The 144,179-nt window shown below is 42.0% G+C and overlaps 4 protein-coding genes across 4 annotated transcripts in view; 2 read left to right on the top strand and 2 right to left on the bottom strand.

The window, feature by feature from the left end:
* The window catches only part of LOC110509125 (myosin heavy chain, fast skeletal muscle), a 19,814-nt gene extending 6,309 nt beyond the window's left edge, over positions 1 to 13,505 (bottom strand). Inside the window, exons 1-30 of the mRNA XM_021590094.2 lie at positions 13,278 to 13,505; positions 12,788 to 12,931; positions 12,393 to 12,549; positions 12,149 to 12,176; positions 11,171 to 11,279; positions 10,952 to 11,044; positions 10,743 to 10,803; positions 9,999 to 10,097; positions 9,549 to 9,652; positions 9,156 to 9,294; positions 8,808 to 8,926; positions 8,500 to 8,649; positions 8,232 to 8,402; positions 7,702 to 8,005; positions 7,491 to 7,555; positions 7,310 to 7,397; positions 7,082 to 7,199; positions 6,790 to 6,913; positions 6,225 to 6,361; positions 4,128 to 4,383; positions 3,692 to 3,934; positions 3,191 to 3,367; positions 2,949 to 3,094; positions 2,684 to 2,774; positions 1,982 to 2,371; positions 1,734 to 1,860; positions 1,426 to 1,544; positions 1,107 to 1,303; positions 801 to 984; positions 502 to 667 (exon numbers count right to left, since the gene is read on the bottom strand). Of these exons, the coding sequence (XP_021445769.1) occupies positions 502 to 667; positions 801 to 984; positions 1,107 to 1,303; positions 1,426 to 1,544; positions 1,734 to 1,860; positions 1,982 to 2,371; positions 2,684 to 2,774; positions 2,949 to 3,094; positions 3,191 to 3,367; positions 3,692 to 3,934; positions 4,128 to 4,383; positions 6,225 to 6,361; positions 6,790 to 6,913; positions 7,082 to 7,199; positions 7,310 to 7,397; positions 7,491 to 7,555; positions 7,702 to 8,005; positions 8,232 to 8,402; positions 8,500 to 8,649; positions 8,808 to 8,926; positions 9,156 to 9,294; positions 9,549 to 9,652; positions 9,999 to 10,097; positions 10,743 to 10,803; positions 10,952 to 11,044; positions 11,171 to 11,279; positions 12,149 to 12,176; positions 12,393 to 12,549; positions 12,788 to 12,931; positions 13,278 to 13,493 (4,522 nt within the window). The 5' untranslated portion in view covers positions 13,494 to 13,505. The remainder of the gene's footprint in view (positions 1 to 501; positions 668 to 800; positions 985 to 1,106; positions 1,304 to 1,425; positions 1,545 to 1,733; positions 1,861 to 1,981; positions 2,372 to 2,683; positions 2,775 to 2,948; positions 3,095 to 3,190; positions 3,368 to 3,691; positions 3,935 to 4,127; positions 4,384 to 6,224; positions 6,362 to 6,789; positions 6,914 to 7,081; positions 7,200 to 7,309; positions 7,398 to 7,490; positions 7,556 to 7,701; positions 8,006 to 8,231; positions 8,403 to 8,499; positions 8,650 to 8,807; positions 8,927 to 9,155; positions 9,295 to 9,548; positions 9,653 to 9,998; positions 10,098 to 10,742; positions 10,804 to 10,951; positions 11,045 to 11,170; positions 11,280 to 12,148; positions 12,177 to 12,392; positions 12,550 to 12,787; positions 12,932 to 13,277) is intronic.
* A 23,832-nt stretch (positions 13,506 to 37,337) lies between these two features.
* On the bottom strand, positions 37,338 to 62,825 carry LOC110509126 (myosin heavy chain, fast skeletal muscle). Its single transcript, XM_036967110.1, has 41 exons — positions 62,739 to 62,825; positions 62,257 to 62,299; positions 61,896 to 62,123; positions 61,415 to 61,558; positions 60,818 to 60,974; positions 60,578 to 60,605; positions 59,873 to 59,981; positions 59,669 to 59,761; positions 58,722 to 58,782; positions 58,432 to 58,530; positions 57,982 to 58,085; positions 57,446 to 57,584; positions 52,068 to 52,186; positions 51,758 to 51,907; positions 51,493 to 51,663; positions 50,498 to 50,801; positions 48,400 to 48,464; positions 48,219 to 48,306; positions 47,982 to 48,099; positions 47,619 to 47,742; positions 46,825 to 46,961; positions 46,162 to 46,417; positions 45,736 to 45,978; positions 45,227 to 45,403; positions 44,983 to 45,128; positions 44,737 to 44,827; positions 44,098 to 44,487; positions 43,850 to 43,976; positions 43,164 to 43,282; positions 42,810 to 43,006; positions 42,505 to 42,688; positions 42,217 to 42,382; positions 41,439 to 41,563; positions 40,800 to 41,108; positions 40,410 to 40,613; positions 40,175 to 40,300; positions 39,861 to 40,031; positions 39,472 to 39,576; positions 39,281 to 39,376; positions 37,782 to 37,913; positions 37,338 to 37,457 (listed from the first exon to the last, which is right to left on the bottom strand). The coding sequence occupies exons 3-41, from the start codon at positions 62,109 to 62,111 to the stop codon at positions 37,437 to 37,439; spliced, it is 5,811 nt and encodes a 1,936-aa protein (XP_036823005.1). The 5' UTR covers positions 62,112 to 62,123; positions 62,257 to 62,299; positions 62,739 to 62,825; the 3' UTR covers positions 37,338 to 37,436.
* Positions 62,826 to 83,442: 20,617 nt separating this feature from the next.
* LOC110509123 (myosin heavy chain, fast skeletal muscle-like) lies at positions 83,443 to 109,615 on the top strand. Its single transcript, XM_036966375.1, has 40 exons — positions 83,443 to 83,485; positions 83,618 to 83,845; positions 84,181 to 84,324; positions 84,562 to 84,718; positions 84,932 to 84,959; positions 85,670 to 85,778; positions 85,889 to 85,981; positions 86,891 to 86,951; positions 87,097 to 87,195; positions 87,542 to 87,645; positions 87,900 to 88,038; positions 92,084 to 92,202; positions 92,361 to 92,510; positions 92,605 to 92,775; positions 93,445 to 93,748; positions 96,693 to 96,757; positions 96,851 to 96,938; positions 97,049 to 97,166; positions 97,337 to 97,460; positions 98,243 to 98,379; positions 98,790 to 99,045; positions 99,229 to 99,471; positions 99,805 to 99,981; positions 100,080 to 100,225; positions 100,392 to 100,482; positions 100,738 to 101,127; positions 101,249 to 101,375; positions 101,886 to 102,004; positions 102,164 to 102,360; positions 102,482 to 102,665; positions 102,799 to 102,964; positions 103,618 to 103,742; positions 104,080 to 104,388; positions 104,613 to 104,816; positions 104,926 to 105,051; positions 105,195 to 105,365; positions 107,249 to 107,353; positions 107,449 to 107,544; positions 109,034 to 109,165; positions 109,496 to 109,615. The coding sequence occupies exons 2-40, from the start codon at positions 83,630 to 83,632 to the stop codon at positions 109,514 to 109,516; spliced, it is 5,811 nt and encodes a 1,936-aa protein (XP_036822270.1). The 5' UTR covers positions 83,443 to 83,485; positions 83,618 to 83,629; the 3' UTR covers positions 109,517 to 109,615.
* Positions 109,616 to 127,112: 17,497 nt separating this feature from the next.
* Positions 127,113 to 141,511, top strand: inhbab (inhibin subunit beta Ab). Its single transcript, XM_021590092.2, has 2 exons — positions 127,113 to 128,355; positions 139,681 to 141,511. The coding sequence occupies exons 1-2, from the start codon at positions 127,866 to 127,868 to the stop codon at positions 140,508 to 140,510; spliced, it is 1,320 nt and encodes a 439-aa protein (XP_021445767.2). The 5' UTR covers positions 127,113 to 127,865; the 3' UTR covers positions 140,511 to 141,511.
* Positions 141,512 to 144,179: the final 2,668 nt, after the last annotated feature.

The raw sequence follows: 144,179 nt of genomic DNA, 5'->3' as shown, positions 1-144,179 counted from the left end.
TCGACTATTTGAGCCAGTTAAGGGGGCTTAACTATTCTTAGAAAGTGGGATGACTTTTGCTTCCCTCCAAGCCTGAGAGCACACTTTCTAGTAGGCTTAAATTGAAGATGTCGAACATTGTCCACTATTATCCTCAGTAATTTTCCATCCAGATTGTCAGACCCCGGTGGCTTGTCATTGTTGATAGAGAACAAAAAAAACATCACCTCTTCCACACTAACTTTACGGAATTGAAAATTACAGTGCTTGTGTTTCATTATTTGGTCAGATATACATGGATGTGTAGAGTCAGCATTTGTTGCTGACATGTTACATCTAAGTTTGCTGATCTTGCTAATGAAAAAATCATTAAAGTAGTTGGCATAAATCTTTGGATTGTTCAAGTCGAAATCATAAAGTAATTATAATACTGTTTTAAAATGGTGTTGATGATTACAGTTCCCTCCATTTTCAAAACACTATTCAAACATGAGCCCAATAGAGATTCTGTCAAATGCTCACGTTGCAGGTTCTTGTTCTCTCTCTTCAGAGTCTCCAGATGATCCAGAGCCTCCTCGTAGGAGTTCTTCATCTTGAAGAGTTCAGTGCTCATTGAGCGAACCTCCTTCTGAGCTCCTTCCAGCTCAGCCTGGCCCTCCTCATACTTCTGCTTCCACTCTGCCAGAACCTAGGGAAATCAATGGGATTTTCTTTAGATCTTGATGAAGAGTTTTGAATCAGAAATATGCTACAATTATTCTGCATTTGATCATATAGCAGACAGAAAATATCACTCTAGGTTGAGAATTATTAATGTTCACCTTGTCAAAGTTCCTCTGCTTCTTGTCGAGGTTGGCAGCCATTGCGTTGGCTCTCTCAACGTCAATCATGAGGTCCTCCACCTCTCCCAGCAGCCTCTGCTTGGTCTTCTCCAGGGAGGCGCACTTGGAGTTGGTTGCCTCAATAGTCTCCTCAGCATCCTGCAGACGCTGGGCCAGCTTCTTCCTGTTGTATGACAGAATGTGTACAAATGTTAAAATACTTAGCAAAATAATAATTTCTTAGAGCCCCCTACGGCCCTCACCATCCACACCGTATATGAGTTTTTGCTGTTCCGTGCGACTCACTTGGCCTCCTCCAGCTCTTCTGTGCGCTGGATGGCATCAGTTTCATACTTAGTCCTCCACTGAGCCACCTCACTGTTCGCCTTGGACATGCCGCGTTGCAGCTCTGCCTTGGCCTCCTGCTCTTCCTCAAATTGCTCTCTCAGGAGGTCACAGTCATGGCGGGCAGACTGGACACCGTGGGCCAGTGCATTTTTAGCCTGTGAGAGAGAAAGTGAAAGACAAGGAGAGATAAGAGAGATAGTTAAACAAATTACAGTAAAAGTCTCAGAGGGTGGCGTAGTCACTGTCTAAACTATGTAGTTCATTTTGAGTTCCTTACCTTGACCTCCTCCTCAATCTGCCTCTTCAGCTCCTCCACCTGCTGGGTGAAGGCCTGTTTGCTTCTGGTCAGCTGAGTCACCAGGGCTTCCTTCTCCTCCAGCTGGCGGCCAAACTCACCTGCAGGAACAGAGGGACATCTTGTTAATTGGGTCTCTGTTCTCTCAGATTGAAAATTGATTTTAAGGTATCGCAGGGCAATGTTAGGTGTGAAACTGTGGAATATACTATCTGGATACATCCCCAATACAAGTTATTGTGTTTTACTGAAGAATTAATTGGTTTGTTGTTCATTGTTGATGATGGTACCATTTTCTGTTAGGAGTCTGGCCCTCTGTCCACCGATGTCGTTGATCTGGCGAACATTCTCCTCATTCTTGGTCTTGATCTCGCTCAGCTGGTCCTCAAGAGTACGGCACATCTTCTCCAGATTGCCCTGTTAGTGAAACATGTTCCATCATTACTTTATATATGAGACTCCTGTCAACTTCAGTTCACTTGAATGGTAATGTAGTTGACCCTCCTCAACACTGCTTGATCAAAACATCACTACTCACCTTAGCCTTGGCGATGGCCTCCATGTTGCTGGAGAGGTCATCAATCTCCATCTTGTACTCACTCTTCTCCTTCTCCAGCTTCTGTTTGACACGCTGCAGGTTGTCAATCTGCTCCCCGAGCTCAGCCACACTGTCGGCCTGTTTCTTGCGCAGAGCGGCGGCTACGGACTCATGCTGCAGGGTGGACTCTTCAAGATCACGACGCAGCTTCTGGAACTCTGCCTCACGCTTCTTGTTCATCTCAATCTGAACAGAAGTGGCGCCTCCGGCCTCCTCCAGCCTCTCGCTGATCTCCTCAAGTTCCCTGGAGAGATCGGCCCTCTGCTTCTCAACCTTAGCCCTGGCAGCACGCTCAGCCTCAATTTCCTCCTCCAGCTCCTCAATACGAGCCTAGAACAGGGGGCAGGAGCAGGGAGGGATGAACACTACAATACAGTTGAAACAACTGAACCAAATAAATAATAAACAAAATAATAAGAGTCTGTGTATATTTTTCATAAATGTTAAAATGTGTTCATACAAAGCCAGTTTCACAAATATATTAAGTAGATGGTGTCCCATGCGGGAACCAAACTACAACAGTAAGAAGCACCATCTTGCAACCTTCAAGCCACCAGGAAAAATGTGTGATACCAGAATATTTTTTAGGAGATGTTTCAGGTGTGTTCTTTCCTGTACTGGAGCTTAGGTCCTGTACTGTACCTGGAGTTCCTTGATCTTCTTCTGTAGCTGAGCTCCCAGAGACTGTTCATCCTCTATTTTACTGAGGAGCTGGGATGTCTCAAACTCCTTCCTAAGAAACACAAACACGGACATTTTCAAACACATTTTGGGTAGAAAAGTGTAAAGAGAGAGTATTATACGAATCACATGCAAATGTTAATTCATATTTACAAGAATTAGACAAGAACAACCGTTCATTTGCTCAATATTGCAGGTAAAATTGCAGTAATTTGTTTTTGTTTACTTCTTGATTTTCTCATCAGACTGCTGCTTGTCATTCTCCAGGTCCATTATGGACTCCTGGGCCAACTTCAGATCTCCCTCCAGCTTTCTCTTGGCTCTCTCAAGGTCCATACGGAGCTTCTTCTCTTGCTCCAGAGAACCCTCAAGCTACAAGATAAAAACAAATGTATTTTTCAAATCTAAACAACAGAAGATAATAACATCTTACACACTATCATGGCCAAAATGTCTAAATCCACTCACGTCGTCCACTTGCTGTTCCAGCTTGGTCTTGGCCTTGGTCAGAGTGTTGACTTTGTCCTCCTCTGCCTGCAGGTCATCCAGTGTCTGCTGGTGGGCCTCTTGGAGGGCTTTCTTCTCCTTGGTCAGCTTGGCAACACTCTCATCCAAAGACGCCATCTCCTCTGTCAGGTTTTTAACCTAAAAACCGCCACCACATAATTAGCCTTTTGTTACTTTACATGGGAGATTTAGTTTCATACGTATTGCATTAATTTAATTCAGATTAGAAATGTGTCAACAGGTACTGTTCTATAGATTCAACACTAGATGGAGGTGTACTCCATGCCAGTGTACTGAATGGAAGTTATAAACGAGGGGCAGCTGAACATACAATAAATGTGGGGAGTACCACTATTCTACTATTTTGTGTCTTCATGTTTCCGCCACCCACAATACATCTGGAATTCCATTTCTATGTTTTGAGTTGATTGAGGTTTGGGTTATTGTTTGGTTAAACAAGACCTTGTTTTCAGTGGCGTGCTTCTCCTTCTCCACTTTGGCCAGGGTGAGCTCCAGGTCATCAATGTCCTTCTTCAGCTCAGAGCACTCATCCTCCAGCTTCCTCTTCTTGGCAGTCAACTCAGCATTCATCTCCTCCTCATCTTCCAGCCTCTCAGCCGTCTCTTTGAGTTTGGCCTCCAGCTGGATCTTGCTCTTGATGAGTCCCTCACACCTTTCCTCAGAATCGTTCAGATTCTCTGATTCCTGATTTCAGAACAGGACAAATATTTGCAGACTCACGTTGTTTATCAAAATATAGACTTGATTTAGTCATAGAGGTCAGAGCAAATCAACATTCATGAAATATGTATTTAACATGGGCAATAAAAAAAATGGTGCTCATTTGTGTATTCATGTGTATGAAAATATGACCTTAGGAGGATAATTTCTCACTCACAGATGCAACTTGGAGTGCCAGGTCGTTCTTCTCTTGCAGAATGGACACCATCTTCTCCTCCAACTCCTTCTTCTTGGCCAGAGCCTTCGCCAGGTCTGTTTTCATCTTGTCAAAGTTCTCCTTCATGTTGGCCAGCTCCTTCTCCGTTTCAGCGCTCTTCAGCAGGGGCTTGATCTTGAAGTACACCTTCATCCATGGCCAGGTTTTCACATTCATGAATGAACGGATGTTGTACTGGATGGTGAAGATGGCATCTCTGGTCGACAGAGAGGATAGAGTGACATGGTGAGTGACAAGGCCCAGTGCCGTCAAAAACATGATTGTCCTCTGTTTTATATATATTTCCACACTATGAGTTTGGAATAATACTCTGAAATTGTGAAGATTATGGTAATGCCCTTTTAAGTGTAAGCTTTGTTTGAAATGATTGCCTGAAATTGGTAATGTAATCTAGTTAATAGACAAATAAGAAAGAGCTTTACAAACCCCTTTGCCAATAACAGATAGTTTTCAATTTTTTCGCCTCCCCACTTTTCACCTCCCCCCAGACAGTCATAGATAAATTCTTGCTTGAGAAATTGCTCTTTGCTAAGAAGCTATTTTTGTTTGTTTTCAATTAATTTGGGGTAGGTGGCTGCATTTGACATCCAGATGAAAAGCGTGCCCAAAGTAAACTGCCTGTTACTCAGGCCCAGAAGCTAGGATATAGAAAACACTCCAAAGTTTCTAAAACTGTTGAAATAATGTACAGAACTAATTTGCCAGGCAAAACCCCGAGGACAAACCATACAGGGAAAATGGGTTTCTATGGGACTCCATTATTATTTATTTTTATTTTTTTACCTTTATTTAACTAGGTAAGTCAGTTAGGAAAAAATTATTATTTTCAATGACAGACTAGGAACAGTGGGTTAACTGCTTGTTCAGGGGCAGAATGACAGATTTATACCTTGTCAGCTCGGGGATTTGAAGTTGCAACCTTCCGGTTACTAGTCCAACACTCTAACCACTAGGCTACCCTGCCACCCCATGAACCTGGTTGCAGTTCCTACGGCTTCCACTAGATGTCAACAGTCTTTAGAAATTGTTTGATGTTTTTCTTTTGAGAAATGAAGAAGTAGTGCTATTCATTGTAAGTGTCACTCCAGGTGGACTCTACTGTTTTGCTATGCGCGCTTCACATTGTTTTTATCCGGTATTAGAAACAGTTTATTCCATCTTAAAATGTATTGATGATTGAGGTTGGATTAAGAATGTTGTTTGAAATGTTTAGACCAAGTTTACAGGTAACTTATTAGATACTTTGTAGGCGTGTTGGGCGAGTTGAAACCGGTGTATTTCTGAATCAAACGCAGCAAATAAATTGACATTTTTGGGACATAAAGAAGGACTGAATGGTGAGCATAATATACAAGGAATTTCTCAAAGCTGCTAATGAGAACCTTGACGACACCCACCTAGGTAGAGACCCCCACCTAGGTAGTGGCAGTGCTGGCAACATTAGCAGCAGTAACCCATGGGGATGGCTTCACACTCAGACAATCAGAGAGGGGGCATATTGCCCTGGCAGGACAAAATAATTGAATGGTCTGACTGCATCGAGGTGCTTGGTTAATAAATGGTCACAGCTGGGTTCAGGACTATGTGAAACATCACACCACAGTTGAAAAATATATGGCTAAATCCAATGAGGGGAGGGATGTTAGGGGGAAAGAATAAAGAAGCTAAATATATATATATATATATATATATATATATATATATATGTTTTAAATATATATTATATTAAATATGGGGGATTGGAAATTATGTAGACAATTACAATGATGGAAGCCACAATCTATGCACAATATTAATGCTGATCTACCCCCCCCCCCTCCCACTCCCCAAAAAATACAAAATAATGAATGGGTAAATATCACCAATATAAAAGACAACTGAACAGCTTTGCCAAATCCCAAACTGCAGCACTAATAGAACATTATAAGACCTACTTTCTCATTCTGATCAACTCACAGCATATACAGTATGTGATCATAATGCATTACATTCAGGTGGTTCACAGAAAGCTTTGCCAAGATGTCTACTCTTCCTCACCTCCTCTCCATCATCTTGGTGAACTCTTTTCTCATGAGGAATCCACGGCTGAGAGCCTGGACCATGCCGATCAGAACGGCCAGCTTCTCATCTCTCATCTCCTCCAAGACACCCAGCAGACCGGCTTTGAAGAACACCTGAGACACAGGTCAACATGGCCATTGGAACCAGATTCAGATGGTGACAGATAGAAAGGGTTGGATCAGAACAGGGGAACAACATCACTAGATTCATTTGAACAACATAAATATTGCAATTCTTACAAACACACCATGAAATAGCTTGTTTAAAAGTTGTAAGTTATTGCAGAGGTGTAGATGAATAATGTACACAGATACAGATAACTGAAGCCATACCACTCTAACACAATACACATGATAATGAGTTGAGTTTCTATACTTCTCCATCTTTTGAAGAAAGAAAAAAGGATGGATAACCAACTGGTAAGATGCTTTTGTTATGTACCTGACATCGACACACCGGTGCGTCAAACGACTCTAGGGGTTTAAATTATCATTGAAGTTCTTTTTTTGTTGTCAGATTTTGCTGGGGGTATTTGACTGACCTTGGTGTGTCCAAACTTGTAATCGTCGTGATTTATATCAATGGACCCAAGCAGCTTCTCAGAAGCCTTCTTGTTGTCCATGAACTGGCCCTCAGGGATGACACTGGCATTCAGTACTTTGTACCTGAATGACGAGACATTTTTAACACGTCAAGTTGTAATAGGTTGGTTATATCACATAAAAAGTAAGCCTATTCTGATGCTGCGAATGCCCTTGGAGCAGATCGTTCTGTGGTTGTGTGTGTGTTGTATGTTGTGTGTGTTGTGTGCATGTGTGTTTGCATGAGTGTACCTCTGCTTGAAGTCAGCATAGATGATTCTGCTGGGGAAGCCCTTTCTGCAGATCCTGATACCCTCCAGAACACCATTACACCTGAGCTGGTGGATAACCAGGAAGTTCTCCATCAGACCTGGAAAAACAAACCATGTCTCTTTAATACTTATTAACAGATTAAAGGATTGTTAAGGTTACTGACACTGTATTGATAAAATGTAATATTCAAGTCAATATTTATTGTACCTGGAGTCTTTGACTCGTTGGGGATCAGGCAGCGCACAAAGTGAGGATGAGTGCTCCTCAAGTTGGTCATCAGCTTTTGTAAGTTCTCCTGGAAGAGGGTTACAAACCATTTTCTCAGAAATTATTTATGGTAATCAATGCTCCTTTTGGAGGACTGAATATACACATTTCAAAAGCTCACCCTGAACTGGGACGACACAGTCTGCATGGAGCCACCCTTCTTCTTGCCTCCTTTCTTGGTTGTATCTGTTCACATGTAAGTAAGTAAAAGATCATTAGAAATAAGAGAATCAAATGCTGCCAATGAGATTGTGAAAAATAACAACTATTGACTTTAAAAACAATGTGGGTCTGAATTGTAACAGGTGCATTTGATGTGATGCTAGTCTTACCCTCAGGTGGGGCAGCAGGATACAGGGTAGCCATCAGTTTGACTGAGGACTTCCCGTACATAAGAAGAACTGATTCGTTCAGGGGGTCCTTGTTCTTCTCCAGCCAGCCAGTGATGTTGTAGTCCACAACGCCGGCATAGTGCACCAGGGAGAAGTGGGCTTCTGCCTTGCCTTTGGCAGGCTTGGGCTTCTCATATGCCTTGGTTTTGCCAAGATGCTGATCGTTCAGCTTGTTCTTGAAGGTAGTGTCTGAAGCCTTGGGGAACATGCACTCCTCTTCAAGGATGGAGAAGATGCCCAATGGCTTTACAAAAAGAGATGTATATCAAATTAGTGATTTTACATTTAGGATCACATTTATTTCTTTAGTAAACATCATTTTATAGGATTATATTCATTTAGGGGTCATAATAGGAAACATATTGAGTTCTCAACAGTCAGATATGTTGTACCATTGTGTTAATATCTCTCAATGTGCTCATTATGAGCTTTGATGTTGCATCCTATTATAATCCTTACAGACAATTTACCTTCTCAATAAGCTCAATGCAGGCAGCCAAGTCCATGCCGAAGTCAATGAAGGCCCAGACGATTCCCTCCTTCTTGTACTCCTCTTGTTCCAGGACGAACATGGTGTGGTTGAAAAACTGTTGCAGTTTCTCATTGGTGAAGTTGATGCACAGCTGCTCCATGCTGTTGTACTGTTGATGGAATTTGAAAAGGGATAATTTCATCATCATACAAGGCTGTAATCCTTCTGAATCACAACTAATTGTCTTGTTCTGGTCTCATACTCACATCAAAGATCTCAAATCCGGCAATATCGAGCACACCGATATAGAACTGCCTTGGATTCTTGGTGTCCAACATCTCGTTGATACGGATGACCATCCACAAGAACATCCTCTCATAGATGGACTTGGCCAAAGCCATGACTGCATTATAAACCTTCAATGATAATGCCTCAAATTAATACATGATATATTGACCATGTCCAGTGATAAGGTTGGGAAAAACAACCTAAGTATTTATAAGAAGCAATGCAATTGTCCCCAAAATAATTAATGTTGTCAGAAAATGTTTGATGGTGTGTTTAACCGCCTTACCTGAGGCACAGTCTGTCCCTTGGTCACGTACTCGTTGCCGACCTTCACTCTGGGGTAGCACAGACATTTCAGCAACTCAGCTGAGTTCAGGCCCAGCAGGTAGCCGATTTTATCAGCCACTGGAGAGAAAACCAACAACAACAGATCGCTTGTTTCTGATGTCACACTGACAATATAGTTTGGTCAACTATTTTGATTTTAACCCACGCATATTATTTAAAATATTTTATGGGGTTTTGAGTTTGTATCTCCTGCCTGACTTTCATGTGGCACTGTCTGTCTTACGTGCTTGGGACTGGGAAAGGGACTAATGCTTTCCACATATTACGTCTTACGAGTGGGACTCACCCTCAGTGCCGTCTGGCTCGGCCTGCTCCTCACGCTGCTTCTGCTTGAATTTCAAGTTGCCATGGTGCATTACAGCTCCTGTCAGCTTGTAGATGGCCATTTTCTCATCGTTAGAGAAGCCCAGGATTGTAATTGCATCCTGGTATTAAACAGGAAGTACAACAGTGAAGAACTGAACGGTAGTTTGCTCAGTTACAGTACACTACCATTCTGTATTCAGTCCAGAACAAATGGGATGGTTAGAATGAACTGGCTTCTCAGTTCCACATGATTACTTTTGGCCAACACACTAGTATATGACAGCACAATATGAGTTTTATCAATGCATTCAGTGTGTATTGTGGTCCTACCCATTCCATGTCTAGAGTTTGGTTCACACTTTGTATCACTCACATCGGTGGCATCCAGCTCGACCTTGTCGTCAATGCTGGCCACACTGATCTGACCCTGGCTGATCATGGGGAAGTCGTAAGGGTTGGTGGTGATGAGTGTCATTTCTGTGGACAACAGAGAATGGCTTGTCAGTTAAATCACTGAGAATTCTGCTGTCCTACCTTTACAGTATCTCTCCCTCCTTTACTCAATAGATGGACTCAAGGATACATGCAGTATATAATGCATAGCATTAAAAGAGGGGGACTGATGCTCCTGGACTAGTGTATCACAGTGCATTACTTGATCTTTCCCATGAAAGACCTTGAAAGACCTGCCTCATGTTTAGATGCCTTGTTACCTTGGAAGTACTCATTATAATAATATTAACAGTGTGGACTAGGAAACATTTGAATAAGTTCCACAGATGGCGGTGGAAATAATTTCACCTTAACCTGTACTTTGCCTTACCAACTAGCTCAGGTTTGTGGTTGGTCATCATCTGGTAGAAGATATGGTAGCCTCTCTCAGCGGGCAGCTGGAAGGCCACTCTGGACTTCTCTAGTAGGTCTGAGAGAGAGAGAGAGCGAGAGAGAGAGAGAGAGAGAGAGATAACGATAACGATATAGATATAACGATATAGATATATAGATATAACTATATAGATATATAGATATAACGATATAGATATATAGATATAACGATATAGATATTACGTCTGATGATATGATCTCCCCAAAATGTTGTGTTTGAATTTAAAGAGATTCTCCGGTACTTGTGTATACTTCATAGCCAGTAGTTCATAGTTCCTAGTTCTGGAACTCTCACGAGTCAAAAGTGGTCCCTGACAATTACGTACTACCTCACATTGGTGCAGATATGAGGCACCAAGTCATTGCTCTATCTTTTGCTCTGTTGTGAGTGCAACTTGCTAGCTGTCTCTCAAATTGTGAAGGGCTGAAGCTCATTGGCTGAAACTTGAATTACTAAGGGGGCTGACCCACATGGGTGAACATTTTGAGAAAATGGCGCCACATAACTTCCAGAAAACATTTCCTGGCTAATTAAGGTAAGAGAGATTGTGCATGTATGAATTAAATATTGACACATCTAGTACAAAGCGGGAGGTTGAAAAAATGCTTGCTAGTCTTCAAAGTTCCACAGCATGTCTTTAAGGAAAGCATTTAGAAACAAAAGGAAGGAAAACCAACTCACAGGTCTCAATGTCAGCTTTAGCCAGTTTGCCTGCTTGGAAGTGAATCCTGATGAATTTACCCTGTAGTTGAGGCGGAAAGAAATAGGTCAACTAAATAAATCTAACATTTTACTTTGATAGACCCCTTGAAATGTTAAAACTATAGTGAACTACTGAAATTTTTCCACCCAATATAAGGTAACTTCCACAGTATGCCCTTCATACTTACAAAGCGAGACGAGTTGTCGTTCCTCACTGTCTTGGCATTACCATAAGACTCCAGCAGAGGGTTAGCTGCAATGATCTGATCTTCAAGAGACCCCTGATTGAGACAAACACAAGTTTCTCAGAAACTAGCAAACACTTTTCTTAAAACAGTATTCACCGCTTGAAAAACAAAGTTTACACAGCACACCAAAATTAAATTTGTTATAAAAGCACAACCAACCTGCATTTTGGTGGGGTCTACTTCCTTCTTGACACCAGAAACTGCAATGGTGGCAAAGTACTGGATGACACGCTTGGTGTTGACAGTCTTTCCTGCACCGGATTCTCCGCTGGTTAATATGACAGACGGGTTTGAGTGTAAGATTGGTTTTTGCTAATCTGCATTGACAAATACACTGTTCACCTGTTTTCTAACAAAAGTCAATTATTAACTAAATATTTCCACTCATTGGCTCATTATAACGCACAACCTAATCCAGTTATAATGTAATGTAATAACTGAACAGAAATATAAACGCGCCATGGAACAATTTCAATGAGTTACAGTTTATGTAAGAAATCAGTCAATTGAAATAGATGAATTAGACCCTAATCTATGGATTTCACATGACCGGGCAGGGGCGCAGCCATGGATGGGCCTTGGAGGGCATAGGCCCACCCACTGGGGAGCCAGGCCAAGCCAATCAAAATGAGTTTTTCCCCACAAAAGGACTTTTGTACAGACAGAAACACTCCTCAGGCTCATCAGCTGTGGCTGGTCTCAGAAGATCCCGCTAGTGAAGAAGCCGGATGTGGAGGTCCTGGGCTGGTGTGGATACGTGCTACACATGGTCTGTGCTTGTGAAACTGGTTGGACGTACTGCCAAATTCTCTAAAACAATGTTGGAGACTTATGGTAGAGAAATGAACATTCAATTATAAAAACATCTGCGGCAATGTGACAAAACGGCACATTCTTTATTGTCCCCAGTGGTTAGAGCATTGGACTAGGATCCGAAAGGTCGGAGGTGCACCTATGCAACGATCGTGTTGTTTAATCAGCTTCTTAATATGCCAATATGGTCCCATTCTTAATATTAGACCAACACTTTACATGTTGCATTTATATTTTTGTTCAGAATATTTTCATCACACCCAAGTCACACAACATATCAGAATAGAAACACTTAATCAAGTGAAATGATAGAAAACAACTTACGTAATCAGGACAGACTGGTTCTCCTTATCTGGAACCAAAAAACATGTTGCTTATTATAATCAATCAACATTTGGAGTACATCATTATATTCATAAGCATCATCATGAATTTCATTTTGGAATATCTTCCATTCAAGGCTAGGGAAATGAGAGATTCCCAGCAAACTGTTCTAACTTAGACTAGAAGACAGTAGATTCCATCCATGCATCCATCCATCCATCCATTTCTCCATGAGAGCTCGTACCAATCATCATGAACTGGAAGGCATTGTCAGAGACAGAGAAGATATGGGGTGGAGCCTCCATCCTCTTCTTCCCTCTGTAGGCGTTGACAACCTCTTCGTCGTACACAGGGAGCCACTTGTAGGGGTTCACCGTGGCACAGAAGAGCCCAGAGTAGGTCTGGATGAAAGGAATTTCAATTAGGAGATTAGCAAAGTTAGATGGACTTTTACCTGGATTTTATGTGAGGATGTGGGTGTACTATGGTATACTAATGTGGGTCTACTGTATTGGTATGTTTTGGTTTCTACTATTCATTTGAGTGTAGTACTTTATGTGGGTATTTCTCATGTTCATGCATGTAGGAATTTCTTATGTTCATTTACAGTATGTGTGTATGTTTATGCAGGTTTCTTACATAGATCATCCATGCTGCATAACGCTCTTTGAGGTTATACAACACAGAGGCTTCATTCAGGTAGGTCATCATGGCCATGTCCTCAATCTTGTCGTACTTAGGGGGGTTCATCTGGTAGATGTCTGCTTCTTTGAACTCTTTGTCCTGAAACAGTCAGAAATCTAGATTTCACACGGATCAAATTGGTCATGAATGTTTTTTTGCTGATTAAATACACGATAAATCTTTTAAAAAAATGCATACCCACATTTAATCCAAGTACTTTGTTAACACCCACTGACAAATACATGTGATTCTTGACTTGTCATTATCAATAATTCCATGCCAATTTTAAACAGCATCAATAAAAGTGTTTTATTTGAGGGTTATTTTCTGCTTTAAAAAAAGAACAAAGAAATGATTCTTAATCTTTTTTTGTTACTGATTTCATATTGGCTTTGTGATGTTTTTGATCATTTTAAAATGTCAATACTTTTCAGATAAGACTTACCATTGTAGTGCCGTCAGGATTTGTGACTTTGACAGTACACTTTCCCTCTGTCCTGCCAGTGATCAAGCCCTTAAGGTACAGCTCCTTGACATCTGTCACATAGCAGGCGTTCTTTGAATCAAAGGGTGCGGCTTGTGCCTCAATCCTCTCCCTCTCGGGTTTACGAAGGTACAAGGCAGCCTTGCCGTAGATTTTCATCTCCGCGTCCGTACTCATGGTGACGGTTCACTAGGAAAGAGATGAAACAAGAAACATGATTGACTCTGTGGTGCTTCCTCCAGAGTCAACAGAGTGAGCGGTACTGTATCTCACACAGAATATTGTCTCACCTTCTTTTTACCCCTCCTACAGATGTATTTGTACGTCTTGGAGGATCCTGTGAAACATTAGGCTGTTGTGAATAAGCATAGGTCTGAAGCCTTATCATTTAGCCCTCGAAGGACAATAAACATTTTGAACGGCATAATTCAACTCCATCATTACAGCCATGTCCAATTCAACTACAGATGCAACCATACACTTTCATTTTCCTAGTTGCAATTCACTTTACATTCTCTCAAGAATTCTAAAAAAGCAGCCCTGAAAACCCAGTTACATTCTAGACCACCCCCTCATTTTACAAAAAAGGGTGCAGTAATACCAAATTTTACTGTGAATGAAAGTTACACTTTACAATGAAAGTTACACCTTACAATTTAAGTGAAACACATTTAACTAAAACCTTTTAAATCAATGCCACTTGATTGCGTATTGTAAAATCTTACAAAAGACCAAAAAATGCTGAATTCAAACAATGCAGTTAGCTACTGCCTTAGATGCTGAGTGAAAATAGACTGTATGTACACACTAAGGAAGTGGAGAAAGTCTTACCACAGAGGAAGAAGGTATCAATCTGACTTATGAATGCTGGGGCCTCAGCCTCCTTATATCTGGTTGGAAGTGCCAACCAAGCAAAAGTTAATTATGGACCACTCTAGTAAAGGAAATGGATTGGATGAGAGGCCTCTGTGTGTCTGTGTCTCTCTAGTCCCACCCACTTCGAGGAGCACCACACTCCTTATTCTTTTACCATGGATTGTTCTAGACTATTTTGAGACCTTAAGGAGGATCAGGTTGCCTACTGCAGGAATGTCTACAAATGACGTGTCCATCTAACTTGCTCCTAGAGTAGAGCTCTGTGGCTGACCTTGAGCTGCTGTACATACTAAACATGTGCACACTGTAATTTACATAAATAAAATACAATTATTTAGTTTAGAACTTGACCTACTGGTTCCATGTAAATCTCAGACTGAGAAAAATGTGATCTCCCGCTATCTGCAAGTTTGGCCAATGGCATAACACCTCATTGACATGTAAATTCAACCAACCATTCTGAATACATAAATGTTAGAATACATACTTATCTTTAATATAATATAATATAAAATTTCACAGAATTTTACGTAAATGAGAGATGTCATAACTAGTAATTATGCCAATGTTTTAATAATCAAATTGATTCCAATAGTATTCCAAATTGATTCCAAATGTTCCTCAAATAGTGTAATGGAGTGAGTCCACGTTGCCCCCACAACCATTATAATTCTTTATAGAAAATATAATCTGACTTTATTTAGTTGAATATCAGTAATTAATTAATCCTTACCAATAACTATATATATTTTTTGAACCTCTCCTCACCTCATGCTTCTGACAGAGTTGGCCGTTACCTCACGCTTTTGCTCAGTTTGATTTATGACCCTGGTGAAACCATATCAAATAAATATTTAAAATCTAGAACAGACACATTTAGGCTTTTATATAGCTTATAGCACTGTTAACTCCGATGTGTAGTTATTCATCTACATTATGAAGATGCCGCAGGCGCTTTAAACAGTCCAGTCGGATTCTTACGACTTAAGGTTAGAGTTAAAATTCCGATGGCCCATAACACCGGTACACTATTTCATGACTCCTATCCACTCATATGGCTGAGAGAGATATAATATAGCTGCCTCAAATTTTCATGGCACTCTGAATGAAGTAAATCGCTTAGCAGCTGAGCAGGCTTCAATAAAACTGATATGAAATGAATAGGGGTGGCACTTAATACCAACGCCTTTGTAATAAATCATTTATCATTTATTATTAAATTGTTTATTCATCATTACTCACACATGTTAGTAAGCTAGTTATTCACACATTTATAAACACATTTGAATGTGTTTAATAATGATTTATGAGATCATTCATAAGATGTTAATTTAAGGCACCTATATAAACCATGTATTAATCGGCAGAACAAACTTGTCAGCTCAGGGATTCGATCTTGCGACCTTTCGGATCCTAGTCCAACGCTCTAACCACTAGGCTACCTGCCACCCCATGTATAGCCCCTTCAAAAAAAATAACCACTAATCCTGAAACAATTCATTTGTTTCTCCAAATTGGAAATTACATGTGAGATGCATCTTTAAGATTTGATGTACTAGTGTGATTTGTATTTGTTAAAAGACATAGGTTCTTGGTATGAAATCAAAATCAAAACTTTTAACAATAATTTTACAGCTTTTAATATCTAACATTTTCTGTGAAACACCTTCAATCAATTGCTGTGTAAAAGTTATTTATTTCCAATTGGTTCAGATGAATTAATGTGGCATTCTGATTATTTCAGATGCTGCGTTTCATTCCATCCCCCAACGAGCAAAATGAAGACGTCACAACGTTCTCCCAACTTATTAGCAACAACGTGACAATGTCCTGTATTAATAAAGTCACTGTTGGAAACATCATAGGGGGCGTTACAGGAGACACATGTTGAGTAGGCAAGGCAAACAATCTTTTAATTTCTTAGGCTATGCTATTCTCATCTCAGCAGTCAAGGCTTATTGTTTAAAGCCTTTGAAGTGATTGAGTATCGGCCAACTCTTCCAAACAGCTGCCACAACATATTTTCTAGACACGTTTGTGGGTAGAGAGAGTCTTCGTACCATGCAGATTATTAAAATGGAGTTCATGACATTAAAGGTATTTTAATGGGCAGGTGTGTAGATATCTTACATGATATTTAACCACTTGTCATTGTATCTGCGGGACATGTTTCTCTTAGATCCACAGTTGGGTATAAGCTTTCCTTAGAATCAGTTTACCAAGTCCTCAACTTAACCATAAAGGTGGAAATTATAAAACAGATCATTAGATTGATTTTTAGATCAATATCAAAGTTATTCTGTGCTTACCTGACACTCCATGATAGAGGGCACACTTGTACATTCGGCCACAAAGGTCAAAGCTGAGGATTCTCAGAATGAGGTGAGCACTGTATCTGAGTGGTAAAACAGTAGCTGGACAGGAAAGGGTTAAGGTGTGCTGTAGATGAATGCAGTGGACCAAGCCCGGGCCTGGAGAGCTGCTGGCAGAGTGCACAGGCTCTTTTCACTAACACACCTGATTGGTTCGAATCAATGCTATGAGGAGTTGATTCGCTTAATCAACTGTGATAGAGCTGACACACCTGATTGGTTTGAATCAAGACTATGAAGAGTTAATTAGCCGAATCAGCTGTGATAGGGCTGACACACCTGATTGGTTCGAATCAATACTATGAGGAGTTGATTAGCTGAATCAACTGTGATAGGGCTGACACACCTGATTGGTTCGAATCAATGCTATGAGGTGTTGATTAGCCGAATCAGCTGTGATAGAGCTGACACACCTGATTGGCCGAATCAGCTGTGATAGAGCTGCTGTGGAACAAAAGTCTATACCACCTTTGCAGCTGTCCAGAACTGTTGCAGAACCCTGATGGTATTGTTAACCGCCAGCTGTCCAGAACTGTTGCAGAACCCTGATGGTATATTGTTAACCGCCAGCTGTCCAGAACTGTTGCAGAACCCTGATGGTAACATCACAATGACATCAATGATATCACAGAGTGGCAAGTAGCTTATAGTGATTATAGTGTTAATAATAGAGAGGTTGCTAGTTCTTATCCCTGAACTGACAAGGGTTTCTCAGGGGGGAGTTGGGATATGGGAAGAAAATAAAGAAAATGGATTTCACAAATGTAAATCACCCATCATAATACATGTTTAAATCAGACCAACTCCTTGAAGTCTGCATTTGTCTAAAAAAACAGTATTTTGCTCAAAACTTATATATATATTTTTTTACCCTTAAGCATGTGTGCATCACTGTATTTTTACCTTGGGATATTGTTTTTCTACAGGAAAAGTATAAAATAAATACCTGGAGTGCCTCTTTAAAGGTGTTCTATCTCACAAAGTAGTGTTATTGTGACAGGCATGAGTTGTCTGCCAGTCCTCCGCCATTGGCATACAACAGCGGTTTTTTTTGTAACGTGATTTAATCCATTACAATGTCCCCCCGGTAAAGGTCTAAATTGGGATGTATAATGTCACAACGCAGTGGCAGGGGTCCACATAACAGTCGTGGTATCCTTTTGAAAGACTTGGAGTCGTCAGAGCTTCAGGGCTCAGCTCATTCAGAACTTATTTTCCATGCAGGTCACATATCTCAGTGGTGAATCTATTACAGTAGCCAATGTCAGTCAAGGTGGTGGACAGGGTTGATCAAAATGGTCAAAATATTGCGCTGTCCTACACCGGAGTCCTCTGTCTTCCACAGCATAGGTTGTCGGAGCTTTACTTTAACAGCAAGTCTATGAAAGGATGACATGTCTAATTAAAAAAATATATATATATTGCTATTAAAAGTATAAAGAAATGAATCTTAAAAGTCAGTTATTGTGTCTTTTTAAAAAGATGTTCATCCCCATAACCACCCAATCGAACACATCTGTTAAACCTTGTTTTTGGAACTCCAGTCCAATGTCATGAGGTCAAAGAGCAAAAAACACGATTATTTACAAGCCCTATCAATGATCTTGTCTTCAATATTGCCATGTTCACAAACTGGGTGTCAGGAGTAAATGTAACCACCACACCATAATTTGGCTTCATTACCCCCCTGTCAAATTGATTGAGTATCAAACCAGATCTACTGCCGTTTGAGCACCAGTGGGATACAGACTAGACATGGCCAAATACAGACCAGTGTCAAATACCCGCTTTTTTTTTTTTTTGGACAGCTATATATATATTTAGATCCTTTTAAGACAGGACAAGTTCATAACAAAAGAGAACATTGATGAAAGCGGTAATCCCATCCCCTCCCCTCAAGGGTTAGGGTTGTCCTGCAGCTGTTGAGTGTACATACATCTTGGGTAGCAGGGGGACTGGTCCAGACCAGCCTTAGGAAAGAGTGACATCACAGTCCTCTAGAGCAGTGGTTCCATAACTGTGTATATATGAGTACCAGTCAAAAAGTTTAGACACACCTAGTCATTCATATTTTCTACATTGTAGAATAATAGTGAAGACATCAAAACTATGAAATAACACATATGGAATCATGTAGGAACCAAAAAAAAGTGTTAAACAAATCTAAATATGTTTTATTTTTTATTTTGGAGATTCTTCAAAGTAGCCACCCTTTGCCTTGATGACAGCTTTGCACACTCTTAACTAGTACCCACGAAACACCAGTCTCAACGAAAACAGTGAAGATGTGACTCCGGGATGCTGGCCTTCTAGGCAGAGTTGCAAAGAAAAATACATATCTCAGTCTGGCCAATAAAAATAAAAGATGAAGATGGGCAAAAGAACAGACACTGGACAAAGGAACTCTGCCTAGAAGGCCAGCATCTTCACTGTTTTCGTTGAGACTCGTGTTTTGCGGGTATAATTTAATGAAGCTGCCATTTGAGGACTTGTGAGGCGTCTATTTCTCAAACTAGACACTAATGTACTTGTCCTCTTGCTCAGTTGTGCACCGGAGCCTCCCACTCCTTTTTCTATTCTGGTTAGGGTCCGTTTGCGCTGTTCTGTGAAGGAAGCACGAGATATTCAGTTTCTTGGCAATTTCTCGCATGGAATAGTCTTCATTTCTCAGAACAAGAATAGACTGACTAGTTTCAGAAGAAAGGTCATTGTTTCTGGCCATTTTGAGCCTGTAATCGAACCCACAAATGCTGATGCTCCAGATACTCCACTAGTCTAAAGAAGGCCAGTTTTATTGCTTCTTTAATCAGAACAACAGTTTTCAGCTGTGTTAACAAAATTGCATAATGATCAATTATCCTTTTAAAATGATAAACTTGGATTAGCTAACACAAAGTGCCATTGGAACACAGGAGTTGCTGATAATGGGCCTCTGTACGTCTATGTAGATATGCCATTTAAAATTAGCCGTTTCCAGCTACAAAATTAATTTACAACATTAACATTGTCAAGACTGTATTTCTGATCAATTTGATGTTATTTTAATGGACAAAAATTGTGCTTTTCTTTCTAAAACAAGGACATTTCTAAGTGACCTCAAACTTTTGAACGGTAGTGTATATTTTTCATTACTTTTAGATTTTTGTGTATTGCTGTGAATTGTTAGATACTACTGCACTGCTGGGGCTAGCAACACAAGCATTTCGCTACTCCTGCAATAACATCTGCTAAATATGTGTATTTGACCAAAACATTTTGATTTTGAATTTTAATTCAAACCACAAGTCCAGAGAATAATGGACCATTTCTTTGTGGATTTTGAGGTTATTGTATTGTTTTCTTCCAGGCACACCGACACGACAATGCCTCTTCCCCCTCAGAACATGGGGCTTCAGATCCTCAGAAAGTTCTACAGGAGCACCATTGAGAGCATCACCGCTGGCTGCATCACCGATTGATATGACAACTGCTTGGCATCCGACCGTAAGGCGCTACAGAGGGTAGTGCGAAAAGCCCAGTATATCACTGGGGCTGAGCTCATTGCCAATCCATTACCTCTATACCAGGCGGTGTCAGAGGTAGGCTCTAAAAATGGTCAAAGACTCCAGCTACCATATACTGTTCTCTCTGCTACCGCACAGGAAGCGGTACCGATGTACCAAGTCTGGAACCAACAGGTCCGTGAACAGCTTCTACACCCAAGCTATTAGACTGCTCAATAGTTATTTAAATAGTTACCTGGACATTCTGCATTGACCCTATCTGCACTAACTTTGTTTTGACTCATCACATACACTGCTGCTACTGTTTATCATCTGCCACTTTACCCCTACCTATATGTGCATATCTACCTCAATTACCTCATACCCCTGCACATCAACTCAGTACTGGTACCTGTTAGTCTACACCTGTTGTTTATGTCACTTTACCCCTACCTATATGTACATATCTACCTCAATTACCTCATACCCCTGTACATCAACTCAGTACTGGTACCTGTTAGTCTACACCTGTTGTTTATGTCACTTTACCCCTACCTATATGTACCTATCTACCTCCATTACCTCATACCCCTGCACATCAACTCAGTACTGGTATCCAGTGGTATATCATTATTCATTGTATTTATTCCTCGTGTTATTCTTTTTCTATTATTTCTCAATGTTATTCTCTGTATTATTGCGAAGGGCCGTAAGTAAGCATTTCACTGTTAGCCTACACCTGTTGTTTACGACGTAACCAATGCAATTTGATTTGATTTTGGAAGGTCCACTTACGGCCAGGTTTCAGCCTCCTGAAAACATACCCATAACATTACTGTAACGGCTGTCTTGGGAAGAAGGTGAGGACCAAAGCACAGCGTGGTAAGTGAACACTGAATAACAAACAAAGAAACAACCGAAACAGTTCTGTCTGGTGCAGACACACAAAGACTGAAAATAACCACCCACCAAACACAATGGAAACCAGGCTACCTAAATATGGTTCTCAATCAGAGACAACGATTAACAGCTGCCTCTGATTGAGAACTATACCAGGCCAAACACAGAAATAGAAAATCATAGAAAAACTAACATAGACAACCCACCCAACTCACACCCTGACCATACTAAAACAAAACACAAAACAAAGGAACTAAGGTCAGAATGTGACAGTACACCCCCAAAAGGTGCGGACTCCGGCCGTAAAACCTAAACCTATAGGGGAGGGTCTGGGTGGGTGTCAGTCCACGGTGGCGGCTCTGGCGCGGGACGTGGACCCCACTCCACCATAGTCCTTCTCCGCCTCTCTACCCGGCTCTGTGGCCTCTTTAACGCGGCGATTCTCACCGCCGACCTCGGAGACTCCGGCAGCTCCTGACTGACAGACGGGAGACTCCGGCAGCTCCTGGCTGACAGACGGGAGACTCCGGCAGCTCCTGGCTGACAGACGGGAGACTCCGGCAGCTCCTGGCTGACAGACGGGAGACTCCGGCAGCTCCTGGCTGACAGACGGGAGACTCCGGCTGCTCAGGGCAGGCGGGAGACTCCGGCAGCTCAGGGCAGACGGGAGACTCCGGCAGCTCAGGGCAGACGGGAGGCTCCGGCAGCGCTGGGCAGACGGGAGGCTCCGGCAGCGCTGGGCAGACGGGAGGCTCTGGCAGCGCTGGGCAGGAGGAAGGCTCTGGCAGCGCTGGGCAGGAGGAAGGCTCTGGCAGCGCTGGGCAGGCAGGAGCACCTGTAGGAAGGAGACGGAGAGACAACCTGATGCGGGGGGCTGCCACCGGAGGGCTGGTGCCTGGAGTTGGCACCGGATAGACCAGACCGTGAAGGTGCACAGGAGGTCTCGAGCACCGAGCCTGCCCAACCTTACCTGGTTGATTGCTCCCCGTAGCCAGGCCAGTGTGGCGAGGTGGAATAGCCCGCACTGGGCTGTGCTGGCGAACCGGGGACACCATGCGTAGTGATGGTGCCATGTCCCCCGGCCCGAGGAGACGCACTGGAGACCAGATTCGCTGAGCCGGCTTCATGGCACCTGGCTCGATGCCCAACCTAGCCCTGCCGATACGAGGCGCTGCCATGTACCGCACCGGGCTATGCCTGCGCACCGGGGACACTGTGCGCTTCACGGCATAACACGGTGCCTGCCCGGTCCATCTCTCTCCAAGGTTAGCACGGGGAGTTGGCACAGGTCTCCTACCTGACTTCTCCACACTCCCCGTGTGCCCCCCCCCAATACATTTTTGGGGATGCCTCTCGAGCCTCCTTGATCGCCGTGCCAACTCCATTGGCCGGTATCTCTCCTCACATTGTTCCAGAGAATCCCAGGCGGGCTCCGGCAACCGACCACCTCTCTATTTCGTCCCATGTTGTAATATAGTCGCTGCTGCTGCTGGTGCCCGTTACCACGCTGCTTGGTCCTTTGGTGGTGGGTGGTTTTGTTACGGCTGTCTTGGGAAGAAGGTGAGGACCAAAGTGCAGGGTGGTAAGTGTTCATCTTATTTAATGAAAAAACTAAACACTGAATAACAAACAGCAAAGAAACAACCGAAACAGTTCTGTCTGGTGCAGACACAAAAAAAAGACTGAAAATAACCACCCACCAAACACAATAGAAAACAGGCTACCTAAATATGGTTCTCAATCAGGGACAACGATTAACAGCTGCCTCTGATTCAGAACCATACCAGGCCAAACACAGAAATAGAAAATCATAGAAAAACTAACATAGACAACCCACCCAACTCACGCCCTGACCATACTAAAACTAAATACATAACAAAGGAACTAAGGTCAGAACGTGACAATTATCCAGATCTTTTCAGGGGAAAATGTATTACTTGTTAAACAAAATCTCTTTACCTGAGCAATTGTATCAGTATAAAATAACATCATTTTCCCTAAAATATTTTTGCTCAGGATTTGTATTCCTTATTTTATACTTTTTTTTGCACAGTTTTCATTTTGGACCTGACTGCATGTGGCATGGTAGACATAGTGGAGATCTGAGATCAGACGATTTTGATTTAATACCTGCTGACAAAGATCTACAGGCTGGGCTCATTGCGTCTTGAAGCCTCTGGTATGTAGATAAGTGTAACAAATACTGCATACATGAAATGCTTTTATATTGGTCGTAAACTGGTATAGACTAATGTTGTCATTATAGGAGTATGGTTCAAGTGAACGCTGACAGGATAATTCCACCGTGTCTAATTTAAATCCTATAATAAATCTATTATCATAATGAGGACAGTGGAAGGCAAGTTGGTAAATATATTTGATGGCAGCATTGAGGGTAACATTTACTGAAATTTCACAAACTAATATGCTGCACTGGTCATGCTGTTCCCTAAAGAGTGTACGACGCAGGCACATTCTCTCTCACACAGACAGGCACACACACTGGTAGACCAAGAATGTAAAATACCAGGGGAAGCACTGGCAGCATGCAGACGACTGCAGTGATTCTCCTACTACACACTGACTAGTTCTGTCTCTGACTCACAGACAGCCAGGAGGAGAGGTTATGTCTCTGACTCACAGATGACCAGGAGGAGGAGAGGTTCTGTCTCTGACTCACAGACAGCCAGGAGTAGAGGTTCTGTCTCTGACTCCCAGACAGCCAGGGGGAGAGGTTCTGTCACTGACTCACAGACAGCCAGGAGGAGAGGTTCTGTCTCTGACTCACAGACAGCCAGGAGGAGAGGTTCTGTCTCTGACTCACAGACAGCCAGGAGGAGAGGTTCTGTCTCTGACTCACAGACAGCCAGGAGGAGAGGTTCTGTCACTGACTCACAGACGGCCAGGAGGAGAGGTTCTCCGATTTTTTCCAGACTATTTCAGTCAAAAGAACATATCTTTCGATACATTTTGTTCATTTGATGCCCCCCTACTGGTGAATGTTGAGCTGAAGACTTGAAAGAGTCAGGATTCAAGAAACCTCTGGTTCTCATGTCATTCACCATGGGGAGCTTATTCATTGGAGCGATCATTTGTGACTCAGCCTTGTGTAATGTGTGCTTTTAAACAATGTACAATTTGTTGATTGCTAGGCACACAAATACAATTATTTCTTGATACATTTGAAACCAGATCTAGTTTCGGCCACAACTGAACTAGATCATGAACAACTTTAGGCGAATGTCACGCCCTGACCTTTATGTCTCTATTTTGGTTTTGGTCAGGGCGTGAGTTGGGGTGGGCATTCTATGTTTTGTGTTTCTATGATTTTCTATCTCTATGTTTTGGCCAGGTATGGTTCTCAATCAGGGACAGCTGTCTATTGTTGTCTCTGATTGGGAACCATACTTAGGCATCCCTTTTTCCCACTTGTGTTTGTGGGAAGTTGACTTTCTTTATGGCACTTAGCCTTAAGCGTCACAGTTTTTTTTAGTGTGTTGTTTTGTTCGGCGTCTTTTCTTAATTAAAGATCATGTACGCTCACCACGCTGCACCTTGGTCCAGTTCCTTCAACAGCAGTGACAGCGAAATGCAGGATGATAAGCAACAATATCAACAAACATGACTCAGTTACATCAGCTCTGTCAGGAGGAATGGGCCAAAATTCACCCAACTTATTGTGGGAAGCTTGAAGGCTACCCGAAACGTTTGACCCAAGTTAAACAATTTAAAAGCAATGCTACCAAATACTAATTGAGTGTATGTACACTTCTGACCCACTGGGAATGTGATGAAATGAAATAAAAGCTGAAATAAATCATTGTCTCTACTATTATTCTGACATTTCACATTCTTAAAATAAAGTGGTGATCCTGACTGACCTTAGACAGAGAACTGTTACTAGGATTAAATGTCAGGAATTCGTTTAATTGTAAACTTAGTTTAAATGTATTTGTCTAAGGTGTGTGTAAATGTCCGACTTCAACTGTATATGACAGACAAGTTGTTGGTTGGAGCACGCCTCGGGAGCCATATATATGACAGACAAGTTGTTGGTTGATGCACGTCTCGGGAGCCATATATATGACAGACAAGTTGTTGGTTGAAACACGTCTCGGGAGCCATATATATGACAGGCAAGTTGTTAGTTGGAACGGAGTCTACAGTCTAAGGTGACACCAAACCGTTTAGTCCCCTCAACTTACTCAACAGCCAATCAATCATTACCAGATTCAGCTGAGGTCTAGAATTTAAGGAATGATTTGTATCAAATACAATGCTTTTAGTTTTAGAACAAGTTTGTTTAGTGTTACAGTGATTTCACCAGCTGTGGTAGCTGACATGTATAATTCTGAATCATCAGCGTACATAGACACACAGGCTTATTTTAATAGTGGGGCTGACACTCAGTGTCAGAGGATATACCCAACTAGACAACTGTGTATTTGGCCACAACAGACCTCATCAACTGACTTGACAGCCATGGGTCTTCTCACATTCTACTGAGCACTGTATCGATATCAGGCCCTTGTATGTATCAAGCGTCTCGGAGTAGGAGTGTTGATCTAGGATCAGGTCCTCAATGTCAAAGTCATTTTATTTATTGTGATCTAAACAGCAAACCTGATCCAAGATCAGGTTGGGTTCAATTCAAGTCAATTCAGGAACGTAACTGAAATGATTCTCATTCAAAAGCAGTGTGAACAGTTTACTTCCCGATTGAACTGAATTGTATTTGTTCCAATCCAACACTAACATACTGAACCTAACATACTGAAAGATTATGATCTGTTGATTTAGCTGAACCCGCTTTGTTTGTGCTTGGGGTTTTGAATAGAATCCTACACACCATGTGGTTGGGCTGTCCAGAACAGGAGGTCCTTGATGTACTGTCATTAAAGCAGAAATCTGCAGTTTAAAAAAAAAAATTGTAAAGTAGGGATCCCGCCTTTGATTTGGTAAAGAGCTGAGGGATGGGGCTGGTGGAAATGTAACTCATCTCAAATGTATAGATAGAGCTATGGGCGCTAAGGACTGATCATCCATGAGATCAGATTAATAGTTTGAATGATGTTTTGAAGCTATACGGTGTTGGTTTACAATGACATTGTTTACAAACAGTGGCGTTAAAAAAATACAAGATTTTGGTTTCTGATTGGGTTCTGGTCGGGTTCTGATTGGGTTCTGATTGGGTTCTGGTCGGGTTCTGATTGGGTTCCGGTCGGGTTCTGATCTGGTTCTGATTGGGTTCTGATCTGGTTCTGATTTGGTTCTGATTGGGTTCTGGTCGGGTTCTGATTAGCTTCTCATTGGGTTCTGGTCTGGTTCTGATCTGGTTCTGATCTGGTTCTGATCTGGTTCTGATTGGGTTCTGGTCTGGTTCTGATTGGGTTCTCATTGGGTTCTGATTCGGTATGACTAAACTCATGAGGCATTAATAAGTTATATTCTTCAAGAATTAATGAAGATAACATTAATATAAAAGTAATATAACACATTAATATGAAAGCTGTGGTATATCAGAACATATACCACGGGTATGACAAAACATTTCTAATGACATTGGTAAACAGTTTATAATAGCAATAAGGCAGCTCAGGGGTTTTGTGGTATATTGCCAATATACCACGGCTATGGTCTGTATCCAGGCTCTCTGTGTTGCGTCGTGCTTAAGAACCAACATTAGCCGTGGTATATTGGCCATCTACCACACCCACTCGGGCCTTATTGCTTAAATATTCAACTGGCGTTCTACAGTATATATTTGCTGTATTCTGGCAGGACCTTGGGAGGGTTGAACAATAACTCTTGATCCTATACATTTTAAGGGATTTAGTGCTCACTTCAATCCGTAGCCCATAAGATCTGTGTTGTAGTGCGATTGACATGTAAAGGCAATGTTACCGCAATCTGTGAGACTGCGTTTGCTGTAAATGCTGCACATGTCGACACAATCATATCATCATTCCATTTTGTTTTGTCAACCGCGCTACAACTCATATGTTCTGTGAATCGAGCCCCTAGTCTGTGCTCGCAAAGTCGTTTTTATCGCCACAGACAGGAGTTTGCCTGAGACACCCCAACGCCTTGGCTCATGTCAGCATTTTTTTTACATGATTTCATCCATTCAAATGCCACAAGTCGCAAACATCTAAATCTGGATTTGAAATGTCACATGCTGTGGCATGGATCCACAAAATAACTGATCTGGTTGTTTTTTACCCCCCTGACAGTGACCTTTTCCTTGGCCAATGGCCATGTTCCCGAAACTGGATGTCAGAAATACATGCAGCCTTAAGTTGTTTGGGATTGTTTTATGACCCTGTGTCATGGAGATGGTATCAAACCACATCTGCTGAGCTGTTCTTAAAACTCCAATTTGATCCCATTTACAGTCAGAGTTACAATAGCAACAAATGATTTACAAGCCCAATATGGTCATGTTCAGAAACGAGTGTGTCAAGGGGCGGACTGGGACCAGCCATGGCATTTCAAACACATGGGACCGTAGTTTTCCTCAAGGCCCCCACACCGGCCCATTTAATTTCTTTAGGACCCTAATATAGGCCAGATAATAATACATTTTTTTGCAAGAAACCCAAGTTAAACAGGCCCATTGAAGAAAACAAAAACGAACAGCCCATCTGAGAGAAATACATCCAGCTTCCACAACAATATATCTAAAGTCATTTAGCATTTCTTTCTTGTTTTGTTTCCATTTTGAGCTGTGCACCAGCGGATAAAGACCTGAAATGGCCATTAAACGGACCAATCAAATACGTTTCTTTTTCAGACAGCTTTATTTTTAGACTTTCAAATGTCAAGACAACACCGATTGTAAGAAGATGCAGTCGAGGACAAGAAAAGTAAAGGCCATAAGAGATCAATAAAACTGGGAAGCCCACACCATCCCTTCAGCCGCAGCTGTTGGAACACAAGCGTCTGGGGGAGCAGGGGACTCATCCTAGCCAAGCGTTTGGAAGAGGCAGGGTAAGTGGTTAGCCCAAATCCACTAGGTAACCCTGCACCTTAGAGGCTGCCGCTCCATATACATAGACTTCAAATCACTGGCCACTTTAATAATGGATCACTAGTCACTCTAATAATGTTGACATTTTAATTGTATTTTTGCTTATGTATGTATGTGTATATATATATACTGTATTCTATTCTACTGTATTTTAGTCTATTGTTTGAGGAGAGTGCACAGTTATGAACTTGAAAATGTATTAATAAACTAATTAGGCACACTTGATACAAATATTTTTACAGAAATGCAATGGTTCATTTGATCAGTCTAAAACTTTGCACATACACTGCTGCCATCCCAAAATCTAAATTGTGCTGAAATAATACATTATGTCCTTTCTCTTGCATTTCAAAGATGATGATAAAAAAAAAATACATTGAAAAACTAATGTTTTTTTCTTTGTATTATCTTTTGCCAGATCTAATGTGTTATATTCTACTGCATTCATTTCACATTTCCAAAAAGGTCAAAGTGTTTCCTTTCAAATGGCATCAAGAAAATGCAATATCTTTGCTTCAGATCTTTTAAGGGGGCGGACCCTTAAGAAGTTTTAACCAACAATGCTTTAAGAAGTTAAGAAGAAAAAGTTAAGAAGAAAAACTTGTTAAAAGTAAAAAATAATTGAAAATAAAAGTCCAAAATAATTAAACAGCATTAGTAAAATAGCAATGTGGAGGCTATATACAGGGTATTACGGTAAAGAGTCAATGTGGAGGCTATATACAGGGTATTACGGTACAGAGTCAATGTGGAGGCTATATACAGGGTATTACGGTACAGAGTCAATGTGGAGGCTATATACAGGGTATTACGGTACAGAGTCAATGTGGAGGCTATATACAGGGTGTTACGGTACAGAGTCAATGTGGAGGCTATATACAGGGTATTATGGTACAGAGTCAATGTGGAGGCTACATACAGGGTATTACGGTACAGAGTCAATGTGGAGGCTATATACAGGGTATTACGGTACAGAGTCAATGTGGAGGCTATATACAGGGTATTACGGTGCAGAGTCAATGTGGAGGCTATATACAGGGTGTTACGGTACAGAGTCAATGTGGAGGCTATATACAGGGTATTACGGTACAGAGTCAATGTGGAGGCTATATACAGGGTGTTACGGTACAGAGTCAATGTGGAGGCTATATACAGGGTATTACGGTACAGAGTCAATGTGGAGGCTATATACAGGGTGTTACGGTACAGAGTCAATGTGGAGGCTATATACAGGGTATTACGGTTCAGAGTCAATGTGGAGGCTATGTACAGGGTATTACGGTACAGAGTCAATGTGGAGACTATATACAGGGTGTTACGGTACAGAGTCAATGTGGAGGCTATATACAGGGGGTACCGGTACAGAGTCAATATGGAGGCTATATACAGGGGTACCGGTACAGAGTCAATGTGGAGGCTATATACAGGGTATTACGGTAAAGAGTCAATGTGGAGGCTATATACAGGGTATTACGGTACAGAGTCAATGTGGAGGCTATATACAGGGTGTTACGGTACAGAGTCAATGTGGAGACTATATACAGGGTATAACGGTACAGAGTCAATGTGGAGGCTATATCCAGGGGGTACTGGTACAAAGTCAATGTGGAGGCTATATACAGGGTATTACGGTACAGAGTCAATGTGGAGGCTATATACAGGGGGTACCGGTACAGAGTCAATGTGGAGGCTATATACAGGGGGTACCGGTACAGAGTCAATGTGGAGACTATATACAGGGTGTTACGGTACAGAGTCAATGTGGAGGCTATATACAGGGGGTACCAGTACAGAGTCAATGTGGAGGCTATATACAGGGGGTACCGGTACAGAGTCAATGTGGAGGCTATATACAGGGTGTTACGGTACAGAGTCAATGTGGAGACTATATACAGGGTGTTACGGTACAGAGTCAATGTGGAGACTATATACAGGGTGTTACGGTACAGAGTCAATGTGGAGACTATATACAGGGTATTACGGTACAGAGTCAATGTGGAGGCTATATACAGGGTATTACGGTACAGAGTCAATGTGGAGGCTATATACAGGGTATTACGGTACAGAGTCAATGTGGAGGCTATATACAGGGTATTACGGTACAGAGTCAATGTGGAGGCTTTATACAGGGTATTACGGTAAAGAGTCAATGTGGAGGCTATATACAGGGTGTTACGGTACAGAGTCAATTTGGAGGCTATATACAGGTGGTACCAGTACAATGTCAATGCGGAGGCTATATACAGGGTGTTACGGTACAGAGTCAATGTGGAGGCTATATACAGGGTGTTACGGTACAGAGTCAATGTGGAGGCTATATACAGGGTATTACGGTACAGAGTCAATGTGGAGGCTTTATACAGGGTGTTACGGTAAAGAGTAAATGTGGACGCTATATACAGGGTATTACGGTACAGAGTCAAACTGGAGGCTATATACAGGGTATTACGGTACAGAGTCAATGTGGAGGCTATATACAGGGGTACCGGTACAGAGTCAATGTGGAGGCTATATACAGGGGTACCGGTACAGAGTCAATGTGGAGGCTATATACAGGGTATTACGGTACAGAGTCAATGTGGAGGCTTTATACAGGGTATTACGGTAAAGAGTCAATGTGGAGGCTATATACAGGGTGTTACGGTACAGAGTCAATGTGGAGGCTATATACAGGTGGTACCAGTACAGAGTCAATGTGGAGGCTATATACAGGGTGTTACGGTACAGAGTCAATGTGGAGGCTATATACAGGGTATTACGGTACAGAGTCAATGTGGAGGCTTTATACAGGGTGTTACGGTAAAGAGTAAATGTGGAGGCTATATACAGGGTATTACGGTACAGAGTCAAACTGGAGGCTATATACAGGGTATTACGGTACAGAGTCAATGTGGAGGCTATATACAGGGGTACCGGTACAGAGTCAATGTGGAGGCTATATACAGGGGTACCGGTACAGAGTCAATGTGGAGGCTATATACAGGGTATTACGGTACAGAGTCAATGTGGAGGCTATATACAGGGTATTACGGTACAGAGTCAATGTGGAGGCTATATACAGGGGTACCGGTACAGAGTCAATGTGGAGGCTATATACAGGGGTACCGGTACAGAGTCAATGTGGAGGCTATATACAGGGTATTACGGTACAGAGTCAATGTGGAGGCTATATACAGGGTATTACGGTACAGAGTCAATGTGGAGGCTATATACATGGGGTACCAGTACAGAGTCAAGGTGGAGGCTATATACAGGGTATTACGGTACAGAGTCAATGTGGAGGCTATATACAGGGGGTACCAGTACAGAGTCAATGTGGAGGCTATATACAGGGGTACTAGTACAGAGTCAATGCGCGGGGGCACAGGTTAGTCAAGGTAATTGAGGTAATTGAGGTAATATGTACATGTAGGTAGAGTTAAAGTGTCCATGCAAAGATAATAAACAGAGAGTAGCAGCAGCATAAAAGAGGGGTCTGGGTAGCCCTTTCAGGAGTCTTATGGCTTGGTGGTAGAAGCTGTTGGCGCTCCGGTACCACTTGTCGCGCGGAAGCAGAGAGAACAGTCTATGACTAGGGTGGACGGAGACTTTTGCCAATTTTTAGGGCCTTCCTCTGACACCGCCTGGTATAGAGGCCCTGGATGGCAGGAAGCTTGGCCTCGTGATGTACTGGGCCGTACGCACAACCCTCTTGTAGTGCCTTGTGGTCGGAAGCTGAGCAGCTGCCATACCAGGCAGTGATGCAACCAGATGCTCTCAATGGTGCAGCTGTAGAACCTTTTGAGAATCTGAGGACCCATGCCAAATATTTTCAGTCTCCTGAGGGAGAATGGGCGTTGTCATACCCTCTTCACAACTGTCATAGTGTGTTTGGACCGTGATGGTTTGTTGGTGATGTGGACAAAAGTTCTCCAACTGCTCCACTGCAGCCCCGTTGATGATAATGGGGGTGTGCTCGGCCTTCCTTTTCCTGTAGTCCACAATCATCACCTTTGTCTCGATCACATTGAGGGAGAGGTTGTTGTCCTGGCACCACATGGCCAGGTCTCTGACCTCCTCCCTATAGGCTGTCACATTGTTGTTGGTGATCAGGCCTACCACTGTTGCGTCAACGATAAACTTAATGATGGTGTTGGAGTCGTGCCTGGCCATGCAGTCATGACTGAAAAGGGAGTACAGAAGGGGACTGAGCACGCACCCCCTGAGGGGATCAGTGTAGCGGATGTGTTGTTACCTACCCTTACCACCTGGGGGCGGCCCGTTAGGAAGTCCAGGATCCAGTTGCAGAGGGAGGTGTTTAGTCCCAGGATCCTTAGCTTAGTGATGAGCTTTGAGTTCACTGTGGTGTTGAATGCTGAGCTGTAGACAATGAATAACATTCTCACATAGGTGTTCATTTTGTACAGGTGGGAAAGGGCAGTGTTGAATGCAATAGAGACTGCATCATATGTGGATCTGTTGGAGCAAACTGGAGAAAGACTGCATTTAATCAGTGAACACCCCTTGTTTTTATTACAACACACCTGTCATAATTGTTTTATTTACTAAAGTAGAGGTTTATTATTATTATTGCTAAAGGTATTGCTAAAGGTATTGCATAGGTTTAAACAATTTTTTTAACGAGAGATAGCACTTGTATAGCAAGAAAGTAGCATCAATGTGCAGAAAGTAGTTGCATTTTATTGAAAAGTCTTGAACTTTTTTGGCAACATATAGACATATTCTTATATATTGTACAATGTAGAATTCAACTACAAAATACTAGTCTTCTCCCATTTTTTTTTAAACCATTGCCCCCACCAACAAGGTGCATAAACAACATCAATACATAAGAACAAAATAAGATAACAGATACAAAACAAAAACGTGAATAACATAAATCAATCAACTCTAATTAGCACATGTAGGACAGTATGCTAGTGTGTGTACATGGACTTTGTAGATGTATTTCTCACATGTAGGACAGTATGTAAGTGTGTGTGCCTGGACTTTGTAGATGTATTTCTCACATGTAGGACAGTATGCTAGTGTGTGTACATGGACTTTGCAGATGTATTTATCACATGTGCAGCACATAGGATTTGTTTTACAGTCCTTCTTTTGGGGACAGAATTGGCATCTCCTCCTCTTGCCTGCCCCAGCTGCAGCCTCAGGTGGATCAGGACAAGATTCAGCCTCCTGAACAGCTTTCACAAGTGCTGCAGAGGCTGCTGTGCGGGAGAGGCGCCCCCGTCTTTGAAGTGCCTTTCCCAGCTGCTCCAGGAACACCTTCCTCTAGTTCCGCTTATCAGGCATCCAGATAGGGTTGATCTTGTCCCATATCATGAAGGCATTGTATGAGGACACATCATTGATGCTATGAAAGATGATCAGGGGCCAGCGGACAGTCATCCTCCTGCAGCTTTAAGTTCCAATCACCTTGTCCAGGTTGTTCATGGCTCCTTTGTTGTGGTTGTAGTCCAGGATGATGACTGGCTTCCTGTCCTCATGATCACTGATATGAGCTGTTTTGTGCAATGTGCTCAGGAGGACCACATTCTTGTTCCTCTTTGGGGGGTAAGAAACTAGAGTGGTGGTGGGGATGAAGGCAACCTTTCATGAGAAGGCCTCTCTCCCCCTTGTTGCGAAGAGTGCAGGGGAGAGCTCAGGCTTGTTCTCTCTAACTGTGCCAACTATGGTGATCTTCCTCTTCAGGAGCTGCTGGCTGAGTTTATAGGAAGTGAAGAAAATCACTTACAGTGAACATCACTTACGTTACAGATATGAAATTGAAAAATGTACCTCAAATGAATCAGTTGCTCATCCACTGTTACTTCAGGCCCAGGGTTGTAGCGGTATGGCAGACGCTCCACCCACTTCTCCCAGACCTCTATTATGGCCAGCAATTTGTCTCTCACACATCTTGCAGGTCTTGACTCAAAGTTACATGGCATTCTTGAGAAAGTGTGAAAGACTTTCAGTGGCATCGTGGCACGGAAAATCGCCCTTCCACTCTCTGCATCCCAGAGACTACATGTAGCTTCGCCTCAGGACCTATACACACCCGTTAATATTAGCAGCCCTATGTAGGCACGCAGGTCAATCTCATCCATCCTTTACCAGTTGTCTCCATATTTACAGAAACCCTCCAAATTTTGCCATGGGGAATAGAGAAAATGTTGCAGTTTCTTAAAGGGCTCCCGAGTGGCGCAGCGATCTAATGCACTGCATCTCAGTGCTAGAGGCATCACTACAGACCCTGGTTTGATTCCAGGCTGTATCACAACCAGCCGTGATGGGGCGGTGGACAGATTTAGCCGAGGTGGGCCGTCATTGTAAATAAGAATTTGTTCTTTATTAACTGACGTGACCAGTTAAATAAAGGTTAAATAAAATAAATTAAAATTCTACACTTTTTTGCCATAGGATGGAGGCAAATGTTTGCAGCTTTTAATGTGATTCGACATACTACAAGTTTAGATACTGTAGCTGGCCGTGAGACTAATTTACAAATCTAATACATTTTTAGCTGACATGGGCTTATTGAGCGACTGAGGCAAAACCACATTTCTAAAATGACACATTATGAATACATTACAATTCCAGCTATTTTATGTGTACCCATGAGGTCACCAGTCAAATTGCCAAGATCAGAGGTTCCAAGACTGTCCTACTCGCTTTATTTCTATGGCCGTAACACTGTCATAAGGCAACACAACACGCGTGTATTGGTCCTGCATATAAATGTGATCACTTTGTAGAGATGTAAAAAGTTATACAGTGCCGAGTAAAAGTCTAAACACCCCCTTGAACAGTTTTAAAATATTGTTACCTTTAAAATGGACTAAATTAAAGAAGTTCTACCCAACTACACAACCTACTCCACATTTTCAAAGTAAAAGAAAGATTAAAGAACATTTCCTAATTTATTGTTTTCATTCCACCGAGGTTATAACTTTTGACAGGCCATTACAGCTTTGAATCATTTGGATTTATACCCACCTCCTACGGGAACATGCAGGTAAAATGCCAAAATAACGGAAACACTTGAGTAAATAAGGGATACAAAAAAAAATGTTGGAAGCAGGTGTGCTTCATGAGTTAATTAAGCAATTAACTTCCCATCATGCTTCGGGTCAGTTTCCCATTATTTTAGCTACCACTGATAAAAGAAGAGATCTCAGTGACTTGAAAATAAGAGTCTCAAAAGAGCAAAGGGGGTTTAAAGGTGTGTCTGGGTCTGTGTCAGTGTCACCAGATCCCAAAAGGAGATTCTGTAGCAGTGCCAGAGAGAACGTTTTCCATCAACAAAACAGCAAATGCAACAATTTTTCCAAAGGAGATTTCATCATCTCTTTATTGATCTTCAGTCTGCAATACTTTCTCGGTAAGTACCGCAGCTCATATACAGCTTCATCTAATGTTTTTGTGCTTGGTGCGTGGACTCCTGACATAAATGTCATCTTAGACATTGACCTCCATATTGAGTCTGTCTGTTAAATACGCTTGTCTCTTTTTCCCCTCCCAGTGTTTCTGTTTAGAGGAGCAGCATTTGAACCGAGTTTGAGGAACTGCGTATGACCCTTGTTGACACCATCACCCTCTCATAAACCTTCTTCGAGGTCAAGGAGGAACAGAAATTACCACTCTCTGGAATTGTGTACATCTGCCGAAAAATCTATTGGAAATGCAAATTGGCTAATGCTAAATCAACATCACGTTTGTAATTTTTCCCATTTATAGTCAGTTAAATCTCACGTAATCTCACGTAATTTGGTCAGATGCTCGATTACCATTTCTGTTGACATAGTCTGTCCACGAGAGATGAATGTGCACGTAATGTGACAAATCTGGTCTGTTTCCTGAGAACCCCACAATCTCCAAAGAGAAGCCCTTTCAATTGTTACCATGGTTATGCAAATGCTTCTCTTATTATATATTGTTTTGAAACATTTCAATTTGGGCCTGTCCTTACAGACCAATGGTGTCAAACTCATTCCATGGAGGGCCGAGTGTCTGCGGCTTTTTCCTTTCAATTAATCCCTGGACAACCAAGTGAGGGGATTTCCTTTCTAATTAGTGACCTTAATTCATCAATCAAGTACAAGAGAGGAATGAAAACCGGCAGAAACTCAGCCCTCTGTGGAATGAGTTTGACACGTGATATTGGCCAATTTCCCCAAGTGTAAAGGGTAAAAACAATAATTTTAATGTTATTGCTGGTTAGTTCTTGCATCCATAGCTGTCACGTCCTGACCTTAGTTCCTTTTTTATGACTCTGTTTTAGTTTGGTCAGGGTGTGAGTTGGGGTGGGCATTCTATGTTTTTGTTCTAGGTTTGGTATTTCTGTGTTTGGCCTGGTATGGTTCCCAATCAGAGGCAGCTGTCGATCGTTGTCTCTGATTGAGAACCATACTTAGGCAGCCTGTTTTCCCACTGGGATTTGTGGGTAGTTATTTTCTGTTTTGTGTCTGCACCAGACAGAACTGTTTCGGTTTCATTTCGTTCTCTTGTTGTTTTTGTCATTCAGTGTTCTATTAAATAATCATGAACACTCACCACGCTGCGCTTTGGTCTTCACCTTCTTCCACCAACGAAAACCGTTACACATAGCTATGAATTTGAGTGGTAACATTTTTCCAGCCTCATCCCTCAGCTGTTTACCAAAAAAGGTGATCGCTTCGTTGGGGTGACCGCTTTGTTGTTAGAATCCCCAGATTGCTTTTTTAAAAGTATAATTTTATGATATGAATAATCTGATTACGGGAGACCAGATTCCCAAGGCAATTTAAATTGCGAATTCTCGTTTGAACGACTTAGTAGAAAAATATTTTTAATTTAAAATGGCATACTAAGTCGTTCAAACAAGATACTAAGTAGTTTGAACGACTTAAACGTGATTTTGTCTAATTTATGCCTCATTTGTTATTGCAGCTTCTCAGACTAATGTTGCTGCAGCCTTTCATTCACTGAATCCATCCATTGATATGATCATTCATTGACAGTTCTTTTTAAAGCCTAAAGAAGGGCTGCTTTTGAATGCATATAAGTGGGCGAATGTAGGAGGAGCAGAGCGTAATTCGAGTGGATAAAAAAAGAAAATGGTGTCTCCCACTCCAATATCGCTCTGGTACTGCTCAGCCACAAGCTCTGGGTATCACTGGCACTATTTAAATTTTCACTTGACCTTTCGGTTGCAAAAAAAAAAACCTACTTAGTATCTCATTTGAACTTTTGTGTTTTTTTTCTTAAATTATTCAAATGAGATACTAAGTCGTTTGAACGAGTATTCCAATACTGTTTTTTTCCCCCATAGTCACAAAAGTGTAAATGTAGGCCTACATGTGTTTGCTGAGTAATGAGTCCACAGTCACAAAGAGAGTGTATGTAAGCCGACACGTTTTTAATCCAAGTTAAACATTTCACCGTGAAAATCATATTTTATGCAACACAGGAAAATGATGTAAGACTTTGGTCTTGTTTATTCAGCAACTTCTTTGCCCTGTAAGGAAGACAGAAAGAAAATAATGGATGAGTATTAATAATGAACATGTAAAATATATGAATATATGAACAGTTAGAGATAATGTAATGGATGAAGCATTAAAGGCTCAGTGCTGAGCTTTGATTTTCAATGTTGAAGTACCAACTTAGTTTGAATTCATCTATTTTGACCCTACCTGAAATGTGGTTCTTAGAGATCTTAAATACATTTTAGTGAGTGTAAAAGTTTGGTATTGACCTCTGTGAGGACCGAATCATAAGTGGTGTTGATGTGGCCATATTTGAACATGAGTCAGGTTTAGGTTTAGTAGCAGCTCTGTACCTTTCCAGTGTCGCGGGTCTTGGCTCTGAGCTTGTTGACTTGAGACTCAGCGATGTCAGCACGCTCCTCAGCCTCCTCCAGCTCATGCTGAACCTTCCTGAACTTAGACATGTGGCCGTTGGCTTGTTCCTCCTGGGTGCGGAAAGAGAGGGAGAGCATAAAATCAGCGTTCAAAGTTTGAGGTTGACAGATTTAGGATAACAATGTATATAGGGAGATAGATGATCCAGCAGAGAGAAGGAGTGGTGAAATGGGAGATCAAACCACCGCCTCCAGGGGTGTTCAGTGTCTAAAACAAGTATTCACACCCCCTTGGATAACATCACATTTTATAGTGTTACAAATTCAGATTAAAATGGATGTAAATTACGTTATTGTCAATGATCTACAAAACACACTCTGTAATATCAAAGTAGAAGAACAATTTAAAAAACATTTGTAATAAAAAATAAAAAACCTTTAGCTGTGTCTTTATGGGTAAATCTCTGGATTGTGCAATACTTTCATAATTCTTCAACATCTGTCCATTTGGATGTTGATCATTGCCATACAGACATTTGTATGTCTCGCCATCATTTTTCAAGAAGATATAAGTCAAAATCCTTCTTATTAGCTACACACAGTTAATACTGAGACACAGATAGCCTAGCGGTTAAGAGCGTAGGGCCAGTAATCGAAAGGTTGCTGGTTTGAAACCCCCCAGACGTCTAGGTGAAAGTCTGTCGGTGTTCCCTTGAGCAAGGCACTAATTTCTCTGGATGAGTGTGTCTGTTTAAAGAATGTGTTTGAAGAGAGCATTTGTCTGTAAGCTATTTTATCTTCACTTATAGGCTGTTAAAAATGTTTTTTTTAGTTGAATGTATCAACTGACGGCCTGTACAGGTCCGTTTTTGTTTTGCTTTTGTAGCCCATTTTAGCGATCACTATGGCTGAAATCAGACTAAATTCAAAGGTGGAGATTACCCCCCACTCCTGGTCCACCTACACCGAAAGAAGTGGATGGCGAGTGGGATGGAAATCCTCCCATTCACAGGGTGAATTTGGGCCATGAACAACTTTAGCCACACCTGATATCACCGTTTCTCATTTCCTTTAGTTTCCTTACTAGGCCACTCCGGAACATTCTCTGTTATCTTGGTAAGAAACTCAAGTGTAGATATGTCCTTGTGTTTTAAGTTATTGTCGAGCTGAAATATTAATTTGTCTTCCAGTGTCTGGTGAAAAGCAGACTGAATCTGTTTTTTCTCTAGGATTTTGCTTGTTCTTATCTACATTCCGTTTTTTCTTCATCCTGAAATACTCCCCAATCTTGCCGATGAAAAGCATTCCCGTAAATTTTTTATTCCTTTGCATTTTTTTTAACCTATCTACCAATCAGTGCTCTTCTTTGCAAGGTATTAGTTAAACGCTAAACTAAACTGTATGGATATTAAGGTTTGTAATGTCTACAAGGGGAGAAAATTGTTTACCAATGTATGCTGACAAAGTATGTGACTCACCGCTTCCTCAGCCTGCCTCTTGTAGGCCTTGACTTTCATCTGCAGCTTATCTACCAGGTCCTGAAGTCTGACAACATTCTTCTTATCCTCCTCAGTCTGTGGGACAAGATCAAAGAATCAATGTCACTTAGTTTTATACACAAACCTCTCTGTGTTAGTGTCAAGTTTGGGAAGAAGGCACTTTCTGTTACCTGGTAGGTGAGCTCCTTGACTTTGCGCTCATACTTGCGGACTCCCTTGACCGCATCTACACTTCTTCTCTGCTCAGCCTCCACATCAGTCTCGAGCTCACGAACCTTTATGGACGAAAGGCGTTTGTTTAAGGTGGTAAAATCAGATGTAACAAATCTTAGTACAACAGAGGTATATTCTTCTACCCAGTCAAGGAGGCACAATTGTTGTCTGTTCCTATGTACTTTCACAATTTTAATTAAAGGGATCTATAATGATACAATTTCATTATCTGTGTGGGTATTTGAGAGAAAGTCATTACACAATGTTCCTGTGTATTTGTATGATTAAATACATTTCCAGCAATCAGTATTTCAATCCACCCATATCCACCCAGCTGTTAACTCACCCTGGACTCCAGTTTCTGGAGCTGCTTCTTGCCTCCCTTCATGGCCAGATTCTCAGCCTCATCCAGACGGTGCTGCAGGTCCTTGACTGTGACCTCCAGGTTCTTCTTCATCCTCTCCAGGTGAGAACTGGTGTCCTGCTCCTTCTTCAGCTCCTCAGCCATCATGGCCGCCTGGAATCGTAGTTTATTTAATTTATGCACCATTTGGCACCAATCATAACGTTCCTCTGAGATCTTTGTTTTGTTAAACCATCCCAGATAGCATTGGTCTTTGGATACAAATCAAGTGAATGCAATTGAACATAAGGACTCACGTCAGTGATGGCCTTCTTGGCCTTCTCCTCTGCATTCCTGGCCTCCTGGACAATGTCTTCCACCTCTCCCTGCACCTGCACCAGATCAGACTCCAGCTTCTTCTTGGAGTTCAGAAGGCTGATGTTCTGGAGGAGAAGTAAGAAACAACATGTGACTCTCAAGACAACTTTCAGGTCACAAGGCAGAAACGGTATCCTTGGTTGAGTTTCTTTAGAAATGGCTTTTGACCCATACCTGGGAGTGCAGCAGTCCAACACGCTCGCTGGCGTCTACCAGTTCAGTCTCAGCAACTTTGCGTCCTCTCTCTGTCTGCTCCAGAGCAACTCTCAGCTCCTCGATTTCAGCCACCATCAGACCGTTCCTACGCTCCACCATGGCTGCCTGCTCCTTCATGTCCTCTGCGGCGCGGACGGCGTCATCAAGGTGCAGTTGGGCATCCTGGGGTTCACAATGGCATGGGTTCATTAGGACTTGTGAAAGTAGAGGTGATAGGGTCAGTGAAAGAAATGTTAGTTACGAATTTCCCCAATATCTCTACTTTTCGACACTATATTAGTCAAATCTATTAAATTCCCCTGTTCTTTTCTACAGATTCACAAACAAATCTCTCCAAAGTCCCTTTACCTTGAGCTGTCCCTGGACGTTCCTCAGCTGTTTCTGGGCCTCAGCGGCCTGCCTGTTGGAGTGGCTCAGCTGAACCTCCATCTCGTTCAAGTCTCCCTCCATCTTCTTCTTCACCCTCAGGGCATCATTCCTGCTCCTGACCTCAGAATCCAGGGTGCTCTGCATGGAGTCAACCATCCTCTGGCTGTTCCTCTTGATCTGCTCCATCTCCTCGTCCTTCTCAGCCAGCTTCCTGTCCACCTCACCCTTGATCTGGTTCAGCTCCAGCTGCACACGCAGAATCTTGGATTCCTCGTGCTCCAGTGTTCCCTGGACAAAGAGAAGCAGTCAGGCCAATTGTGTTCAGTACATTTGGATGTGTATAACACAAGTAATTCAATATATATGACTACAATAAACACCAATACAGGGAGTGTGGGACTGTAGCTGGCGTTGGCTAGTGTACCACTTTAGTTGTATTGTTTGTATGTTGTATCTTACATTTGTGTGACTGTCCTTGTCTATCAGTGTTTTGTTATTTGTTGTCTTGTGTTTTTTTGTGGACCCCAGGAAGAGTAGCTGATGCTTCTGCAAAAGCTCATGGGGATCCAAATGATCAAATGAACACTGCTTTTCCCATCAAACAACTGTAGTTTGTACCTCAGCCTCCTCCAGAGCAGTCTGGATCTCAGACTTCTCTGTCTCCACGGTCTTCTTGGCCTTCTCCAGCTCATGGATGCTCTTGCCAGTCTCTCCGATCTGCTCAGTTAGGTCACCGATCTCCTCTACACACACCAAACACAGGAGCAGTTTAGACTTGGGAGATTTTCAGTGGGTATTGTCAATGCAATGAAGTTGACTTTGAATCATAATAATTACTGGGGCCGAGCTTCCTGCCATCCAGGACCTCTATACCAGCCGGTGTCAGGGAATGCCCTAAATATTTTCAAAGACTCCAGCCACCCAAATCATTGACTGTTCTCTCTGATACCGCATGGCAAGCAGTACCAATGCATCAAGTCTGGAACAGACAGGACCCTAAACAGCTTCTTCCCCAAGCCATAAGTCTGGGTAGCTATTGGTTACTATGTAACGATCTACACATCTACACATCGACTCGATACTGGTGTCTTGTGTACATCGCCTAGTTATCGTTACTCATTGTGTATTTATTCCTCTGGTTATTTTTTCACTATTATTTCCTTTTTTTCTCGTTGCATTGTTGGGAAGGGCCGTAAGCACCTGTTTTTTACGAAGCAGGTAACAAATACAATTTGATTCATGAATTAATCAGCACTTCATAGGTTCTTGTGAATCTAAATGCCCCCACTCCTTTGGGTTGTTCAAAGGAATATCGATTATAAGTTGAAAAAAATTGAAATGTTGATGTTTACACTAGTCAAACATGAGTACAATAGAACTGCTGTCAAATGCTCACGTTGCAGGTTCTTGTTCTCTCTCTTCAGAGTCTCCAGATGATCCAGAGCCTCCTCGTAGGAGTTCTTCATCTTGAAGAGTTCAGTGCTCATTGAGCGAACCTCCTTCTGAGCTCCTTCCAGCTCAGCCTGGCCCTCCTCATGCTTCTGCTTCCACTCTGCCAGAACCTAGGGAAATCAATGGGATTTTCATTAGGTCTTGATGAAGAGTTTTGAGTCAGAAATATGCTACATTTGATCATACAGCTGACAGAAAATAATACTCTAGGTTGAGGATAATGCATTTTCACCTTGTCAAAGTTCCTCTGCTTCTTGTCTAGGTTGGCGGCCATGGCGTTTGCTCTTTCAACGTCAATCATGAGGTCCTCCACCTCTCCCTGCAGCCTCTGCTTGGTCTTCTCCAGGGAGGCACACTTGGAGTTGGTCGCCTCAATGGTCTCCTCAGCCTCCTGCAGACGCTGGGCCAGCTTCTTCCTGTTGGATGACAGAGGGTGTACAAACGTTACAATACATCTCAACGTGATCTTATTTTAGAGTTCCCTACCACTCACTATCCACACTCTATATTTTAGTTTTGCTGTTCCGTGCGACTCACTTGGACTCCTCCAGCTCTTCTGTGCGCTGGATGGCATCAGTTTCATACTTAGTCCTCCACTGAGCCACCTCACTGTTGGCCTTGGACATGCCGCGTTGCAGCTCTGCCTTGGCCTCCTGCTCTTCCTCAAACTGCTCCCTCAGGAGGTCACAGTCATGGCGGGCAGACTGGACACCATGGGCCAGTGCGTTTTTAGCCTTTGTGAGACAAAGAGTGAAATGTATAGACTAAGAGAGATAGTAAAACATATGACAGTAGTAGTAGTAGTCTCTAAAGGTGGCCTAATCACTGTCTATCAGGAGTGGGCAATCATTTTGTCTCGAGGGCCACATTTGGATTTCAAAATTGTTTTACCTTGACCTCCTCTTCAATCTGCCTCTTCAGCTCCTCCACCTGCTGGGTGAAGGCCTGTTTGCCTCTGGTCAGCTGAGACACCAGAGATTCCCTCTCCTCCAGCTGGCGGCCAAACTCACCTGCAGGGACAGAGGGACATCTTGTTAATTGGGTCTCTGTTCTCTAAGACTGAACATGTATTTCATGGTAATGTAGGGCAATGTTAGGTGTTAAATATTCGGGGTTGGGTAGGTTACTTTCTGAATATAATCCATTACAGTTACTAGTTACCTGTCAAATTGTAATCAGTAACGTAACTTTTGGATTACCCAAACTCAGCAATGTAATCTGATTACTGTGTTGCTTTTGGATTACTTTCTCCTTAGAGGCATTAGAAGCATAAAGTATCCATCAAATCCATTTGGTGTGTCATCATAAGTCAAAGTCAATGTATTTTTTGACCAACATAATTTCTGAATTTAAAATAAATTAAATAAGTAATCATCTAGTTTTTCAAAGGTATTAGTAATCTGAATAAAATATTTTTTCTGATAATGTAACAAATGGCTCTAAAGTGCGACCATTACAGTTTAAGTCAGAACAGTAGAAACTCTGTGGACTGGAATACGTGGATACAGCCCCCAATACTTGTTATTGTGTTTTACTGAATAATTAATTGGTTTGTTGTTCTTTGTTGATGATGGTACCATTTTCTGTCAGGAGTCTGGCCCTCTGTCCACTGATGTCGTTGATCTGGCGAACATTCTCATCATTCTTAGTCTTGATCTCGCTCAGCTGGTCCTCAAGAGTACGGCACATCTTCTCCAGATTGCCCTGTTAGTGAAATATGTTCCTTCATTACTTTATATATGAGACTCCTGTCAACTTCAGTTCACTTGAATGGTAATGTAGTTGACCCTCCTCAACACTGCTTGATCAAAACATCACAACTCACCTTAGCCTTGGCGATGGCCTCCATGTTGCTGGAGAGGTCATCAATCTCCATCTTGTACTCACTCTTCTCCTTCTCCAGCTTCTGCTTGACGCGCTGCAGGTTGTCAATCTGCTCCCCGAGCTCAGCCACACTGTCGGCCTGTTTCTTGCGCAGTGCGGCGGCTGTGGACTCATGCTGCAGGGTGGACTCTTCAAGATCACGACGCAGCTTCTGGAACTCAGCCTCACGCTTCTTGTTCATCTCAATCTGAGCAGCAGTGGCGCCTCCAGCCTCCTCCAGCCTCTCGCTGATCTCCTCAAGTTCCCTGGAGAGATCGGCTCTCTGCTTCTCAACCTTAGCCCTGGCAGCACGCTCAGCTTCAATTTCCTCCTCCAGCTCCTCAATACGGGCCTAGAACAGGGGGCAGTAGCACAGTTGATGATACAATAGATAAAACAATAAGAGTATAATTATTTTTTAAATGTGTCCATACAAAACCAGTTAGACTAATACAGTCAGTAGATAGCGTCCCATGCGGAAACCAAAACCACTACGATAAGAAACCACATCTTCCAAAAAATGTGTGATACCAGAATATTTTTTTAGGAGATGTTTCAGGTGTGTTCTTTCCTGTACTGGAGCTTAGGTCCTGTACTGTACCTGGAGTTCCTTGATCTTCTTCTGTAGCTGAGCTCCCAGAGACTGTTCATCCTCTATTTTACTGAGGAGCTGGGATGTCTCAAACTCCTTCCTAAGAAACACAAACATGTGGATTGCAAGGTTGGTTTGGGTTCGATAGAGTGAAGTTAGAGTATCATACGTATCGCAGGTAAATGCTAATTTATAATTACAAGAATTAGACAAGAACAACCATTACTGTCAATACGGCAGGTATTGTTTGCTTACTTCTTGATTTTCTCATCAGACTGCTGCTTGTCATTCTCCAGGTCCATTATGGACTCCTGGGCCAGTTTCAGATCTCCCTCCAGCTTTCTCTTGGCTCTCTCAAGGTCCATACGGACCTTCTTCTCTTGCTCCAGAGAACCCTCAAGCTACAAGATAAAAACACACATGTATTGTTCAAATCTAAACAACTGAAGATAATAACATCTTAAATACTATCGTGGCCAAAATGTCAAACTCCACTCACGTCGTCCACTTGCTGTTCCAGCTTGGTCTTGGACTTGGTCAGAGTGTTGACTTTGTCCTCCTCTGCCTGCAGGTCGTCCAGTGTCTGCTGGTGGGCCTCTTGGAGGGCTTTCTTCTCCTTGGTCAGCTTGACAACACTCTCATCCATAGACGCCATCTCCTCTGTCAGGTTTTTAACCTGAATACCGCCACCACATAATTAGCCTTTTGTCACTTCACCATAAAGGGGAGATTTAGTTTCATGTATTGCATTCATTTAATTCAGATTTGACATGTGTCAACAGGTACTGTTCTATAGATTCAACACTAGGTGGCAGTGTACTCCATGCCAGTGTACTGAATGGAAGTTATAAACGAGGGGCAGCTGAACATACAATAAATGTGGGGAGTACCACTATTCTACTATTTCGTTACAATACATCTGGATTTCCATTTCTGTTGAGCAATTTTTTGAGTTGATTATGGTATGAGTTATTGTTTGGTTAAACTGTCTTTGGTAAGACACAAGACCTTGTTTTCAGTGGCGTGCTTCTCCTTCTCCACTTTGGCCAGGGTGAGCTCCAGGTCATCAATGTCCTTCTTCAGCTCAGAGCACTCATCCTCCAGCTTCCTCTTCTTGGCAGTCAACTCAGCATTCATCTCCTCCTCATCCTCCAGCCTCTCTGTCGTTTCTTTGAGTTTGGCCTCCAGCTGGATCTTGCTCTTGATGAGTCCCTCACACCTTTCCTCAGCATCGTTCAGATTCTCTGATTCCTGATTTCAGAACAGGAGAAAAATCAGCCTCCTCACTTTGTTTATCAAAATATGGAATTTATTTAGTCATAGAGTTCAGAGCAAATCAATATTCATAAAATATATGTTTAACATGTGCAATAAAAAAAATGGTGTATTCATGTGTATGAAAATATGACCTTATGAAGATCATTTCTCACTCACAGATGCAACTTGGAGTGCCAGGTCGTTCTTCTCTTGTAGCATGGACACCATCTTCTCCTCCAACTCCTTCTTCTTGGCCAGAGCCTTGGCCAGGTCTGTTTTCATCTTGTCAAAGTTCTCCTTCATGTTGGCCAGCTCCTTCTCCGTCTCAGCGCTCTTCAGCAGGGGCTTGATCTTGAAGTACACCTTCATCCATGGCCAGGTTTTCACATTCATGAATGAACGGATGTTGTACTGGACGGTGAAGATGGCATCTCTGGTCGACAGAGAGGATAGAGTGGCATGGTGAGTGACGTGCTTAAAGCTACATTCTGGGATTTAAAGAACAACATCCCCTCAACACTTTGAGTATACAGCTGAGGAACGGAGCTAAGGAAATGAAACAACTCTTACATTCATAGACAGAGTTCTAGATGCAAGGACTGACAGGTCATACTTAAATCAGGAGGCATTTTATATTATTTAATAATGAATGGGTAAATATCATCAATATAAAAGACAACTGAACAGCTTTGCCAAATCCACAAACTGCAGCACTAATAGAACATTATAAGACCTACTTTCTCATTCTGATCAACTCACAGCATATACAGTATGTGATCATAATGCATTACATTCAGGTGGTTCACAGAAAGCTTTGCCAAGATGTCTACTCTTCCTCACCTCCTCTCCATCATCTTGGTGAACTCTTTTCTCATGAGGAATCCACGGCTGAGAGCCTGGACCATGCCGACCAGAACAGCCAGCTTCTCGTCTCTCATCTCCTCCAAGACACCCAGCAGACCGGCTTTGAAGAACACCTGAGACACAGGTCAACATGGCCATTGGAACCAGAGTCAGATGGTGACAGATAGAAAGGGTTGGATCAGAACAGGGGAACAACATTAACATTGCAGTGCTAACTAACACACCATGGGATAGCTTGTTTGTCAGTTGGAAGTTATTCTGGAGTTGTCGATGAATAATGTACACAGCAGTTCTCTGCAAAAATCACTGAAGCTGGAGACATATTCCCTCACTAACGTTAAACCGATAGCTGCAGCTGTACATAGCCCATCTGTAAATAGCCCAATCTAACTACCTCATCCCCATATTGTTTTTATTGACTTTTCTGCTCTTTTGCAGAACAATATTTCTACTTGCAAATCACCATCTGCTCATCTATCACTCTTAATTTGCTAAATTGTAATTACTTCGCTACTATGGTCTATTTATTTTCTTACCTCCTCACGACATTTGCACACACTGCACATAGACTTTCTGTTCTTTCTACTGTGTTATTGATTTTACGCTTGTTTATTATGTGAAACTCTGTGTTGTTGTTTCTGTCACACTGCTTTGCTTTATCTTGGCCATGTCGCAGTTGTAAATGAGAACTTCTTCTCAACTAGCTTACCTGGTTAAATAAAGGTGAAATAAAAAATAAATGTAAAAATAATAATAAATATTTGACTGACCTTGGTGTGTCCAAACTTGTAATCGTCGTGATTTATATCAATGGACCCAAGCAGCTTCTCAGAAGCCTTCTTGTTGTCCATGAACTGGCCCTCAGGGATGACACTGGCATTCAGTACTTTGTACCTGAATGAGGAGACATTTTTAAAACATGTCAAGTTGTAATAGGTTGGTTATATTACATAAAAAGTAAGCCTATTCTGATGCTGGGAAAACACTTGGAGCAGGTGTGTGTGTTGTGTGGTGTGGTGTGTTGTGTTGTGTTGTGTTGTGTTGTGTTGTGTGTGTGTGTGTGTGTGTGTGTGTGTGTGTGTGTGTGTGTGTGTGTGTGTGTGTGTGTGTGTGTGTGTGTTGTGTGAGTGTACCTCTGCTTGAAGTCAGCATAGATGATTCTGCTGGGGAAGCCCTTTCTGCAGATCCTGATACCTTCCAGAACACCATTACACCTGAGCTGGTGGATAACCAGGAAGTTCTCCATCAGACCTGGAAAAACAAACCATGTCTCTTTAATACTTATTATTAACAGATTAAAGGATTGGGCTTGTTAAGGTTACTGATACTGTACTGATAAGATGTCATATTTAACTTAATATTTCTTGTACCTGGAGTCTTTGACTCGTTGGGGATCAGGCAGCGCACAAAGTGAGGATGAGTGCTCCTCAAGTTGGTCATCAGCTTTTGTAAGTTCTCCTGGAAGAGGGTTACAAACCATTTTCTCAGAAATCAGTTATGTTAATCAATTCTCCTTTTGGAGGACTGAAAATACACATTTCAAAAGCTCACCCTGAACTGGGACGACACAGTCTGCATGGAGCCACCCTTCTTCTTGCCTCCTTTCTTGGTCGTATCTGTTCAAATGTGAATAAGTAAAAGATCATTAGAAATGAGAGAATCAAATGCTGCCAACGGGATTGTGCAAAATAACACCTATTGAATGAGTAAATGAACCCAGTAATAACCCTGATAAATTGTGATTCATTCAAAGAATTTAAAGCATTGGTCACCAACATGACGATCAGGATTTTAAACCGTTTCATGTCTGAAGGTAGAGAGCAAATCAACTGCACGTATAGGCCTACTGCCTGTACAGTTTCCTCGAGCCATAGACTCCATAGACTGTCAAAACAAGAATCGGACCCACAACAAAGTTACTACATTGAGATGTAAAAACGATATAAACTATGACTAGAGAGACTCGACAAATACAGCAGAGCGGTGCTGTTTTAATGAGTTAGTTCATGTTTAAGTTGTTATTCAACACTTTGTTCAACACTTTTATGAGACATAAAATGCGTGTTCTCCCTACTTCCACTCATGCTACAACCAGCACTGCAGCTGTAATGAATGACTACAACCAGCACTGCAGCTGTAATGAATGACTACAACCAGCACTGCTTCTGTAATGAATGACTACAACCAGCACTGTAATGAATGACTACAACCATCACTGCAGCAGTAATGAATGACTACAACCAGCACTGTAGCTGTAATGAATGACTACAACCAGCACTGCAGCTGTAATGAATGACTACAACCAGCACTGCAGCTGTAATGAATGACTACAACCAGCACTGCAGCAGTAATGAATGACTACAACCAGCACTGTAGCTGTAATGAATGAGGACAACCAGCACTGCAGCTGTAATGAATGAGGACAACCAGCACTGCAGCTGTAATGAATGAGGACAACCAGCACTGCAGCTGTAATGAATGACTACAACCATCACTGCAGCTGTAATGAATGACTACAACCAGCACTGTAGCTGTAATGAATGACTACAACCAGCACTGCAGCTGTAATGAATGACTACAACCATCACTGTAGCTGTAATGAATGACTACAACCAGCACTGCAGCTGTAATGAATGAGGACAACCAGCACTGCAGCTGTAATGAATGAGGACAACCAGCACTGCAGCTGTAATGAATGACTACAACCAGCACTGCAGCTGTAATGAATGACTACAACCATCACTGCAGCTGTAATGAATGACTACAACCAGCACTGCTTCTGTAATGAATGACTACAACCAGCACTGCAGCTGTAATGAATGACTACAACCATCACTGCAGCTGTAATGAATGACTACAACCATCACTGTAATGAATGACTACAACCAGCACTGCAGCTGTAATGAATGAGGACAACCAGCACTGCAGCTGTAATGAATGACTACAACCATCACTGCAGCTGTAATGAATGACTACAACCAGCACTGCAGCTGTAATGAATGACTACAACCAGCACTGCAGCTGTAATGAATGACTACAACCAGCACTGCAGCTGTAATGAATGACTACAACCAGCACTGCTTCTGTAATGAATGACTACAACCAGCACTGCAGCTGTAATGAACGAGTAAAGCAAAGTGTTCTGATATGCTTGTGTTGTTATTATTAGTGGCTTGTGTCTTATTTAATATCGAGGAATATTTCAGTTTATTATTAATTATTATTACTGTTATGAACCATTACTCAGCTGTGGCTCAATCAGCAATACGACAAATGATCTATTACCAGTGTGATCATATACCTATTTTCTTTATATATATATATATACAATTTCAAAATTGTCTGAAAAACATCACATTGGCAGGGCAATTCAAGTATAACCTGTGTACAGTGATAATGTATTGGGCCTATAGCCTACTGAACAAACATCATTGCTACAGGACTGTTTTTAATTGGTTCATGTTGCATAGGCTTGTGTTTTCTAAGTCGTTGTTAAAACAATTCTCAGCAGTAGATCTTGGCTTGCATTTTGACTCACAAAGTGATCTTGACTCTGAAAAGGTTGGTGGCCAGTGCTTTAAAGACAATGTGGGTCTGAGTTGTAACTGTTGCTTATTAATTTAATCTTTTGACTTGATGCTGGTCTTACCCTCAGGTGGGGCAGCGGGATACAGGGCAGCCAACAGTTTGACTGAGGACTTCCCGTACATCTGAATAACTGAGTCGTTCAGGGGGTCCTTGTTCTTCTCCAGCCAGCCAGTGATGTTGTAGTCCACAGTGCCGGCGTAGTGCACCAGGGAGAAGTGGGCTTCTGCCTTTCCTTTGGCAGGCTTGGGTTTCTCATATGCCTTGGTTTTGCCAAGATGTTGGTCGTTCAGCTTGTTCTTGAAGGTAGTGTCTGAAGCTTTGGGGAACATGCACTCCTCTTCAAGGATGGAGAAGATGCCCAATGGCTTTACAAAAAGAGATGTTTATCAAATGAGTGATATTTCAAATCAAATCAAAGTTTATTTGTCACGTAGTAGACCTTACAGTGAAATGCTGAATACAACAGGTGTAGTAGACCTTAATGTGAAATGCTTACTTACAGGCTCTACTAGTGCAAAAAAGGCATTAGGTGAACAATAGATAAGTAAAGAAATAAAACAACTGTAAAAAGACAGTGAAAAACAGTAGCGAGGCTATTTAAAGTAGCGAGGCTACATACTGGTTAGTCAGGCTGATTGAGGTAGTATGTACATGTAGATATGGTTAGAGTGACTATGCATATATGATGAACAGAGAGTAGCAGTAGCATAAAGAGGGGTTGGGGGGTGGTTGGGGGGTGGTGGGTGGCGGGACACAATGCAGATAGCCCGGTTAGCCAATGTGCGGGAGCACTGGTTGTTCGGGCCAATTGAGGTAGTATGTACATATGTACATGAATGTATAGTTAAAGTGACTGTAAAAACATTTGCATTTCGGATCACATTTATTTCTTTAGCAAACATCATTTTATAGGATTATATTCATTTAGGGGTCATCATAGGAAACATATTGAGTTCTCAACAGTCAGATATGTTGTACCATTGTGATAATATCTCTCAATGCGCTCCCTATGAGCTTTGATGTTGCATCCCAATATAATCCTTACAGACAACTTACCTTCTCAATAAGCTCAATGCAGGCAGCCAAGTCCATGCCGAAGTCAATGAAGGCCCAGACGATTCCCTCCTTCTTGTACTCCTCTTGTTCCAGGACGAACATGGTGTGGTTGAAAAACTGTTGCAGTTTCTCATTGGTGAAGTTGATGCACAGCTGCTCCATGCTGTTGTACTGTTGATGGAATTTCAGAAGGGATCATTTCATGATACAAGGCTGTAATCCTTCTCAATCACAACTCAATGTCTTGTTCTGGTCTCATACTCACATCAAAGATCTCAAATCCAGCAATATCGAGCACACCGATATAGAACTGTCTGGGATTCTTGGTGTCCAACATCTCGTTGATACGGATGACCATCCACAAGAACATCCTCTCATAGATGGACTTGGCCAGAGCCATGACTGCATTATAAACCTTCAATGATAATGCCTCAAATTAATACATGATATATTGACCATGTCCAGTGATAAGGTTGGGAAAAACAACCTAAGTATTTATAAAAAGCAATGCAATTGTCCCCAAAATAATTCAGGTGGTCAGAAAATATTTGATGCTGTGTGTTTAACCGCTTTACCTGAGGCACAGTCTGTCCCTTGGTCACGTACTCGTTGCCGACCTTCACTCTGGGGTAGCACAGACATTTCAGCAACTCAGCTGAGTTCAGGCCCAGCAGGTAGCCGATTTTATCAGCCACTGTAGAGAAAACCAACAACAACAGATCGCTTGAGTCAGATGTCTTTTATAGGTTAAGTTTTCATTTTCACCCACATCCATTATTCAAATCATTTCTGGAGGTTGGAATTTGATCTCCAAAATGTACATCCTGCCTGACTTTCATGTGGCACCGTCTGTCTTGTTCATTTCCCTGTAAAAGGACCAATGAGCACCAACATGGGAAGTTCATAGGCGCATGTCAAATTGGGTGTCAAATGAAAGCTAAGAGTCTATATTTTCTAGAAATTAAGGAAAAAATATATATATATTTGTTTTACCATTTGCCATCTTGAAAATGATGAATAAACAAATGCTTAGATTTCTGGTCAAACAGATGAACATGGGTTTTATAAAACAGCAGAAAAAGTCTTGAAAGGTATTAGGAATACAACTAATATCAACACTTATATTTTGTTTTGGAGAAATGTTTCTGCCTTCTGTAAGTTTAAAAAACATTGCCTTGTGCATTAAAATTCTGTTACCTCATGAGGCGGGAGAACAATGAAGCTTTACAGAATTAACAAGTAAAGGGAGACCTGCCAATTAGTTAGTGTTTTTACTCATATCAATTCAGTTCAGTAGTGTATAGTTCAGTTCAGTAGTGTATAGTACAGTACAGTAGTGTATAGTTCAGTACAGTAGTGTAGTGTTTAGTTCAGCCCAGTAGTGTATAGTACAGTACAGTAGTGTATAGTTCAGTACAGTAGTGTAGTGTTTAGTTCAGCCCAGTAGTGTATAGTACAGTACAGTAGTGTATAGTACAGTACAGTAGTGTAGTGTTTAGTTCAGCCCAGTAGTGTATAGTTCAGTACAGTAGTGTAGTGTATAGTATAGGTAGATTAGTTAGCTAGTAAAGGTAGATTAGTTAGCTAGTGTTTCTACTCATATCAATTTTGTTTATGAATTATTCATCGGTAACAGAATTTCCGGAAAGAAATTGAATTGGCTACAATGGGAAATCATAGTAGTCATAAACCACAGTTGGGTTCACAAGTTTATACAGTACAGAATGTGTATATTTCAGTACAGTATTGTACAGTACAGTACAGTAGTGTATAGTTCAGTACAGTAGTGTATATTTCAGTACAGTATAGTACAGTACAGTAGTGTATAGTTCAGTACAGTAGTGTATATTTCAGTACAGTATAGTACAGTACAGTACAGTAGTGTATAGTTAGACTACTGCAATGCTCTACTTTCCGGCTACCCGGAAAAAACACTAAATAAACTTCAGTTAGTGCTAAATACGGCTGCTAGAATCCTGACTAGAACCAAAAACATTTGATCATATTACTCCAGTGCTAGCCTCCCTACACTGGCTTCCTGTTAAGGCAAGGGCTGATTTCAAGGTTTTACTGCTAACCTACAAAGCATTACATGGGCTTGCTCCTACCTATCTTTCCGATTTGGTCCTGCCGTACATACCTACACATATGCTACACGTATGCTACGGTCACAAGACGCAGGCCTCCTAATTGTCCCTAGAATTTCTAAGCAAACAGCTGGAGGCAGGACTTTCTCCTATAGAGCTCCATTTTTATGGAATGGTCTGCCTATCCATGTGAGACGCAGACTCAGTCTCAACCTTTAAGTCTTTAATGAAGACTCATCTCTTCAGTAGGTCATATGATTGAGTGTAGTTTGGCCCAGGAGTGGGAAGGTGAACGGAAAGGCTCTGGAGCAACGAACCACCCTTGCTGTCTCTGCCTGGTCCTGTTCCTCTCTCTCCACTGGGATTCTCTGCCTCTAACCCTATTACAGGGGCTGAGTCACTGGCTTACTGGTGCTCTTCCATGCCATCCCTAGGAGGGGTGCGTCACTTGAGTGGGTTGAGTCACTGACGTGATCTTCCTGTCTGGGTTGGCGCCCCCCCTTGGGTTGTGCCGTGGCGGAGATATTTGTGGGCTATACTCAGCCTTGTCTCAGGATGGTAAGTTGGTGGTTGAAGATATCCCTCTAGTTGTGTGGGGGATGTGCTTTGGCAAAGTGGGTGGGGTTATATCCTGCCTGATTGGCCCTGTCCGGGGGTGTCCTCGGATGGGGCCACAGTGTCTCCTGACCCCTCCTGTCTCAGCCTCCAGTATTTATGCTGCAGTAGTTTATGTGTCAGTCTACTAGGGTCAGTTTGTTATATATGGAGTACTCCTCCTGTCCTATCCGGTGTCCTGTGTGAACTTAAGTATGCTCTCTCTAATTCTCTCTTTCTCTCTTTCTTTCTCTCTCTCTCGGAGGACCTGAGCCCTAGGACCATGCCTCAGACTACCTGGCATGATGACTCCTTGCTGTCCCCAGTCCACCTGGCCGTGCTGCTGCTCCACTTTCAACTGTTCTTCCTGTGGCTATGGAACCCTGACCTGTTCACCGGACGTGCTACCTGTCCCAGACTTGCAGTTTTCAACTCTCTAGAGACAGCAGGAGCAGTAGAGATACTCTGAATGATCGGCTATGAAAAGCCAACTGACATTTACTGCTGAGGTGCTGACTTGTTGCACCCTCGACAACTACTGTGATTATTATTATTTGACCATGCTGGTCATTTATGAACATTTGAACATCTTGGCCATGTTCTGTTATAATCTCCACCCGGCACAGCCAGAAGAGGACTGGCCACCCCACATAGCCTGGTTCCTCTCTAGGTTTCTTCCTAGGTTTTGGCCTTTCTATGCAGTTTTTCCTAGCCACCGTCCTTCTACACCTGCATTGCTTGCTGTTTGGGATTTTAGGCTGGGTTTCTGTACAGCACTTTGAGATATCAGCTAATGTAAGAAGGGCTATATAAATACATTTGATATGATTGGATATGAGTTCAGTAGTGTGTAGTACAGTTCAGTATAGTATAGTACAATACAGTAGTGTATAGTTCAGTAAAGTAGTATATAGTACAGTACAGTAGTGTATAGTTCAGTACAGTAGTGTATAGTTCAGTACAGTAGTGTAGTGTATAGTTCAGTACAGTAGTGTATAGTACAGTACAGTAGTGTATAGTTCAGTACAGTAGTGTATAGTTCAGTACAGTAGTGTAGTATATAGTTCAGTACAGTAGTGTATAGTTCAGTACAGTAGTGTATAGTTCAGTACAGTAGTGTATAGTTCAGTACAGTAGTGTATAGTACAGTACAGTAGTGTATAGTTCAGTACAGTAGTGTATAGTTCAGTACAGTAGTGTAGTATATAGTTCAGTACAGTAGTGTATAGTTCAGTACAGTAGTGTATAGTTCAGTACAGTAGTGTAGTGTATAGTTCAGTACAGTAGTGTATTGTTCAGTACAGTAGTGTAGTGTACAGTACAGTAGTGTATAGTACAGTACAGTAGTGTATAGTTCAGTACAGTAGTGTATAGTTCAGTACAGTAGTGTAGTATATAGTTCAGTACAGTAGTGTATAGTTCAGTACAGTAGTGTATAGTTCAGTACAGTACAGTAGTGTATAGTTCAGTACAGTAGTGTATTGTTCATTACAGTAGTGTAGTATATAGTTCAGTACAGTACAGTAGTGTAGTATATAGTTCAGTACAGTAGTGTAGTGTATAGTTCAGTACAGTAGTGTATTGTTCAGTACAGTAGTGTATAGTTCAGTACAGTAGTGTATTGTTCAGTACAGTAGTGTAGTGTATAGTTCAGTACAGTAGTGTATTGTTCAGTACAGTAGTGTATAGTTCAGTACAGTAGTGTATTGTTCAGTACAGTAGTGTATTGTTCAGTACAGTAGTATATAGTTCAGTACAGTAGTGTATAGTTCAGTACAGTAGTGTATTGTTCAGTACAGTAGTGTATAGTTCAGTACAGTAGTGTATAGTTCAGTACAGTAGTGTATAGTTCAGTACAGTAGTGTATAGTTCAGTACAGTAGTGTATTGTTCAGTACAGTAGTGTATTGTTCAGTACAGTAGTGTATAGTTCAGTACAGTAGTGTAGTGTATAGTTCAGTACAGTAGTGTATAGTTCAGTACAGTAGTGTAGTGTATAGTTCAGTACAGTAGTGTATAGTTCAGTACAGTAGTGTATTGTTCAGTACAGTAGTGTATTGTTCAGTACAGTAGTGTATAGTTCAGTACAGTAGTGTATTGTTCAGTACAGTAGTGTATAGTACAGTACAGTAGTGAATAGTACAGTACAGTAGTGTATAGTACAGTTCAGTAGTGTATAGTACAGTACAGTAGTGTATTGTTCAGTACAGTAGTATATAGTTCAGTACAGTAGTATATAGTTCAGTACAGTAGTGTATTGTTCAGTACAGTAGTGTAGTGTACAGTACAGTAGTGAATAGTACAGTACAGTAGTGTATAGTACAGTTCAGTAGTGTATAGTACAGTACAGTAGTGTATAGTTCAGTACAGTAGTGTATAGTACAGTACAGTAGTGTATAGTACAGTACAGTAGTGTATAGTTCAGTACAGTAGTGTATAGTTCAGTACAGTACAGCACTTTACAGTAGAGTTCAGTACAAAGTTGGACACAAGTTGAGTACTCTATAATATACCATACTGTATTGTACTGAACTCTACTCTACTCTACTGTACTATATTGTGCTGTGCTGTACTGTACTCCACTGAGCTCTAATGTACTGTGATGCCCAAAGTCTATATTTGCCCCTAACCCTACCACATCTCCCCTATTTGGAGTAAACTAATGGACAACAACACTTAGGCTACTTCTTCCAGTTTATACATACTATACACATTTTACGGATATTTTACAACAGTTGTCTTCTGTTTGTTTTTAGTCAAATCCTTTAGCTACCCTCAACCTCTCCCAACTCTCTCCAGTTTCTATTTGCCATTTTTCAATTGTGCTGTGATGCTTCACAAAAGTACTGAACCTTTCTATTCTCATAGTTTCCATGTATTATAAATTAAAGATAACATTTTTTGCTATGGGTATTATATTATATTGACTTTTCAAATCACTCAGTTGTGCTATTTGCAGACATTGTTGAATCTTAATTCAGAGCAGTGTTGGGCACAGAAAAACTGAGGGAGATTTTACTAGAATTCTTGTTACCAAACTTTGCACATCTGCACAGTAAATGTTTTTTTGTAATATTTTCAGTGTAAATTGTTAAAAGTTGAGTTGAATGGTTTGTTAAACTGTAAAATGTATGATTTATGTTGGTCATACATTTTAAATGAAAATCACAACACATCCGTTTACGTGGAATTAACTTCTTACGTTGTTGTATTTCTACGTTGGGGAAAGGGACTAATGCTTTCCATATATTACGTCTTACGAGTGGGACTCACCCTCGGTTCCATCTGACTCGGCCTGCTCCTCACGCTGCTTCTGCTTGAATTTCAAGTTGCCATGGTGCATTACAGCTCCTGTCAGCTTGTAGATGGCCATTTTCTCATCGTTAGAGAAGCCCAGGATTGTAATGGCATCCTGGTATTAAACAGGAAGTACAACAGTGAAGAACTGAACGGTAGTTTGCTCAGTTACAGTACACTACCATTCTGTATTCAGTCCAGAACAAATGGGATGGTTAGAATTAACTGGCTTCTCAGTTCCACATGATTACTTTTGGGCAACACACTAGTATATGACATCACAATATGAGTTTTACACAGTTCCACAGGGGACTTAGTGGCAGTATCTGATGTCTTACATGTGTATGCCTCAAGGTGAAGTGTGAAGGCATGAAGAATGGCCTTGAAGCACATGACTAACTAACACAAGATGGCCAGCTGCCATCAAGTTGGATTTGAGCAATGCATTCAGTGTGTATTGTGTGCCTACCCATTCCATATCTAGAGTTTGGTTCACACTTTGTATCACTCACATCGGTGGCATCCAGCTCGACCTTGTCGTCAATGCTGGCCACACTGATCTGACCCTGGCTGATCATGGGGAAGTCGTAAGGGTTGGTGGTGATGAGTGTCATTTCTGTGGACAACGGAGAATGGCTTGTCAGTTAAATCACTGAGAATTCTGCTGTCCTACCTTTACAGTATCTCTCCCTCCTTTACTAAATAGATGGACTCAAGGATACATGCAGTATATAATGCATAGCATCAAAAGAGGGGGACTGATGCTCCTGGACTAGTGTATCACAGTGCATTACTTGATCTTTCCCATGAAAGACCTTGAAAGACCTGCCTCATGTTTAGATGCCTTGTTACCTTGGAAGTACTCATTATAATAATATTAACAGTGTGGACTAGGAAACATTTGAATAAGTTCCACAGATGGCAGTGTAAATAATTTCACCTTAACCTGTACTTTGCCTTACCAACTAGCTCAGGTTTGTGGTTGGTCATCATCTGGTAGAAGATATGGTAGCCTCTCTCAGCGGGCAGCTGGAAGGCCACTCTGGACTTCTCTAGCAGGTCTGAGAGAGAGAGAGAGAGAGAGAGAGAGAGAGAGAGAGAGAGAGAGAGAGAGAGAGAGAGAGAGAGAGATAGAGAGAGAGAGAGAGAGAGAGAGACAACATAAGATAACATTACATTTGATGATTCAATCTCCAACAAATATTCTGTGTGATTTAAGGAAAGCATTGAGAAACAAGGGAAACCAACTCACAGGTCTCAATGTCAGCTTTAGCCAGTTTTCCTCCTTGGAAGTGAATCCTGATGAATTTACCCTGTTGTAAAGCATGGGGGTTAGAAATAGGTCAACTAAATAAATCTAATATTTTACTTTGATAGACCCCTGAAAAGACACAATTTGTTTGACATCTATTGACAAAACCATAGAGCACCACAGTATCAGTCGTAATACCCATAAAACCTAGCGGTCAAACAGGGAAATGGTTCCAAACGTTTATACACACCATTCATTTTACCAATAGTGGATTTTAAAAACACTTAAAACAAGTGCTGGGTTTTGTGTAGGCTCACTCTAGCGTGTAGTTTTGATAACTGTAAATCTATCTAAGACAAGGTGACTTTTAGCGAAATATTTTTGCCTGTATTTAGCCACAACAAATGAAATGCTAATTCCCTGCTAATGTGGCTAACATAAAGAACTACATATGCCATAATGATCTGGACGAGAGTGCCTAAATTAGGCAAAGGTTAGAATCTCTGGATTAATCTCTAATGTTAGCTAAATTTAGTAATTAATAAATTGGCTACATTTATTGACACAACATCTGTTAGCAAAGATGTCCGCTAGAGATGACCTGCAAGATCTTGCAGTGATTTGTATTTTTCCATGATGTCTACTTTGATGCTAATTAGCATTTTGAAAATCTGAGAGTAAATAGAGAAAAATATTTTGATAAAAGTCACCTTTTCTGTTTGACACGGTGATCAAAACGTCACGCCAGGGTGAGCCTACATGGACCATAGCCCTTATTTAAAGTGTTTCTAAAATCCCCTATGGGAGAAATAAAAGGTGGAAAAACAATTGGACGCATTTCCCTGTTTTTACCGCAAGGTTTTATGGGTATTATGACACCTATAGGGAACTACTAAAATATTTTTTCCAATTGAAGGTCACGTCCACAGTATGCCCTTCATACTTACAAAGCGAGACGAGTTGTCGTTCCTCACTGTCTTGGCATTACCGTAAGACTCCAGCAGAGGGTTAGCTGCAATGATCTGATCCTCAAGAGACCCCTGATTGAGACAAACACAAGTTGCTCAGAAACTAGAATACACTTTAATTAAAAAACTATTCACCGCTTGAAAAACAAAGTTTACACAGCACACCAAACTAAAATGTGTTACCTTCATTTTGCTGGGGTCTGCTTCCTTCTTGACACCAGAAACTGCAATGGTGGCAAAGTACTGGATGACACGCTTGGTGTTGACAGTCTTTCCTGCACCGGATTCTCCACTGGTTTATATGACAGAGAAAGATTGGTTTAGTCACATGTTTGAATGTCAGATTGGCTTTCACTAAGAAATAGCTTTGAAAAATACACTGCAGACACGTTTTCTAACATACGCAAATAATTAATGAATATTCACCCTCATCGAGTCATTGTTAAGCATAGTCTAATCCATTCACAATGTCCTGTATTTTATAACACCAAGTCATTACTACAGAAAGCCTAATCCATTCATAATGTCCTGTATTTTATAACACCCAAGTCATTACTACAGAAAGCCTAATCCATTCATAATATCCTGTATTTTATAACACCAAGTCATTACTACAGAAAGCCTAATCCATTCATAATGTCCTGTATTTTATAACACCAAGTCATTACTACAGAAAGCCTAATCCATTCATAATGTCCTGTATTTTATAACACCCAGTCATTACTACAGAAAGCCTAATCCATTCATAATGTCCTGTATTTTATAACACCCAGTCATTACTACAGAAAGCCTAATCCATTCATAATGTCCTGTATTTTATAACACCAAGTCACCCAATATATTAGAATAGAAACACCTTCTCAAGTGAAATGATAGAAAACAACTTACGTAATCAGGACGGACTGATTCTCCTTATCTGGAACCAAAAAACATGTTGCTTATTATAATCAATCAACATTTGGAGTACATCATTGTATTCATAAGCATCATCATGAATTTCATTTTGGAATATCTTCCTTTCAAGGCTAGTGAAATGAATGCTTCCCAGCAAACTGTTCTAATTTAGACTAGAAGACAGTAGATTCCATCCATCCATCCATCCATCCATTTCTCCATGAGAGCTCGTACCAATCATCATGAACTGGAAGGCGTTGTCAGAGACAGAGAAGATATGGGGTGGAGCCTCCATCCTCTTCTTCCCTCTGTAGGCGTTGACAACCACTTCGTCGTACACGGGGAGCCACTTGTAGGGGTTCACCGTGGCACAGAAGAGCCCAGAGTAGGTCTGGATGAAAGGGATTTCAATTAGGAGTTTAGCAAAGTTAGATGGACTTTTACCTGGATTTATGTGAGGATGTGGGTGTACTATGGTATACTAATGTGGGTCTACTGTATTGGTATGTTTTGGTTTCTACTATTCATTTGAGTGTAGTACTTCACGTGTGTATTTCTCATGTTCATGCATGTAGGAATTTCTTATGTTCATTTACAGTATGTGTGTATGTTTATTTTTTATTTTTATTTTACCTTTATTTAACTAGGCAAGTCAGTTAAGAACAAATTCTTATTTTCAATGACGGCCTGGGAACAGTGGGTTAACTGCCTGTTCAGGGGCAGAACGACAGATTTGTACCTTGTCAGCTCGGGGGTTTGAACTCGCAACCTTCCGGTTACTAGTCCAACGCTCTAACCACTAGGCTACCCTGCCGGTTTCAGGTTTCTTACATAGATCATCCATGCTGCATAACGCTCTTTGAGGTTATACAACACAGAGGCTTCATTCAGGTAGGTCATCATGGCCATGTCCTCAATCTTGTCGTACTTCGGGGGGTTCATCTGGTAGATGTCTGCTTCTTTGAACTCTTTGTCCTGAAACAGTCAGAAATCTAGATTTCACACGGATCGAACTGGTCATGACTCAATGCTTTTTTCTCATTAAAATGGTTACCCCCATTTAATCCAACTACTTTGTAATCACGCACTGACAAATACATGGAGATTCTTGACTTGTCATTATCAATAATTCCATGACAGTTTTAAATAGCAGCAATAAAAATGCTTTTTCTGAAGGTTATATTCTGCTTAAAAAAAGAACAAAGAAATGCTTCTTAATCTTTTTTTCGTTACTGATTTCATATTAGCTTTTGGCATGTTTTTGACAATTTGGATAATTTTTTAACTTCAATACTTTTCAGATCAGACTTACCACTGTAGTGCCATCAGCATTTGTGACTTTGACAGTACACTTTCCCTCTGTCCTGCCAGTGATCAAGCCCTTAAGGTACAGCTCCTTGACGTCTGTCACATAGCAGGCGTTCTTTGAATCAAAGGGTGCGGCTTGTGCCTCCATCCTCTCCCTCTCGGGTTTACGAAGGTACAAGGCAGCCTTGCCGTAGATTTGCATCTCCGCGTCCGTACTCATGGTGCCGGATCACTAGGAAAGAGATGAAACAAGATACATGATTGACTCTGTGGTGCTTCCTCCACAGTCAACAGAGTGAGCGGTACTGTATTATCACACAGAATTTATTTCATCACTTTTTATGTGAAGACAAACCATGTCTCACCTTTTTCCCCTCCTACAGTTTAATTTGTATGTCTTGGAGGATCCTGTGAAACATTACGGTATTGTGAATACGCACAATTCTAAAACCTTGTAATTTGGCCCCTGAAGGGCAAGAAACATTTTGAATGGCATCATTCAACTCCATCATTACAGCCATGTCCTATTCAACTACAGTTGCAACTGGTAACATTCATTTTCCTACTTTACTGTACATTCTGTCAAGTAGCCCTGACAATCCAGCTACATTCTTGACCACCCCCCCTGAATTTACAAACAAATGCAGGTGCAGCACTATTCACCTTGAATGAACGTGACAGATTTGAAGCAAAACACAATTAAAGTACATTTTAAATCAATGCCACTTGATTGAATAGTGTAAGGCCTTACAATACATTAAATTATGAACTCAAACAATGCAGTTAGCTACCGCCTCAGATGCTGAGGACAAATATGAGACAAATGTAACAATCTAAGGAGTCTTACCACAGAGGAAGAAGATATCTGACTCATGGATACAGGGGCCTCAGACTCCTTATATCTGGTTGGAAGGGACAACCAAGCAGAAGTTAATTATGGACACCTCTGGTAAAGGAAATGGATTGGATGAGAGGCCTCTGTGTGTCTGTGTCTCTCTAGTCCCACCCACTTCGAGGAGCACCACACTCCTTATTCTTTTACCATGGATTGTTCTAGACTATTTTGAGACCTTAAGGAGGATCAGGTTGCATACTGCAGGAATGTCTACAAATGACATGTCCATCTGACTTGCTCCTAGAGTAGAGCTCTGTGGCTGACCTTGAGCTGCTGACTTACATAAATAAAATACAATATTTTAGTTTAGAACTTGACCTACTGCTTCCATGTAAATCTCAGACTGGGAACAATGCAAGTTTGGCCAATGGCATAACACCTCATTGACATGAAATTCAACCAACCAATCTGAATACATAAACATTAGAATACATATTTATTTTTTCCCTATTTGTTTTACCTTTATTTAACCAGGCAAGTAATTTATGAACAAATTCTTATTTTCTGAATACATCAACTTTATAATGCATATTTCGGAAGAGTCTAGTAGAAGCAAAACCAACCCTGTTACACTACCCCCAGCCTGTTGACTAGTAGTGTAGTCTGTCAGTGTAGTGTGTCTGTCAGGGTGTTGGGTACACAGACTTTAAAATGACAAGTTTTCACCGTATAAATAAAGATTTGTATTTTGAAGATTCCTTATGAATGACGCTAAATACATGTGTTTTGATTGTTACAATGAATGGTACTACATCACAGGCTTAAAGGTGTAATGAATGGTACTACAACACAGGCTTAAAGGTGTAATGAATGGTACTACAACACAGGCTTAAAGGTGTAATGAATGGTACTACATCACAGGCTTAAAGGTGTAATTAATGGTACTACAACACAGGCTTAAAGGTGTAATGAATGGTACTACAACACAGGCTTAAAGGTGTAATGAATGGTACTACAACACAGGCTTAAAGGTGTAATGAATGGTACTACAACACAGGCTTAAAGGTGTAATGAATGGTACTACAACACAGGCTTAAAGGTGTAATGAATGGTACTACAACACAGGCTTAAAGGTGTAATGAATGGTACTACATCACAGGCTTAAAGGTGTAATGAATGGTACTACAACACAGGCTTAAAGGTGTAATGAATGGTACTACAACACAGGCTTAAAGGTGTAATGAATGGTACTACAACACAGGCTTAAAGGTGTAATGAATGGTACTACAACACAGACTTAAAGGTGTAATGAATGGTACCACAACACAGGCTTAAAGGTGTAATGAATGGTACTACAACACAGGCTTAAAGGTGTAATGAATGGTACTACAACACATGCTTAAAGGTGTAATGAATGGTACTACAACACAGGCTTAAAGGTGTAATGAATGGTACTACAACACAGGCTTAAAGGTGTAATGAATGGTACTACATCACAGGCTTCAAGGTGTAATGAATGGTACTACAACACAGGCTTAAAGGTGTAATGAATGGTACTACAACACAGGCTTAAAGGTGTAATGAATGGTACTACAACACAGGCTTAAAGGTGTAATGAATGGTACTACATCACAGGCTTAAAGGTGTAATGAATGGTACTACAACACAGGCTTAAAGGTGTAATGAATGGTACTACAACACAGGCTTAAAGGTGTAATGAATGGTACTACAACACAGGCTTAAAGGTGTAATGAATGGTACTACAACACAGGCTTAAAGGTGTAATGAATGGTACTACAACACAGGCTTAAAGGTGTAATGAATGGTACCACAACACAGGCTTAAAGGTGTAATGAATGGTACCACAACACAGGCTTAAAGGTGTAATGAATGGTACTACAACACAGGCTTAAAGGTGTAATGATGGTTTCACAAAAGAGTGATGAGCCCCTTCAAATAAAGTGTTACCAAAAGAACCACTAATACTGAAACAATTCATTTGTTTCTCCAAATTGGAGATTACATGTGAGATATATCCTTAACATTATATATACTTCTGAGTTTTCTAATTGTTAAAAGACATAGGTTCTTGGTATCAAATCAACACTTATTTTTTTCAAGTCAATCACGTCACAGCTTTTAATATCCATTGTATATGTTCTGTCAAACATCTGCAATCAATTGTTGTGTAAAAGTTATTTATTTCAAATTGGTTCAGATGAATTAATGTGGCATTCTGATTATTTCAGATGCAGCGTCTCATTCCATCCCTCTACGAGCAAAATGAAGATGTCACAACGTTCTCCCAACTTATTAGCAACAATGTGACAATGTCCTGTATTAATAAAGTCACTGTTGGAAACATCATAGGGGGCGTTACAGGAGACACATGTTGAGTAGGCAAGGCAAACAATCTTTTAATTTCTTAGGCTATGCTATTCTCATCTCAGCATTCAAGGCTTATTGTTTAAAGCCTTTGAAGTGATTGAGTATCGGCCAACTCTTCCAAACAGCTGCCACAACATATTTTCTAGACACGTTTGTGGGTAGAGAGAGTCTTCTTACAATGAAGGTTATTAAAAAGGAGTTCATGACATTAAATATATTTTAATGGGCAGGTGTGTAGATATTTTACATGATATTTAACCACTTGTCATTGTATCTGCGGGACATGTTTCTCTTAGATCCACAGTTGGGTATAAGCTTTCCTTAGAATCAGTTTACCAAGTCCTCAACTTAACCATTACTGTGGATATTACAAAGCAGATCTTAGATCATTTGATTAGCTGAATCAGCTGTGATAGAGCTGACACGCCTGATTGGTTTGAATCAAGACTATGAGGAGTTGATTTGCTGAATCAGCTGTGATAGAGCTGACACACCGGATTGGTTTGAATCAATGCTATGAGGAGTTGATTCGCTGAATCAGCTGTTATAGAGCTGCTGTGGAACAAAAGTCTGTACACCTTGTTGCTGTCCAGAACCGTGATGGTAACATCATAAGGACATCAACGATATCACAGAGTGTCAAACCCTGATGCTATTGTTAACCACCAGCTGTCCAGAACTGTTGTCAAACCCTGATGCTGTTGTTAAATGCCAGCTGACAATAACTGTGCTATTGTTATCGAGAAGGACCTTCCCAAAGCTACACCACAGAACAGAACTGTCAGGCAAGAGGCCCAGGACCACCGACTAATACCCAGCTACACCACAGGACAGAACTGTCAGGCAAGAGGCCCAGGACCACCGACTAATACCCAGCTACACCACAGAACAGAACTGTCAGGCAAGAGGCCCAGGACCACCGACTAATACCCAGCTACACCACAGGAGAAGACTCTCAGATACACACAACAACTGCTGTAGCTACTAACATACTGAACCCCCAGCCAAACGTAAAACATTCATAGTATTCACTCATGACTGTCGGCGATGGATTGATTTCTGACTGAGACACTCATACAAAGAGTTACAGTAATCCAGACATGAGGAAATTAAAGCTTTTACATGTTTCCCCAGATCAGTGACTGAAATGAAAGTCTTGATTTTAATAATATTTTAATTATACTTCTTCAGTCAGTCAATACAAATGTTATGATCAAAATTATCCAAAATAACTAGAATATAGCATTCACCACCGGCTTCGGTAGCCAACAGAAGGTCACTACTGACTTTCAATAAAACTGCTGTGAAGTGATCGGAAGCCCGACTGGATGAAAAAAAAACAAGTTGTTAATGCTCAAATGAGTCAGCAATTGCTTGAAAATAACTTTTTCTAACATCTTGGATTAAAAAAAAGGAAGCTTAGAGATAGGTCTATAATTTCTCAGTGAGGAAGGGGACTAGATTGAGCTTTTAAGGAGAGGTTGGACAAAACAGTTTTAAAGTGGGCTGGAATGGAGCCAGAGGTCAGTGAACTATTTACAATAGCGAATGTTGGAGTCAACAGTAGGCATAACGTCTTGTCGAAGTCTTGTATGGACCAACAGTATCAGGGAGGAAGTAGAAGCAGTAGACGGTCTCAGAGTAGTTGCCTCAAGTGCTTCCTGAACAGAAATTCAGTATGGGGCTGGCTACTGTCAATCTGGGATCTAATATTTTCTATATTTTCTGTAAAGAAGAGATCAGGGGTGGAAGCTGGCTGAGCTACAGCAGTTTTTGTCAGACCATGAGGAATCCCATCTGGGGTGGAAGCTGGCCGAGCTACAGCAGTGTTAGACCATGAGGCATCCCATCTGGGGTGGAAGCTGGCCGAGTGTTTGTCAGACCATGAGGCATCCCATCTGGGTTGGAAGCTGGCCAAGCTACAGCAGTGTTAGACCATGAGGCATCCCATCTGGGGGGGAAGCTGGCCGAGCTACAGCAGTGTCTGTCAGACCATGAGACATCCCATCTGGGGTGGAAGGTGGCCGAGCTACAGCAGTGTCTGTCAGACCATGAGACATCCCATCTGGGGTGGAAGGTGGCCGAGCTACAGCAGTGTCTGTCAGACCATGAGACATCCCATCTGGGGTGGAAGGTGGCCGAGCTACAGCAGTGTCTGTCAGACCATGAGACATCCCATCTGGGGTGGAAGCTGGCCGAGCTACAGCAATGTTTGTCAGACCATGAGGCATCCCATCTGGGGCGGAAGCTGGCCGAGCTACAGCCAAATTCTGTCTGTAGCATCCGAAACAATACGACCCCACTGGGGAAACAATATGACCCCACTGGGGAAACAATATGACCCCACTGGGGAAATAATGTGACCCCACTGGGGAAACAATGTGACCACACTGGGGAAACAATGTGACCCCACTGGGGAAACAATGTGACCCCACTGGGGAAACAATGTGACCCCACTGGGGAAACGATGTGACCCCACTGGGGAAACAATATGACCACACTGGGGAAACAATGTGACCCCACTGGGGAAACAATATGACCCCACTGGGGAAACAATATGACCCCAATATGACCCCACTGGGGAAACAATTTGACCCCACTGGGGAAACAATATGACCCCACTGGAGAAACAATGTGACCCCACTGGGGAAACAATGTGACCCCACTGGGGAAACGATATGATCCCACTGGGGAAACAATATGACCCCACTGGGGAAACAATGTGACCCCACTGGGGAAACAATGTGACCCCACTGGGGAAACAATATGACCCCACTGGGGAAACAATGTGACCCCACTGGGGAAACAATATGACCCCACTGGTGAAACAATATGACCCCAATATGACCCCACTGGGGAAACAATTTGACCCCACTGGGGAAACAATATGACCCCACTGGAGAAACATTGTGACCCCACTGGGGAAACAATATGACCCCACTGGGGAAACAATATGACCCCACTGGGGAAAAAATATGACCCCAATATGACCCCACTGGGGAAACAATATGACCCCACTTGGGAAACAATGTGACCCCACTGGGGAAACAATATGACCCCAATATGACCCCACTGGGGAAACAATGTGACCCCACTGGGGAAACAATATGACCCCACTGGGGAAACAATGTGACCCCACTGGGGAAACAATATGACCCCACTGGGGAAACAATGTGACCCCACTGGGGAAACAATATGACCCCACTGGGGAAACAATATGACCCCACTTGGGAAACAATGTGACCCCACTGGGGAAACAATATGACCCCAATATGACCCCACTGGGGAAACAATGTGACCCCACTGGGGAAACAATCTGACCCCACTGGGGAAACAATGTGACCCCACTGGGGAAACAATATGACCCCACTGGGGAAACAATGTGACCCCACTGGGGAAACAATATGACCCCACTGGGGAAACAATGTGACCCCACTGGGGAAACAATGTGACCCCACTGGGGAAACAATATGACCCCACTGGGGAAACAATGTGACCCCACTGGGGAAACAATATGACCCCACTGGGGAAACAATTTGACCCCACTTGGGAAACAATATGACCACACTGGGGAAACAATATGACCACACTGGGGAAACAATATGACCCCACTGGGGAAACAATGTGACCCCACTGGGGAAACAATATGACCCCACTGGGGAAACAATATGACCCCACTGGGGAAACAATATGACCCCACTGGGGAAACAATTTGACCCCACTGGGGAAACAATATGACCACACTGGGGAAACAATGTGACCCCACTGGGGAAACAATATGACCCCACTGGGGAAACAATATGACCACACTGGGGAAACAATGTGACCCCACTTGGGAAACAATATGACCCCACTGGGGAAAGGAGAGACTCTCACAGGACATTCTCCATTTTGTTCTATGACCCCATCAGTGTCACGGGACTCGTCTGAAGGTATCCCATTAAAATGAATAGAAGTATGGAGGTAGTTTCGGGCCTACAAAAATATAGGTTTAAATATGTGTAAATAATATACATATATCTTTTCCTGAGCTTTCTTATATCTCCTAGATATAGGACAGACACTTTTTCACTGTCTTTTTTCCCATTTATGAATGTTATTCAATGCATTTCTCTGTGCTATAGTAGTAAAGGCCAAAAGCAAATATTAATTTTTTATTCCTAAATGGGTCCTAAAATTCTGAATCAAATAGCTAACTTATCCATGGTATGACCATGGATCATTCCATATGGTACCTTAGTAGAATCAAACCTACATTGCAAGCTCCATGTTCTACTAACCCCCTTAGCTACAGAGGACGTACAATATTATAGTATTTTGTAATACATTATTATAGACGTCATACATACAAAACCAGTCAAAAGTTTGGACACACCTACTCATTCAAGGGTTTTTCTTTATTTACTATTTTCTACAATGTCGAATAATAGTGAAGACATCAAAACTATGACATAACACCAAAAAATTTGATAAACTAATTCTTCAAAGTAGCCAACGTTTGAATTGATTTCTGAATTACCCTAGAGGCATCAACTCCACCAACGTTAAGCTCTTTTGGAGATCATTCCACATGAGAGGCGCAAAACAACTAACATCGGATTTACCGGTGGAGATTGAAGGGATTCGTCTCCAGGGTTAGCCATCCCTGAGTCCAGGTCTGGTAACTTACCTGTCTGAAGGTTAATAATGAGCTACGGTATGACGGACGTTTATAGACAAAAAGAGCGCAATGCATCGATCTACGCGACTTAAAGGAGGGCCAGCCTACTTGCTGATACCAAATGCAATGATGTTTACTGGACCTATCACATGTAATAAAGAGCTATGATAAACTGAGTCCAAATGGCTTTAATGCAGTGACGTCTTCATTCGTATCGACTACATTGCCATAGCCAATGACAGGAATGAATGTTGACTGAATGGTTTGTTTTCTGCTATTTAACAAAAGGCTGATCCCAGAGAAGAGGGCTATTTGAATGAGTACATTTCCGGTGGTGAGAAAAAGTACCCAAAATCCTCTGCATCATTCACAGCAGAAGCTGACTGTTCTGTGTGTATATGCAGTGATGGGGGAAAAGTACCCAATTGTCAAACTTGAGTAAAAGTAAAGATACCGTTAATAGAAAATGACGCCCAGTAAAATACTACTTGAGTAAAACTCTAAAAAGTATTTGGTTATAAATCCACTTAAGTACTTTTTACCACTGGTTATTTCTTAACTGAGTTGACTAGGAAGTTGTCCCTGAGTGCTTGGTGTGTTCAGTGATAGTTCTATAGCCTTGACCGCTATGGCAGCTGTTGTTTCTGTTGGACACTGAGGATACCAGTTTGATTGAAGATGTGATGAAAGGATCTATTTAGTAATGAAATCCACCCCACGAACAGAGCCAATTTCTGAGGGACTGACTGCCATTAACTGTCAAAACTATCATAATAACTGTCAACGTTATTCAGCTACCATCTTAATAATGTTATATGGAATAGATCGTGAAGATGAAGTGAGGTTCATTTGTTGGATCGGAATCAGATTTACTGCATTCATTGGTCTGTAAGGTTGTCCTACTGTAGTAGTTATAATAATGTGGGATACAATTCTCTACACTCTTAGAAAACTCTACATTCTCAAAACAGTTAATCAGCTGTCCCCATAGGATAAATAAAATAAAATAAAATGTATTTATATAGCCCTTCTTACAGCAGCTGATATCTCAAAGTGCTGTACAGAAACCCAGCCTAAAACCCCAAACAGCAAGCAATGCAGGTATAGAAGCACGGTGGCTAGGAAAAACTCCCTAGAAAGGCCAAAACCTAGGAAGAAACCTAGAGAGGAACCAGGCTATGAGGGGTGGCCAGTCCTCTTCTGGCTGTGCTGGGTGGAGATTATAACAGAACATGGCCAAGATGTTCAAATGTTCATAAATGACCAGCATGGTCAAATAATAATAATCACAGTAGTTGTCGAGGGTGCAGCAAGTCAGCACCTCAGCAGTAAATGTCAGTTGGCTTTTCACAGCCGACCATTAAGAGTATCTCCACCACTCCTGCTGTCTCTACAGAGTTGAAAACAGCAGGTATGGGACAGGTAGCACGTCCAGTGAACAGGTCAGGGTTCCATAGCCGCAGGAAGAACAGTTGAAACTGGAGCAGCAGCACAGCCAGGTGGACTGGGGACAGCAAGGAGTTCATCATGCAAGGTAGTCTGAGGCATGGTCCTAGGGCTCAGGTCCTCCGAGAGAGAGAGAAAGAAAGAGAGAAAGAGAGAATTAGAGAGAGCATACTTAAATTCACACAGGACACTGGATAAGACAGGAGAAGGACTCCATATATAACAGACTGACCCTAGTAGACTGACACATAAACTACTGCAGCATAAATACTGGAGGCTGAGACAGGAGAAGGACTCCATATATAACAGACTGACCCTAGCCCCCAGACACATAAACTTCTACAGTTAAAAAAATACTGGAGGCTGAGACAGGAGAGGTCAGGGGACACTGTGGCCCCATTCGATGATACCCCCGGACAGGGCCAAACAGGAAGGATATAACTCCACCCACTTTGCCAAAGCACAGCCCCCACACCACTAGAGGGATATCTTCAATCACCAACTTACCATCCTGAGACAAGGCCGAGTATAGCCCACAAAGATCTCCGCCACGGCACAACACAAGGGGGGGCGCCAACCCAGACAGGAAGATCACATCAGTGATTCAACCCACTCAAGTGACGCACCCCTCCTAGGGACGGCATGGAAGAGCACCAGTAAGCCAGTGACTCAGCCCCTGTAATAGGGTTAGAGGCAGAGAATCCCAGTGGAGAGAGGGGAACCGGCCAGGCAGAGACAGCAAGGGCGGTTTGTTGCTCCAGCGCCTTTCCGTTCACCTTCACACTCCTGGGCCAGACTGCACTCAATCATATGACCCACTGAAGAAATTAGTCTTCAGTAAAGACTTAGAGGTTGAGACCGAGTCTGCGTCTCTCACATGGGTAGGCAGACCATTCCATACAAATGGAGCTCTATAGGAGAAAGCCCTGCCTCCAGCTGTTTGCTTAGAAATTCTAGGGACAATTATTAGGCCTGCGTCTTGTGACCGTAGCGTAAGTGTAGGTATGTACTGCAGGACCAAATCGGAAAGATAGGTAGGAGCAAGCCCATGTAATGCTTTGTAGGTTAGCAGTAAAACCTTGAAATCAGCCCTTGCCTTAACAGGAAGCCAGTGTAGGGAGGCTAGCGCTGGAGTAATAGGATCAAGTTTTTTGGTTCTAGTCAGGATTCTAGCAGCCGTATTTAGCACTAACTGAAGTTTATTTAGTGCTTTATCCGGGTAGCCGGAAAGTAGAGCATTGCAGTAGTCTAACCAAGAAGTAACAAAAGCATGGATAACTTTTTCTGCATCATTTTTGGACAGAAAGTTTCTGATTTTTGCAATGTTACGTAGATGGAAAAAAGCTGTCCTTGAAACAGTCTTGATATGTTTGTCAAAAGAGAGATCAGTGTCCAGAGTAACGCCGAGGTCCTTCACAGTCTTATTTGAGACGACTGTACAACCATCAAGATTAATTGTCAGATTCAACAGAAGCTCTCTTTGTTTCTTGGGTCCAAGAACAAGCATCTCTATTTTGTCCGAGGTTAAAAGTAGAACGTTTGCAGCCATCCACTTCCTTATGTCTGAAACACAGGCTTCTAGCGAGGGCAATTTTGGTGTTTTCACCATGTTTCATTGAAATGTACAGCTGTGTGTCATCCGCATAGCAGTGAAAGTTAACATTGGGTTTTCGAATGACATCCCCAAGAGGTAAAATATATAGTGAAAACAATAGTGGTCCTAAAACGGAACCTTGAGGAACACCGAAATGTACAGTTGATTTGTCAGGTGACAAACTATTCACAGAGACAAACTGATATCTTTCCGACAGATAAGATCTAAACCATGCCAGAACTTGTCCGTGTAGACCAATTTGGGTTTCCAATCTCTCTAAAAGAATGTGTTGATGGTATCAAAAGCAGCACGAAGGTCTAGGAGCACGAGGACAGATGCAGAGCCTCGGTCTGACGCCATTAAAAGGTAATTTACCACCTTCACAAGTGCAGTCTCAGTGCTATGATGGGGTCTAAAACCAGACTGAAGCATTTCGTATACATTGTTTGTCTTAAGGAAGGCCGTGAGTTTCTGCGCAACAGATTTTTCAATTTTTTTTGAGAGGAATGGAAGATTCAATAGAGGCCGATAGTTTTTATATTTTCTGGGTCAAGGTTGGGCTTTTTCAAGAGAGGTTTTATTACTGCCACTTTTAGTGAGTTTGGTACACATCCGGTGGATAGAGAGCCGTTTATTATATCTAACATAGGAGGGCCAAGCACAGGAAGCAGCTCTTTCAGTGGTTTAGTTGGAATAGGGTCCAGTATGCAGCTTGAAGGTTTAGAGGCCATGATTATTTTCATCATTTTGTCAATTGATACTATAACTCTTTTTTATTCCAGGTATAAACCTTTTTGGTTCCAGGTAGAACTCTTTTGGGTTCCATGTGGAACCCGCTCCGAGAAGGCTTCTACATGGATCCCAATATAGTTCTACCTGCAACCAAAAATAGTTATTTGAAGGATAATCCTATGAGGATAGCCTTATAACCTTTTTCTACAAGCGATGGTTCTCACACACACATTGTAAAGTGAGGTGACCTAAAAAAAAACAACCTTCAAACACCATGTGTTATTTTAACTACAACTGTCTGCTTGGCCTTGAAGCCAACTCTTCCTGCCTCTCTGGATTCTATGTTTAGCTGTCCCAAAAATGTCTGAAGTCTCCACTATGTATGTGGCATAGTGGAGATCTGAGATCAGACAATTTTGATTTAATACTTGCTGGCAAAGATCTACAGGCTGGGCTCATTGCAACTTGAAGCCCCCTATATACGTGTTACATTACTGAATACATTAAATGCTTTTATCTTGGTCTTAAACAGGTGTAGACTAATTGAAAGCTTGGGACAATAAGGTTCTTTCTGCATTTTTTTGTAATAGCCTTGTTCTGGTCAATATTCTTCCCCAAAATACCCAAACAAATACCCAAATAAAAAAAACATTCAAACCAATTACGGTTCCGAACTTTAAAGCCAATTATCTCAGAATCATATTTTTTGCAGATAGAAACTTATAGTCCCCAAGCTGTCATAATGTTGTCATTATAGGAGCTTGTTTCCAGTTGACAGCATAATTCCACCGTGTCTAGATTTGATGAATGCTATAATAAATGTTTCATCATTTTATAATTTATAGTCTGAGGACAGTGGAAGGCAAGTTGATGAATACATTTGTTGGGATAATTGAGAGTAACATTTAGGTTATGCCTCTGACTCACAGACAGCCAGGAGGAGAGGTTCTGTCACTGACTCACAGACAGCCAGGAGGAGAGGTTATGTCTCTGAATCACAGACAGCCAAGAGGAGAGGTTATGTCTCTGACTCACAGACAGCCAGGAGGAGAGGTTCTGTCTCTATCTCACAGACAGCCAGGAGGAGAGGTTATGTCTCTGACTCACAGACAGCCAGGAGGAGAGGTTCTGTCTCTATCTCACAGACAGCCAGGAGGAGAGGTTATGTCTCTGACTCACAGACAGCCAGGAGGAGAGGTTCTATCTCTGACTCACAGATGGCCAGGAGGAGAGGTTATGTCTCTGACTCACAGACAGCCAGGAGGAGAGGTTCTGTTACGGACTCACAGACAGCCAGGAGGAGAGGTTCTGTTACTGACTCACAGACAGCCAGAAGGAGAGGTTCTGTTACGGACTCACAGACAGCCAGAAGGAGAGGTTATGTTACTGACTCACAGACAGCCAGAAGGAGAGGTTCTGTCACTGACTCACAGACAGCCAGAAGGAGAGGTTCTGTTACTGACTCACAGACAGCCAGAAGGAGAGGTTATGTTACTGACTCACAGACAGTTCTGTACCAGTTTGCTCTGTCAGTGTCCAATATTTATTTCAGGCACGCCTAGGTGAAATAATTAGCAATGAACATCAGTCGTCATCAGCAGAACTAACCCTGCCTTGTCCTCTCTTTCATGTTATGCTACCTGAAATCTGAGTGCAGGCGACACCAGGCAAACCTCCGTTCAACATAGATGCTGGCACCCAATGACAAGACACTGGAACTCATCATTGCTCTGTTTCCTATGTCAGCGCTGCGGGCTAGCGATGAGCTGTGGCTTGCCCAATTTTGCGTTGGCACCGCTACAACTTCTCAAATCGGTCCCGGCTTCACCCTCAAGATCGTGGGCCCACGATCCTCTGCTGCTATAATGTTACATTTGATTGATTGTGAGACTGTGGAAACTACATGAGTTCCTGCAGTATTGCTATAGGATCAGGATTGTGTCAGCCCTGTGTCCCAGTAGCTATGTTGCATAGGTAGAATAGCCTCATGTACCAAGATGACAGCTCATCCTGCCTCAGCTTAGTCCCCCGGCGATGCAGCTATATGGCAGGTGGTTGGCTAGGTTCATCGCAGGCGTGGTCATACACCTTACGGTTTCCAAGTTAGATAGGAAGAATATACCCATGTACCAAGATGACGGCCCATCTTGCCTCATCGAGGGCGGTGCGTCGCATTAGGAATACGTATGGCTGCTGATGCTAGCTGATGCTACATATAGTTAGTATTCACACATAGGCCTAGTACTCAGGCATGTAATATAATTAACTTAGCTGGTCTATAGAGAGCTCCTAAACGGAGTTTACATGGCTGTACCATGCCTCATTAAGCTTACTGACGGCGTCAGCCGTGGTGAATAGCCGACATGTTGCCGTCTTTGCTGTCTACTTGATATAAGTACATTGCATATATCAACAGGTGGTTGGGCTGGGTCATATTGCTTAAGGTTGCTTGTTAGATAAGGAGATATTTTAATATAGACCCACCAGATGATTCGTCATTTAGTTTCCGCTACAGCACCCGGCAATGGGTCTCCAGGGCAACTGAGTTCTTACTGCTTACGGTTGCTAGTTAGATGGGTAGAATATTCCCATGTAACAAGATGACAGCTCATCTTGCCTCAAGTGAGGGTAGCCAGCGGTGAGTCATATGAGAAATATGAGACGTGTTGAAAAAGCTCATACTATACATGGTAAATATTCACACAGAGTCCTCTAATGGTAGGATGACTTTAGTTGGTGTATACTATACAGTCTTGTAATGGTAGGATGACTTTAGCTGGTGTTTAGTATACAGTCTTGTAATGGTAGGATGACTTTAGCTGGTGTTTAGTATACAGTCTTGTAATGGTAGGATGACTTTATCTGGTGTTTAGTATACAGTCTTGTAATGGTAGGATGACTTTAGTTGGTGTATACTATACAGTCTTGTAATGGTAGGATGACTTTAGTTGGTGTATACTACACAGTCTTGAAATGGTAGGATGACTTTAGCTGGTGTTTAGTATACAGTCTTGTAATGGTAGGATGACTTTAGCTGGTCTGTAGTATCCAGTCCTCTGATGGTAGGATGACTTTAGCTGGTGTTTAGCATACAATCTTGTAATGGTAGGATGACTTTAGCTGGTGTTTAGTATACAGTCCTCTAATGGTAGGATGACTTTAGCTGGTGTTTAGTATACAGTCTTGTAATGGTAGGATGACTTTAGTTGGTGTATACTATACAGTCTTCTAATGGTAGGATGACTTTAGCTGGTGTATACTATACAGTCTTGTAATGGTAGGATGACTTTAGCTTTACATGTTGAGTGCTTAGCAGGACAGAACACGGTCCAATTCATACACTTATCCAGCAGTGGAAAAAGTACCCAATATTGTCATAATTGAGTAAAAGTCCGATACCTTAATAAAAAGTTACTCAAGTGAAAGATGAAAGTCACTCAGTAAAATAGTATTTGAGTAAACGTCTAAAAGTATTTGGTTTTAAAAATACTTAAGTGTAAAAAGTACATGTAATTGCTAAAATATACTTAAGTATCAAAAATAATTCCTTATATTAAGCAAAGCAGACGAAGCCATTTTCTTGTTTTTAAAATGTACTACTAGCCAGGGTCACACTCCAACACTCAGACATTATTTACAAAAGACACATTTGTGTTTATTGAGTCCACCAGACCAGAGGCGGTAGGGATGACCACGTTTTCTCTTGATAAGTGCGTGAATTTTCCTGTTCTGCTAAGCATTCAAAATGTAACAAGTACTTTGGGTTGTCAGGAAAATGTATGGAGTAAAAAGTACAATATTTTCTTTAGGAATGTAGTGAAGTAAAAGTAAAAGTTGTCCAAAATATAAATAATAAAGTAAAGTACAGATACCTCCCAAAAAATACTTAAGAAGTACTTTATAGTATTTGTACTTAAGTACTATACATCATTGCACTTGTCAAGAGGACATCCCTCATCATCCCTACTGCCTCTGATCTGACGGACTCACTAAACACAAATGCTTTGTTTGTAAATGATGTCTGAGTGTTGGAGTGTGCCCCTGGCTATCCGTAACTTAAAAAATATTGTGCCTACTGGTTTGTTTGTTATAAGTAATTAGACATTTTTCATACTTTTACTTTTACTTTTGATACTTTAATACATTTTTGTAACTACATTTACTTTTGATACATACTTAAGGACATTTAAAACAAAATACTTTTACTCAAGTAGTATTTTACTGGGTGACTTTCACTTTTACTTGAGTCATTTTCTATTATGGTATACTGCTACTGCTTCTACTTCCTCCCTGATACTGTTGCTCACATGAAGACCTCCTCCTGCCCCTTGGACATGGTCCCTACAAGACTACTACAAGACGTTATGCATACTGTTGACCACAACATTGGCTAATAAAAATAGTTCACTGACCTCTGGCTCCGTTCCAGCCCACTTTATAAATGTTTTGTTTAACCTCTCCTTAAAAAGTTATTTTCAAGCAATTGCTGGCTCATTTGAGCATTAACAACTTATTCAAAAAAAATCTGTTGGGTTTCCGATCCTTACACAGCAGAGAAACTGCTTCATTAAAAGTCCGTAGTGATCTTCTGTTAGCTACCGGAACTGGTGAATTCAATATTCGAGTTACTTTGGATACTTTTGATTCTAACATTTTTGTTGACCGGCTGGAGAGGTGGGTGGGAATCTCCTGCACTGCATTGAACTGGTTCAGGTCATATTTTTGTGGCAGGCGTTTCTCAGTGAGCATTGGTGTTTCAGGATCGTCCCCAGAACCTATTCACTATGGTGTACCTCAATGGGTCAAATCTGGGCACCATTATTTTTTTATTGTATATGTTTTCCTTTGGTGACATCATCTGCAATCATAACATTCAGTTTCTCTGCTATGCAAATGACACACAGCTCTATTTATCAATCAGACACAGTGACCAAGCTAGTGTAGCTACCCTTCACCAATGACCAAGCTAGCGTAGCTACCCTTCACCAGTGACCAAGCTAGCATAGATACCCTTCACCAGTGACCAAGCTAGTGTAGTTACCCTTCACCATTGACCAAGCTAGCATAGCTACCCTTCACAATTAACCAAGCTAGCATAGCTACCCTTCACCATTGACCAAGCTAGCGTAGCTACCCTTCATCATTGACCAAGCTAGCTTAGCTACCCTTCACCAGTGACCAAGCTAGCATAGCTACCCTTCACCATTGACCAAGCTAGCGAAGCTACCGTTCACCAGTGACCAAGCTAGTGTAGCTACCCTTCACCATTGACCAAGCTAGTGTAGCTACCGTTCACCAGTGACCAAGCTAGCATACCTACCCTTCCCCATTAACCAAGCTAGCGTAGCTACCCTTCACCAGTGACCAAGCTAGCGTAGCTAACATTCACCAGTGACCAAGCTAGCGTAGCTACCCTTCACCATTGACCAAGCTAGCGTAGCTACCGTTCACCAGTGACCAAGCTAGCATACCTACCCTTCCCCATTAACCAAGCTAGCGTAGCTACCCTTCACCATTGACCAAGCTAGCGTAGCTACCCTTCACCATTGACCAAGCTAGCGTAGCTACCCTTCACCATTGACCAAGCTAGCATAGCTACCCTTCATTAGTATCTTGCTGACATCAAATGTTAGATGTCTGACAGTTTTCTCCAGCTCAATGATAAGAAACCCGAGATTGTTGTATTTGGTCCCCACCTTGAAGGGAGTCAGATTGTAGTTAACCTTAGAACCTTTCCCACCAATGTAAAGTCCAGAAACCTTGGCGTCTTCTTTGACCCCGACCTAAACCTGGAGCTGCATGTAAAGAAGGTTGTCCAGTCCTGCTTTTATCATCTAAGAAATATAACTAAAGTCAAGACTTTTGTCTCAGTCACTGATCTGGGGAAACATGTAAATGCTTTTATTTCCTCATGTCTGGATTACTGTAACTCTTTGTATGAGTGTCTCAGTCAGAAATCAATCCATCGCCGACAGTCATGAGTGAATGCTATAAATGTTTTACGTTTGGCTGGGGGTTCAGTGTGTTAGTAGCTACAGCAGTTGTTGTGTGTATCTGAGAGTCCTCTCCTGTGGTGTAGCTGGGTATTAGTCGGTGGTCCTGGGCCTCTTGCCTGACAGTTCTGTCCTGTGGTGTAGCTTTGGGAAGGTCCTTCTCGATAACAATGGGGTCATCCGTCAACCCATATCTCTTCACCATCTACCCTGCATCTACCCTTCTCTGTCTATCCGGACATTTGATGTTACTGTGGACAGAGAGAAACAGTTTCACGTTTCAAGTTGTGTTAGTCGTATGTACAGGATACGCAGCTGTTACAACAGTGTTCTGGGGCCAGCTGCACCACTTGTTCAACCCCAGCTCTATCACAACTGAGTGCACCAGTTGGGCGTAAACAAATATGAATTTCTTTATACTTTTAAGCAATATTTTTTTAATTAGACATGTCCTCCTTTCATAGACTTGCTGTTTAAGTAAAGCTCCGACAACCTATGCTGTGGAACACAGAGGAATCCGGTGCAGGACAGCACAATATTTTGAAAATGTATGTCGACCCTGTCCTCACATTGCTGACATTGGCTACTGTAAAAGATTTAACACTGAGATATGTTGCCTGGAAAACAAGCTCAGAATTTTAGCACAGTTATTGTCAGCTGGCATTTAACAACAGCATCAGGGTTTGGCAAAAGGTTCTGGACAGCTGGTGGTTAACAATAGCATCAGGGTTTGACACTCTGGGATATCGTTGATGTCCTTATGATGTTACCATCACGGTTCTGGACAGCAGCAAGGTGAACAGACTTTTGTTCCACAGCAGCTCTATAACAGCTGATTCAGCGAATCAACTCCTCATAGTCTTGATTCAAACCAATCAGGTGTGTCAGCTCTATAACAGCTGATTCAGCGAATCAACTCCTCATAGTATTGTTTCAAACCAATCAGGTGTGTCAGCTCTATCACAGCTGATTCAGTGAATCAACTCCTCATAGTCTTGTTTCAAACCAATCAGGTGTGTCAGCTCTATCACAGCTGATTCAGCGAATCAACTCCTCATAGTCTTGTTTCAAACCAATCAGGTGTGTTAACTCTATCACAGTTGATTCAGCAAATCAACTCCTCATAGTATTGATTCGAACCAATCAGGTGTGTCAGCTCTATCACAGTTGATTCAGCAAATCAACTCCTCGTAGTATTGATTCGAACCAATCAGGTGTGTTAGCCCTATCACAGTTGATTCAGCTAATCAACTCCTCATAGCATTGATTCGAACCAATCAGGTGTGTCAGCTCTATCACAGTTGATTCAGCTAATCAACTCCTCATAGCGTTGATTCTAACCAATCAGGTGTGTTAGTGAAAAGAGCCTGTGCACTCTGCCAGCAGCTCTCCAGGCCTGGGCTTGGTCCACTGCATTCATCTACAGCACACCTTAACCCTTTCCTGTCCAGCTACTGTTTTACCACTCAGTTACAGTGCTCACCTCATTATGAGAATCCTCAGCTTTGGCCTTTGTGGGCCGAATGTACAAGTGTGCCCTCTATCATGGAGTGTCAGGTAAGCACAGAATAACTTTGATATTGATCTAAAATCAATCTAATGACCTGTTTTATAATTTCCCCCGTAATGGTTAAGTTGAGGAGTTGGTAAACTGATTCTAAGGAAAGCTTATACCCAACTGTGGATCTAAGAGAAACATGTCCCGCAGATACAATGACAAGTGGTTAAATATCATGTAAGATATCTACACACCTGCCCATTAAAATATCTTTAATGTCATGAACTCCTTTTTAATAACCTTCATTGTAAGAAGACTCTCTCTACCCACAAACGTGTCTAGAAAATATGTTGTGGCAGCTGTTTGGAAGAGTTGGCCGATACTCAATCACTTCAAAGGCTTTAAACAATAAGCCTTGACTGCTGAGATGAGAATAGCATAGCCTAAGAAATTAAAAGATTGTTCGCCTTGCCTACTCAACATGTGTCTCCTGCAACGCCCCCTATGATGTTTCCAACAGTGACTTTATTAATACAGGACATTGTCACGTTGTTGCTAATAAATTGGGAGAACGTTGTGACATCTTCATTTTGCTCGTAGGGGGATGGAATGAGACGCTGCATCTGAAATAATCAGAATGCCACATTAATTCATCTGAACCAATTGGAAATAACTTTTACACAACAATTGATTGCAGATGTTTGACAGAACATATACAATGGATATTAAAAGCTGTGACGTGATTGACTTGAAAAAAGAAGTGTTGATTTGATACCAAGAACCTATGTCTTTTAACAATTAGAAAACTCAGAAGTATATATAATGTTAAGGATATATCTCACATGTAATCTCCAATTTGGAGAAACAAATGAATTGTTTCAGTATTAGTGGTTCTTTTGGTAACACTTTATTTGAAGGGGCTCATCACTCTTTTGTGAAACCCTTCATTACACCTTTAAGCCTGTGTTGTAGTACCATTCATTACACCTTTAAGCCTGTGTTGTAGTACCATTCATTACACCTTTAAGCCTGTGTTGTGGTACCATTCATTACACCTTTAAGCCTGTGTTGTAGTACCATTCATTACACCTTTAAGCCTGTGTTGTGGTACCATTCATTACACCTTTAAGCCTGTGTTGTGGTACCATTCATTACACCTTTAAGCCTGTGTTGTAGTACCATTCATTACACCTTTAAGCCTGTGTTGTAGTACCATTCATTACACCTTTAAGCCTGTGTTGTAGTACCATTCATTGTAACAATCAAAACACATGTATTTAGCGTCATTCATAAGGAATCTTCAAAATACAAGTCTTTATTTATACGGTGAAAACTTGTCATTTTAAAGTCCGTGTACCCAACACCCTGACAGACACACTATTCAGTCAACGGGCTGGGGGTAGTGTAACAGGGTTGGTTTTGCTTCTACTAGACTCTTCAGAGATATGCATTATGACGTTTATGTATTCAGAATGGTTGGTTGAATTTACATGGCAATAAGGTGTTATGCCATTGGCCAAACTTGCATATAGCGGGAGATCACATTGTTCTCAGTCTGAGATTTACATGGAACCAGTAGGTCAAGTTCTAAACTAAACTATTGTATCTTATTTATGTAAATTACAGTGTGTACATGTTTAGTATGTACAGCAGCTCAAGGTCAGCCACAGAGCTCTACTCTAGGAGCACGTTAGAAGGACATGTCATTTGTAGACATTCCTGCAGTAGGCAACCTGATCCTCCTTAAGGTCTCAAAATAGTCTAGAACAATCCATGGTAAAAGAATAAGGAGTGTTGTGTTCCTCGAAGTGGGTGGGACTAGAGAGACACAGACACACAGAGGCCTCTCATCCAATCCATTTCCTTTACCAGAGGTGTCCATAATTAACTTCTGCTTGGTTGTCCCTTCCAACCAGATATAAGGATTCTGAGGCCCCTGTATCCATGAGTCAGATAACTTCTTGCTCTGTGGTAAGACTCCTTAGATTTTTACATTTGTCTCATATTTGTCCTCAGCATCTGAGGCGGTAGCTAACTGCATTGTTTGAGTTCATAATTTAATGTATTGTAAGGCCTTGCAATATTCAATCAAGTGGCATTGATTTAAAATGTACTTTAATTGTGTTTTGCTTCAAATCTGTCACGTTCATTCAAGGTGAAAAGTGCTGCACCTGCATTTGTTTGTAAATTCAGGGGGGTGGTCAAGAATGTAGCTGGATTGTCAGGGCTACTTGACAGAATGTACAGTAAAGTAGGAAAATGAATGATACCAGTTGCAACTGTAGTTGAATTGGACATGGCTGTAATGATGGAGTTGAATGATGCCATTCAAAATGTTGCCCTTCGGGTGCCAAATTACAAGGTTTTAGACTTGTTCGTATTCACAACACCCTAATGTTTCACAGGATCCTCCAAGACATACAAATTCAACTGTAGGAGGGGAAAAAGGTGAGACATGGTTTGTCTTCACATAAAAAGTGATGAAAAAAAATCTGTCTGAGATACAGTATCGCTCACTCTGTTGACTGTGGAGGAAGCACCACAGAGTCAATCATGTTTCTTGTTTCATCTCTTTCCTAGTGAACCGTCACCATGAGTACGGACGCGGAGATGCAAATCTACGGCAAGGCTGCCTTGTACCTTCGTAAACCCGAGAGGGAGAGGATGGAGGCACAAGCCGCACCCTTTGATTCAAAGAACGCCTGCTATGTGACAGACGTCAAGGAGCTGTACCTTAAGGGCTTGATCACTGGCAGGACAGAGGGAAAGTGTACTGTCAAAGTCACAAATCCTGACGGCACTACAGTGGTAAGTCTGATCTGAAAAGTATTGAAGTTAAAAAATTATCCATATTGTCAAAAACATGCCAAAAGCTAATATGAAATCAGTAACGAAAAAAAGATTAAGAAGCATTTCTTTCTTCTTTTTTAAGCAGAATATAACCTTCAGACAAAGCATTTTTATTGCTGCTATTTAAAACTGTCATGGAATTATTGATAATGACAAGTCAAGAATCTCCATGTATTTGTCAGTGCGTGATTACAAGTAGTTGGATTAAATGGGGGTAAGCATTTTAATGAGAAAAAAGCATTGAGTCGTGACCAGTTCGATCCGTGTGAAATCTAGATTTCTGACTGTTTCAGGACAAAGAGTTCAAAGAAGCAGACATCTACCAGATGAACCCCCCTAAGTACGACAAGATTGAGGACATGGCCATGATGACCTACCTGAATGAAGCCTCTGTGTTGTATAACCTCAAAGAGCGTTATGCAGCATGGATGATCTATGTAAGAAACCTGCATAAACATACACACATACTGTAAATGAACATAAGAAATTCCTACATGCATGAACATGAGAAACACCCACATAAAGTACTACACTCAAATGAATAGTAGAAACCAAAACATACCAATACAGTAGACCCACATTAGTATACCATAGTACACCCACATCCTCACATAAATCCAGGTAAAAGTCCATCTAACTTTGCTAATCTCCTAATTGAAATTCCTTTCATCCAGACCTACTCTGGGCTCTTCTGTGCCACGGTGAACCCCTACAAGTGGCTCCCCGTGTACGACGAAGTGGTTGTCAACGCCTACAGAGGGAAGAAGAGGATGGAGGCTCCACCCCATATCTTCTCTGTCTCTGACAACGCCTTCCAGTTCATGATGATTGGTACGAGCTCTCATGGAGAAATGGATGGATGGATGGATGGATGGAATCTACTGTCTTCTAGTCTAAATTAGAACAGTTTGCTGGGAAGCGTTCATTTCACTAGCCTTGAAAGGAAGATATTCCAAAATGAAATTCATGATGATGCTTATGAATACAATGATGTACTCCAAATGTTGATTGATTATAATAAGCAACATGTTTTTTTGGTTCCAGATAAGGAGAATCAGTCCGTCCTGATTACGTAAGTTGTTTTCTATCATTTCACTTGAGAAGGTGTTTCTATTCTAATATATTGGGTGACTTGGTGTTATAAAATACAGGACATTATGAATGGATTAGGCTTTCTGTAGTAATGACTTGGGTGTTATAAAATACAGGACATTATGAATGGATTAGGCTTGCTGTAGTAATGACTTGGGTGTTATAAAATACAGGATATTATGAATGGATTAGGCTTTCTGTAGTAATGACTTGGGTGTTATAAAATACAGGACATTATGAATGGATTAGGCTTTCTGTAGTAATGACTTGGTGTTATAAAATACAGGACATTATGAATGGATTAGGCTTTCTGTAGTAATGACTTGGTGTTATAAAATACAGGACATTATGAATGGATTAGGCTTTCTGTAGTAATGACTGGGTGTTATAAAATACAGGACATTATGAATGGATTAGGCTTTCTGTAGTAATGACTTGGTGTTATAAAATACAGGACATTATGAATGGATTAGGCTTTCTGTAGTAATGACTTGGTGTTATAAAATACAGGACATTATGAATGGATTAGACTATGCTTAACAATGACTCGATGAGGGGGAATATTCATTAATTATTTGCGTATGTTAGAAAACGTGTCTGCAGTGTATTTTTCAAAGCTATTTCTTAGTGAAAGCCAATCTGACATTCAAACATGTGACTAAACCAATCTTTCTCTGTCATATAAACCAGTGGAGAATCCGGTGCAGGAAAGACTGTCAACACCAAGCGTGTCATCCAGTACTTTGCCACCATTGCAGTTTCTGGTGTCAAGAAGGAAGCAGACCCCAGCAAAATGAAGGTAACACATTTTGTTTGGTGTGCTGTGTAAACTTTGTTTTTCAAGCGGTGAATAGTGTTTTAATTAAAGTGTTTTCTAGTTTCTGAGAAACTTGTGTTTGTCTCAATCAGGGGTCTCTTGAAGATCAGATCATTGCAGCTAACCCTCTGCTGGAGTCTTACGGTAATGCCAAGACAGTGAGGAACGACAACTCGTCTCGCTTTGTAAGTATGAAGGGCATACTGTGGACGTGACCTTCAATTGGAAAAAATATTTTAGTAGTTCCCTATAGGTGTCATAATACCCATAAAACCTTGCGGTAAAAACAGGGAAATGCGTCCAGTTGTTTTTCCACCTTTTATTTCTCCCATAGGGGATTTTAGAAACACTTTAAATAAGGGCTGTGGTCCATGTAGGCTCACCCTGGCGTGACGTTTTGATCACCATGTCAATCAGAAAAGGTGACTTTTATCAAAATATTTTTCTCTATTTACTCTCAGATTTTCAAAATGCTAATTAGCATCATGCTAATAGACATGGAAGCTCCTGCAGGTCATCTCTAGCTGACACCTTTGCTAACAGCTATTGACAGAATGTACCATTTAAATAAAGACAGAATGTACCATTAAAATACATGTAGCCAATTGAATCATTACTACATTTAGCTAACATTAGATAGTTAATCCAGAGATTCTAACCTTTGCCTAATTTAGGCACTCTCGTCCAGATCATTATGGCATTTGTAGTTCTTTATGTTAGCCACATTAGCAGGGAATTAGCATTTCATTTGTTGTGGCTAAATACAGGCAAAAATATTTAGCTAAAAGTCACCTTGTCTTAGATAGATTTATATGGTTATCAAAACTACACGCTAGAGTAAGCCTACACAAAACCCAGCACTTGTTTTAAGTGTTTTTAAAATCCACTATTGGTAATATGAATGGTGTGTATAAACGTTTGGAACCATTTCCCTGTTTGACCGCTAGATTTTATGGGTATTACGACTGATACTGTGGTGCTCTATGGTTTTGTCAATAGATGTCAAACAAATTGCATCTTTTCAAGGGGTCTAACAAAGTAAAATATTAGATTTATTTAGTTGACCTATTTCTAACCACTATGCTTTACAACAGGGTAAATTCATCAGGATTCACTTCCAAGGAGGAAAACTGGCTAAAGCTGACATTGAGACCTGTGAGTTGGTTTCCCTTGTTTCTCAATGCTTTCCTTAAATCACACAGAATATTTGTTGGAGATTGAATCATCAAATGTAATGTTATCTTATGTTGTCTCTCTCTCTCTCTCTCTCTCTCTCTCTCTCTCTCTCTCTCTCTCTCAGACCTGCTAGAGAAGTCCAGAGTGGCCTTCCAGCTGCCCGCTGAGAGAGGCTACCATATCTTCTACCAGATGATGACCAACCACAAACCTGAGCTAGTTGGTAAGGCAAAGTACAGGTTAAGGTGAAATGATTTACACCGCCATCTGTGGAACTTATTCAAATGTTTCATAGTCCACACTGTTAATATTATTATAATGAGTACTTCCAAGGTAACAAGGCATCTGAACATGAGGCAGGTCTTTCATGGTCTTTCATGGGAAAGATCAAGTAATGCACTGTGATACACTAGTCCAGGAGCATCAGTCCCCCTCTTTTGATGCTATGCATTATATACTGCATGTATCCTTGAGTCCATCTATTGAGTAAAGGAGGGAGAGATACTGTAAAGGTAGGACAGCAGAATTCTCAGTGATTTAACTGACAAGCCATTCTCTGTTGTCCACAGAAATGACACTCATCACCACCAACCCTTACGACTTCCCCATGATCAGCCAGGGTCAGATCAGTGTGGCCAGCATTGACGACAAGGTCGAGCTGGATGCCACCGATGTGAGTGATACAAAGTGTGAACCAAACTCTAGATATGGAATGGGTAGGCACACAATACACACTGAATGCATTGATTAAACTCATATTGTGCTGTCATATACTAGTGTGTTGGCCAAAAGTAATCATGTGGAACTGAGAAGACAGTTAATTCTAACCATCCCATTTGTTCTGGACTGAATACAGAATGGTAGTGTACTGTAACTGAGCAAACTACCATTCAGTTCTTCACTGTTGTACTTCCTGTTTAATACCAGGATGCCATTACAATCCTGGGCTTCTCTAACGATGAGAAAATGGCCATCTACAAGCTGACAGGAGCTGTAATGCACCATGGCAACTTGAAATTCAAGCAGAAGCAGCGTGAGGAGCAGGCCGAGTCAGACGGAACCGAGGGTGAGTCCCACTCGTAAGACGTAATATGTGGAAAGCATTTCCATACGTAACGTAGAAACAACAACGTAAGAAGTTCATTCCACGGAAATGGATGTGTTGTGATTTTCATTTAAAATGTATGACTAACATAAATCATACATTTTACAGTTTAACAAACCATTCAACTCAACTTTTAACAATTTACACTGAAAATATTACAAAAAAACATTTACTGTGCAGATGTGCAAAGTTTGGTAACAAGAATTCTAGTAAAATCTCCCTCAGTTTTTCTGTGCCCAACACTGCTCTGAATTAAGATTCAACAATGTCTGCAAATAGCACAACTGAGTGATTTGAAAAGTCATAGTAAATGAATAATATAATACCCATAGTAAAAATGTTTATCTTTAATTTATAATACATGGAAACTATGAGAATAGAAAGGTTCAGTACTTTTGTGAAGCATCACAGCACAATTGAAAAATGGCAAATAGAAACTGGAGATAGATGGGAGAGGTTGAGGGTAGCTAAAGGATTTGACTAAAAACAAACAGAAGACAACTGTTGTAAAATATCCGTAAAATGTGTATAGTATGTATAAACTGGAAGAAGTAGCCTAAGTGTTGCTGTCCATTAGTTTACTCCAAATAGGGGAGACGTGGTAGGGTTAGGGGCAAATATAGACTTTGGGCATCACAGTACATTAGAGCTCAGTGGAGTACAGTACAGCACAGCACAATATAGTACAGTAGAGTAGAGTACAGTTCAGTACAATACAGTATGGTATATTATAGAGTACTCAACTTGTGTCCAACTTTGTACTGAACTCTACTGTAAAGTGCTGTACTGTACTGAACTATACACTACTGTACTGTACTATACACTACTGTACTGTACTATACACTACTGTACTGTACTATTCACTACTGTACTGTACACTACACTACTGTACTGAACTATACACTACTGTACTGAACTATACACTACACTACTGTACTGAACTATACACTACTGTACTGAACTATACACTACTGTACTGAACTATATACTACACTACTGTACTGAACAATACACTACTGTACTGAACTATACACTACTGTTCTGAACTATACAATACTGTACTGAACCATACACTACTGTACTGTACTGAACTATATACCACACTACTGTACTGAACTATACACTACTGTACTGAACTATACACTACTGTACTGTACTATACACTACTGCACTGAACTATACCCTACACTACTGTACTGAACTATACACTACTGTACTGAACTATACACTACTGTACTGTACTATACACTACTGTACTGAACTATACACTACTGTATTGTACTATACTATACTGAACTGTACTACACACTACTGAACTCATATCCAATCATATCAAATGTATTTATATAGCCCTTCTTACATCAGCTGATATCTCAAAGTGCTGTACAGAAACCCAGCCTAAAATCCCAAACAGCAAGCAATGCAGGTGTAGAAGGACGGTGGCTAGGAAAAACTCCCTAGAAAGGCCAAAACCTAGGAAGAAACCTAGAGAGGAACCAGGCTATGTGGGGTGGCCAGTCCTCTTCTGGCTGTGCCGGGTGGAGATTATAACAGAACATGGCCAAGATGTTCAAATGTTCATAAATGACCAGCATGGTCAAATAATAATAATCACAGTAGTTGTCGAGGGTGCAACAAGTCAGCACCTCAGCAGTAAATGTCAGTTGGCTTTTCATAGCCGATCATTCAGAGTATCTCAACTGCTCCTGCTGTCTCTAGAGAGTTGAAAACAGCAAGTCTGGGACAGGTAGCACGTCCGGTGAACAGGTCAGGGTTCCATAGCCGCAGGAAGAACAGTTGAAAGTGGAGCAGCAGCACGGCCAGGTGGACTGGGGACAGCAAGGAGTCATCATGCCAGGTAGTCTGAGGCATGGTCCTAGGGCTCAGGTCCTCCGAGAGAGAGAGAAAGAAAGAGAGAAAGAGAGAATTAGAGAGAGCATACTTAAATTCACACAGGACACCGGATAAGACAGGAGATGTACTCCATATATAACAGACTGACCCTAGTAGACTGACACATAAACTACTGCAGCATAAATACTGGAGGCTGAGACAGGAGGGGTCAGGAGACACTGTGGCCCCATCCGATGATACCCTCGGACAGGGCCAATCAGGCAGGATATAACCCCACCCACTTTGCCAAAGCACAGCCCCCACACAACTAGAGGGATATCTTCAACCACCAACTTACCATCCTGAGACAAGGCTGAGTATAGCCCACAAAGATCTCCGCCATGGCACAACCCAAGGGGGGGCGCCAACCCAGACAGGAAGATCACGTCAGTGACTCAACCCACTCAAGTGACGCACCCCTCCTAGGGATGGCATGGAAGAGCACCAGTAAGCCAGTGACTCAGCCCCTGTAATAGGGTTAGAGGCAGAGAATCCCAGTGGAGAGAGAGGAACCGGCCAGGCAGAGACAGCAAGGGCGGTTCGTTGCTCCAGAGCCTTTCCGTTCACCTTCCCACTCCTGGGCCAAACTACACTCAATCATATGACCTACTGAAGAGATGAGTCTTCAATAAAGACTTAAAGGTTGAGACTGAGTCTGCGTCTCTCACATGGATAGGCAGACCATTCCATAAAAATGGAGCTCTATAGGAGAAAGTCCTGCCTCCAGCTGTTTGCTTAGAAATTCTAGGGACAATTAGGAGGCCTGCGTCTTGTGACCGTAGCATACGTGTAGCATATGTGTAGGTATGTACGGCAGGACCAAATCGGAAAGATAGGTAGGAGCAAGCCCATGTAATGCTTTGTAGGTTAGCAGTAAAACCTTGAAATCAGCCCTTGCCTTAACAGGAAGCCAGTTTGGGAATGCTAGCGCTGGAGTAATATGATCAAATGTTTTCGTTCTAGTCAGGATTCTAGCAGCCGTATTTAGCACTAACTGAAGTTTATTTAGTGCTTTATCCGGGTAGCCGGAAAGTGGAGCATTGCAGTAGTCTAACTATACACTACTGTACTGTACTGTACTATACTGTACTGAAATATACACATTCTGTACTGTATAAACTTGTGAACCCAACTGTGGTTTATGACTACTATGATTTCCCATTGTAGCCAATTCAATTTCTTTCCGGAAATTCTGTTACCGATGAATAATTCATAAACAAAATTGATATGAGTAGAAATACTAACTAACTAATCTACCTTTACTAGCTAACTAATCTACCTATACTAGCTAACTAATCTACCTATACAAGCTAACTAATCTACCTATACTATACACTACACTACTGTACTGAACTATACACTACTGGGCTGAACTAAACACTACACTACTGTACTGTACTATACACTACTGTACTGTACTATACACTACTGGGCTGAACTAAACACTACACTACTGTACTGAACTATACACTACTGTACTGTACTATACACTACTGAACTGAACTATACACTACTGAACTGAATTGATATGAGTAAAAACACTAACTAATTGGCAGGTCTCCCTTTACTTGTTAATTCTGTAAAGCTTCATTGTTCTCCCGCCTCATGAGGTAACAGAATTTTAATGCACAAGGCAATGTTTTTTAAACTTACAGAAGGCAGAAACATTTCTCCAAAACAAAATATAAGTGTTGATATTAGTTGTATTCCTAATACCTTTCAAGACTTTTTCTGCTGTTTTATAAAACCCATGTTCATCTGTTTGACCAGAAATCTAAGCATTTGTTTATTCATCATTTTCAAGATGGCAAATGGTAAAACAAATATATATATATTTTTTCCTTAATTTCTAGAAAATATAGACTCTTAGCTTTCATTTGACACCCAATTTGACATGCGCCTATGAACTTCCCATGTTGGTGCTCATTGGTCCTTTTACAGGGAAATGAACAAGACAGACGGTGCCACATGAAAGTCAGGCAGGATGTACATTTTGGAGATCAAATTCCAACCTCCAGAAGTGATTTGAATAATGGATGTGGGTGAAAATGAAAACTGAACTGATAAAAGTTGTCAGAATCAAGTGATCTGTTGTTGTTGGTTTTCTCTCCAGTGGCTGATAAGATCGGCTACCTGCTGGGCCTGAACTCAGCTGAGTTGCTGAAATGTCTGTGCTACCCCAGAGTGAAGGTCGGCAACGAGTACGTGACCAAGGGACAGACTGTGCCTCAGGTAAGGCGGTTAAACACACCATCAAACATTTTCTGACAACATTAATTATTTTGGGGACAATTGCATTGCTTTTTATAAATACTTAGGTTGTTTTTCCCAACCTTATCACTGGACATGGTCAATATATCATGTATTAATTTGAGGCATTATCATTGAAGGTTTATAATGCAGTCATGGCTTTGGCCAAGTCCATCTATGAGAGGATGTTCTTGTGGATGGTCATCCGTATCAACGAGATGTTGGACACCAAGAATCCAAGGCAGTTCTATATCGGTGTGCTCGATATTGCTGGATTTGAGATCTTTGATGTGAGTATGAGACCAGAACAAGACATTGAGTTGTGATTGAGAAGGATTACAGCCTTGTATCATGAAATGATCCCTTCTGAAATTCCATCAACAGTACAACAGCATGGAGCAGCTGTGCATCAACTTCACCAATGAGAAACTGCAACAGTTTTTCAACCACACCATGTTCGTCTTGGAACAAGAGGAGTACAAGAAGGAAGGAATCGTCTGGGCCTTCATTGACTTCGGCATGGACTTGGCTGCCTGCATTGAGCTTATTGAGAAGGTAAATTGTCTGTAAGGATTATAATAGGATGCAACATCAAAGCTCATAGGGAGCACATTGATAGATATTATCACAATGGTACAACATATCTGACTGTTGAGAACTCAATATGTTTCCTATTATGACCCCTAAATGAATATAATCCTATAAAATGATGTTTACTAAAGAAATAAATGTGATCCGAAATGCAAATGTTTTTACATCACACAGTCACTTTAACTATACATTCATGTACATATGTACATACTACCTCAATTGGCCCGACCAACCAGTGCTCCCGCACATTGTCTAACCGGGCTATCTGCATTGTGTCCCGCCACCCACCACCCCCCAACCCCTCTTTATGCTACTGCTACTCTCTGTTCATCATATATGCATAGTCACTTTAACCATATCTACATGTACATACTACCTCAATCAGCCTGACTAACCAGTATGTAGCCTCGCTACTTTAAATAGCCTCGCTACTGTTTTTCACTGTCTTTTTACTGTTGTTTTATTTCTTTACTTATCTATTGTTCACCTAATGCCTTTTTTGCACTAGTAGAGCCTGTAAGTAAGCATTTCACATTAAGGTCTACTACACCTGTTGTATTCGGCGCACGTGACAAATAAACTTTGATTTGATTTGAAATATCACTCATTTGATATACATTTGTTTTTGTAAAGCCATTGGGCATCTTCTCCATCCTTGAAGAGGAGTGCATGTTCCCCAAAGCTTCAGACACTACCTTCAAGAACAAGCTGAACGACCAACATCTTGGCAAAACCAAGGCATATGAGAAACCCAAGCCTGCCAAAGGCAAGGCAGAAGCCCACTTCTCCCTGGTGCACTACGCCGGCACTGTGGACTACAACATCACTGGCTGGCTGGAGAAGAACAAGGACCCCCTGAACGACTCAGTTATTCAGATGTACGGGAAGTCCTCAGTCAAACTGTTGGCTGCCCTGTATCCCGCTGCCCCACCTGAGGGTAAGACCAGCATCAAGTCAAAAGATTAAATTAATAAGCAACAGTTACAACTCAGACCCACACTGTCTTTAAAGCACTGGCCACCAACCTTTTCAGAGTCAAGATCACTTTGTGAGTCAAAATGCAAGCCAAGATCTACTGCTGAGAATTGTTTTAACAACGACTTAGAAAACACAAGCCTATGCAACATGAACCAATTAAAAACAGTCCTGTAGCAATGAGGTTTGTTCAGTAGGCTGTAGGCCCAATACATTATCACTGTATACAGGTTATACTTGAATTGCCCTGCCAATGTGATGTTTTTCAGACAATTTTGTATAATTTTTTATGTATAAATTGTATATATATATATATATATATATATATATATATATAAAGAAAATAGGTATATGATCACACTGGTAATAGATCATTTGTCGTATTACTGATTGAGCCACAGCTGAGTAATAGTTTCCTTTTTTTACTGGACTGACGGAATCTGATGGTCAGTCTGAGGGGAGGGAGAGGGCAGAGGTGAGGCTACTTCTCCCCCGACTCACTGTCCCTCCGCTCTCCCTCCCTCCGTAAAGAGAACAGGGGACACAGTCTTCCAGCTGATGGTCAGTCTGAGGGGAGGGAGGGAGCAGAGGTGAGGCTACCTCTCCCCCGACTCACTGTCCCTCCGCTCTCCCTCCCTCCGTAAAGAGAAAAGGGGACACAGTCTTCCATCTGATAGTCAGTCAGAGGGGAGGGAGGGAGAGGGCAGAGGTGAGGCTGACTCTCCCCCGACTCACTGTCCCTCCGCTCTCCCTCCCTCCGTAAAGAGAACAGGGGACACAGTCTTCCATCTGATAGTCAGTCAGAGGGGAGGGAGGGAGAGGGCAGAGGTGAGGCTACCTCTCCCCCGACTCACTGTCCCTCCGCTCTCCCTCCCTCCGTAAAGAGAACAGTCTTCCAGCTGATGGTGAAACTCAAGTCGCACTGCATTCCTTCTGCCTCATGCACTAATTCATGTTGTTACTGCGGTGACCAGAGAAACTGAAATATTCCTCGATATTAAATAAGACACAAGCCACTAATAATAACAACACAAGCATATCAGAACACTTTGATTTACTCGTTCATTACAGCTGCAGTGCTGGTTGTAGTCATTCATTACAGCTGCAGTGCTGGTTGTAGTCATTCATTACAGCTGCAGTGATGGTTGTAGTCATTCATTACGGCTGCAGTGCTGGTTGTAGTCATTCATTACAGCTGCAGTGATGGTTGTCCTCATTCATTACAGCTGCAGTGATGGTTGTAGTCATTCATTACAGCTGCAGTGATGGTTGTAGTCATTCATTACAGCTGCAGTGCTGGTTGTAGTCATTCATTACAGAAGCAGTGCTGGTTGTAGTCATTCATTACAGCTGCAGTGCTGGTTGTAGTCATTCATTACAGCTGCAGTGCTGGTTGTAGTCATTCATTACAGCTGCAGTGCTGGTTGTCCTCATTCATTACAGCTGCAGTGCTGGTTGTCCTCATTCATTACAGCTGCAGTGCTGGTTGTAGTCATTCATTACAGAAGCAGTGCTGGTTGTAGTCATTCATTACAGCTGCAGTGCTGGTTGTAGTCATTCATTACAGCTACAGTGCTGGTTGTCCTCATTCATTACAGCTGCAGTGTTGGTTGTAGTCATTCATTACAGCTGCAGTGATGGTTGTCCTCATTCATTACAGCTGCAGTGATGGTTGTCCTCATTCATTACAGCTACAGTGCTGGTTGTAGTCATTCATTACAGCTGCAGTGTTGGTTGTAGTCATTCATTACAGCTGCAGTGATGGTTGTCCTCATTCATTACAGCTGCAGTGATGGTTGTCCTCATTCATTACAGCTACAGTGCTGGTTGTAGTCATTCATTACAGTGCTGGTTGTAGTCATTCATTACAGAAGCAGTGCTGGTTGTAGTCATTCATTACAGCTGCAGTGCTGGTTGTAGTCATTCATTACAGCTGCAGTGATGGTTGTAGTCATTCATTACAGAAGCAGTGCTGGTTGTAGTCATTCATTACAGCTGCAGTGCTGGTTTGTAGTCATTCATTACAGCTACAGTGCTGGTTGTAGTCATTCATTGCAGCTGCAGTGCTGGTTGTAGTCATTCATGACAGTGCTGGTTGTAGTCATTCATTACAGAAGCAGTGCTGGTTGTAGTCATTCATTACTGCTGCAGTGCTGGTTGTAGTCATTCATTACAGTGCTGGTTGTAGTCATTCATTACAGAAGCAGTGCTGGTTGTAGTCATTCATTACAGCTGCAGTGCTGGTTTGTAGTCATTCATTACAGCTACAGTGCTGGTTGTAGTCATTCATTGCAGCTGCAGTGCTGGTTGTAGTCATTCATCACAGCTACAGTGCTGGTTGTAGTCATTCATTACAGCTGCAGTGCTGGTTGTCCTCATTCATTGCAGCTGCAGTGCTGGTTGTAGCATGAGTGGAAGTAGGGAGAACACGCATTTTATGTCTCATAAAAGTGTTGAACAAAGTGTTGAATAACAACTCAAACATGAACTAACTCATTAAAACAACAACGCTCTGCTGTATTTGTCGAGTCTCTCTAGTCATAGTTTATATCGTTTTTACAACTCAATGTAGTAACTTTGTTGTGGGTCCGATTCTTGTTTTGACAGTCTATGGAGTCTATGGCTCGAGGAAACTGTACAGGCACGGTGCTCTGAGCTATCTGATTGGCCAGCAGTAGGCCTATACGTGCAGTTGATTTGCTCTCTACCTTCAGACATGAAACGGTTTAAAATCCCGATCGACATGTTGGTGACCAATGCTTTAAATTCTTTGAATGAATCACAATTTATCAGGGTTATTTACTGGGTTAATTTACTCATTCAATAGGTGTTATTTTGCACAATCCAGTTGGCAGCATTTGATTCTCTCATTTCTAATGATCTTTTACTTATTCACATTTGAACAGATACGACCAAGAAAGGAGGCAAGAAGAAGGGTGGTTCCATGCAGACTGTGTCGTCCCAGTTCAGGGTGAGCTTTTGAAATGTGTATTTTCAGTCCTCCAAAAGGAGAATTGATTAACATAACTGATTTCTGAGAAAATGGTTTGTAACCCTCTTCCAGGAGAACTTACAAAAGCTGATGACCAACTTGAGGAGCACTCATCCTCACTTTGTGCGCTGCCTGATCCCCAACGAGTCAAAGACTCCAGGTACAAGAAATATTGACTTGAATATTACATTTTATCAATACAGTGTCAGTAACCTTAACAATCCTTTAATCTGTTAATAAGTATTAAAGAGACATGGTTTGTTTTTCCAGGTCTGATGGAGAACTTCCTGGTTATCCACCAGCTCAGGTGTAATGGTGTTCTGGAGGGTATCAGGATCTGCAGAAAGGGCTTCCCCAGCAGAATCATCTATGCTGACTTCAAGCAGAGGTACACTCACACAACACACACACACACACACACACACACACACACACACACACACACACACACACACACCTGCTCCAAGTGATTTCCCAGCATCAGAATAGGCTTAGCTTTTATGTAATATAACCAACCTATTACAACTTTACATGTGTTAAAAATGTCTCCTCATTCAGGTACAAAGTACTGAATGCCAGTGTCATCCCCGAGGGCCAGTTCATGGACAACAAGAAGGCTTCTGAGAAGCTGCTTGGGTCCATTGATATAAATCACGATGATTACAAGTTTGGACACACCAAGGTCAGTCAAATACCACCCCCCCGTCCCCACAAATGCTGACATCCAAACACAACTTCAATGATCATTTAAACATGAACCATTCAACATCTCTCCAGTTGATTTATCCATTATTTATTCTTAATTTAAAGGGTCAATCAGCAGTTGCATCCATTTTTTTTAAATGATACATTAATGATATGTAGCCATTGATTCTTGAAGAATATAACGTATAAATGCCTCATGAGCTTAGTTCAACTGTGGAACCCGAAGGATAAGCTTGTTTTACTCTAATGGTTTGTAAACTAAGTAAATGTAAACTAACACTATATAGCCTCAAAAAATGGTTAAACCTATCATTTAATAGCATGGATGGTCAGTCCTTGCATCCTGTCTATGAATTTGAGAGTTGTTACATTTCTCCAGCCCCATCCCTCTTTTTTTTACGGAAATAAGGGCAGGGAGTACATTTAGTTATTTCTTCAACTGCTGATTGACATTTAAACTTGTGAAAAAGGTGGAAAAAGTTTTCTTCAAATTCGTACAAGTATAGAAACTCATTAACTCATTATCATGTGCATTGTGTTAGAGTGGTATGGCTTCAGTTATCTGTGTACATTATTCACCTACAACTCTGCAATAACTTCCAACTTCTAGACAAGCTGTCCCATGGTTTGTTTGTTAGCACTGCAATCTTTATATTGGTCAAATGAATCTAGTGATGTTGTTCCCCTGTTCTGATCCAACCCTTTCTATCTGTCACCATCTGACTCTGGTTCCAATGGCCATGTTGACCTGTGTCTCAGGTGTTCTTCAAAGCCGGTCTGCTGGGTGTCTTGGAGGAGATGAGAGACGAGAAGCTGGCCGTTCTGGTCGGCATGGTCCAGGCTCTCAGCCGTGGATTCCTCATGAGAAAAGAGTTCACCAAGATGATGGAGAGGAGGTGAGGAAGAGTAGACATCTTGGCAAAGCTTTCTGTGAACCACCTGAATGTAATGCATAATGATCACATACTGTTTATGCTGTGAGTTGATCAGAATGAGAAAGTAGGTCTTATAATGTTCTATTAGTGCTGCAGTTTGGGATTTGGCAAAGCTGTTCAGTTGTCTTTTATATTGGTGATATTTACCCATTCATTATTAAATAATATAAAATGCCTCCTGATTTAAGTATGACCTGTCAGTCCTTGCATCTAGAACTCTGTCTATGAATGTAAGAGTTGTTCCATTTCCTTAGCTCCGTTCCTCAGCTGTATACTCAAAGTGTTTGGGGGGAGGTTGTTGTTCTTCAAATCCCAGAATGTAGCTTTAAGCACGTCACTCACCATGTCACTCTATCCTCTCTGTCGACCAGAGAAGCTATCTTCACCGTCCAGTACAACATCCGTTCATTCATGAACGTGAAAACCTGGCCATGGATGAAGGTGTACTTCAAGATCAAGCCCCTGCTGAAGAGCGCTGAGACGGAGAAGGAGCTGGCCAACATGAAGGAGAACTTTGACAAGATGAAAACAGACCTGGCCAAGGCTCTGGCCAAGAAGAAGGAGTTGGAGGAGAAGATGGTGTCCATTCTGCAAGAGAAGAACGACCTGGCACTCCAAGTTGCATCTGTGAGTGAGAAATGATCTTCATAAGGTCATATTTTCATGCACATGAATACACCATTTTTCTTATTGCACATGTTAAACATATATTTTATGAATATTGATTTGCTCTGAACTCTATGACTTAATAAATTCCATATTTTGATAAACAAAGTGAGGAGGCTGATTTTTCTCCTGTTCTGAAATCAGGAATCAGAGAATCTGAACGATGCTGAGGAAAGGTGTGAGGGACTCATCAAGAGCAAGATCCAGCTGGAGGCCAAACTCAAAGAGACGACAGAGAGGCTGGAGGATGAGGAGGAGATGAATGCTGAGTTGACTGCCAAGAAGAGGAAGCTGGAGGATGAGTGCTCTGAGCTGAAGAAGGACATTGATGACCTGGAGCTCACCCTGGCCAAAGTGGAGAAGGAGAAGCACGCCACTGAAAACAAGGTCTTGTGTCTTACCAAAGACAGTTTAACCAGACAATAACTCATACCATAATCAACTCAAAAAATTGCTCAACAGAAATGGAAATCCAGATGTATTGTAACGAAATAGTAGAATAGTGGTACTCCCCACATTTATTGTATGTTCAGCTGCCCCTCATTCTGAACTTCCATTCAGTACACTGGCATGGCGTACACTGCCACCTAGTGTTGAATCTATAGAACAGTACCTGTTGACACATTTCTAATCTGAATTAAATGAATGCAATACATATGAAACTAAATCTCCCATTTATGTGAAGTAACAAAAGGCTAATTATGTGGTGGCCGTTTTCAGGTTAAAAACCTGACAGAGGAGATGGCGTCTATGGATGAGAGTGTTGCCAAGCTGACCAAGGAGAAGAAAGCCCTCCAAGAGGCCCACCAGCAGACACTGGACGACCTGCAGGCAGAGGAGGACAAAGTCAACACTCTGACCAAGGCCAAGACCAAGCTGGAACAGCAAGTGGACGACGTGAGTGGAGTTTGACATTTTGGCCACGATAGTATGTAAGATGTTATTATCTTCTGTTGTTTAGATTTGAACAATACATGTGTGTTCTTATCTTGTAGCTTGAGGGTTCTCTGGAGCAAGAGAAGAAGGTCCGTATGGACCTTGAGAGAGCCAAGAGAAAGCTGGAGGGAGATCTGAAACTGGCCCAGGAGTCCATAATGGACCTGGAGAATGACAAGCAGCAGTCTGATGAGAAAATCAAGAAGTAAACAAACAATACCTGCTGTATTGACAATAATGGTTGTTCTTGTCTAATTCTTGTCTAATTCTTGTAATTATAAATTAGCATTTACATGCGATACTTATGATACTCTAACTTCACTCTATCAAACCCAAACCAACCTTACAATCAAAATGTTTGTGTTTCTTAGGAAGGAGTTTGAGACATCCCAGCTCCTCAGTAAAATAGAGGATGAACAGTCTCTGGGAGCTCAGCTACAGAAGAAGATCAAGGAACTCCAGGTACAGTACAGGACCTAAGCTCCAGTACAGGAAAGAACACACCTGAAACATCTCCTAAAAAAATATTCTAGTAGCACACATTTTTTGGAAGGTGTGGTTTCTTATCATAGTGGTTTTGGTTCCCGCATGGGACGCTATCTACTGAATATATTAGTGTAACTGGTTTTGTATGAACACATTTAAAAAATATATATATACTATTATTGTTTTATGTATTGTAGTATCCATCAACTGTGCTCCTGCCCCCTGTTCTAGGCCCGTATTGAGGAGCTGGAGGAGGAAATTGAGGCTGAGCGTGCTGCCAGGGCTAAGGTTGAGAAGCAGAGAGCCGATCTCTCCAGGGAACTTGAGGAGATCAGCGAGAGGCTGGAGGAGGCTGGAGGCGCCACTGCTGCTCAGATTGAGATGAACAAGAAGCGTGAGGCAGAGTTCCAGAAGCTGCGTCGTGATCTTGAAGAGTCCACCCTGCAGCATGAGTCCGTAGCCGCCGCTCTGCGCAAGAAACAGGCCGACAGTGTGGCTGAGCTCGGGGAGCAGATCGACAACCTGCAGCGCGTCAAGCAGAAGCTGGAGAAGGAGAAGAGTGAGTACAAGATGGAGATTGATGACCTCTCCAGCAACATGGAGGCCATCGCCAAGGCTAAGGTAAGTAGTGATGTTTTGATCAAGCAGTGTTGAGGAGGGTCAACTACATTACCATTCAAGTGAACTGAAGTTGACAGGAGTCTCATATATAAAGTAATCATGGAACATGTTTCACTAACAGGGCAATCTGGAGAAGATGTGCCGTACTCTTGAGGACCAGCTGAGCGAGATCAAGACTAAGAATGATGAGAATGTTCGCCAGATCAACGACATCAGTGGACAGAGGGCCAGACTCCTGACAGAAAATGGTACCCTCATCAACAATGGACAACAAACCAATTCATTCTTCAGTAAAACATAATAACATGTATTGGGGGCTGTATCCACGTATTCCAGTCCACAGAGTATCTACTGTTCTGACTTAAACTGTAATGGTCGCACATTGACTTCATTTAGTTTTCTAGCAAGTTTGTTAGTTCCACCTGAGCGAGTCTGACCACAATTCAGAGACCACTATGATGACACACCAAATGGGTTTGATGGATGCTTTTCGTCTGCTTCTCATGCCTCTTAAGGGGAAAGTAATCCAAAAGTAATGTAAAGTAATCAGATTACATTACTGAGTTTGGGTAATCCAAAAGTTACGTTACTGATTACACTTTGACAGGTAACTAGTAACTGTAATGGGCTACATTTAGAAAGTAACCTACCCAACCCCGAATATTTAACACCTAACATTGCCCTACATTACCATGAAATACATGTTCAATCTTAGAGAACAGAGACCCAATTAACAAGATGTCCCTCTGTCCCTGCAGGTGAGTTTGGCCGCCAGCTGGAGGAGAGGGAATCTCTGGTGTCTCAGCTGACCAGAGGCAAACAGGCCTTCACCCAGCAGGTGGAGGAGCTGAAGAGGCAGATTGAGGAGGAGGTCAAGGTAAGGGAATTTTGAAATCCCAATGTGTCCCTCGAGACAAAATGATTGCCCACTCCTGATATAGACAGTGATTAGGCCACCTTTAGAGACTACTACTACTACTGTCATATGTTTTACTATCTCTCTTAGTCTATACATTTCACTCTTTGTCTCACAAAGGCTAAAAACGCACTGGCCCATGGTGTCCAGTCTGCCCGCCATGACTGTGACCTCCTGAGGGAGCAGTTTGAGGAAGAGCAGGAGGCCAAGGCAGAGCTGCAACGCGGCATGTCCAAGGCCAACAGTGAGGTGGCTCAGTGGAGGACTAAGTATGAAACTGATGCCATCCAGCGCACAGAAGAGCTGGAGGAGTCGAAGTGAGTCGCACGGAACAGCAAAACTCAAATGTAGGGTGTGGATAGTGAGTGGTAGGGAACTCTAAAAGAAGGTCACGTTGAGATGTATTGTAACGTTTGTAAACCCTCTGTCATCCAACAGGAAGAAGCTGGCCCAGCGTCTGCAGGAGGCTGAGGAGACCATTGAGGCGACCAACTCCAAGTGTGCCTCCCTGGAGAAGACCAAGCAGAGGCTGCAGGGAGAGGTGGAGGACCTCATGATTGACGTTGAGAGAGCAAACGCCATGGCCGCCAACCTAGACAAGAAGCAGAGGAACTTTGACAAGGTGAAAATTAATTATCCTCAACCTAGAGTGATATTTTCTGTCTGCTGTATGATCAAATGTAGCATAATTCTAGCATATTTCTGATTCAAAACTCTTTATCAAGACCTAATGAATATACCATTGATTTCCTTAGGTTCTGGCAGAGTGGAAGCAGAAGTATGAGGAGAGCCAGGCTGAGCTGGAAGGAGCTCAGAAGGAGGTTCGCTCAATGAGCACTGAACTCTTCAAGATGAAGAACTCCTACGAGGAGGCTCTGGATCATCTGGAGACTCTGAAGAGAGAGAACAAGAACCTGCAACGTGAGCATTTGACAGCAGTTCTATTGTACTCATGTTTGACTAGTGTAAACATCAACATTTCAATTTTTTTCAACTTATAATCGATATTCCTTTGAACAACCCAAAGGAGTGGGGGCATTTAGATTTACAAGAACCTATGAAGTGCTGATTAATTCATGAATCAAATTGTATTTGTTACACGCTTCGTAAAAAACAGGTGCTTACGGCCCTTCCCAACAATGCAGCGAGAAAAAAAGGAAATAATAGTGAAAAAATAACCCGAGGAATAAATACACAATGAGTAACGATAACTTGGCCATGTACACAAGACACCAGTACCGAGTCGATGTGTAGATGTGTAGATCATTACATAGTAACCAATAGCTACCCAGACTTATGGCTTGGGGTAGAAGCTGTTTAGGGTCCTGTCTGTTCCAGACTTGATGCATTGGTACTGCTTGCCATGCAGTAGCAGAGAGAACAGTCAATGATTTGGGTGGCTGGAGTCTTTGACAATATTTAGGGCATTCCCTGACACCGGCTGGTATAGAGGTCCTGGATGGCAGGAAGCTCGGCCCCAGTAATTATTTTCATTCTATGTCAACTTCATTGCATTGACAATACCCACTTAAAATCTCCCAAGTCTAAACTGCTCCTGTGTTTGGTGTGTGCAGAGGAGATCGGTGACCTAACTGAGCAGATCGGAGAGACTGGCAAGAGCATCCATGAGCTGGAGAAGGCCAAGAAGACCGTGGAGACAGAGAAGTCTGAGATCCAGACTGCTCTGGAGGAGGCTGAGGTACAAACTACAGTTGTTTGATGGGAAAAGCAGTGTTCATTTGATCATTTGATCATTTGGATCCCCATGAGCTTTTGCAGAAGCATCAGCTACTCTTCCTGGGGTCCACAAAAAACACAAGACAACAAATAACAAAACACTGATAGACAAGGACAGTCACACAAATGTAAAAAACGATATACAAACAATACAACTAAAGTGGTACACTAGCCAACGCCAGCTACAGTCCCACACTCCCTGTATTGGTGTTTATTGTAGTCATATATATTTAATTCCTTGGGTTATACACATCCAAATGTATTGAACACAATTGGCCTGACTGCTTCTCTTTGTCCAGGGAACACTGGAGCACGAGGAATCCAAGATTCTGCGTGTGCAGCTGGAGCTGAACCAGATCAAGGGTGAGGTGGACAGGAAGCTGGCTGAGAAGGACGAGGAGATGGAGCAGATCAAGAGGAACAGCCAGAGGATGGTTGACTCCATGCAGAGCACCCTGGATTCTGAGGTCAGGAGCAGGAATGATGCCCTGAGGGTGAAGAAGAAAATGGAGGGAGACTTGAACGAGATGGAGGTTCAGCTGAGCCACTCCAACAGGCAGGCCGCTGAGGCCCAGAAACAGCTGAGGAACGTCCAGGGACAGCTCAAGGTAAAGGGACTGGGATATCAGGCAAAAAAAACCTGAAGGTTAGGGAGAGATTTGTTTGTGAATCTGTAGGAATGAATAGAACAGAGAAATTGAATTGAGTTGACTAATATAGTGTAGAAAGGTAGAGATATTGGGGAAATTCTTATCAATTAACATTTATTTCACTGACCCTATCACTTCTACTTCCACAAGTCCTAATGAACCCATGTCATTGTGAACCCCAGGATGCCCTGTTGCACCTTGATGATGCCGTCCGCGCCGCAGATGACATGAAGGAGCAGGCAGCCATGGTGGAGCGCAGGAACGGTCTGATGGTGGCTGAAATCGAGGAGCTGAGAGTTGCTCTGGAGCAGACAGAGAGAGGCCGCAAAGTGGCTGAGACTGAGCTGGTAGACGCCAGCGAGCGTGTTGGACTGCTGCACTCCCAGGTATGGGTCAAAATCCGTTTCTAATGAAACTCAACCAAGCATACCGTTTCTGCCTTGTTACCTGAAAGTTGTCTTGAGAGTCACATGTTGTTTCTTACTTCTCCTCCAGAACATCAGCCTTCTGAACTCCAAGAAGAAGCTGGAGTCTGACCTGGTGCAGGTGCAGGGAGAGGTGGAAGACATTGTCCAGGAGGCCAGGAATGCAGAGGAGAAGGCCAAGAAGGCCATCACTGACGTGAGTCCTTATGTTCAATTGCATTCACTTGATTTGTATCCAAAGACCAATGCTATCTGGGATGGTTTAACAGAACAAAGATCTCAGAGGAACGTTATGATTGGTGCCAAATGGTGCATAAATTAAATAAACTACGATTCCAGGCGGCCATGATGGCTGAGGAGCTGAAGAAGGAGCAGGACACCAGTTCTCACCTGGAGAGGATGAAGAAGAACCTGGAGGTCACAGTCAAGGACCTGCAGCACCGTCTGGATGAGGCTGAGAATCTGGCCATGAAGGGAGGCAAGAAGCAGCTCCAGAAACTGGAGTCCAGGGTGAGTTAACAGCTGGGTGGATTAGGGTGGATTGAAATACTGATTGCTGGAAATGTATTTCATCATACAAATACACAGGAGCATTGTGTAATGACTTTCTCTCAATACCTTGCGAAAGTATTCGGCCCCCTTGAACTTTGCGACCTTTTGCCACATTTCAGGCTTCAAACATAAAGATATAAAACTGTATATCTTTGTGAAGAATCAACAAGTGGGACACAATCATGAAGTCGAACGACATTTATTGGATATTTCAAACTTTTTTAACAAATCAAAAACTGAAAAATTGGGCGTGCAAAATTATTCAGCCCCTTTACTTTCAGTGCAGCAAACTCTCTCCAGAAGTTCAGTGAGGATCTCTGAATGATCCAATGTTGACCTAAATGACTAATGATGATAAATACAATCCACCTGTGTGTAATCAAGTCTCCGTATAAATGCACCTGCACTGTGATAGTCTCAGAGGTCCGTTAAAAGCGCAGAGAGCATCATGAAGAACAAGGAACACACCAGGCAGGTCCAAGATACTGTTGTGAAGAAGTTTAAAGCCGGATTTGGATACAAAAATATTTCCCAAGCTTTAAACATCCCAAGGAGCACTGTGCAAGCGATATTGAAATGGAAGGAGTATCAGACCACTGCAAATCTACCAAGACCTGGCCGTCCCTCTAAACTTTCAGCTCATACAAGGAGAAGACTGATCAGAGATGCAGCCAAGATGCCCATGATCACTCTGGATGAACTGCAGAGATCTACAGCTGAGGTGGGAGACTCTGTCCATAGGACAGAAATCAGTCTTATATTGCACAAATCTGGCCTTTATGGAAGAGTGGCAAGAAGAAAGCCATTTCTTAAAGATGTCGTTTAAAGTTTGCCACAAGCCACCTGGGAGACACACCAAACATGTGGAAGAAGGTGCTCTGGTCAGATGAAACCAAAATGGAACTTTTTGGCAACAATGCAAAACGTTATGTTTGGCGTAAAAGCAACACAGCTCATCACCCTGAACACACCATCCCCACTGTCAAACATGGTGGTGGCAGCATCATGGTTTGGGCCTGCTTTTCTTCAGCAGGGACAGGAAAGATGGTTAAAATTGATGGGAAGATGGATGGAGCCAAATACAGGACCATTCTGGAAGAAAACCTGATGGAGTCTGCAAAAGACCTGAGACTGGGACGGAGATTTGTCTTCCAACAAGACAATGATCCAAAACATAAAGCAAAATCTACAATGGAATGGTTCAAAAATAAACATATCCAGGTGTTAGAATGGCCAAGTCAAAGTCCAGACCTGAATCCAATCGAGAATCTGTGGAAAGAACTGAAAACTGCTGTTCACAAATGCTCTCCATCCAACCTCACTGAGCTCGAGCTGTTTTGCAAGGAGGAATGGGAAAAAATGTCAGTCTCTCGATGTGCAAAACTGATAGAGACATACCCCAAGCGACTTACAGCTGTAATCGCAGCAAAAGGTGGCGCTACAAAGTATTAACTTAAGGGGGCTGAATAATTTTGCACGCCCAATTTTTCCGTTTTTGATTTGTTAAAAAAGTTTGAAATATCCAATAAATGTCGTTCCACTTCATGATTGTGTCCCACTTGTTGTTGATTCTTCACAAAAAAATACAGTTTTATATCTTTAAGTTTGAAGCCTGAAATGTGGCAAAAGGTTGCAAAGTTCAAGGGGGCCGAATACTTTCGCAAGGCACTGTAGATAATGAAATTGTATCATTACAGATCCCTTTAATTAAAATTGTGAAAGTACATAGGTACAGACAACAATTGTGCCTCCTTGACTGGGTAGTAGAATATACCTCTGTTGTACTAAGATTTGTTGCGTCTGATTTCACCACCTCAAACAAATGCCTTTTGTCCATAAAGGTTCGTGAGCTCGAGACTGATGTGGAGGCTGAGCAGAGAAGAGGTGTAGATGCGGTCAAGGGAGTCCGCAAGTATGAGCGCAAAGTCAAGGAGCTCACCTACCAGGTAACAGAAAGTGCCTTCTTCCCAAACTTGACACTAACACAGACAGGTTTGTGTATAAAACTATGTGGCATTGATTCTTTGATCTTGTCCCACAGACTGAGGAGGATAAGAAGAATGTTGTCAGACTTCAGGACCTGGTAGATAAGCTGCAGATGAAAGTCAAGGCCTACAAGAGGCAGGCTGAGGAAGCGGTGAGTCACATACTTCGTCAGCGTACATTGATAAACATATTTTTTCCCTTGTAGACATTACAACCCTTAATATCCATACAGTTTAGTTTAGGCTTTAACCAATGCCTCGCAAAGAAGAGCACTGATTGGTAGATAGGTAAAAAAAAATGGCAAAGGAATTAACATGTTACATGAATGCTTTATATCTGCAAGGATTGGGGAGTATTTCAGGGTGAAGAAAAAAACAGAATGGTGTAAAGCACAGGCCAAATCCTAGAGAAAAAACACATTCAGTCTGCTTTTCACCAGACACTGGGAGACAAATGAACCTTTCAGCTCGACAATAACCTAAAACACAAGGACACATCTACACTTGAGTTTCTTACCAAGATAACAGGGAATGTTCCGTAGTGGCCTAGTAAGGAAACTAAGGGAAATGAGAAACGGTGATATCAGGTGTGGCTAAAGTTGTTCATGGCCAAATTGGGAGGATTTCCATCCCACTCGCCATCCACTTCTTTTGGTGTAGGTGGACCAGGAGTGGGGGGTAATCTCCACCTTTGAATTTAGTCTGCTTTCAGCCATATTGATCGCTAAAATGGGCTACAAAAGCAAAACAAAAACTAGTCTATCATTCCGGACCTGTACAGGCCGTCAGTTGATACACTCAACTAAAAAACATTTTTTAACAGCGTATAAATGAAGATAAAATAGCTTACAGACAAATACTCGCTCCAAACACATTCTTTAAACAGACACACTCATCCAGAGAAATTAGGGTTACGTGCCTTGCTCAAGGGAACACCGACAGACTTTCACCTAGTTGTCTGCGGGGTTTCAAACCAGCAACCTTTCGATTACTGGCCCTACGCTCTTAACCGCTGGGCTATCTGTGGCATAGAATGAGCTGTGGGTAGCTAGTGAGAAGGATTTTTGACTTATATCTTCTTGAAAAATGATGGCGAGACTTAAAAATGTCTGTATAGCAATGATCAACATCCAAATGGACAGATGTTGAAGAATTATGAAAGTATTGCACAATCCAGACATTTAGACATAAAGACACAAAGACACAGCCAAAGATGTGAATACCTATCTAGTCCTGATATATATATATTTTTTTTTTATTAATACCAATGGTTTTTTTTTTAAATAGTTCCTCTAATTTGATTTTACAGTGTATGTTTTGTAGATCGTTGACAAAAAAAAACGAATTTAAATCCATTTTAATCTGAATTTGTAACACTATAAAATGTGAATAAATCCAAGGGGGTGTGAATACTTGTTTTAGACACTGAACACCCCTGGAGGCAGTGGTTTGTTCCCCCATTTCACCACTCATTCTCTCTGCTGGATCATCTATCTCCCTATATACATTGTTATCCTAAATCTGTCAACAACAAAAAGCATTGAAATACCTTAATTAAGAAAAAAATATATTAATTTGCTACCTGAAGCTTCAAACTTTGAATGCTGATTTTATGCTTCCCCCTCTCTTTTCCGCACCCAGGAGGAACAAGCCAACGGCCACATGTCTAAGTTCAGGAAGGTTCAGCATGAGCTGGAGGAGGCTGAGGAGCGTGCTGACATCGCTGAGTCTCAAGTCAACAAGCTCAGAGCCAAGACCCGCGACACTGGAAAGGTACGGAGCTGCTGCTAAACCTAAACCTGTACCTGACTCATGTTCAAATATGGCCACAACATCACCACTTATGATTCGGTCCTCACAGAGGTCAATACAAAACTTTTACACTCACTAAAATGTATTTAAGATCTCTAAGAACCACATTTCAGGTAGGGTCAAAATAGATGAATTCAATCTAAGATGGTACTTCAAAATTGAAAATCAAAGTTCAGCACTGAGCCATTAATGCTTCATCCATTACATTATCTCTAACTGTTCATATATTCATATATTTTACATGTTCATTATTAATACTCATCCATTATTTTCTTTCTGTCTTCCTTACAGGGCAAAGAAGTTGCTGAATAAACAAGACCAAAGTCTTACATCATTTTCCTGTGTTGCATAAAATATGATTTTCACGGTGAAATGTTTAACTTGGATTAAAAACGTGTCGGCTTACATACACTCTCTTTGTGACTGTGGACTCATTACTCAGCAAACATCTGTTTTATATCATACAAATATTGTACTTTAATTTAAGGCGCAATCTAAGATTCCAAAAAACAACGATGCGGTCTATGTGTCGCTATGGTAGAAAGCGTTGTTTAGATATTATCAAATAGACCAGCTAATACCATCCTACCATTACACATTAGTACCATCCTACCATTACACATTAATATCATCCTACCATTGCACATTAATATCATCCTACCATTACACATTAATATCATCCTACCATTGCACATTAATATCATCCTACCATTACACATTAATATCATCCTTCCATTACACATTATTATCATCCTACCATCCTACACATTAGTATCACCCTACCATTACACATTAGTATCATCCTACCATTACACATTATTATCATCCTACCATTACACATTAATAATATCCTACCATTACACATTGTTGTAAAAAGTACCCAATTGTCATGCTTGAGTAAAAGTAAAGATACCTTAATAGAAAATGACTCAAGTAAAAGTGAAAGTCACCCAGTAAAATACTACTTGAATAAAAGTCTAAAATTATTTGTTTCGAAATATAATTAAGTATCAAAAGTAAATGTATGAATCATTTCTAATTACTTATAAACCTTATTTTTCTTCTTCTTTTTCTTTTTTAAAACGAATCGCAGACTCCAACACTCAGACATAATTTAACAAACGAAGCATTTGTGTTTAGTGAGTCCGCCAGATCAGAGGCAGTAGGGATGATGAGGGATGATCTCCTGAATTGGACCATGTTCTGTCCTGCTACGCATTCAAGATGTAACAACTTTTGGGTGTCAGGGAAAACGTACGGAGTAAAAAGTACATTTTCTTTAGAAATTTAGTAAAGTAAAAGATGTCAAAAATATTGATTGTAAAATAAAGTAAAGTACAGATACCCCCAAAAAACTACTTAAGTAGTACTTTAAAGTATTTTTACTTAAGTACTTTTTACCACTGGTTATTTCTTAACTGAGTTGACTAGGAAGTTGTCCCCGAGTGCTTGGTGCATTCAGTAATAGTTCTATAGCCTTGACCGCTATGGCAGCTGTTGTTTCTGTTGGACACTGAGGATACCAGTTTGATTGAAGATGTGATGAAAGGATCTATTTAGTCCTGAAATCCACCCCACGAACAGAGCCAATTTCTGAGGGACTGACTGTAATTAACTGTCAAAACTATCATAATAACTGTCAACATAGCATTTCAAGTTATCTATAAAAAAAAGCTTTCAACTTTTGAAACATTTTCTTACCTCATAGTTACAAGTTGAACACTCCGATAGCTGTATCTGAAACTATGACGTATAATGCATCATAATGTGGTTATAACGCCTCATAAGGTCTTACTGTCATCTCCTAATGATCTTGATTAGTGCTTTATAAGAAGACATTATAAAGGCTCATACATGCTTATAGCAGATAATAATGCATTATACTTGTCAGTCTTACCACCTACACTTCCAAATTGACGTGGAAATGACATCATCCACATTAGACCGTCGTTCTTATGTCCCCGAATTAGGATCTTCTCTGATCGTCTTAGATCCCCAAGATAATTATTTGTGGAGTTTGTGTGTTTGTGAACAATGGTTCTCACAATGGTTCTCACACAAACAATGTACACCGAGGTGAACTATAAAACAACAACCTTCAAACACCATGTGTTATTTTAACTACAACTGTCTGCTTGGCCTTGAAGCCAACTCTTCCTGCCTCTCTGGATTCTATGTTTAGCTGTCCCATAAATGTCTGAAGTCTCCACTATGCATGTGGCATCGTGGAGATCTGAGATCAGATGATTTAAAATAGCGAAAGCGTCAGTTTCCTCCTTTAAAGGTTAGCACCTATAAAAAAATATATATATATATATATATATATATAAGAAACTGTGAGGACATAATAAAACGTAACTCGTGGATGTGGCCGCCGATCACTGGTCCATTGGGTAAATCAAAAGCTCTGAATGTATCAGAGACCACTAGTGACTCTGGTCTCTATGAGGCACTCTTGTGGTGAAAACTATCCATACCAAGAGAAAATACAGAATGTACTCAAACATCATTTTTAAATGTGCATGAGATTAGATGTTTTATACCTCAAGAGTAGGTTAAGTTTACATCCCAGGCCATCTGCTGTTCAGATCCCAGCTATATGCCTCAGTCCATGTTTTGTTTAAAACACCACATCATTTCCTGGATTTAATCTGTTGCTAATTTGTTCCATTCATTTGGAGTTGAGGCAAACACATTGCTGCAAATCCAAGTAATACATAATAATAATTCATTCATTAATAATATATGCCATGAAGCAGACACTTTTACAGTCTTACAGTCATGCATACATTTTACATACGGTGGTGCGGGGAATCAAACCCACTATCCTGACGTTGCAAGTAGCACGCTCTACGCTCTTAGAAAAAAAAGGTGCTATCTAGAACCTAAAATAATTCATTCGGCTGTCCCCATAGAAGAATCCTTTGAGGAACCCGTTTTGGTTCCAGGTAGAAACCATATTGGATTCCATGTAGAACCCTTTCCCCAGAGTGTTCTACATGGAACCCAAGATAATTGCATCTGGAACACAAAAGGGTTCTCCTATGACCTATGGGAACAGCCGAAAAAACCTTTTTGGGATCCTTATTTTCTAAGCTACAGTTGGCTGCAATTCTACTCATTTTGCCTCAGGGAAGGAGAATTTATTTATTTTTTACAGCTAATTTCCTCCAATTTTGCCATAGGGGAATGGCAAATGTTTGCAGTTTTTAATATGATAACGGATGATCAATGGGCCTCACCCGGGTCTGTAATTCGACAATGCTTACTACACGTTTATGTAACCTCCTTCAAACACCATGTGTTATTTTAACTACAACTGTCTGCTTGGCCTTGAAGCCAACTCTTCCTGCCTCTCTGGATTCTATGTTTAGCTGTCCCATAAATGTCTGAAGTCTCCACTATGCCACATACATCTGAGATCAGACCATTTTGATTTAATACTTGCTGACAAAGATCTACAGGTTGGGCTCATTTCAATTTGAAGCCCCCTGGTATGAGTGTAACATTACTGAATACATGACATGCTTTCATCTTGGTCTTAAACAGGTGTAGACTAATTGAAAGCTTGGGACAATAAGGTTATTTCTGTGTTATTGACACAGCCTTGTTCTGTTCAATGGTCTCTACCTATTTGGAAGTCTAGTACACCGTCATGCTGTTGAGATGCCTGTCTTTTCAGATTCCACACTGATTCTTTAGTTGTTGACAATACTGTACATCCCCGCACTTCTTCTCTTGGTCTCGGATCTCCTCATCTGTAACGACTGTCGTCGGGTGGAAGAAGGTGAGGACCAAAGCGCAGCGTGGTAAGTGTTGATATTTTTTATAAAATAACTGAACACTGAACAAAACAACAACTGACAAACGAACAGTCCCGTAAGGTGAATGGAAAAAACACTAAACAGGAAATGAACACCCACGAAACACAGGTGGAAAAAGGCTACCTAAGTATGATTCTCAATCAAAGACAACTAACAACACCTGCCTCTGATTGAGAACCATACCAGGCCGAACTCAAAATCCAACATAGAAAAACAAACATAGACTGCCCACCCCAACTCACGCCCTGACCATACTAAAACAAAGACAAAACAAAGGAACTAAGGTCAGAACGTGACATCATCTTTGTAAGTCACCTTGATTTTTCACCTGTGTGTGTGTTATGAGATTCCTTTTATGAAAATAGTTAGCATACAAGATGACTGTAGCTAAAGCAAAGGGGGCTTTTAGCAGCACACAAGTGGACTACAAATGCATGCTGGGCCGGGCACGCCCTGAGCTCGTGAAGTTAGCTCTAATGGAGCAAAAGTGGAGTGGGCGAGAAGGCCAAAGCTCCAGCCTTTGTGAAACTCGCTCCACGCTCTAGTTTATAGGAGCTCGGTTCAAGTGAACGCTTACGGATAACTGAGAGTAACATTTATTGTAATTTCACAAACCAATATGCTACACAGACAGGCACACACACTGGTAGATCAAGAATGTAAAGTACCAGGGGAAGCACTGGCAGCATGCTGACTACTGCAGTGATTATTTTACTACACACTGACAGGTTTTGTCACTGACTCACAGACAGCCAGGATGAGAGGTTCTATCTCTGACTCACAAACAGCCAGGAGGAGAGGTTCTGTCTCTGACTCACAGACAGCCAGGAGGAGAGGTTCTATCTCTGACTCACAGACAGCCAGGAGGAGAGGTTCTATCTCTGACTCACAAACAGCCAGGAGGAGAGGTTCTGTCTCTGACTCACAAACAGCCAGGAGGAGAGGTTCTGTCACTGACTCACAAACAGCCAGGAGGAGAGGTTCTATCTCTGACTCACAAACAGCCAGGAGGAGAGGTTCTGTCTCTGACTCACAGACAGCCAGGAGGAGAGGTTCTATCTCTGACTCACAAACAGCCAGGAGGAGAGGTTCTGTCACTGACTCACAGACAGCCAGGAGGAGAGGTTCTGTCTCTGACTCACAGACGGCCAGGAGGAGAGGTTCTGTCACTGACTCACAGAAGGCCAGGAGGAGAGGTTCTGTCTCTGACTCACAGACGGCCAGGAGGAGAGGTTGACTCCCAGACGTTCTGTACTAGTTTGCTCTGTCAGTGTCTGAGATCTCTTTCAGGCTCCCCAGTAACTTCTCCAGTAGATAGCTGTCATTCAGCACATCCCAGGCCATCAGTATTCTCTAGTATTCAGACCACTTGACTTTAACAACATTTTGTTACATTACAGCCTTATTCTAAAGTTGATTAACTATTTTTAAAAGCTCAGCAATTTACACACAATACCCTATAATGACAAAAGTGAAAACAGGTTTTATAATGACATTTTTGCTACTTTATTTAAAAAAATAAGAAAAAAAGAAATAGCTTATTTACATAAGTATTCAGACCCTTTGCTATGAGATTCAAAGTTGAGCTCAGGTGCTTCCTGTTTCCATTGATCATCCATTGATCATCCTTGAGATGTTTTTACATCTTCATTGGAGTCCACTTGTGGTAAATTCAATTGACTGGACATGATTTGGAAAGGTCTTTATAAGGTCCCACAGTTGACAACGCATGTCAGAGCAAAAACCCTTCTGCAGCATTGGAGGTCCCCTAGAACACAGTGGTGTCCATCATTCTTAAATGGAAGAAGTTTGGAACTACCAAGATGGGGGAGGAAGGCCTTTGTCAGGGAGGTGACCAATAACCCGATGGGCACTCTGACAGAGCTCTAGAGTTCCTCTGTGGAGATGGGAGAACCTTCCAGAAGGACAGTCATCTTTGCAGCACTCCACCAATCAGGTCTTTATGGTTGAGTGACCAGATGGAAGCCGCTATTCATTAAAAGGCACATGACAGTCCGCTTGGAGTTTGCCAAAAAAACACCTAAAGACTCTCAGACCATGAGAAACAATATTCTCTGATCTAATGAAAACAAGATTGAACTCTTTGGACTGAATGCTAAACGGCATGTCTGGAGGAAACCTGACATTAAAGCTGCTAGAGCTGTTAGAGCTGTTAGAGCTGTTAGAGCTGTTAGAGCTGCTAGAGATATTAGAGCTGTTAGAGCTGCTAGAGCTATTAGAGCTGCTAGAGCTGTTAGAGATATTAGAGCTGTTAGAGATATTAGAGCTGTTAGAGCTGTTAGAGATATTAGAGCTGTTAGAGCTATCAGATATATTAGAGCTGTTAGAGATATTAGAGCTGTTAGAGCTATTAGAGCTGCTAGAGCTGTTAGAGATATTAGAGTTGTTAGAGCTATTAGAGCTGTTAGAGCTATTAGAGCTGTTAGAGCTGCCAGAGCTGTTAGAGATATTAGAGGTGTTAGAGCTGTTAGAGCTGCTAGAGCTATTAGAGCTGTTAGAGCTATTAGAGCTGTTAGATATATTAGAGCTGTTAGAGCTGTTAGAGATATTAGATCTGTTAGAGCTGTTAGAGATATTAGAGCTGTTCTTCTTATGGTTTGGGGCAGCATTGAGTAGCTTCGATGAATAAGGTGCCCAGAGGTGCCCAGAGTAAACTGCCTGCTCCTCAGTCCCCAAAGCTAACAGATGCATATTATCAGCACATTTGGATTGAAAACACTCTGAAGTTTCTAAAACTGTTTGAATGATGTCTGTGAGTATAACAGAACTCATATGGCAGGCAAAAACCTGAGAAATAATTCAACCAGGAAGTGGGAAATCTGAGGTTTGTAGTTTTTCAACTCTTAGCCTAACTAACTTAGCACTAATACACAGTGGAATATTGGTCATGTTGCACTTCCTAAAGCTTCCACTCAACAGTCTTTATAACCTTGTTTGATGCTTCTACTGTGAAGTGGGGGTGAATGAGAGGGGAATGAGTCAGGGCTCTGGCAGAGTGCCATGAGCTGACCACGCTCGTTCACGTGAGAGCGAGCTCTGTTCCATTGCATTTCTACCGACAAAGGAATTATCCGGTTGAAACATTATTGAAGGTTTATGTTAAAAACATCCTAAAGATTGACTCTATACTTTGTCTGACATGTTTCTACGACCTGTAATATAACTTTTTGGACTTTCCGTCCGCACTTTCCGCTGGACTTGATTTTTTTTTACCAAACGCGCTAACAAAAGGAGGTATTTGGACATAACTGACATTTATTGTGGAACTGGGATTCCTGGGAGTGCATTCTGATGAAGATCATCAAAGGTAAGTGAATATTTATAATGCTATTTCTGACCTCTGTTGGCTACACAACATGGCGGATATCTGTTTGGGTTGTTTTGGTCTCTGAGCGCCGTACTCAGATTATAGCATGGTGTGCTTTTTCTGTAAAAAAAAAAATGTAAATCTGACACAGCGGTTGCATTAAGGAGAAGTGTATCTATAATTCCATGCATAATAGTTGTATCTTTTATCAATGTTTCTTATGAGTATTTCTGTAAATTGATGTGGCTCTCTGCAAAATCACCGGATGTTTTGGAACTACTGAACGTAACGCGCCAATGTAAAATGATTTTTTGATATAAATATGAACTTTATCGAACAAAACATACATGTATTGTGTAACATGAAGTCCTATGAGTGTCATCTGATGAAGATCATCAAAGGTTAGTGATTCATTTTATCTATATTTCTGCTTTTTGTGACTCCTCTCTTTGGCTGGAAAAATGGCTGTGTTTTTCTGTGACTTGGCTCTGACCAAACATAATCATTTGGTTTGCTTTCACTGTAAAGCCCTTTTTAAAATCGGACAGGGTGGTGGGATGAACAAGAAGTGTATCTTCAAAATGGTGTAAAATACTTGTATGTTTGAGGAATTTTAATTATGGGATTTCTGTTGTTTTGAATTTGGCGCCCTGCACTTTCACTGGCTGTTGTCATATCGTCCCGTTAGCAGGATCTCAGCCCAAAGAGGTTTTAATAGCCTCTTCTAGCCTGGGCATTTAGTGCCCTCTATTGGAGAGTAGTTATTCTACTTGTTTAGAGATGTGTTATAAATAGCAATGTGCATTATTCTGGGAGATTTGTGCTAAATAGCAAAGCAATGGAAAACATATTTTTTTATTTCTATTGGATCAAAGTATTCCCTCCCTCTTTCAGTCTGTTTTACTCTTTTTGGTGCCTACTGAACACAAGATACTAGAACGAATGCTGGACATCCCTTCTAGATCAGAGCGGTGTACTTCAAAGCTGGTCAGTTCTGTGTTCAACTTGGTCAGTTCTGTGTTCCACTCGGTCAGTTCTGTGTTCCACTCGGTCAATTCTGTGCTCCACTCGGCCAATTCTGTGTTCCACTCAGTCAGTTCTGTGTTCTGAATAACTGTTGACAAGAAGGTGACCTTTTAGCCAGATACATTTCTATGGCAACAAATGCTGCAGCTCTAACCTCCGGAATGAAGTGTTTGAGCCGTGAGTTGTGGACCAATCAAATTAGATTCCCTCATCATCCCCTTCTCCAGACCATATTTGAGGAAGACGTCTGATTAAAGATTTTATTAATCAAATGTTATTTTGTGTTAAAAAACAGATATAGTCACAGCACACATTTAGTAATGACAGGATGCATTTGAAAACTTCCAACGCAGATATCCCACTCTGGAACTGTAGTGTAACCCGTGGAGTATATTATTATATTATGTTATATTATTTTTATTTTTATTTATTTAGTTATAATATTTATATTATTTTAGTATATTATGTTCAACAATATATTGAAAAATAAGCTAAATCCCCCCCCCAAAAAAACATATTTTCAATATTCATGTTTATTTTTTTCAGTTTTCAAAACTTTACGTCAGAAAATTGTTCTTGAAATCAAAATACTACTCATATTACAGAGTAAAGGCTAACGCTTCATATTACACCAATGTCTGCTTTGTTGCACCTACAGATTAAACATTTGGAGTCTTAAAGGAAGTGTGTGAGGCCAAAATGTCAACTTTTATTAATTATTTCTCTATCATGATTCTAGATACAAATGTCAAATATATGTCAACAATCCTTTCATTCTATTGGATCAAAGTTCTATAAAATCCCCCCCCCCCCCCCCCAAAAAAAAAATGTTGGTCCTTTTTCGTGAGCAATCACCTTAGAAAATCAAGTTGATGCATGAATTGAAGAGACACCCTCTGTGTTTCAAAAGACGATGGAATTAACCACTGGTATGTCCACTACACATGATGTTGTCTTCTGGCTACAGCTACATGTCAATGATGTCCTAACAACACAAACGCCTAGCAACCTGACGGTTGCATGTTCAAATCACTACTACTTTTCATCTACTTTGCAATTAATTAGCATGTTAGCTAACACTTCCCGAAACCTAACCTTAACCCTTAATGCCTAACCATAAACCCTAACCCCTAGCCAAGCTAACATTAGCCACAACAAATTGGAATTTGTAAACATTTATGTATTTTAAATTCGTTACATATCGCACTAATTTAATTTGTAACATACTCTCCCCTGCATATTCATTTGGACAGTGAAGTGAAAACTTTTAATTTGTCTCTATAATAGTCCAGCATGTTGGATTTGAGATGAAATGTTTCATATGAGGAGACAGTACAGAATTTCAACTTTTATTTGAGGCTTTTTTCATAGAAATCTGTTTTACCATTTAGAAATGAAGGAACTTTATGTACTGTATCTAGTCCCCGCATTCGAAGGTGTGACTAAATGCCTTCAACTGAAATGTGTCTTCTGCATGTTGTGTCTTCTGCACCTCCTCTGAATCAGAGAGGTGCAGGGGGCTGCCTTAATTAATCAACATCCACATCTTCAGCACCTGGGGACCAGTGGGTTAACTGCCTTGCTCAGGAGCAGAACAACAGATTTTTACCTTGTCAGTTTGGGGATTCAATCCAGCAACCATTTGGTTACTTGCCCAACACTCTAACCACTAGGTTACCTGCCTAATGGTTAATAACAATAACAAATTAGTAACCCATATATAGCCAACTGAAATACCATATTCATAAACAGTGCATTTAAGTAAACAATTTCAAGTTGATATTTATATTATGTCTTATGGTTGACATCACCCTGATTTCACTCTCAAATATCTTGCTCTGCTCAAGGGGTCTCCTCAATGGTCAAAACTGGGCAAGACTGGTTGAAATGGCATCATAATGACGTCATGACGTAATGTCAACCAGACTGGTTCTGGTGATGTCATTTCAACCAATTTTGCTAGTTGCTAGCTTCAGAGAGCTCCAACCTGGTTGGGGCTGGGAGCTGTGTCGGACTCCGTGGTTTCGGACAAGGCGGACAGTCATACGAGTGAGGCGGCACAGTGACTGCATTCATACGGGCTTCACAAAGGCTATGATCCTCTTCTACAAAGGCCGGCTATCCCTGGAGAATGTCATCGTGTTCTACTGTACACAGAGCTGAAACTCTCTGAACAAGGAATCAGGGAAGCACACTCTGGTACCCAGTGATTCTAAACCAGGGGACCTAGGACTGAACCCTGGGGGACCTCAGTGAGCTTTCAAGGGAAGGGGTTCCTGGAAAAATCAGGGGGAAAGTGGCTCTCAGAATGGGGAAGGTTGAGAGCCTCTGCTTTAGCCTAAAGCAGGCCTGTAGATGTCATGTCACGAGTCACTGTTTCTTATGGACAATTCAATACTGAACAAACACAAGTGGGAAAATTCAGTTATTGTGCTTGAATTTCACAGGAAAGTCTCAGATGTAAGACTGGTAGATGCAGAAATGTACTTCAAAATTGCAGCAAAAACGTAATTTAGCAGACATTCTCACACTGACTAATCAGGAGGACTAAAGTAGGTCATCCAATGTGCTTCAGATCATATGCCTTCTTTGGTTTCTATCTCCTCTCTCTCTCTCTCTTTCTTTCTCTCTCTCTCTCTCTTTTTGCTCTCTCTCTCTCTCTCTCTCTCTCTCTCTCTCTCGCACACAGTTACACACACATAAATACTATACATTATATTTCAATAGCAGACAGTGATGATAGTTTGGTTGATCAGATCCTGTTCACATCTGGAGCAGAGCTTTACACTCACATACAGTATACAGATGTAGGATCTTCATTTGAGCCAGTTTACTACAGCAGGGAAATAATCCTGCAGCAAAAGAGAAGGTGAATTATTATGTGGATTGTAAATAATATACATTTTTTTGTAGGTGTTGATAAAAGTTTCATAAGTGAAAATCAAGTCTGAAATTTCAAAGTCGAAATTACAAACTTCAGAAGTTTTTTTAAATATGCTACAAGTTTTTAATTTGCTGCATTGCAGGAAATTTTGCCTGCAACAGGGTGATCAAATTAAGAGCCTACATCTGTAGGTCTACAAACACACTTTCCTTCTCTTTCTTTCACAGAGGTTTCTCGCACCCAAGGATATTCTCTCCATCCATTGTCTAGAGACGCCAATGTTTTGAACACCAACAAACCATAAACCTTTTGTTTTGCACATGACTGTCACGACTTCCGCCCAAGTCGGTCCCTCTCCTTATTCTGGCGGCGTTCGGCGGTCGACGTCACCGGCTTTCTAGCCACCGCCGATCCACTTTTCATTTTCCATTTGTTCTGTCTTTGTCTTATCACACCTGACTTCACTCAACCAATCAATTGTTTATTATTTAACCCTCTGTTCTACATGTTGTATTTGTGAGTGATTGTTATTTGTTACGTGGATGATTGTCAGGCGTGGCACTTTTGTTTTAGACTGTGTTTTTGGCACTTATACACGCATTACAGAATCCCTCACCTCAAGAATGCAGTCAGCAGGAGCAGACCTAGTTGCAGTGGAGGAGCGCGTTCAGCAGCACTCGACCATGTTGAAACGTTTGGGCACAGCCACGGATCGTGTCCTGCAGACTATGGATTGTTGGGGGAGAGGAGGAGGAAATTCAGCACCTCCACCAGCCCCACTACAACAGGTCCCACTATCCACCCCTCTTTCACCTGGTTTTTGACTAGCGCTCCCGAAGGAATATGATGGAACGGCTGCCAGATGCCAGGGGTTTTTACTACAGCTGGAGCTCTACCTGGCGACCGTCCACCCGGCTTCTTCGGGGCGTGAGAGTGTGTCTACCCTCGTCTCCTGCATCTCAGACAAAGCCCTGGAGTGGGCCAACGCCGTATGGAGTGAAGGAGACGCGGCGTTGGACCATTACGCAGAGTGAACGTCTGTTCCACCTGAGGCAGGGGACGAGGAGCGCGCAGGATTTCGCCTTGGACTTCCGGAACCTGGTCGCCAGCGCGGGATGGAACAACAGGGCCCTGATCGATCACTACAGGTGCAGTCTGTGCGAGGATGTCCATCGGGAGATGGCCTGCCGAGACACCACCCTCACATTGGACCAGCTGCTGGACCTGTCCATCCGGCTGGATAACTTGCCGTCCCGCGGACATCCTGATCGGGACCTGTCAGTTCCATCCCCAGCACCTCCGCTCCGACGCCCATGGAGCTGGGAGGTGATGCACTTAGGGCGACCGGAGGAGGGGCCATTCCCTGCACCATCTGTGGCCGCAGAGGGAACACTGCTAGTCGGTGCTGGGGGGGGTTCCTCAGGGAGTCGAGGAAGCAGGCAGGGCACTATATCGTGTCATCCCAGGTGAGTCGGCACCAGGCTAACCCAGATCCCCCTGTTGCTCACATGTATGTGTTTATTTCATTTCATGGGTTTTCCCCGCATAAGGCGCTAGTAGATTCAGGCGCTGCTGGGAATTTTATTGACTGTTCATTTGCTCATAGTTTAGGGATTCCCCTGGTTCCTGTGGATATGCCCTTCCCTGTGCACGCCCTAGATAGTTGACCGTTAGGGTCAGGGATGATTAGGGTGGCCACCGCTCCACTTGACATGGTTACGCAAGAGAATCAGTCTCTTCCTTATTGATTCACAAAATTGGATCTCAGGAGCGCTTACAACCTGTTGCACATCCGGAAGGGAGACGAGTGGAAGATGGCATTTAGTACAACCTCAGGGCACTATGAGTATCTCATCATGCCGTACGGGTTGATGAATGCTCCATCAGTCTTCCAGACCTTTGTGGTGAGATTTTCCGGGACCTGCACGGGCAGGGTGTAGTGATGAATATCGACGACATTCTGATATACTCCGCTACATGCGCCGAGCAAGTGTCCCTGGTGCGCAGAGTGCTTGGTCGACTGTTGGAGCGTGACCTGTACGTCAAGGCTGAGAAATATCTGTTCTTCCAACAGTCCGTCTCCTTCCTAGGGTACCACATTTTCACGTCAGGGGTGGAGATGGAGAGTGACCACATTTCAGCCGTGTGTAATTGGCCGACTCCCACCATGGTAAAGGAGGTGCAGAGGTTTCTAGGGTTTGCCAACTACTACTGGCGGTTTATCCGAGGTTTTAGTCAGGTAGCAGCTCCCATTACCTCACTGCTGAAGGGGGGACCGGTGCAGCTGCAGGCTTTGGTCCACATAGACTGTTTTACGGCGTAGCGTAGCTATAAACTAACGCCTCCTGCCGAGCTCCGCTGTCTTTCAAAGTGACAAAGCACTTGAGTGAACCGTGTCCATCACGTAGCACATCACCGCCAACAATCAACAAAGTTGTCTAGATTGGTCTGTTTAGATCTTTATGGACAATTTGGTACCATGAACGACAGGATGAATGGGCCCAGGGTGCATTTCAACAGTCTAAAAACGGCTTCCTCTCCAAGTCTCCTTTCCATTAGTAGTTGTCACAGGTCTGATCGGAATATAACAAGACAGAGGAAACACATTTCCATTGTAGTGGAGGCATCGGCCATCTTGCTTTTACCTGTCCCACTGCGTGTTTTCAGCTCGGTGAAGATGAGAGACGGGAGAGGAGCAGAGGAAACCACTTGAGACTATTAAGATGCACCCTGTGCTCTCCTCTTATTGCTGTGAGGTAGTGAAGGGTCTGGTGTCCTCTTCCTCTTATTGGTGTGAGGTAGTGGAGGGTCTGATGTCCTCTTCCTCTTATTGGTGTGAGGTAGTGGAGGGTCTGATGTCCTCTTCCTCTTATTGGTGTGAGGTAGTGAAGGGTCTGGTGTCCTCTCCTCTTATTGGTGTGAGGTAGTGAAGGGTCTGGTGTCCTCTCCTCTTATTGGTGTGAGGTAGTGAAGGGTCTGATGTCCTCTCCTCTTATTGGTGTGAGGTAGTGAAGGTGCTGGTGTCCTCTCCTCTTATTGGTGTGAGGTAGTGAAGGGTCTGATGTCCTCTCCTCTTATTGGTGTGAGGTAGTGAAGGGTCTGATGTCCTCTCCTCTTATTGGTGTGAGGTAGTGAAGGGTCTGATGTCCTCTTCTCTTATTGGTGTGAGGTAGTGGAGGGTCTGGTGTCCTCTCCTCTTATTGGTGTGAGGTAGTGGAGGGTCTGTTCAATTGAAGATACCCCCGATGGGTGCTCCAGTGAGACCATTACCTTCCAACTTTACTCTGTTTTGGAGCATTTTCTTCTGTTTTGGAAAGAGGTCCTTGGACCTGTGTCTTATTTGTCACCGTATAACCTTTGACAGTGGTACGATTCTTAACATCAATCCCCCCCCATGATGATTATGTAACACCAACAACGACCAGCTGTATCTTTCCACAGTGGATAGACATAGAGGAAAACACACTGTTCGCCGGTAGAGAGCTTTAGGTATCACGTTACACAAAACCAATTCATCGTTATAATACAGACAGAGGTGAAAAGCTGTTCATCATGTTACACGGAGAAGGAAAAGACAGCTAGAGACAAAGGTGGGAGAGACAAAAATGCTTGGGATGAAAGAGAGGGCACAGGAGGTAAAGACGGAGAGACTAATAAAGTGGAGGAGAAAGGGAAAGACACAAAAGAAAGAAACAAAGAAACAAAGAAAGAAACAAAAGAAAGTAAGAAAGAAAGAAATATAAAATCAAAGAGGGAAAAGTCAAGTCAACTTACAGAGAATGATTTAAGAGAACATAGCAAAATCATAGAGATATGAAATCAGCCAACCCTGAATCAGCCAATTCCATTCCATTTTAGTCATGTTCAGGAAGTAAACAATTTTTTTTTAGATTTGTCAAATTTTCCTTAATGAAAAGCAATAAGGGTAATTGACCTCAAACCTGGACATCTGTTCATATTCCGCTGAGATTTATACCATTACAACTAGACAGTATATACTGTAGTTAGCTGTGATCCCGTTCTAGTAGAAAAAACCTGATATGGTTTATTACAGATCAGATATTCAATAAGACTGACATTTAATATACAGTAGTTAGCTGTGGGAGAGATGCTGCCCGGAAGTTACTCCAGCTTCGGCCGGACACCCTCAGTGTGGCAGACTATGCGGTGGAGTTCCGCACGCTAGCAGCAGAGGGTACCTGGAACATGGAACCGCTGTTCGACATGTTCCTGCACGGATTATCGGAGGAGATAAAGGATGAGCTGGCAGCCCGAGAACTACCAACCGATCCCGACTCACTCATCGCTTTAACCATCCGGATTGATGGTCAGCTACAGGAACGTTGGAGGGAGAAGAGGTCCGATTGTGGTCCGCATCACTCTCTCAGGGATCCCACCTTGCATCTGATGAACTCCGGAAGTCCCTAGCGTTTTTGTGAATCGGAGACTGCCGATTCACCACTTCCCGAGCCGATGCAGATTGGCAGGGCTAGGCTGTCTCCGGAGACTGCCGATTCACCTCTTCTCGAGCCGATGCAGCTTGGCAGGGCTAGGCTGTCTCCAGCAAAATGCGTACACAGACTTGAGACCCAGAGTCGTCTGTATTGCGGTACTGTCGGTCATTATGTGTCTACCTGTCCCTTCGAGAATCCTAGCTCATTCCTTGGAGTGAGTACACCTCTGGTGGGTCTTAAAGACCATTTTTAGTCTCCTCTTGCTCGCCCCCTTCTCCGTGCCATCCTGCGGTTGGGTGACCAGTCCAAGTCTCTCCAGGTACTCATTGACTCTGGGGCCAATGTGAGTTTCATGGATGTTACCCTGGCGTCTGAGCTTGGCATCTCCACTCAACCCCTCTCCATTCCCATGGGTGTTTAAGAGCTGGATGGGCGCTCTGTAGGACGGGTCACCGACCAGACCACCCCCGTCAACCTACGAGTGTCAAGGAACCACAGCAAGACGATCCAATTCCTGCTGGTTAAGTCTCCGCAGGTTCCCGTGGTATTGGGATTATCTTGGCTCCAGCAACACAATCCCTCCATTGACTGGGCTACGGGTGCCATCGTGGGCTGGAACCTGTCCTACATCCCCGGAAACCGAGACCTTTTGGCGCTCCAAGATCATTATCCCCTCTGCTGTTTGTCCTCTGTTGTCCCTTACCCTCCATATTGTTCCTACCTTTTCTGTGTCTAGAGTTAAAGCCATGTCTGACTGCCCCTTGTCTCCTGTTTCCAGGCCCACCCCGTCTCATCGACGGCCGACCGGCGTACAGGGTGAGACGTCTCCTGAAGGTTCGACCTCAGGGGCAGGGGATTCCAGTACCTGTTTTGACTGGGAGGGTTATGGCCCGGAGGAGAGGTGCTGGGTCTCCGCTAGGAACATCCTGGTCCCAGGCCTCATCTCTGAGTTCCAGCGCCGCTCAGCCAGGTATGTACCCAGGTAGGACGCCAGGTGGTGGGGGCGCCTTGTGCTTGTCTCCACCCCCCTCCAGATGTCACCCATCTTCCCCACTCATCCCCTGGGTATGTATACCTGTGTTTTCCGTCTGTCTGTGCCAGTTCGTCGCGTTTGTTCAAGCCTACCAGCGTTTTGTGTCTCAGCTCCTGTTTTTTCCAGTCTGTCTTTTCTCACCCTCCTGGTTTTGACCCCTGCCTGTCCTGACTCCGAGTTCACCTGCCTGACCACTCTGCCTGACCCTGCCTGCCTGCCGTCCTGTACCTTGGTCCCATTACTCTGGATTACCAACCTCTATCTGACCTGACCCTGGGCCTGCCTGCCGTCCTGTACCTTTGCCCACTACTCTGGTTTACCGACCTCTATCTGACCTGACCCTGGGTCTGCCTGCCGTCCTGTACCTTTGCCCCCTACTCTGGTTTACCGACCTCTATCTGACCTGACCCTGGGCCTGCCTGCCGTCCTGTACCTTGGTCCCACTACTCTGGATTATCGACCCCTGCCCGCCTTGACTTGTCGTTTGCCTTCCCCTGTTGGTACAATAAACATTGTTACTTCAACACAGTCTGCACATGGGTCTTACCTTAAACCTGATAGCCTCTTCTTTTTTTTTTTTACCTAGCTCTTGTAAATAGGTATTTCGTTTTGAACGGTTTGTGCTAGATATTGCATTATAAAGGTCCAATCACCGACACCATGCTCTGTTTGTTTCTGTGGCAGAGGCTGTGATATAGCCAAAGCCCAGAGCCATATATTAAGAAATTAATTACTCTCACTATGCCTAATCAGACTTGCGAATGTTTTTCACAGTAGTTCACAGACAAAGTAAAACAAATATATATATATAAAAAAAATGCTTGTGAAGCCACTCAAATGGTACAAATGTAACAACAACTCACTCAGCACACTGGACTTGTAAGAACCCCACAGATGTAACCATGTGACGTGTTCACTGTTTTATCTGACCGCCACTAGTCCCAAGTCAACAGTCCAACAGGTCACGTTTATCAGCGACTTATCATCAAGGAAACCACTGCCCAAGAAACTGACTCTAGGGGTGAAGAGAAAATCCCTAGAGAATCCAGTCCAACATGTGTATATCAGCGCTGTGATGACACTTGGCATGCTTTAACTCACGATGATGTCATGCTGAGTCATGAGTAAAGCTTACTGTATCCCTGTGTGTGTGTGTGCGTGCATGCGTGCGTGTGTGTGTGTGTTGGTGTGTGGTAAGAATTAATCAGGGTGACACAGTGAATCTTCCTCCTCCTCTATGGTGAGGAAAGTAGTGAAATATACAGTAGTAATGGAGGTGGGGGTAAATAGGGAGGGAATAAAAAAGAGAGTTGAGAGTGAGAAAGAAAGAAAGAGAGAGAGAGAGAGAGAGAGAGAGAGAGAAAGAGAGAGAGAGCACTCTAACCCTGCCCACTTTTACAAAGCCATTCAACTCCGACATAGTGAGGCTTCTCCAGTGCTGTGTACATCAGCAGGAAAGGACACCATCACTACTGCAGCTCAACACACTGTCCTATATCCCAGGCACTTTGTTCAAGGACTAAAGTAGCGTGGACACGCTCTACCGAACACGAGACTGGAGAGAGTGGACAAGAGACTTCACTAACTGGACAAAAAGAAGAGGAATGGTTTTACAAATCTGAGAGGAGACAAAGCTGAGAGGAGACACCTGCTTTCCTGGACTTGATAGGATAAGTGGTTTACAAGGACTGCAGCAAAGACCTGGTTTATGAGGACCAAAGTAAAGAGCCTGGTCTCAAAACCTCCATCTCCACTTTCCAACATCCAACTTTTTGAAGCTATAGTACCACTCTCAAAAAAGAAGCTATAGTACCACTCTCAAAGAAGAAGCTATAGTACCACTCTCAAAGAAGAAGCTATAGTACCACTCTCAAAAAAGAAGCTATAGTACCACTCTCAAAGAAGAAGCTGTAGAACCACTCTCAAAGAAGGATTGTACTTTTCTCAAACTTGTTCTTTCAGGGAAACAGAGGTAAGGTGAAGAGAGCTCTCCGGTGTGCTGCTTCTCGTTCAGTCACCCCTTGCCGCAGTCCTCTCATCACCCTCTCCAGGGAGTGTGTGTGTGTGAGTGTGTGTGTGTGTCTGTGAGTTGTCTGCGCTTTGTAGCACAGGATGCCCTCGTTAGCCGCGTTGGCTCGGGTGCTGGCGTTGCTTCTCCCTGGGCTGCAGACAGGATGTGGCTCCGCTACGGTAGCGGGATCACTTGCGACGGTGGATGGAGCTACACGGGGACAGGAGCAGGTGGAGGAGATCCAGGTGACCCCCTGTCCTTCCTGTGTGCTGGCCCAGATGAGGAGTGACTACCTGGGCTCGGACCCGGGTTCTGTCCCGGCCCCTCCTGGATCTGAATCGGCGTCGGCTCCGACGGACATGGTAGAAGCGGTGAAGCAGCACATCCTCGACATGCTCCATCTCAGCGCGAGGCCCAACGTCACCCACCCGGTGCCGCGCGCCGCCCTGCTCAACGCCATCAAGAAACTACACGTGGGCCGCGTGGGCAAAGACGGCAGCGTGGAGATCCAGGAGGAGGGGCCGGGGGGCGGCGTGGGGGCGGCGCCGCCACCCGAGCCGCCCTCCGAGATCATCACCTTTGCCGAGCCAGGTGTGTATAGCGTTTCATTTAAAGTGTATTCCTAGGTACTAAGAAATGACTTTGGTAAAATGTTAATTATACTATATAATAACATGAATTACTTTCTGGATATGTTTTGGTTGATTTATTAAACCAACACCGCTCGGTAGTGGTAAGGTACAAGGTAGTTATTACTCCTGTTGAATGGTTTGAAAAATAACCAGAAACGATCCACTGTTTTCTCTTCATTATAAATACCAGCAGTAAACAAAGGTTCCCAAGGGTTTCTTCAGCTGTCCCCATAGGCTAGAAACATTACTGCAATTTATATGTTGCCCATAAGAGAACCATTTTTTTGTTCCAGGTAGAACCCTTTTGGGGTTTCATGTAGAACCCTCTGTGGAAAGGGTTCTACATGGAATCCAAGAGGGTTCTAATTAGAAGGAAAATTGTTCTGCCTGAATCCAAAAAATGGTTATTCAAAAGGTTCTCCTATGAGAACAGCCGAAGATCCCTTTTAGGTTCTAAATAGCAGCTTTTTGTCTAGGCGTGTAGTGTAAAATAACGTGCTGCCTGAAACCCACGCTACCTGTCACCCACGCTGCCTGAAACCCACGCTACCTGAAACCCACGCTACCTGAAACCCACGCTACCTGAAACCCACGCTGCCTGAAACCCACGCTACCTGAAACCCACACTGCCTGAAACCCATGCTGCCTAACATCCACACTACCTGAAACCCACGCTGCCTGAAACCCACGCTACCTGTAACCCACGCTACCTGAAACCCACGCTACCTAACACCCACGCTGCCAGAAACCCACGCTGCCTAACATCCACACTACCTGAAACCCACACTGCCTGAAACCCACGCTACCTAAAACCCACGCTGCCTAAAACCCACGCTGCCTGAAACCCACGCGGCCTGAAACCCACGCTGCCTAAAACCCACCCTACCTGAAACCCACGCGGCCTAAAACCCACACTACCTGAAACCCACACTACCTGAAACCCACAATACCTGAAACCCACACTACCTGAAACCCACACTACCTGCGTGTGTGAAATGTGTAGTCTGCCTAGGTCTGGAAACGTTTTAAAGTTGACAAGTGTCTGTGGTGCTTATGGCTTTCTCTTGAGGATTCCTTCGAACTTGTGGTCAACAAGGCTTAGATGAAACTTATCGACATCCCTTTTCAGTTTCTTAGTTTGGGGGTTATGTGCATCCTCAGCTAGCACGAGTTCCCCACGGTTCAGAGAATGTCGACTGCAGCTTTGACTAGATGATTTCAGTGAGACATTACAAACGCAGCTGCTGGAGGGGCACATTCAATATATGTTTAGGAGGTCGTCATTGAAAATAAATCATTTGTTATTAGCTGGTTTGCCGGGTTAAATAAAGGTTAAATGAAAGGTTGGTATGAGATTAAGAAAAAGGAATTGTAAATTATGTGACATGCCAATTGTGTGTGTGGACTATATGGACTGTAGACTAAATTAAAATGGACTGTAGACTAAATTAAAATGGACTATAGACTAAATTAAAATGGACTATAGACTAAATTAAAATGGACTATAGACTAAATTAAAATGGACTATAGAATACATTAATATGTCTATAGACTAAATGAATATGGACTATAGAATACATTAATATGGACTATAGAATACATTAATATGTCTATAGACTAAATTAAAATGGACTATAGACCAAATGAATATGGACTATAGACTAAATTAAAATGGACTATAGAATACATTAATATGTCTATAGACTAAATTAAAATGGACTATAGACTAAATTAAAATGGACTATAGACTAAATTAAAATGGACTATAGAATACATTAATATGTCTATAGACTAAATGAATATGGACTGTAGACTAAATTAAAATGGACTATAGACTAAATTAATATGGACTATAGACTAAATGAATATGGACTATAGACTAAATGAATATGGACTATAGACTAAATTAAAATGGACTATAGAATACATTAATATGTCTATAGACTAAATGAATATGGACTATAGACTAAATTAAAATGGACTATAGACTAAATTAAAATGGACTATAGAATACATTAATATGTCTATAGACTAAATTAAAATGGACTATAGAATACATTAATATGTCTATAGACTAAATTAAAATGGACTATAGAATACATTAATATGTCTATAGACTAAATTAAAATGGACTATAGAATACATTAATATGTCTATAGACTAAATTAAAATGGACTATAGACTAAATTAAAATGGACTATAGACCAAATGAATATGGACTATAGACTAAATGAATATGGACTATAGAATACATTAATATGTCTATAGACTAAATTAAAATGGACTATAGAATACATTAATATGTCTATAGACTAAATTAAAATGGACTATAGACTAAATTAAAATGGACTATAGACCAAATGAATATGGACTATAGACTAAATGAATATGGACTATAGACTAAATGAATATGGACTATAGACTAAATGAATATGGACTATAGACTAAATTAAAATGGACTATAGACTAAATTAAAATGGACTATAGACCAAATGAATATGGACTATAGACTAAATGAATATGGACTATAGACTAAATGAATATGGACTATAGACTAAATTAAAATGGACTATAGACTAAATTAAAATGGACTATAGACCAAATGAATATGGACTATAGACTAAATGAATATGGACTATAGACTAAATTAAAATGGACTATAGACCAAATGAATATGGACTATAGACTAAATGAATATGGACTATAGACTAAATTAAAATGGACTATAGAATACATTAATATGTCTATAGACTAAATGAATATGGACTGTAGACTAAATTAAAATGGACTATAGACTAAATTAAAATGGACTATAGACCAAATGAATATGGACTATAGACCAAATGAATATGGACTATAGAATACATTAATATGTCTATAGACTAAATGAATATGGACTGTAGACTAAATTAAAATGGACTATAGACTAAATTAAAATGGACTGTAGACTAAATTAAAATGGACTATAGACTAAATTAAAATGGACTATAGACTAAATTAAAATGGACTATAGACCAAATGAATATGGACTATAGAATACATTAATATGTCTATAGACTAAATGAATATGGACTGTAGACTAAATTAATATGGACTATAGACTAAATTAATATGTCTATAGACTAAATGAAAATGGGGGAAACCCTAGCCTGGTTGCTGTCTCTGTTCAGCTACATGACAGGAGAAAAGTAAAGGAGCGAACGTTAAACACACAGAAACCCCATACTACTGTATATTTATAGTGAGGTTGACGTTCTAGAGTAGAGAGGAACACACAGAAACCCCATACTACTGTATATTTATAGTGAGGTTGACGTTCTAGAATGAACGCACCAAATGGGTTTAGGAAGTAGGAAGTTAGAGAGGGAGATGGGCACACGTAAGAGAGGTACTGTATGATGACAGTAGAGAGGAACACACAGAGAGGTATGTTGACAGGTCTGGGGTTCGTATGTGTGGGGAATGTACGCTCAGGAGTTGTCAGCTCTACACTCTTAGAAAAAAAGGGCTCTAAAAAGGGTTCTTTGGCTGTCCCCATAGAACCCTTTTTGGTTCCATGTAGGGTTCTATCTAGAACTAAAATCATTCTACCTGGAACCAAAAAGGGTTTCTGCAAAGGGATGTCTTATGGGGACAACCAAAAGAAACATAGAAATGCTGTGTTGTGGATATTAAGAACACGGCGCAGAAGGAACTTTTCAGAGCTTAAATGTTATCATCAGTCGGGGAGAGAGAGGCAGAGAGAGAGAGAGAGCCAGAGAGAGAGAGAGAGAGAGAGAGAGAGAGAGAGAGAGAGACAGAGAGAGAGAGAGAGAGAGAGAGACAGAGAGAGAGAGAGAGAGACAGAGATGGAGACAGAGAGAGAGAGAGAGAGAGTGAGAGCCAGAGAGAGAGAGAGAGAGAGAGAGCCAGAGAGAGAGAGAGAGAGAGAGAGACAGAGAGAGAGAGAGAGAGAGAGAGACAGAGAGAGAGAGAGAGAGAGAGAGAGAGACAGAGATGGAGACAGAGAGAGAGAGAGTGAGAGCCAGAGAGAGAGAGAGAGAGAGAGAGAGCCAGAGAGAGAGAGAGACAGAGAGAGAGAGCCAGAGACAGAGAGAGCGAGAGAGAGAGAGAGAGAGAGAGAGCCAGAGAGAGAGAGAGACAGAGAGAGAGAGCCAGAGACAGAGAGAGCGAGAGAGAGAGAGAGAGAGAGAGAGAGAGAGAGAGACAGAGATGGAGACAGAGAGAGAGAGAGTGAGAGCCAGAGAGAGAGAGAGACAGAGAGACAGAGACAGAGACAGAGAGAGCGAGAGAGAGAGACAGAAACAGAGAGAGCGAGAGAGACAGAGATGGAGACAGAGAGACAGAGAGAGAGATGGAGACAGAGACAGAGACAGAGACAAAGACAGAGAGACAGAGACGGAGATGGAGACAGAGAGACAGAGAGAGAGAGAGAGAGCTAGAGACAGAGACAGAGACAGAGAGACAGAGAGAGAGAGAGAGAGAGAGAGAGAGAGAGAGAGAGAGAGAGAGAGAGAGAGAGAGAGACAGTATCCCCCGACAAGTAGCAGAGAAGTAGCAGAGACACGTGTTCCCCAGCTGTGTCTCTCTCTCTCTCAAGCACTTTGTGTCAACGCAGAAAACTGCACTGTACAACTATACCCTAATGTCTCTGTGTTCAGAGGAACTGAAAGTAGACCAAGTTTTGGGATTTCAGGCCTCGGTTTTCATCCTTTTACAAGAGCGGGTCATCAAAAGGCACCATCCAGAAGGTTGGTGAGTAAAACCCGTACATTTAGATAACCATTTTCTGTGTGATGGTCCGCCCTCGAAAAATTATGTTGCATAAAAATTACATAACTGTTTTTAAATAATAATCATCAAATCAAATCAAATCTAATGTATTCATAAAGCCCTTCGTACATCATCTGATATCTCAAAGTGCTGTACAGAAACCCAGCCTAAAACCCCCAAACAGCAAGCAATGCAGGTGTAGAAGCACAACAATAATTATTATTATCACTGCATCAGGGATAGCTTTATACAGACGCTTCGACTTTGCAGCCTTCTTGCTTCAGATACACTGCATGACCAAATGTATGTGGACACCTGCTCGTCGAACATCTCATTCCAAAATCATGGGCATTAATATGGAGTTGCCCCCCCCCCCCCCCCCCCACCCCGCCCCCACCCCCCCTCTTTGCTGCTATAACAGCCTCCATTCTTCTGGGAAGGCTTTCCACTAGATGTTGGAACATTGCTGCGAGGACTTACTTCCATTCAGCCACAAGAGCATGAGTGAGGTCATGCACTGGTGTTGGGCGATTAGGACTGGCTCGCAGTCGGCGTTCCAATTCATTCACAACGGTGTTTGATGGGGTTGAGGTCAGGGCTCTGTGCATGCCAGTCAAGTTCTTCCACACCGATCTCGACAAACCATTCATGTATGGACCTCGCTCTGTGTACGGGGGCATTGTCATTCTGAAACAGGAAAGGGCCTTCACCAAACATATGCTACAAAGTTTGAAGCACAGAATTGTCTAAAATGTAATTGTATGCTGTAGCGTTAAGATTTCCCTTAAGGGAAAAGGGTCTAGCTAAAAACCATGACAAACAGCCTCAGACCATTATTCCTTCTCCACCAATCTTTACAATTGGCACCATGCATTGGGGCAGGTAGCGTTCTCCTGGCATGCATCAAGCCCAGATTCATCCGTCAGACTGCCAGAATGTGAAGTGTGATTCATCTCTCCTTAGAAGGCATTTCCACTGCTCCACAGTCCAATGACGGCGAGCTTTACACCACTCCAGCCGACTCTTGGCATTGGACATGGTGATCTAAGGCTTGTGTGCGGCTGCTCGGCCACGGATACCCATTTCATGAAGCTCCCGATGAACAGTTCTTGGGCTGAGACAGCTTGGAACTCTGTAGTTTGTTGCAACTGAGGACAGACGATATTTCAGTGCTACGCCCATCAATACTGGCCGGTCCCGTTCTGTGAGCTTGTGTGGCCTACCACTTCGCGGCTGAGACGTTCTTGCTCCACTTCACGATAACAACACTTCCAGTTGACCGGGGCAGCTCTAGCGTGGCAGAAATTTTACAAACTGTCTTGTTTGAAAGGTGGCATCCTGTAACGGTGCCACGTTGAACGTCACTGAGCTGTGTCTTCGATTTAATACACCTGTCAGCAACGGACGGGTGTGGTTGATATAGCCAAATCCACTAATTTCAAGGGGTGTCCACATACTTTTGTATATTTATATAGTGCACATCAACCACGTACATATCTAGTGTTGGAAAGAATTGTCATATTCAGGTGCAAAGTGGGTGAATCAAAGATGATATCAGACGAAGATGCAAAAAAACAGCAACAGGAAAGGTTTGATATAATGCATCGGAACAAAAACGTGTATCCGTGTACCACAGCACGCAGTCATGCGCTGCACGCCAACCCAACGAAGGGGGGGGGGGGGTTGCTCCGATTCTGGAGTCTTTCTTGATTGCGGGTCGGCCAATGTATACTGCAGAGCGGTGCAATAAGCGCATTCCTCCCTGGCTTGTTTGCTTACATAAATGTGCATAATGGCTTGGTACTATAAATAACCACCCTTTTGAATGAACCTTCGATTAAAGAAGGGCCAATAATGAGTTGGCGGAATTAGGGAGAAGGGGGGGGGGTGTTAACGATTGTGTGGGGTGGGGGGGGGGGCATGGAGGCGAATCGGAGGGCTCCTGGCCGTGTATAATCATTTCATTCATCCAAATATGAGCCCCAATAATTACTTTTAGGCAGTGTGGAAGCTATATGTGGAGATTTGGATGGAGAGGTCTTTGAAAGAGCCTGAGCAAAGTGAGAGTAGGATATGGAAAGGGAGAGATATGGGAGGATGGGGGGAAGGTGGGAAAAGAAAAAAGAGAGAGGGAAAGAACAAAGAGGACTAGAGAGGGAAAGAACAGAGAGGACTAGAGAGGGAAAGAACAGAGGACTAGAGAGGGAAAGAACAGAGAGGACTAGAGAGGGAAAGAACAGAGGACTAGAGAGGGAAAGAACAGAGAGGACTAGAGAGGGAAATAACAGAGAGGACTAGAGAGGGAAAGACCAGAGAGGACTAGAGAGGGTAAGAACAGAGAGGACTAGAGGGGGAAAGAACAGAGAGGACTAGAGAGGGAAAGAACAGCGAAGACTAGAGAGGGAAAGAACAGAGAGGACTAGAGAGGGAAAGAACAGAGAAGACTAGAAAGGGAAATAACAGAGAGGACTAGATAGGGAAAGAACAGAGAGTACTAGAGCGGGAAAGAACAGAGAGGACTAGAGAGGGAAAGAACAGAGAGGACTAGAGAGGGAAAGACCAGAGAGGACTAGAGAGGGAAAGAACAGAGAGGACTAGAGAGGGAAAGAACAGAGAGGACTAGAGAGGGAAAGACCAGAGAGGACTAGAGAGGGAAAGAACAGAGAGGACTAGAGAGGGAAAGAACAGAGAGGACTAGAGAGGGAAAGACCAGAGAGGACTAGAGAGGGAAAGAATAGAGAGGACTAGAGAGGGAAAGAACAGAGAGACAGAGGACTAGAGAGGGAAAGAACAGAGAGAACTAGAGAGGGAAAGACCAGAGAGGACTAGAGAGGGAAATAACAGAGAGACAGAGGACTAGAGAGGGAATGAACAGAGAAACAGAGGACTAGAGAGGGAAAGAACAGAGGACTAGAGAGGGAAAGAACAGAGAGGACTAGAGAGGGAAAGAACAGAGAGACAGAGAGGAAAAGAACATAGAGGACTAGAGAGGGAAAGAACAGAGAGGATAAGAGAGGGAAAGAACAGAGAGGACTAGATAGGGAAAGAACAGAGAGGACTAGAGAGGGAAAGACCAGAGAGGACTAAAGAGGGAAAGAACAGAGAGACAGGACTAGAGAGGGAAAGAACAGAGAGACAGAGGACTAGAGAGGGAAAGAACAGAGAGACAGAGAGGGAAAGAACAGAGAGGACTAGAGAGGGAAAGAACAGAGAGCTAGAGAGGGAAAGAACAGAGAGGACTAGAGAGGGAAAGATCAGAGAGGACTAGAGAGGGAAAGAACAGAGAGCTAGAGAGGGAAAGAACAGAGAGGACTAGAGAGGGAAAGAACAGAGAGCTAGAGATGGAAAGAACAGAGAGGACTAGAGAGGGAAAGAAAAGAGAGGACTAGAGAGGGAAAGAACAGAGAGGACTAGAGAGGGAAAGAACAGAGAGGACTAGAGAGGGAAAGACCAGAGAGGACTAGAGAGGGAAAGAACAGAGGACAAGAGAGGGAAGAACAGAGAGGACTAGAGAGGGAAAGAACAGAGAGGACTAGAGCAGGAAAGAACAGAGAGGACTAGAGAGGGAAAGAACAGAGAGGACTAGAGAGGGAAAGAACAGAGAGACAGAGGACTAGAGAGGGAAAGAACAGAGAGGACTAGAGAGGGAAAGAACAGAGAGGACTAGAGAGGGAAAGAACAGAGAGGACTAGAGAGGGAAAGAACAGAGAGGACTAGAGAGGGAAAGAACAGAGAGACAGAGGACTAGAGAGGGAAAGAACAGAGAGACAGAGGACTAGAGAGGGAAAGAACAGAGAGACAGAGGACTAAATAGGGAAAGAACAGAGAGGACTAGAGAGGGAAAGAACAGAGAGGACTAGAGAGGGAAAGAACAGAGAGGACTAGAGAGGGAAAGAACAGAGAGGACTAGAGAGGGAAAGAACAGAGGACTAGAGAGGGAAAGAACAGAGAGGACTAGAGAGGGAAAGAACAGAGAGGACTAGAGAGGGAAAGAACAGAGAGGACTAGAGAGGGTAAGAACAGAGGACTAGAGAGGGAAAGAACAGAGAGGACTAGAGAGGGAAAGAACAGAGGACTAGAGAGGGAAAGAACAGAGAGGACTAGAGCGGGAAAGAACAGAGAGGACTAGAGAGGGAAAGAACAGAGAGGACTAGAGAGGGAAAGAACAGAGAGACAGAGGACTAGAGAGGGAAAGAACAGAGAGGACTAGAGAGGGAAAGAACAGAGAGGACTAGAGAGGGAAAGAACAGAGAGCTAGAGAGGGAAAGAACAGAGAGACAGAGGACTAGAGAGGGAAAGAACAGAGAGGACTAGAGAGGGAAAGAACAGAGAGGACTAGAGAGGGAAAGAACAGAGAGGACTAGAGAGGGAAAGAACAGAGAGACAGAGGACTAGAGAGGGAAAGAACAGAGAGACAGAGGACTAGAGAGGGAAAGAACAGAGAGGACTAGAGAGGGAAAGAACAGAGAGGACTAGAGAGGGAAAGAACAGAGAGGACTAGAGAGGGAAAGAACAGAGAGCTAGAGAGGGAAAGATCCTTATTTTCTTCTTTTTATTTTAGATCTAGCCTAATATATTTTTGAAGCGCTTTTCATTCAAACTATTTTTGGTTCCCCGCTTTGTTTATTAATTTGTTCATTAGGAGGAGAAAAAGAGATAGAGGAGGAGAAGAGATAGAGAGGGTAGCGTGTGAACGAATTGTATGAATGTAATTTAATGTTGGTGGGCTTATCTGTACATGCATATGCATATGCGATATGAGTTGCTCCCATTTCAATATATTTATGGTTTATGATGCCTAATTAACAGCTAAAGCCCCCAAAAGTACTAAATAATTCCGACCAAACTTGACAGACTGTTTGATGGTTGACTGTCTTTGTTTAGTTACACTAGGTGTTACACTACACTCCTGTTTGTTTGTGATTAAATTCAATGAGATTCCCAGGACATGTTTCTCCAAAACCGACAAAAACGACAGAGAACCAGCTATGCACGAACACTGCCAGACAGACGCACACTTTGGTAATAGATAGTGAGAAAGTTGTAAAAAAAAAAAAAAAACGTCACCTAAGCACACACGTTGCCACTCACCAGTGACTTGATAAACTGATTGTGGCCTGGCTGTTCAATGTGTCTGCTACAGTAACTACTACTTGCTAGCTTTATTGAGTTGGAACTTAGCTAGCGAGCTAGTGATTTTGGGCACTGATAAACAGCCTGTAGCTTGTGTTTATTTACGATAGTTGGACGGCTGATGAGGAAGTTGTAGACGTGTTATTGGTCTCAGAAATCAGTCCTGAGAGCGCAGCCAGATTTTCCCGACTTTCCAGACTTGACTAGACTGCATGCATATTTTTTAGCATGATAAATACTACACCAAACACCTTAGTTAAGTGTAAAATTACGAGACTAAGACCACTGCAAAAAACGTCAAAATGATAGTAATTACAGACTTCTTAATTTATCCTAAATTAATTCAGACTATTTTAAGGAAGTGACTATTTTTGAGGAGGTGGCTATGTTGTTGCTACGGTGACTCAGGGGGGACAAACAACAGTCTCTGCCAGGGTACGATATGTGCAAATAACACACCCACATCCAACCACACCCCCAAGACAACTCTCGTTTGACTTCAGTCATGGCCGCTAGCGTTTCTTAATTAGCTTAATGAGCAATGAGGCTGTGTTGGAGATGTGTGCTGTTGCGTGATGGGTTGCACAACGTTGACCATTGGCCAGAGAGACTTCATGGTAGCTCTCTATATTACATTTTTTTTGGAAACATTTATTATAACCAATATAAATATTTTAATTTTTATATTTTATTAGGTGCAACTGTGTACAATATCAGACAATAAATGTCTGGTATCCATGAGGCTGTCCTAATATGAACATCATACACTAGTCCAATCACTGCATCTCCAGGACTCAAATCTACACAAGTATTTATAAAGACGTATTAATGAAAGTCACTAGGAGGTTATTATAAAGTGTAACCTGACTCACAACAATCCGCCCGTTGCTTTCCTAACTAAACAGATGCCAGAGTGACTGGGAAAGATAAATCCGAGCCAAACCTAGTCAGACACGACAGACCTCGAACAAATGCATTCTTGTACAAACAGAGTATGGGTTTGGAATAGAATGGACTGTCCATGGTCAAAAGCATGTACAATATCTCCCCTTCAGTCTAGAGCTCTATTTGATACTTAGAGTAAGCCTTTGAATATATTTAAGGAGGCTATGAGGCTTTTGCCTCTAGGGGTGCTCTTAAGCCAAAAGAAGTCCCCTAAATGGACAGACACACAGATTCGTCCAGAAATTCCATTTTTGGACAAAGAGGGGCACACCTCCAGTCAGTTACATTCCTGTACAGCCTCTTTTAAACATACTAGGTGTTATTTTAGAAGAGCAAAGAAAAACCTGCGTTGTCTAACCAAAAATGATTATGCACATTTGAAGCATTGCTCTCATTGTGATGACTAAACAACCTTTTCCCTTTTCTCCTGTAGGCGACACTACATCCGCTGTGACCTTTGACATTTCCAAGGAGGGCAGTGAGCTCTCAGTGGTGGAGCAGGCCAACGTGTGGCTCTTCCTCAAGCTGGCCAAGGGGCAAGGGCGAGGCAAGGGCAAGGTGAACATACAGCTTCTGCAGCGCCGCCGGCAGAAGACCAAAGCGCCAGGCTTTGCCTTCAACGAGACCCAGGGCGAGGAGGAGTTGGTGTCTGAGAAGATGGTGGACACGAGGCGCAGCGGCTGGCACACGCTCCCCGTGTCGCACAGCATCCAGTCCCTCCTGGACACCGGTGGCAGCGTCATCGATCTGCGAGTCTCCTGCCCGCAGTGCACCGAGGCGGGCGCCACACCCATCTTGGTCCAGACCTTGGGCGAGCAACCGGGACGAGAGAGGGACCAATCCCACCGGCCTTTCCTCATGGTCGTATTGCGGCCCGGCACGGAGGAACACACTCGCCGACGCGTCAAACGCGGCCTGGAGTGCGACGGAAAGATGCACATCTGTTGCAAGCGGCAGTTCTATGTCAACTTCAAGGACATCGGCTGGAACGACTGGATCATCGCGCCGCCGGGCTACCACGCCAACTACTGCGAGGGCGACTGCCCCAGCCACGTGGCCAGCATCACGGGCTCCTCGCTGTCCTTCCACTCCACTGTCATCAACCACTACCGAATGCGAGGCTACGCGCCCTTCCAGAACACCCAGTCGTGCTGCGTGCCCACGCGGCTACGCGCCATGTCTATGCTCTACTACAACGAGGAGCAGAAGATCATCAAGAAGGATATCCAGAACATGATTGTGGACGGGTGTGGCTGCTCATGAGAGACAGTGAAAGAGAGCAGATATATATATATATAGACTCACCAATAACAAGAAGACACCCGTTGGGATGATGGGCCGTTTATCCCTTCAAACAAAAACAATACCTTTTTTGGGGAGTCATGTAAAAAATGTGTTGACTGACTGATCTGTCCGTTTTGTCTGATTATCCGATGGGAAATTTTGAAGTCTCTTTTTTCAGATTTGGAAATTTTGAAGTCTCTTTTTTCAGATTTAAAAAAAAAGAGACTACAGAATATATTTTTGTTGAATGGAGAGCAAGAGTGGGATTCCTGCTTCTCTGCACTGCAATGAACATGGTACCATTTTCCCTGAAAGAAAAAACCATACAACTGATCAAGTATTACCGTGTTTTTCTTTTTAATGTTTCTTTACACATTATGGGTGTTTTGATTTATTTTTTCATTTGTATACAAGGAGGAAGACTTTTTTTTGCAAATTGTTTTGTTGTTGTTTTTGTTCAAATGCGCGTCTGTGTTTCAGTTGTTTGTTACTGTTGAGAGATACTTGAAAGAAATAGGTTTGACCAGCTACTGGAGCCAAACACTTTTATAATTAATAACACGTTTTTTTTATTTTTATTATTATTAATATTTCTGAACTATTTTGTCTTTTTACATAAAAAAAAATAAAAATTATGTTGAAATTTGCACTATACCAACATTCATGCCAGCTTGATCACATTGACGGTAAAACACCAAACAGATGAGAAGACTACAGCTACAGACTTCTCAAGCAAAAACATATGAAGAGTTTTTTTTCCGACACTGTAAAAAAAAAAAAGTTGTATAAATTATCTTTTATATTTGAAAGAACTTCTGAAAGAAATTGGGTTGAGTCTATCCTAATCATGGCATGGAGTTGTTCAATGACAGACATGTATTTGTTTGAAATCTATCACTTGATGGTTTATTTCAGTGACAAATAATCATGTAGTTTAGCTAAAAGTAGTATTGCTAGGTTTAACACAGTCAAATGTAACAAATAACTACTTTATATATATATATATATATATATATATATATATATATATATATATATATATATATATATATATATATAAAGAACTGTACAAATGTTACGTATGACATCAATACTTAAATATATGAAACAATACAAATCAGTAGAGTAATATGAGATGTGAAACATTTACATTTGACCTTTTAGTAATTTAGCAGATACTCTTATCCAGAGTGACTTACACCTTAAGATAGCTAGGTGAGACAACCACATATCACAGTCAAATATACAGGATATGAACATTCCATTCCACCTAAACAATGGATATATATATATATATATATATATATATATATATATATATATATATATATATATATATATATATATAAAAACACTTAAAATATTTAAATGAAAGATCTGAGAACAGTCATTGTTTTTCACACACATGAAGGTACCCATAAACAATCATTTCTGATGGAAAAAAATTGGTGGATATAACATTTTTTGGAAATAAACTCTTCATATACACACTACAGTTACGGAACATAGTCTCTCAATCAAAGTAACACCAAAGATAGGAGCACCATTAACTTTCAAGTTGAGCTGTTTACCAGAAGGACAATCTCTACTGAAGTGTCTCGATTAATATTCCTAACAACTAGTGATGACAAAGACAAACAACACTTTGATGTAGAAACACCATGAAACTTACACTTAAAAGTCCCACTTAAAAGTACTCATTTCCGACGGTTAAATTAATTTAATATTTTTTTTTTTCCATAATTTTCTTTCTTCAACAATTCTTTCACTGCCATTTTCTTGTTCTAAATGATTGACAAATTGAAATTGAAGAACAGTGGTGTTGTAGACATGTAACATATATGATAATAAACATACTGTATAACATGAAATGTCATAAATAACAAATATATAAAGATCATTGAATGTGTTTTAATTTGGTGAATTACTATTCCATTGACAAAAGAGAAGACTCTGAAACATTTGGACAACTTTACATACTCTTAAGTTACTGAAAATAAGGTGTTATGTTACTTTGTTGTACAAACCACAAATGTCGCTTGTGGATATGTTTTTATATAATTTATTTGGCAGAAATGTTTGCTTCATTATTAAACGCAATGAGTTGTACAAGTTCTGTATTGTGTTTAATTTACATTTTCAGTAACACTTTACTTCAAGCATCCCGGAAATGGATCTATAACGCAGTTATGGAAACATCAGAATGCTTTCGTTTTTTTTTAAATGGTTCTAGCAAAAAAAAACATAAACGCAACAACAATTTCAAAGATTTTACTGAGTTGCAGTTCATACAAGGAAATCAATAAATGTAAATAAATTCATTAGGCCCTAATCTATGGATTTCACCATGACTGGGAATACAGATATGCAACAGTTGGTCACAGACGTTTAAAAAAATTAAATAAAAAGGATACAGATACATTTGAAAAAAAGAAAAGGAAAGGTAGGTGCGTGGATCAGAAAACCAGTCAGTATCTGGTGTGACAAACCATTTGCCTTACGCAGCGCGACACATCTCCTTCGCATAGAGTTGATCAGGTTGTTGATTGTGGCCTGTGGAATGTTGTCCCACTCCTCTTGAAGCTATGCAAAGTTACTGGATATTGTCAGGAATTGGAACATGCTGTCGTACACATAAATCCAGAGCATCCCAAACATGCTCAATGTGTAACATGTCTGGTGAGTATGCAGACCTTTGAAGAACGGGGACATTTTCAGTTTCCAGGAATTGTGTACAGGTCCTTGTGACATGGGGGCCGTGTATAATCATGCTGAAACATGAGGTGATGGCGGTGGATGAATGGCACGACAATGGGCCTTAGGATCTCGTCACGGTATCTCTTTGTGTTCAAATTGCCATAAAATGCTTTTTAGTCGTTGTTCGTAGCTTATGCACGCCCATATCATAACCCCACCGCCACCATGGGGCACTCTGTTTCACAACATTGACATCAGTAAACCGCTTGCCCACACAACACCATACACACTGTCTGACAGCTGCCTGGTACAGTTGAAACTGGGATTCATCCATGACGAGGCCAGTGACCATCGAAGGTGAGAATTCGCCCTCTGAAGTCGGTTATGACGCTGAACTGCAGTCAGGTCAAGACCCTGGTGAAGACAACTAGCATGCAGTTGAGCTTCTGAGATGGTTTCTGACAGTTTGTGCAGAAATTCTTCGGTTGTGCAAACCCACAGTTTCATCAGCTGTCCAGGTGACCGGTCTCAGACGATCCCGCAGGTGAAGAAGCCGGATGTGGAGGTCCTGGGCTGTACTCATAAAGCCAGGTTCCGAGACACAGGTGAAGCCTAGTAAGAAGTAGTGTGTATTCATGGAAATCAAGGGAAGCCAGCCCACCCCCCCCCCCCCCCGCAAGCAAATACCAAGAAAAAAATATATAAAATCATTTATCTTTCGTCTCTCTGTGTTTCATAATTTTCCTTTAATTCTCAAGAGGTTGAATGTATCGCACCAGAGAAAGCATCCGAGAAAGGGAAACAGCGCCCCTCTGTCTCTGTATGTGTAGCCCATGTATCTGATGCTGTCTGGTCAAATTGAGTATTACATTGTTGCTACCCGTAGCACTGAATGTAAGGGAAGCCAGTGAGCATTTGGCCTCCCTTGTTTAAAACATTTAAAAAATAACT

Source organism: Oncorhynchus mykiss, chromosome 28, assembly GCF_013265735.2.
Source record: "Oncorhynchus mykiss isolate Arlee chromosome 28, USDA_OmykA_1.1, whole genome shotgun sequence".
NCBI classification, from domain to species: domain Eukaryota; kingdom Metazoa; phylum Chordata; class Actinopteri; order Salmoniformes; family Salmonidae; genus Oncorhynchus; species Oncorhynchus mykiss.
This window is presented reverse-complemented; position numbering and strand designations above follow the sequence as displayed.

Coding starts and splice junctions, on each gene's coding strand:
- LOC110509126 (XM_036967110.1), bottom strand. CDS start 62,111: ATGAGTACGGACGCGGAGATGCAAATCTACGGCAAGGCTGCCTTGTAC. Junction 46,418..46,824: donor ACCAAGATGATGGAGAGGAG/GTGAGGAAGAGT, acceptor TCTGTCGACCAG/AGATGCCATCTTCACCGTCC. Junction 39,377..39,471: donor TCAAGGAGCTCACCTACCAG/GTAACAGAAAGT, acceptor CTTGTCCCACAG/ACTGAGGAGGATAAGAAGAA.
- inhbab (XM_021590092.2), top strand. CDS start 127,866: ATGCCCTCGTTAGCCGCGTTGGCTCGGGTGCTGGCGTTGCTTCTCCCT. Junction 128,356..139,680: donor CATCACCTTTGCCGAGCCAG/GTGTGTATAGCG, acceptor TTTCTCCTGTAG/GCGACACTACATCCGCTGTG.
- LOC110509123 (XM_036966375.1), top strand. CDS start 83,630: ATGAGTACGGACGCGGAGATGCAAATCTACGGCAAGGCTGCCTTGTAC. Junction 84,960..85,669: donor AATCAGTCCGTCCTGATTAC/GTAAGTTGTTTT, acceptor CATATAAACCAG/TGGAGAATCCGGTGCAGGAA. Junction 107,354..107,448: donor TCAAGGAGCTCACCTACCAG/GTAACAGAAAGT, acceptor CTTGTCCCACAG/ACTGAGGAGGATAAGAAGAA.